Source organism: Cricetulus griseus, chromosome 5 (genome assembly GCF_003668045.3).
Source record: "Cricetulus griseus strain 17A/GY chromosome 5, alternate assembly CriGri-PICRH-1.0, whole genome shotgun sequence".
Classification (NCBI taxonomy): Eukaryota; Metazoa; Chordata; class Mammalia; order Rodentia; family Cricetidae; genus Cricetulus; species Cricetulus griseus.
Window position 1 is genome coordinate 134,142,515 of NC_048598.1, and position 142,523 is coordinate 134,285,037.

General features: G+C 43.3%; 6 protein-coding genes across 8 annotated transcripts; 4 read left to right on the forward strand and 2 right to left on the reverse strand.

Moving 5' to 3' along the window:
• The first annotated feature begins 2,625 nt into the window (after positions 1-2,625).
• Pole2 (DNA polymerase epsilon 2, accessory subunit) lies at positions 2,626-28,727 on the forward strand. Of its 2 annotated transcripts, none has more exons than XM_027418148.2 (19): positions 2,626-2,715; positions 4,331-4,431; positions 6,420-6,495; positions 7,065-7,142; positions 7,559-7,652; positions 12,514-12,588; positions 15,180-15,263; positions 15,829-15,885; positions 17,325-17,373; positions 17,974-18,046; positions 19,431-19,603; positions 20,001-20,090; positions 20,614-20,668; positions 21,433-21,492; positions 21,586-21,663; positions 22,894-23,002; positions 24,772-24,948; positions 27,558-27,625; positions 28,625-28,727. In XM_027418148.2, the coding sequence occupies exons 1-19, from the start codon at positions 2,648-2,650 to the stop codon at positions 28,641-28,643; spliced, it is 1,584 nt and encodes a 527-aa protein (XP_027273949.1). In that variant the 5' UTR covers positions 2,626-2,647; the 3' UTR covers positions 28,644-28,727. The 2 variants fall into 2 exon arrangements, with proteins under 2 accessions (XP_027273949.1, XP_027273948.1); XM_027418147.1 differs by lacking the exon at positions 2,626-2,715 and adding an exon at positions 2,722-3,013.
• A 3,268-nt stretch (positions 28,728-31,995) lies between these two features.
• Dnaaf2 (dynein axonemal assembly factor 2) lies at positions 31,996-38,459 on the forward strand. Its single transcript, XM_027418146.2, has 3 exons — positions 31,996-33,856; positions 36,468-36,614; positions 37,897-38,459. The coding sequence occupies exons 1-3, from the start codon at positions 32,033-32,035 to the stop codon at positions 38,401-38,403; spliced, it is 2,478 nt and encodes an 825-aa protein (XP_027273947.1). The 5' UTR covers positions 31,996-32,032; the 3' UTR covers positions 38,404-38,459.
• Positions 38,460-41,110: 2,651 nt separating this feature from the next.
• Mgat2 (alpha-1,6-mannosyl-glycoprotein 2-beta-N-acetylglucosaminyltransferase) lies at positions 41,111-43,358 on the reverse strand. Its single transcript, XM_027418142.2, has one exon. It carries the CDS (start codon positions 43,213-43,215, stop codon positions 41,887-41,889), a length of 1,329 nt encoding a protein of 442 aa, XP_027273943.1. The 5' UTR covers positions 43,216-43,358; the 3' UTR covers positions 41,111-41,886.
• A 118-nt stretch (positions 43,359-43,476) lies between these two features.
• On the forward strand, positions 43,477-45,395 carry Rpl36al (ribosomal protein L36a like). The gene is made up of 2 exons (XM_027418145.2): positions 43,477-43,904; positions 44,960-45,395. The coding sequence occupies exons 1-2, from the start codon at positions 43,492-43,494 to the stop codon at positions 45,309-45,311; spliced, it is 765 nt and encodes a 254-aa protein (XP_027273946.1). The 5' UTR covers positions 43,477-43,491; the 3' UTR covers positions 45,312-45,395.
• Positions 45,396-47,084: 1,689 nt separating this feature from the next.
• On the reverse strand, positions 47,085-54,971 carry Lrr1 (leucine rich repeat protein 1). Of its 2 annotated transcripts, XM_027418143.2 has the most exons (4): positions 54,705-54,970; positions 52,375-52,473; positions 50,295-51,016; positions 47,085-47,357 (listed from the first exon to the last, which is right to left on the reverse strand). In XM_027418143.2, the coding sequence occupies exons 1-4, from the start codon at positions 54,909-54,911 to the stop codon at positions 47,117-47,119; spliced, it is 1,269 nt and encodes a 422-aa protein (XP_027273944.1). In that variant the 5' UTR covers positions 54,912-54,970; the 3' UTR covers positions 47,085-47,116. The 2 variants fall into 2 exon arrangements, with proteins under 2 accessions (XP_027273944.1, XP_027273945.1); XM_027418144.2 differs by lacking the exon at positions 52,375-52,473 and having other exon boundaries at positions 54,705-54,971.
• Positions 54,972-62,025: 7,054 nt separating this feature from the next.
• On the forward strand, positions 62,026-63,529 carry LOC113830750 (40S ribosomal protein S29). Its single transcript, XM_027418141.2, has 3 exons — positions 62,026-62,187; positions 62,438-62,537; positions 63,426-63,529. The coding sequence occupies exons 1-3, from the start codon at positions 62,126-62,128 to the stop codon at positions 63,432-63,434; spliced, it is 171 nt and encodes a 56-aa protein (XP_027273942.1). The 5' UTR covers positions 62,026-62,125; the 3' UTR covers positions 63,435-63,529.
• The last annotated feature ends 78,994 nt before the right edge of the window (positions 63,530-142,523 follow it).

Consider the following 142,523-nt stretch of genomic DNA (forward strand, 5'->3'; position numbering starts at 1 on the left):
ACTGCTCTTCCAGAGGTCCTGAGTTCAATTCCCAGCAACCACTTGGTGGCTCACAACCATCGGTTATAAGATCTGGTGCCCTCTTCTGGTGTGCAAATATACATGGAAGCAGAATGTTGTATACATAATAAATAAAAAAAAAAGAGAGACTGTCCACAGAATGGGCCATCCACTGTTGAGCTTCTCTACTGAAGTCACCTTTTGATGAGCATTTACATGGGACATAAGTATCTTCACACCCTTCACTCATTTGGAGAGATCTATCCTCATGCTTCTTCTCAGATATCTTTCTTATTGATTATCCACTCATGCTGTTTCCAAGTCCCTGACCATCCAGCCAACCCACTGGCTACAACTCATGAATCAGTGAACAATCGCACATCTGGCCATTTCTCCTTCCAAACTGTAATACCACATGTACTGCTCATTGTGAAGATTTCCCTTCACATGTGTCTTTCAGGGTTGTCCCAGGAAAGGGTTGTAATACTGCAGCTGTCCACTTCTGGGTGGTGCCTGCATAATATGTAGAACCATCAGTAAACCAGGCACTAGTCTCTTTTTCCTTAGTCAGTTGATCACAGGGAACACCCCACGAGGCTATAGGTGCGCGTTTGGCAGCAGATGACATTGTAATGGGAGTAGAAACTACAGGCATTTGGACAACTTCTTCATGTAACTTGCTTGTGCCTTCAGACCTGCTCAGGTATATGACTGCCTGATCCTGCCCGGTCACATTTATACAACTTTCATTTGATAATAGACTGCTCCTGTGCACATACTACTTTATGACTTTGGTGGGTCCGATAACACATAACTCACGATGGGCTCAGTTCACATGGTAACTTGGTGGCCCATTGTCAAACTTCAGTTTCCAATAAGGCCCTGTCTGCAATGATGGTAGAGCCTTGCTCCAAAATCCCAAAGCTTCTGTGATTTATTTATAGGGGCCTGACAAAGGCTCCAAACAGCAAATGGCAAAAGCTTCCTTCTTCCCTGTCCTATATTAAGGGTGGCCTATATTAAGGGTGTGGTCAGATTAAAGATGTGTCAACCTGCCTCAAGATCCAATTTAGAAGTAGATTTACCTACTTCAAATTAAGCAAAAAACAAACAAAAAGTCCCTCCCAGGTGTCCCCTCCATTTTTGGATTTTAGTTCATTCCAAATGTTGTCAAGTTGACAACCAAGTATAGTGTAGCCATCACACTCTCTAATTCTGGTGAACAACCAAAAGTTGTGGCAGTTAGTCTGTATTGTTTGGGGCACTTTAGGGGCCTCCTTGGCAAACAACTCATGAAGTGGTAAGACAGGCCTAATATTGGTATTTTTGTTTGTTTGTTTAATAATATCCTGTGGCTTGTAGAAGTGCCCTACACTTGTAGTTGTAGCCCAGGTTGGCCTCAACTCACAGAGATCCTCCTGCCTCTGCCTCCCTGGCATTAAAGGCATGTGCCTCCACCTGGCTAAAAGCTTTAAAATGCAAAATCAAGCAAATATACATACACTTTTTTACTGTTTTGCTTTTTTAAAAAATTTTAACTATATGCCCAGAGATAATTGCTTACACCTACTTGGAAATCATTTTCATGTTTTTTGCTTATTTGCCTTCCTCCTCCCACTAAATCTCATATATCCCAGGCTTGCTTGGAACTTGCTATGACATTGAAGCCAGCCTTTAACTTCTGATTCTTGTATCTCCCCCTTCTGTGTGCTGGAATTACAGACCGTGACATCATGCCCAGCACTTCCTTGGGTTCCATAAATTTTCAGGCTCACTTATAAACACTCCATGGTTTATTCATCTCACCGGAACAAACATTTTACTATTTACTTATTTATTTTTCTATAAGGTCTCACTCTGTATCATTAACTGTTCTGGAACTCACTATGAAGAACAAATTGCCCCAGTGCCCACAGAGATCTGCTTGCCTCTGCTTTCTGAGTCCTGGGATTAAAGGCATGGGTCACTGCACTCAGCAAGAGCAAACATTTTAAAATGTGGCCTCTTGAGTCTACTTGTTGGACGGTTCACCTCAAGCCATCCATTTATGATTGGTTTGTTTCTGCATCTATTAAAAAAGGCTGTGGTGGAATAAATGGGATACTGCTAATTAAAAATAAATGAATACGTTTAAATTGCTAATGACAGCACATTGTGAAGAGGACTTCAACTAAAATGTTGCTTGGATAGGAGTGATGAAGAGGATGAATGTTTCCCACCTGCTGGGGGAAACAGTGAAAACACAAAATTTCCCAGGGCTTGTGTAGAATTGGTAAACAGGGCTACCCTGCACCTCTTATAGCCTTGGAAGGGAAGCTTCTGGGTGTGGAGAGTTTAGCTAGAGTCAGAAAAAGCAGCTGAATGTGAGAGAGCGGAGTGCTCAAAAATGCTCTTTCCAAGTGGGATAAAGGAAGCTTGTTCCCACTTAGATCATTCTTGCTTCACTTCCCAGGCATGGAGGGAGCGCCGGTAGGTTTCTACCCCAGGATTAGGACCGGAGATTAACCGGGACCCTTGCAACATGAAGGCACAAAAACCCAATTCACCGGTCCAAGGATTTGGGGGCGGGGCGCGCCGACGAGGGCAGGACAAGAGGCGTGTCTAGTCTAAGAGGGGCGGGGCCCCGCGGTGGCGCCAAATCGCGAACATGGCGCCGGAGCGGCTGCGGAGCCGTGCTGTCTCGGCTTTCAAGCTGCGCGGCTTGCTGCTCAGGGGGTGAGTCGCGGGGCAGCCTGTCCCGTAGCAGGGCCCCGGGCGTGCAGAGACCCTTAGAACATTCTGTTGTAAGAAGAGATGTCGTTCTGTCGCATTTGAGGCTGCAGAGCCTCCCCGGGTGTCGGCGACCCTCGCGCCGGGTGCAAATGTTACTTCCAGGCTGGGTGGAGCTGCGCCGCCGGGGCCCAACTGAGCCCGGAAGATGCGAGGCTAGAAGACCTCAAATCAGCAGAGGTCCGGGCCTCTGTGGAATGCAAATCGTTACAGTATTACTTCTGCAGGTTACAAGGAGACCTGGGTAAATCCGTCTGAGTGACTGGTGGCGATTTATGTTACAGACTGAACCTCCCACCCATCTCCTTTTGAGATTCGCTTTATTGCCTGGATAATTAAAAAACTGGATAGATTTTAAACGTGTGGATTTTATTTATTTATTTATTTTTGGTGTGTGTGTGTGTGTAGATTTCCAAGTTTACAACTTGCCCAAAAGGCAGTTTTCCTGGCTATAGTGTCTTTTTAGTCCCATAGAAGAACACCTCCAAAAGCTCGATTATTACATTGTGTTTGCATTTTATAATACACTATACGTTTTAAGTACCTGCTGAGCTCAGTATACCTTTATGAGTCAGTTTGAATGATCTTCTACTTGCAATTTTTTGTTTGTTTTCGTAACCGTGAGGTTTACGGAACTTTTAACTTTACGTTTTGCCTATTAGTGTCCAAGCGTTAACCCTAGGAGAAAGTGATGGATTTAGTTCGGTTAATCTCTGACATTTGAAAAGAGGAGTAATTGATCACTTAGCTCTTCTTTCACTAAAAATGAACTAATATTAAGCTGATGGACGCTCATTGATTGATTCAGTGAGACATACATTAAAATCTTTTCGTTTTAAAGCACCACGAGAAGAATGAAACACCATGGAGCTTTACTGCGGGAAGATAGTGTTATTGCCGTGTAACAGACTGCACTGTGATTTAGAGACTAAAAGTGCCCTCATGTTGTAGCCTACATTTTCTGTGAGCCAGTAATACAGAAACAACTTGAGTTGGGCTTTCATCTTTGGGTCTCATACACTCCAGTTAAGATAGGGTCATCTCAGATGTCCAGGGTTCCAGCTCATTTGAAATTTTAGCATGGTCTGCTTGCAGGGATTTCTTTGTTTTAATTGTTTGCTTATTCTTGAATTAACTGTTTCAAGCTTTGATACTTTAGGCTTTAGAGGGAGAACTGAGTTTTCAGTTGTTTTTTTTTTTTTATAAAGCTCAAGTTCTATAAGATTTAAATAAAAGTTTGCTGCCACCACCACCACCACCAAAACCGATTTTATTAGCTGGATTTGCTGGCACATGCCTGTAATCCTTGCTTGGCAGAGGTAGGTGGGTCTCTGTGAGTTCAAGGCCAACCTAGTTTACATAGGTTCCAGCATAGCCAGTGCTACACAGAGAAACCCTGTCTCAAAAACAAAACAACAGAAACAGTTTTCTTAGCCAGGGCTAGAAGGATAGTTTTGTTCAGAAACTGTAGGCAAGATGAGAACCACTTGAAGGGAGGAATGAGTGGGCACTTTCTGAATGTTGAGAAATTCTTGTCCTCTTCTTTTCTTTTTCTCACTAGTGAAGCCACGAAGTATCTCACTGAAGCTCTAACGTCTGTCACTGAATTAGAGCTTGAAGAGACCCTAGAAAAGATCATCGATGCAGTTGAAAAGCAGCCCTGTAAGTAACATTTCTGATGATGCTTAAATTGCTATTGCTTTGTGGCCTTGGATTTAGATTTAAATGGAAACAGAGGCTCCATTCATTAAGATATTCCAAAGTTCTGAGATATACACGTCATAGTATCTTTTCCTAAAAAGTTAGTTAAGTTGTGACCTCAGGATATTCTATTCCTCAAGGGCCCTTTTGTAGTTTCTAATTCCCCTGAGGAGGTGGAATTACCATACCCTCTTTTCTATATATAACTAGGATTTGATCTTGTCCTTTAAATAACTATATTATTACTATTATTTTGCATGTGTGGTTGTACACCTATGCCACCACAGTACACATGTGGAGGTCAGAGGACAACTTTGGAGTGGGTTCTCTCCTTCCACCATGTGGTTCTAAGGATCAAACTCCTGTCATCCAAGTTCTGAGGCAAGTGCTTTTATCTACTGGATCATGTGGATGACCCTGATCTAATCCTTAATGGTCACTTATTTCTCTCTGCACACCTGTGACTATTGGTTAAATACTTATCTGGTACCACAGGCACCAGCCTAAAAAGGAGAGATGCTCCAGTGTTTCTACTGCCCACAGGATAGGAATTTTAGCACCCCCCCCCCAGGTTTCTCTGTGTAGCTTTGGAGCCTATCCTGGCACTTGCTCTGGAGACCAGGCTGGCCTCGAACTCACAGATATCTGCCTGCCTCTGCCTCCCGAGTGCTGGGATTAAAGGTGTGAGCCACCAACACCCAGCCCCCTCTCATCTCTTTCTACATCACATCTTCAGTGATGTAGGGGGTGATGTGATCTATGATACAAGAGAGAATTTGTTCTTTTTCACTTCTAAAGGCAAGATTTTTTTTTTCATTAGTTCAAATTAGTAACAAGCTTGTTTCACATGTCAATCCCTTCTCCCTCCCCTCCCCCCACCCCTGACCTACCCCCTACCCCATCCACCCACCACTTCTCAGGCAGGGTAGGGCCCTCGATGGGGGCTCCTCAAAGTCTAAAGGCAAGATTTTAAACACACTCTATGTGTTAGTTAAGGTTTCTAATGCCGTGAAGAGATACCATGTCCGCGCAACTCTTAGGAGGAAAACATTTAATTGAGGTGGCTCACTTACAGTTTCAGGGGTTCAGTTCGTTAGCATCATGGTAGAACATGATGGAATGTAGGCAGACATGGTGCTGGAGGAATAGCTGAGAGTCCTACATCTTGCAGGCAACAGGAAGTTGTCTGACTCACTGGGTGGTATTCTGAGCATAGGAAACCTCAAAGCCTGCCTCCATAGTGACATACTTCCCCCAGCAAAGCCACACCTCCTAATAGTGCCACTCCTTATGAGATTATGGGGGCCAGTTATATTCAAACTACCACACTTTTCCTTTAGGACACTCTTATACAATAAAAAATTTAGAAAATCAGGATTTTGTATTTGTTTTTTGTTTTTTTCGAGACAGGGTTTCTCTGTATTGCTTTGGAGCCTGTCCTGGAACTCACTCGCTCTGTAGCCTGGCCTTGAGCTCACAGAGATCCGCCTGCCTCTGCCTCCCGAGTGCTGGGACTAAAAGCGTATGCCACCACCGCCCGGCAGAAATTGTGATTTTTGTTAATCATTATATATTAGTTTCTAATGGCATATGGTATTTTTCTTGGAAACAGTGTGATCACTTTTTGATCAGACCTGAGTTTGTGTTGCCTTCTAAACTGTTTTAGCTGTGTTCTTGGACTGATGCTCAAAGTTGCTCTACCATTAATAAGAAATGGGTATATTGAAGGATTTTTTTTTTTTTTTTTTTTTTTTTTTTGTGCATGTCAGCCTCTAAAGCATTTTGATTACTGCTGTGTACTGCTTTGTCCAGGGTCTCATGTAGCCCAGGATAGTCGTCTTAACTCCTGCTCTTGCTTCCAGTTTCCAAGTGCCAGACTTCTATGTGGGTGCTGCCACACCTGAGTCTTTATCCCTGTTTTAAATTTTGACTTCGAACTTCTTTTTCAGTGTCATCAAATATGATCGAACGATCTGTAGTGGAAGCGGCAGTCCAGGAGTGCAGTCAGTCGGTTGATGAGACTATGTATGTGGGTAAAATTTTCCTGTGGGAGGGTTACCAAGAGCTTCTTTTCATGGGAAAATAATTAGTGATCAATAGATCTACAGTAGAAGCCGTCATTATTTGTTTCATTTTAAGTGATAGCCTACATTATAAATTTGATTACTAAATGATTTGTCTTTACTGTTTTCTTCTTGTGAGTGTATAGTATTTGTTTATTACCGACATGGTGTGTTCCCAATCTATTTAATAGTCGGTGTGCTGTGAATGAATTAAATTGAACATCAGAAGTGTTGAACACCAGAAGTTTAACTCTCTGCTTGGTGGTTTGTTTGAGGCAGGTCTCACTGCTGGCCTTCCTAGTGTGAGGATTATGGGGAGGGGGCACCATCACACCTGTGACCTTTGTATCTCTTGGAAGTAGAATGTACAAATGAAAAACTTTATCCTCTTATTTGTGACACTATAAGATTGGCACATGGCTTGAAGAAAATGTGCAGAGTATTATATGCAAAAAGTTATTATGTGAATTTATTAGTGTTGATCTGTAATACTTGCATTTTAATATCTATGTTTTATGGGTTGTTTTTCAGAGAGCATATTTTCAATATCATTGGAGCTTTTGATATTCCACATTTTGTATACAACTCAGAAAGAAAAAAATTTCTTCCGTAAGTATACCACGTATAGTTTGTTGATTTAAATTTTTTTAAGATTTGCTTATTTAACACGTGTGAGTGTTTTGCCTGAATGTATGAGTGTGTACCACATGTGTGCCTGGTGTCCATGGAGTTCAGAAGAAGGCAGTGGATCTCTTGGAGCTGTAGTTAGTTTTTAGGTTCCATATGGGTACTGGGAATTGAACTTAGGACCTCTGCAAGAGCAGCAAGTGTTCTTATCTACTGGGCCCATCTTTCTATTTGTTGATTAATTTCAATTGTATATTTTTTCACAAAGTATATGGTTTTATGTTTAATTTTGGATGACTTTTATACTGATATTACATATATTGCATATATATGTGTTTGTATATATATGTGTGTGTGTGTGTACACACACACTTTAAATGACATTTCTTTTCTTCTAGTCTATCAATGACTAATCATGCTGCACCAACCTTATTTGGAACAGCAAGAGATAAAGCTGAACTGTATCGTGAACGATATACAATTTTACACCAGGTAAGTTGGGGTTGGGGAACACCAGTATATTGGGGAGAAAAAGATCTTCGGGAAATCTCAAGGATATTTAAAGGATGCAATGTTGTAGATTAAAGTTAGTCATTCAAGGCTGGGTCTGGTGTTTCATGTCCATAATTCTAGTACTTGAGATTGCAGAGGCGGGAAGATTGCAGCAAGTTTGAGGCCAGCCTGGTGTATGCGGTGATTTCCAGACCAATGGGGCTTTATAGTAGGACTCTGTCCAAAAAAACAAAAGACGAAAAAGGTCATTCTGTTGACTGTTAGTGGGCTTTGTGATTGACACCCTATTGAGAAAACAGAGAGATATGATTATATTTCCCTTTAATAATGAGGTTAAAGAGAGTGGCCAGCACTTAATACCGGATATTTAGATGTCAGGCATTGTTTAGTGTTTAGCATGCATTATTTTCCTCATTTAAAATGTCCACCAACAAAAATAGATTCGTGAATTCTAGCATTATTCCTCTTTTACAAATGAGGAAGCTGCAGGCTACAGAGGTTTCATAACTTTGCCAAAGGTCACGTGTAGATTGGGATAGGATTCAGACCCAGCCTGTCTAATTTGTCTGAAGCCCACTATATTCTCTTTCTTCAAGCAAAGTAGAACTTTATTATGTGCCATAAAAGATATGTAGTGTATTCACTAGAAGAACCAGGGAGGGCTTCATGGACACTGTGGCATTTCATATGGTCCTGTGGACACATATGTTAACACTGTGAACAAGGACACAGCAAGGGAAATGGACTTTATACAGGAAACAGCAAGCAAGCAAGGGTAGTGTGGAAGTGAGTTAGTTGCCTGCAGTCCCAGCTACATGGGAAGCTGAAGCAGGAGGATTACAAGTTCAAAGTGTTAGGAATGATGTGGCTTGGGGTGGGACCACAGGGTACCCGGTCCCTCTCTGGGACCTCAAGGATCTCGGTCCCTAGTCAGGATGATGGGCGGATGGGGAAACAGACCTGTTGACGTGACTCACATTGGAAGTTGTATTGAGGGGGAGGTAAGAAAATATGGTAAAGAGACATGGAGACACAGAGGGGACAGAAGAGAAGAGGGAGACAGGAAAAGTCCTGTCTGCTCCGGGGAAGGGGGAGTAATAAGTGGGCAGAGGTCTTTCTTTTAAAGGGTCCTTTGCACCACCTGTGTGCAGACTATGTAGCAATGGAACCCTGGGCTGACCAGGGTACTGCCCGAGTGCATTCTGCCAGGTGACAGGGGCAGGCCAGCATAATGCCTGAATCCTTACACAGAGTCTGCATAAACTGCAGAAGGACATGGCCCATCAGTGCGTGTTGTATATGTGTGTGGACATGTGTAGGGTGTGTACCCATACACTTAAGTACAGAGCCCAGAGGAGAACATTGAGTGTCGTGTCCTCCTCTGTCACTCCATCTTATTCTCTGCTCAGTGTCTCTCAATGAACCTGGAGCTTGCTGCTTTTCAGCTGGGGTGGTGTCCAGCATGTCCCAGTAGTGTCCCTTTCTCCATTTTCCTCACTTCCCCAGCATTGGGTTAGAGGTGTGCACAGCCCTCCGAGCTTTTCAGGTGGGTACTGGGGATCTGAACTCAGGTCCCCTTGCTTCTGCAGCTGCTTACTCACTGGACCATCTCCCAGCCCTCGCCAAAACCTTTTATTTTGATGCAGTCCCATTTCTTAGATCTGGTTATTATAACCTGAGCTATTGGTGTCCTATTCAGTTCAGAAAGTTGTTGCCTCTGTCTATGTTAGAAGTGTTTTTTTCCTGTTTCCCTAGTTGTTTCAAAGGCTTGGCTCTCAGATTAAGGTCTTTGATCCATGGTGAACTGACTTTTGTACAGGATGAGAGAGATGAATGGGTTTCATTCTCCATGTGGATACCCAGTTTCCAGCACCATTTGTCACAGAGGCTTCTCCAAGGTGTGTTTCTGGCACCTCTTGAAAATTAGGTGTCTGTAGGTGCATGGATTTATTTCTGGGTCCCAGATTCTGTTGCATTGATTGGCATGTCTGTTTTTGTCCCGATGCTATATAGGCTTTGGTACTGTGTGAACTCGGTTATTATGATACCTTCAGTATTGTTCTTGCTCAGGATTGCTTTTGCTATTCAGAACTAGAATTGTAGGTCTTATTTTTTTTTTTTTCTGTTTCTATGCAGAATGCCATTGGAATTTTGATGGGGATTATATTGAATCTATAGATTGTTTTTGGTTATACAGCCATTTTTGCAATATGAATTCTGCCAGCCCATGAACATGAAATATCTTGCCATTTGAAGCCTTTCTTGACCTCCAGTTGGATGCAGTTTGCTCGTTATTCAAACCCATTGAGCATTATGTCTTCTGTGTAACATGAATTGGCCTTGCCTTGCATTCACCCCCTTCCCATACCACAGATTCCTCTTTTCTGAGACAAGGTTTCTCTGTGTAGCTCTGGCTGTGCTGGAACTCACTCTGTAGACCAGGCTGGCCTTGAATTCACAGAGATCTGCCTGCCTCTGCCTCCCGAGTGCTGGGATTAAAGGCATGAGCCACCAATGCCCGCTTTTTACCGAGATGTTAACACCTATCAATCTCCGTCTTGTTTGTATGTCTGGGATATGGTTTTGCTGTGTAAGTAAGATGGTCTTAAGGTGTGTGTAGCTTTGGTTGACCTCAAACTAACCCAAGATCTTCCTGCCTCAGTCATTTGCGTATTGACATTAGAGGCATGTACAACCATTCCCAGGTCTTCCTCATATATTTCAGTGTACAGTGTTGTCACTTAGCCCTGTAGAAGAGATGAACTGAAGTCTGTTCATATTTTCATTGTATTTATTTTCCTGGAAATAAATTTGATTTTGCCCTTATTCTGCTTTCTCAGAGAGGGTCTCATGTTTCTCAGGCTCCCTCCAAACTCACTGTGTAGGGTAACCTTGAATTTTTGATCCTCTTGCTTCTGACTCAAGAGTGCTGGGTTCTGGGGGTGTGGCCAGCTTTTCTATGGTGCTAGGGATGAACCGAGAGCTGTGTGCATGCCAAGCAAGCATTGTACCAGCTGAGCCACATCCCCAACTGTTCCTTAAGCCATCTTTTAAGATTGTGAAAAGCTCAAACTGACAAAAACCAGAGAAGGACTATATTAGTTTGGCCTGTATTACAGGAAGACTAGAGGTCTGTGGTTGCATGCCTGGCTGGGTCCAGGTGCTCATCCAACATCAGGAGGTATCTGTCTTTTTTGTATCTCAGCTTTTTTAAAAAAAATTACTCTTTTATTAGACCTTGTCACCACCTGCACTAGGGACAAAAGATGAGTGCCATGTTGGCCCTGGTGTGTTGCCAGGTTTAGGTCCTAGTGCACCCTTTTTGCAAGAAAAGATTATGTTTTCAAATATTTTCTCCTATAGAATAACAAAAATGGCCACTAGTAGCCATAGCAACTTTCAGAAAGAGCCCTCTTTTCCTGCAGTCCTAGCAAAGTCTTGAATGGGTCTCTTACCAGCCCAGCTTCATGCACTTGTTCATTCTTTCAGGCCATGTCTCTGCTTCCATCTTTTAGGCCTGTGCTGTTTATCTTCAGAAGGGGCAAGGGCAGCAGCCTGCCCAAAGTGTGCATGAACTGATGGGAGCCGAGGGCCAGTTCCCTAAATAGTTGCTGTACCTCATCTAATGGTGCACGTGTGTGCACTCACACTAAGCTCTGTCTAGTTAATTCTGACAAGGTTGGGTGCTTTTGTGGTGTCGTGATTGTAAACCTGACTGGATCAAGACATCTTGAGAATACTATCAGGTGAAGTTTGGGAGGGCAGTTCCAGTATGGGCAGCTCCATAAACCGGACCAAGTACAAGGGAAAACAAGGAAGCAAGCTGAGCAGCTGAGCCTGGTATTTATTTCCCCTGCACCTCTTCATGGGTAGTGTGGACTGTGGTTTAAGTAAAATCCTTCCCCATTTAAGCTTCCTTTTGCCGGACATTGGGTTGCAGCAATGGATGACAGAATTAACTAATACAGAGCTTCCCCGTAGCCTTGGGGGCGTGGCTTCTAACACAAATTTACTGGCAAGGCGAGATGCTACTACATTCCTCCCCTGCATACTCCAGTTTCTTGGGCTGAAGTGTCTTGTCTCACGCTCCTTTTCTTCCCTCCATATTCTCTCACTTGGGTCTTGTTAAATGATCTCCTTGGCCTAGTGTACAGCCAGGCCTTACAGTACTGTGCTGTGTGGTGTGGTGTCTTAGGGTTTCTGTGGCTATGAAGAGACACCATGACCATGGCAACTCTTACAAAGGAAAACATTTAATTGTGGTGGCTCATTTACAGTTCCAGAGCTTAGTCCATTATCGCCATGGAGGGAAGCAAGGCAGCATGCAGGCAGACATGGTACTGGAGAGGTAGTTGAGAGTTCTTACATCTCAACTCACAAGCAACAGGAAGTGGTCTGAGACATTGAGCATGGCTTCAGCTTATATGAGATCTCTAAACCTGCCTCCACAGTGACACACTTTCTCCAACAAGGCCACACCCACTCCAACAGAGCCACACCTCCCAGTAGTGCCATTCTCTTTGGGGGCCATTTGCTTTCAAGCCACCACAGGTGCCTTCTCTCTCTCTTACTAGCTTCCAAGCTAAGGTTCTTAAATACTTTGTGTCTTAGATGGGGATTTGGCTCAGTGGTAGAGTAACCTACCTGGTACAAGGCCTTGGGTTTGCAGTGGGGGAATTGCTAGGTATTTGCATGCTGTTTAATTAATACAGGCATTCAAATATGTTAGAATAAGCAGCCACAGTGACAGCTTAGGGACAGTGTTTGTCTTCAGTGTATTAATGAATCTTTGTTTTAAATGTCTAGTTCAATAATTCATAAGGATCTCTCTTTTTCACAGAGGACACACAGACATGAGTTATTTACTCCCCCGGTGATAGGCTCACACCCCGAGGAAAGCGGAAGCAAATTCCAGGTTTGAGCATTGTCTTAATTATTTAGGGGTTGTATAAATCAATACAAGTGTAATATTGTTGCTGCTTTTTTATACATGTATTTCTGTGTGTGCTCCTTGCTGTGATACATGTGGAAGTCAGGACAACTTGCAGGAGTTGGTTCTTTGTTCTACCATATGTAACCTGGGCACTGAACTCAGGTCTTTAGGCTTGGTGGTGACAAGTGCTTTTCCCCAGTGGGTCATCCTGCCTAGCTAGCTACTTTTAATTCATTGAGACAAGGTTTCACTATGTTCCCCTACTGGCTTGACACTTGCTATGTAGACAGTCTGGCCCCAGACACACGTACATTTGCCTCCCAATGCTGGGGTTGAAGGCATGAACCACCATGCCTGGTTAATTCATTGAATTTTAAATGAAAATAAACTCGTGTACCTGTTATACCGGCTTGTAGGCATGGCTGCATGACTGTTGCTGCTAAGGGCTGTGCCTACTGCTGTGGACTCTGTATCTCTCCATTAGAAGTGACTTCATCTTTGGAGCAGGCTGGTTCCAGGGAAACATCCACATAGTCTCCGGCCCCCAGAGCAGCACTAGTCCTCCCGGGCCCTGCACCGGCTCTCTCTGGCTTTTCATTACCCCCAGTCAAAACTTTGATTGCTGCCCATCCTTCTCCTGATCACCACAGACTTGCTAGACTAAAATGTGCTGTAGCCATTGTAAGGAATACTTAATGTATCAAAGGAACATTGGTTTCAGTACCCCCCTCCCACCCCCTCAGTCTGCTGAAGAAACAATGAAGGATGAGCGTGAGAACACAGATGGCCCCGAAGTTGTGACTAGAATGGAGGAGAATGGCCTATGTGCACCTTCCATTTTTATGGTTTGGAAGATGATTCCCCAACCACTCTGTCATTTTTGTTTCAGCAGTATGCATGGCCTGGCCACTGTCAGTCTGTGGCTCTCTCTTCCTCTAGTGCTCAGGACCCTGCTTAGGGATGGGCCTTGCCCATCTAAATGGATTTTGAAGACGCCCAGCCCTATCAGTGTTCATTAGATTCTCTGCCTTGGTAGAGGAGTCTGCTAGAGACTCAAACAGTAATACTGGATGGTATTAAGCTAATGTTTGAGAGTGTGGTGGTACAGGCCTGTGATCTTTGTACTTGGTTGGAGGCAGGAGAGTGAGGAATTCAAGCCCATCCTCAGCTCTGTGGTGAGTTTGAACTGACCTGGGCTGCATGAGACTCTGTTTCAAAACAAAAACAAAAACAAAAACTAGCCAGGAGTTGGTGGTGCACGCCTTTAATCCCAGCACTCGGGAGGCAGAGGCAGGCGGATCTCTGTGAGTTTGAGGCCAGCCTGCTCTCCAGAGTGAGTGCCAGGATAGGCTTCAAAGCTACAAAGAGAAAACACTTATAGTATTTGACAGTTTCTGCACTTAACTGTATTACAGTGTAATTTGTGTCATCTTGGAAATTGACTCGACTCACATTTCTCGTGCCCCGTGTGTTAGGTTTCTGATGTTGGCTTGCCTGTCTGCAGCCCAGAAGCAATGCTTCCTCTCCTCATTGTCAAATGAGTTGAGACTTACATGGCTAACTAATGTAGCGCTCTTTTCAATCATCCTATTCAGTTCTGTGTCTGCAACAGTTTGTTTCCTACTTCAGAGCAAGCAGAACCCAAATAGACTATTTATAGAAGCCCGGCGGAAATTCCTTTTATAAACTACAAAAATAGTGTGTTTCATACATATTTGGAGGGCGGGGGGTGGGGGGTGGGTGGACCTGAGTGATAGAACACTTGCCTAGCATATTTAGAGCCCTGGGTTTGCTTCTAAAAACAGTATTTTGTCATGTCTTTGTACTGTCTTGCTTCACACAAATGTATGTAAGCATGAAAAAAATAATTGAAAAATGCAAATAAGGCTGTCAAGATGGCTCAGCAGGTAAAGGTCCTTGCTGTCAAGCCTGATGACCTGGGCTAGGTGCCTTGTGGTGAAGGAGAGAATGGATTCCTTCCCTTGAGTTGTTCTCTGACCTCCACATACTTGATGTGGGTGGATGCCCCCTGCCCCAGTACAAAATAATATGGTATATGCTTATGATTCCAGCACTTGGGAGGCTGGGGCAGGAGGAGTGCTTCCTGCCAGTTCAAGACCAGCTTGTTCTATACAAGGAGTATCAAGTCAGCTAGGGCTATATAACAACAAAACATTGTTAGCCAGGTGGTGATGACACATGCCTTTTATCCCAGCACTTGGAAGGCAGAGGCAGGCAGATCTCTGAGTTTGAGGCCAGCCTGGTCTACAGAGTGAGTTCCAGGACAGCCAGGGCTACACAAAGAAACACTGTCTCAAAAAAACCAAAACAACAGGAAAACACAATAAAACAAAAACAATAAATATTTACTATCCACGATAGCATGTCTTGAAGCTTTAGTCATTGGTAAACATCTAAATGAATTACATTTCTCCTTTTCTTTGTGTGTGTGTGTTTTGCTTTAAGATTGCGTGTTTGTAGACTGGGCTGGGCTGGAACTTACTGTGAGGTTCAGGCTGGCCTCAGACACAGCATTCTTTTAATCATTATGGATTGACTCTGTTTTATTTTAGCTTAAAACGATAGAAACTTTATTGGGCAGTACAGCCAAAGTTGGTGATGTGATTGTCCTTGGAATGATAACCCAGTTGAAAGAGGTAAGTTATACTGACTTGCTTCCTTTTAGTTTTGGACTTGAGTTGGTTTTGGCAGTGCATTGTCATAAGAAACACAGGAACACATTCTGCACAGAAAGTTTAGGAGCTGACCTCTTCACCTGTTCGCTCTGTGTCATCTTTAGTGGGAAAACACTGACCAGGTGTTCAATTTGCATGGCCTCAGGGTAGAATCCACCTGACCTCTCCTTGAACTGACTCTGGCTTTCTGAATGAGCAAGTTGCTGACCACATCCTGGTGCCCTGAAGGTGCTGGTCATTCTCTTAGCTGAAGGCATCTGGTGAGGCCTAATGGCAACCAACCAGGGCCTTTGTTGTCACCCTGTGGTCTGCAACAGTCGTTCTTAGTACTTGTGAGTCTTCGGTAAGTGGTTAGTCTGAGGTTGCCAAGAAACGAACATAGAAGTGAGGACTAGGTATTACTCATACCTACAGATCCACTTCTCTCTGTTGTGTCCTGTTGTCACACTAGGTAATGTTTTAATTATTTGTACTAGTATTTGATTTTTATACAAATGTGAGTGTATTTCATTTAATTCTGTTTTAGGGGAAGTTTTTCCTGGAAGATCCTACTGGAACAGTACAGCTGGATCTTAGTAAAGCTATATCCTTAAAGAAAAGAAAATCCTGACTGGATTTGATGGCACACACCTTTAATTCCAGCACTTGGGAGGCAGAGGCAGGCAGATCTCTGTGAATTTGAGGCCAGCCTGTTGTACAGAGTGAGTTCCAGGACCACCAGGACTGTTAGACAGAGAAACCCTGTCCTGAAAAACCAAAACAGAAATTCTGAGCCAGGTGTGGTGGCGCATGCCTTGAATCCCAGTTCTTTAGAGACAGAGGCAGGCCAATCTCTGTGGACAAGGTCAGCCTTGTCCACATAATGAGCTCCAGGCCAGCTAGGGCTACATAGTGAGACCCTGTTTAAAAAAAAAAAAAAAAAAAACAACTAGGGGCTAAAGAGGTGGCTCAACAGTTAAGAGCATCTACTGCTGTAAAATCTGAGTTAAATTCCATGGCAGCTCACAGCCTCTATAACTCCAGTTCCAGGGGATCTTCTGCCCTCTTCTGGTCTCTTCAGGTACAGACATGCATATGATGTATAGACATGCAGGCAGGCAAAACACCCACACACATAAAACAGAATAAATTAATAAATTTTTGAAAATTTAAAAAGCAAAATCTGCTACAGGCCTAAGGATTTATCTCCTTGGGAGAGCACCTACATAACACTATAATCATAATAAATAGATAAGTAAATAAAATTATTAAGTTACATGAACTGGGGAAATTCCTTTTACATCATTCTTAAACTTGTCTCATTGGGTTTCCAGTATAACTTCTATGTAGTGGTAACATGGGATACAGACATACTCTTAGAGACCGAATCTTTCTTATTGGGGAATCTGGAGAAATCCCTGAAGAAATTTGTAACATGCCAAGAATGACCTATACGTTATTATGAAGTTTTCAGTTTATTATTGCTTTTTTTGTTTTTTTGTTTTTTTTTGGTTTTTTTTCGAGACAGGGTTTATCTGTGTAGCTTTGGAGCCTATCCTGGCACTTGCTCTGGAGACCAGGCTGGCCTCGAACTCACAGAGATCCGCCTGCCTCTGCCTCCCAAGTGCTGGGATTAAAGGCATGTGCCACCAATGCCCGGCTATTATTGCTTTTTTTTTAATTTAAAATTATCTTTGGTGTATGTGTAATGTGTATCCATGTATAGTGTATATGGACATCACAGGACAACTTGCAGGGGTTTCTTCTCTCCTACATCGTGGGTGCTGAGTGTTGAACTTGGTCTTGCCAGTGAGTCCATCAGGTAAATGAACCTGCAGTTTATTATTTAAAACTCTTAGGGCCAGGCATGGGTGCTCACTTGTAATCTTAGGCTACATGTTTCAACCTTCCCCTGCAACAAACAAGCCCCCCCACCTTCCCCATAACACAAGCAAAGCTAACTGAGCCATGGGTCTCAGGCTGTATGCTGGTGTTACTACTGTTTCGAGCGCAGTCTTGAACTCTTCCTCAGCTGTTCTGCACCAGTTCCACAGCGGCTTATACACTGAGGCGTGCTTTGTCCTGGCTGAAGGTAAGTGCGTGTACCCTTGTCATGTCCTTGCTGGATAGTAAAACTCTTCCTGCTTGGGGAAGACACCTTATGGCATAATTCCAGAGGACATTCACGATTAGCGTGTGGCCTTATTATTATGGGCAGGTGACTTTTAAGAAGCAGGCTATTAGAAAGCTTTGAAGGCTGTGGAAAATGCCTTGAGATTAGACAGTGGAGAAAGCTGCACAGCCCGTGTATACTGAAGACCACCGATGTGCACGCTGCGGTGCGTGAGTCGCCGATTGTAAAACTGAAAACTCCTTTAGACTTCATAGAGAGTCACACACTGAATCATTTCTCATCTTTATGGCTGCTCTCTCTGTGCTCCAATGTGTGCTGTGACTCTCCCAGCACCCCACCCCATCCTACCCTAAAAGATGAATCTATTGGGATGGGGTATGCTTGCTTAATGTAGTTTTCCTTGTGAAATTTGTACTGTCCCTGACTCTGGAGTTGGATATCTCAGTAAGATTGGTAACTTCTATAGTTCAATTCATTGCTTTATATGACATGGATTTGTCTTTTAAAATAGTGTAACTGAACAGATAAAAGTGATTTGATACCAATTTTCTTTTTTAGGTTGGTTTGAAGATCAAGTGTTTCATGTCAATGCCTTTGGGTTTCCACCCACTGAGCCCTCTAGTACCACAAGGTATTAAAATGTTTGATTTCTACACCACAGGAATTTGTATACTGGCAACAGTGAATGTAACACAGTTTATGCCAGTCATTACAAGGTGTCAGACTTTGTGTTGAAATGGAAAAAGCAATGGAAATCTCTAGGAGATCCGATGCCCTCTTTTGGTCTCCACAGGTATACTCCTGTGGCATACATTTTCTCTCTCTCCCTCTCTCTCTCTTTCTCCTTCCCTTTCTTTCTTTCTCTCTCTCTCTCACACACAAATACTCATAAATAAAAATTTTAAAATGAAATAAAGAAAAAATAGAATATAAAGACATAAAAAGAAAAATGAATTTAATGAGCCTATATTTCATGTTATATATGTATAAATCATCTATATAAATAATTCTCATTCTCTAGTCCAAATCTCTGTCAATGTGCAGAGTGTGACTCAGTGGTGCACAGAGCATTTGGGAAGCCAGGTAGAAGGTAACAGCGCCCTCTTGTTTCATATGAAAGGGTAGTGCAGGGAGCTCTCACCTGGGGCCCACTAGGTGAGCAACTGAGGGAAGACTTAAATTGCTCCCTTGGCATGGAAGTGTACTGTTGCTTTAACCTTTCCTGAGGAGACCTGGAAGGGCAGCAGTGGCAGACCAAAGTAGCAGCTGTACACACATCTAGCAGGTAAAACAATGACTTTACTGAGCTTACAGGATCATGGGTGACCTATTGAAAAGTCTCATCCCAGCATGGATGACGACTTCCCCATGATCTAGATGGAGTCTGTTCTCTCCACTATCCCCAGTTAACTTTACATCTCCCATATGTGCTAGCACCTCCCAAGACTATGTAACTGCAACAGGATTATGTATAGCCGTGAGCAGAGTGTCTGGACTCTCAGTGAGGTTCTAGTTATTGGCCTCATCTCCTCCTGTGAAGACTGCCGGTAGGCCCAGCCTTGTTGAGGGTCTCTTGACAGTCTCTTGTGGGTAATCACAGCTGAGGACAGCTTTTGAAGCATATATACTGGATATCCCTTTATAGCTTGTTTTCGTGTGTGTGTGTGTGTGTGTGTGTGTGTGTGTGTGTGTGTGTGTGTGTTTTGTTTTGTTTTGTTTTGTTTTGTTTTTTGAGACAGTGTTTCTCTGTGGCTTTTTGGAGTCTGTCCTGGAACTAGCTCTTGTAGACCAGGCTGGTCTCGAACTCACAGAGATCCGCCTGCCTCTGCCTCCCGAGTGCTGGGTTTAAAGGCGTGAGCCACCAACTCCCGGCAGTATGTGTGTGTTTTAAATAATTTGCCGGCAACATACTTCACCCCTGCAATACTGTGTTGCACGATTGTTGTATCTGGCACATTTTTATTTTCTCAGTGAACTGACATGGTATAGGAGATAATTGTGTTATAATTATATAGGGCGTACTATGGAAATATTAATTTTTTTGGAGGGCCTTCTAATGCATCCGTGAAGACTTCTGCAAAATTGAGACAGCTGGAAGATGAGAACAAGGACGCCATGTTTGTGTTTGTATCTGATGTGTGGTTGGACCAAGTGCAAGTGTTGGAGAAGCTTCACATAATGTTTTCTGGTACGTATTATTTCTGTATTATTCTCTCTCAAACTGTTCTGAGGGATTGTGTCCTGAAACTAAATGTTTGCCATGCTGTTGTGGTAGAGTGCATCTGTGGGCCTGTTACATGGGCCTAAGGGGGGGGGGGGGAGTTGAGCCATAACTAGAAATCAGTCTGGGTAGGTAACATAGGCAAGCTTGTTTTCAAAAGAAAACAAACGAATAAAAAACTGTCTTTCACTGTTAAAGCCAGCCAGATGTGGTGACACACACCTTTAATCCCATCACTTAGAAGGCAGAGGCAGGTAGATCTCTTGTGAATTCCAGGGCTATATAGTGAGAATCTGCTCAGAAATAATGAAATAAATAAAACAAAATTCTCAGCCTTGAAAAGCTGTGTTCTTTTATTCTCTAGGTTATTCACCAGCACCTCCAACCTGCTTTATTCTGTGTGGTAATTTTTCATCTGCACCATATGGAAAAAATCAAGTCCAGGCTTTAAAAGGTATTAAGGATCTTGTTTAAAAGAGTGTTTCTAGCCGGGCGGTGGTGGCGCACGCCTTTAATCCCAGCACTCGGGAGGCAGAGGCAGGCGGATCTCTGTGAGTGCGAGACTAGCCTGGTCTATAAGAGCTAGTTCCAGGACAGCCTCCAAAGCCACAGAGAAACCCTGTCTCGAAAAAAAACAACAAAAAAAACCCCAAACAAACAAAAAAAAGAGTGTTTCTAAGCTGGATAGTGGTGCTCACCTTTAATCCCAGCACTTAGGAGGCAGAGGCAGGGTCATCTCTATGGGTTTGAGGCCAGCATGGTCTATAGAATGAGTTCCAGGACAGCCAAGGCTACACAGAGAAACCTGTCTTGAAAAACCAAAAAAAAATTAAGTGTTTCTTCTATATTTATATAAACTATGTTGATAAATTATGTATAATATTTTAATTTTATTAAAGATATATAGGTTTATATTTAATCAGTTGTAACATTATGGATATATACAAATTAAATTAAATATCTTTAAATTTTTTTAGACTCCCTAAAGTCTTTGGCAGACATAATATGTGAATATCCAAGTATCCACCAAAGGTAAAGTTCTCTTTGGCCACCTTTTTTTGTTTTTAATCCAAAATAGTTTTCTTTTTTATTTAATGAATCATGAGGTTTATTTATATCAATTATTCTAAAGAAATTGCCTGTAGAAAGAAAAAGTTGAGAATGGTAAAAGATCCCAGTATAAAATTCTCACATCATCTTGTGTGTTACACTACTCTCTGGATTTATAGTGAAACAAAACTTAGTGGCAAGTTTATCTGTAGCTTTTGGTGACATACTTGCCTTGAGATGGACCTTCAGTATGATTGTCCTTGGCCTCATGTGCCTCTGTAAAGGTAAATTAATGTGGGCTAGCAAGATGGCTTGGTGGGTAGAGTGGCTTGCTAAGCCTAGTAAATGAGTTTGGTTCCTGAGACCCATAAAGAAGAAAACCAACTCCCACAAGATGTCCCCTGAATTCCATGTGTATGCCATAGAAGACTCAGACCCATACATACATACATGTGCATGTGCACACAGACACGTAAGTGAGATTCAGCCCATCAGCCACACTAGCCACAGTGCAAATGTAGAACACTTGTTTACCACACTATTAATATATAGTTTTGGATTGGAGAGTTTTAGAAGTAGGTAGGCACAATGGCACCCCAGGACTGGGGAAACTGAGGCAAGAGGATTGCAGATTCAAGGCTAGCCTTGACTATTTAGTCTGTGATTCAGTTGAAGGCAATGACTTAATTTTGACTCCTGGCAGTGTCACACTGATTTCTAATGACTGATATTGGATTTTCTTGCAGTAGCCGTTTTGTATTTGTACCTGGTCCAGAGGACCCTGGGTTTGGTTCCATCTTACCAAGGTAATCTTGGTTCACATTTTTCTTTCTTTTTTTGGCAGTCAAGAGAATTGTGTAACATTTATAAGCATGCCCTATATCACGTTGTTTTTATAGGCCACCGCTTGCTGAGAGCATCACGCAGGAATTCAGACAGAGGGTACCGTTTTCAGTTTTCACGACTAATCCTTGCAGGTAAAACTAGCATTCCATGTTAAACTTCTTTCATTTCATTTAAAAATTATTTTTTTCTAATTTACTTCTGAAATTTGAGTAAATCTAAAGAGAAAATTTGATTTCAGATTCCTCAAGGTTTGAAAAGATACTTTAACTATATTCAGATACTTAACTAATAGTGAATTTATGGTCTCTGTGTTGGCAAAGTATTCCTAGCTTTCTCATGAATCCCATCCTTGTGGATCCAGATATCCACTGTCATCTCTTTCTGGGTGTCTGGTAGATAAATGACAACTATGATCTTGCCCCAAGCTTTCACCTCTCACCTGCTCTGGGGCCTTCCCTGTCTCATTTTGGGGTACTCTTGATTTTCCAATTGCTCAGCCCATAACCGTAGAGGTTTCTCTTACACAGTTTTTGAAGTAGCCCTGTCAACTTCAAGGGTCACCTCTGGCCTCTATGACCCGGCATCTTCTCTAGTCTGGATCAATAGCCTCTGAACTGGTGCCTGGCTTCTACTCCTTCCCCTGTGTAGTCTGTTCTTACAAGAGGCCCTGTCATGTTGCCCTCCTGTCTTGAAAGATAGAAACAGCCCATATCTTTGCAGGGGTAGTCATGTCCTCTCTGCGTGACGTACCCTGTTTCCACTTTGATTTCCTCTCCAGTTACTTCCTTCACACCGGTCTCTGCACCACAAGCATGCAAGGCACACTGCCTGCAGTGTCTGTCTTCCAGATGTCTCAGGTCACTCTGCCTGATGAGTCTTCCCAGCTTTAATCCTGTCCCTCTCCTCCAAGTGTCATCCCTCTTCTCCTTTCTCTCCTCTCCAGCATACATCACTGTCATGTCTATTTAGTTTCTCTGCCTTCTTCCCCCATGAGAATGTAAACTGTATAAGATTGGTATCTTTTTCTTCAGTTCTGTTCGCTTATCTTTTGTGATACTGTGTTGGGCATATATTAAGAGCTTAAAGGCTGGGAGTGTATCTCAGTGGTAGAGTACTTTCATGGGAAATGGAAAGGGCTTGGTTCAAACCATAGCTCTGTGCGTGCGAGAGTGCGTGCACATACATACACACACAGGGGGCGGGGGCACTCTAAATAATTAAATTGGAGACTTGATGAGATAGACTGGTTGAATTTCTGCTGTGGTGACCATTGAGAAGTATGGGGGGGTACTCATATTAAAAGACTTCTAAAATTATTTTTTTCTGAGGAAGTCAAATATCAAACTACTGCTTTATTTCAGAATTCAGTACTGTACACAAGAAATTATTATCTTTCGTGAAGACTTAGTGAATAAAATGTGTAGAAACTGTGTGCGTTTTCCTAGTAGCAATTTGGATATTCCTACTCATGTAAGTAGTCTTCGTTGATAAACTCTTTTGTTATTTATTTATTTATTAATTTGTGTATATGGGTGTTTTACCTACATGTATGTATGTGTGCTGTGTTTGTGCCTGATACCTATGGAGAGGGCATTGGATCCCTTGGGTGTGGAGTTACAGAGGATTGTGAGCCTCTATGTGGGTGCTGGAAATCAAACCCTGGTCCTGTGCAAGAGCCACAGTGCTCTTAGCCATTGAGTCAGTACTCCAGTCCTTGGCTGTTTTAAAAGATTTATTTTTAAATTTTGTCATTTATGTGTGTGTATCTTTGAGAGTATAATATGCACATATATGTGCCAGTGCCCGTGAGAGCCAGAAGAGGGCATTGGGTCCCTTGGAACTGCATTACAGGTATTAGCAAGCAGTCTGACATGGGTGCTGGGATGTGAACTTGGGTCTTCATGATTGCTTAACCACTGAGCCATCTCTTCAGCACTAAGAAGGCAGAGGCAGGAGGATCTGTGAGTTCAAGGCCAGCCTGGTCTACAGAGTGAGTTCCAGGACAGCCAGGACAATCAGGTCCATTACACAGAGAAACCCTGTCTCAACTACCCCCGTCCCCCCCAAAAGAAACCCTTAGGTTTACTTCATAGTATGTGTATTATTTTTATTAGATGTTCTTATTTCTTATGTTTATTACATATTTCATATGGTGTGTCCACTACCAGGAGTACATGCAGTGGTAATCTTATAAATTCAAAGTTCCCAAATATACAGCTGTCATTGAGAGATATGGAAGTAAATCACTTTTATTCTTTGTTATAAAAAGGTCTGCTTATTTGTTTATTTATTTTTGCTTTTTAAAGATAGAGTCTTACTGTGTATCGCAGGGTGACTAGCTGCTGACCCATGCCTTCCACTATGAGGATGTCATTTTGCTTTGTACTTTTGTGTGTATATGGTGTAGGGGAGAAGAGTATGCACATGCCATGCGTGGCATTCGTGTGGAGCCCAGAGAGCAGCGTTGTGACATCAGTTCTCTTTCCGCCTTTCCATGGGCAGGGGACTCAACTCAGGTCACTAGGCTTGCATTGTGGGTGGCAAGCCTTGTATCCACTAAGCAATTCTACCTGCAAAATTGTTATAGTTGTGATTTTTCTTTTTAATAAATGTTTTCTTGGCTTATACATTAGCAGGACTTTTTTTTTAAGATTTATTTATTTATTTATTTATTATAGATACAGTGGTCTGCCTGCATGTATGTCTGCCTGACCAAAGAGGGCATCAGATCTCATTATAGATGGTTGTGAGCCACCATGTGTTTGCTGTTAACCACTGAGCCATCTCTCCAGCCCCTGATTTTTCTTTTTCTTTTTTTTTTTTTTTTAAGAGATGGGTCTTATATTTTTTTTGAGACAAGGTCTCCAGTTGTAGAACAGGCTGGCCTCAAATTCATGGCAATACTCAGCCTCCTAATGAGTGGGAGTACAGATCACCACACCCCTTTTTTGTCCTTTATGAGCTGAATTAGGAAATAACTTTATTATGTGTATGGTTAATTCAAAATGACTAAAGGGAGGGTTGGTTTTATGATAAATGGTGTTCAGTGAAAACTTAAATTGTTTTCCCCTAGGTTATGTGATAATTTCATTCTAAGAGCAGTGTTCATTGGTGTTCTGTGATTCAGGGATCCCTTATTTTGTAAATATCCTAGGTCTTCGCAGAAATCAATACTTGATTTAAAACTACTATTCTTGTTTTCACTGATGAACTGTTTTGCTTTGTTTGTGTTGCTGCAGTTTGTGAAGACTGTCTTATCTCAGGGACATCTGACTCCTCTGCCTCTCTATGTGTGCCCCGTCCACTGGACGTATGATTACACTTTGAGAGTGTACCCTGTGCCTGATCTGCTGGTCATTGCAGACAAGTATGATCCTTTCACCGTGACAAACACTGAGTGCCTCTGCATAAACCCTGTAAGGATGCCGTGGATGCTCTAGAGTACAGCACATTTCTCTGTCTTTTCTCTAATTTTAAAAATTACTTCTCTCTCTCTCTCTCTGTGTGTGTGTGTGTGTGTGTGTGTGTGTGTGTGTGTGTGTGCGCACACGCGCGTGCGCGTGCGTGTCAGGGTGTATGCCATGGTGAGAGTCAGTTCTCTCCTTCCACCATGTGGATCCCAAAAATGGAACAAGGTTGTCAGACTCAGCAGCAAGTACCTTACCCACTGAGCCTCTTTGTACCCTATAGCACAATTCTATGAATTTATATAGAGAGTAAAATCATCATGACAAAATATATAGTCAAACACTGATATAATTTGGTATACATAGAAGATTCTTAAATGCTCAGTATGTGATGTAACTATAAAGTATTGTAGTTTTTTTCGTTGTTTTGTTTTTTTCATACAGGGTTTCCCTGTGTAATAGCCCTGGGTGTCTTGGAACTCACTCTGTAGACTAGGCTGGTCTTGAACTCACAGAGATCTACCTGCCTGTGCCTCCCCAGTACTAGGATTAAAGGCATGTACCACCACTGCCTGGCAACTGATTCTTATGAATTTTAAATCTTAATATTTTTTGTTTCATCTGGGTCACATCTAGAAGCATTATGACCTGGATTGGTTACTTTTGTCAAATGTACATTTGTGTGGCTTTCTCTACACAGGGCTTATCATCAACCTTGGCACTTTTGCATCTTGGACCAAGTAATTCTTGGTTGTAGGAGGCTTTCATGTACACTGTGGGAAGCTCAGCAGTATACTTGTATCTCCCGATGCTGGTTACATCTTTCACTTGTGACAATCATAAGTACCCCTAGATGTTTGCTGAATGTCTATTGAGGGACAATAATCCCTGGTTGCAAATCACTCTCTAGGGATCAGCATTCTCCAAGGTTAACTCACTGGCATCATTACATAAAATTTGTGGTCTGATTTTCACAGTCTTCTGATTTTCAAAGGTTAACTCACTGGCATCATTACATAAAATTTGTGGTCTGATTTTCACAGTCTTCTGATTTTCAGTCTTTTTCTTGTTTTAGATTTATGTGTATAAATGTTTTGCTTCTATGTATGCGTGTGTACTGTGTGTGTGCCTGGTGACTGAGAATGTCCAAAGAGGGCATTGGATTCCCTAGAACTGGAGTTATGATGATTGTGAGCTGCCTTGTGGTTGCTGGGAATTGAACCCAGTTTCTCTGCATGAGAGTCAGTGCTCCTAACAGCTGTGCCATCTCTCCAGCTCCTCTGTGTATTACATTTAAATATCCAATGAGGCTATTTCCTCATTGGATATTCTCTTTAGTTGCTACATCTTTGGACATTTTCTTAGTTGATGCTATTTTAAAAAACACCTTACCAATGGGTTTTCCCACTCTGATCTTGAACTGTATGAGCAACCTCCTCTAGCACCATTCTCTCTTTCTCTTTTTTTAAAAAATATTATTTATACCTTTTAGTTAGGATCAAAACTTGGTTTTGATATTGCTTCATTACTTTTTTCTTTCTTAAAAAAAGATAATTATGGGGCTGGAGAGATGGCTCAGAGGTTAAGAGCACTGACTGCTCTTCCAGAGGTCCTGAGTTCAGTTCCCAGCAACCACATGGTGGCTCACAACCATCCGTTATGAGACCTGGTGCCCTCTTCTGCTGTGCAGATATACATGGAAGCAGAATGTTGTATACATAATAAATAAAATCTTTTTTAAAAAGTTGTTTTTTTAAAAAAGATAATTATATGTATGTGTCTGTGTGGCTATGTGCATTTGTGTGCAGGTGCTCATAGACACCAGGGGTGTCGGATGCTCCTGAGTGGGGAAATGGTTGTGAGCCATCTGAAGTGGGTGCTGGGAATTGAACTTGGATCCTCTCAAAGGGCAGTATATGTGCTTAACTGCTGAGCCGTCTTTCCAGCCCCATTTTTTTCTTTATTTTGGTACTTATAGTACTAAGTGCTTGCTGTAGGCCAGGCATCGAATCAGGGTTTCAGACAGACTGAAAAGCTTGGGCCTTTGTGGTAACAGAACTTCAGCCGGGCGTTGGTGGCGCACGCCTTTAATCCCAACACTTGGGAGGCAGAGGCAGGTGGATCTGTGTGAGTTTGAGACCAGCCTGGTCTAGAGCTAGTTCCAGGACAGCCTCCAAAGCCACAGAGAAACCCTGTCTCAAAAAACAAAACCAAACAAACAAAATCCTAGACAGTTGTTTGTAGTTCCTGCTTAGTGGTGCTGGGGGCACACTGGAATCCTGTCAACTGTCACTGAGGGGAAAGGTAGGGAAGATTCCTTGAACACAATGTCTGTCTTCTATGAATGTTTAATATTTTACAATATTACTTGTTTCCATGCTGAATGGAGCCATGCCAAAGCATTTCCAGTGACATTTGATAGAATAAAACTGGTCAACTTAAAAGGCTATTAGATTGTGACATTTTATAGTAACCTCTAAAAAAACTGTGCTAACATCTATTCTATTTTTATAGTTCCATCTGGTCATCTCAAATCCTGACTAAGAAATGTGATTCTAAAAATAGGGATTCTTTTTTACAAGTCAAATAGTCACTTATGGACATTTTTGTCTCCAAAGGGCTCTTTTCCAAGAAGTGGATTTGCATTCAAAGTTTTTTACCCTTCCAGTAAGACAGTGGAAGATAGGTGAGCATTGCTTTCTCTTGCTTTTCTATTGCTGAAAGTCATATTTGATAGGTATGCTTTGATTTTCCTTGCATGTCTGCAGTGGCCTACTGTAATGCTTCAGACTGAACAGTAGTCATGCTAAGTTCTTGCTTGGTTTATTTCTGTTGATAAGGAATTTTTCAGTGGCTTCTTGGGCTAGTTCCCACACAGGTTCACACCTACGGATGCTTCCTATTCTTCCCATAGGTCAGCCCTGTCCTCCACATGGCTGTTTCTCAAAGCCTACACAAACCAAACTGGCAGCAAAGTAGACAGAAGCTAGATATGTGTAGTGACATTGTTGAAAGGTCTTAGGAAAGAACAACTTTCCTAAGGGCACAAAAAGGGCATCAGATCCCCTGGATCTGGAGTTACAGATAGTGAGTGCTGGGAACTGAACTCTGGTCTACTGCAAGAACATCAAGTGTTCTAAGCCATCCCTCCAACTCCCAAACCACTTTTTTTGTTTTTTAAAAAGACAGAGTCTCACCAGACAGTGGTGGTGCACGCCTTTAATCTCAGCATTGAGTACATATTTTTAAAGCATATATTCCTCCCACCCCCCAATTCATACTGTTATACGTACTAGAAGTGTTTAACCAATTAGCTATGTCTCTACCCCATGTTTTTTTTGAGGGTAGCACAGGCTGGCCGAATTTGTAGTCCTAGCTCAGCTTCTGGAATGTTGGAATTGTAAGTGTGTAACATCACACTCAGCTTTCATTCCTTGTGTCTTACCTGGCTTGGGACTTCCTGTGTAGCCCAGGCTGGCCTTGGAACTTGCAGCATGTCTTCCTTTTTTTTTTTAATTAGCCTACCTATATAAAGATGTATCCCTTTAGGAGAACAAGTTGGAGACATAATATGTGTTTCCTCTTGAATTTGTAACAATGTGCATGTATTGATGGACCTGTTTTAGACATAACTATAAGTATTAAGAAATGAATAATAATGCTTAACTTTATTTTTCTATTTCAGCAAACTTCAGGGCTTTTGAGACTCAGGAGAATAAATGAAATTTCTTATTTTTAATCTTGTGTAATATGTATATTAAATTGTAATAAAGTTATGGTAAACCTTAGAATGTTCTGCACAAGTTGTATTTTATGAAAATTTGACGTTATGTTATACTTCAGAATGTTTTATAGAAAAAATTTTTCCTCTGCAGTCTAAAAAACAAGCAGATATGTTTAAAATGTAATGCAATTACAAATTTTCACTTGTCTATTTCTCTGCTAGGCACAATTCAGTTCATTTTAAAAAATAACTTTAAAATTTGTGAATTTTTTTTACTCTAACTTGGGTTATTGACAACATAATAACTCTGATAGTATATTAACAGATTTTTCACAAAATTTCTTCTTACAAAGTTTAGAAAAAAATCTGTTTTGGGGTATTGTATATTTACTACATAATTTTCCATAACTGCCTTTTAGCAGTGGAAAATTTTAACAGTCATTCCCATAGTTTTTCTTTTTTCTTTCTTTTTTTTAGATCTTTATTTATTTGTTCTGCCTTCATGTATGCCTACAGGCCAGAAGAGGGTATTAGATGTCATCATAGAAGGTTGTGAGCCACCATGTGGTTGCGGAAAATTGAACTCAGGTCCTCTGGAAGAGTAGCCAGTTTTCTTAACTTCTGAGACATCTCTCCAGCCCGCACTTGCTGCTCTTACAGGGGATCAGTGTTCAGTTCCCAGCACCCATGTTAGAGGCTCACAATTATAATCCTAGCTTCAGGGCTCTGACATTCTTATGGCTTCTGTGGGCACCATGTACATGTATGTAGACATACACATGGATACACATACACATACCCATAAATAAAAAAGAAAATAAATCTTTATTTTTTCAAAAAGAGTTGTGAACTATTTGGGTACACCCCCCAGTTTCTTCTCTGTGTATTTTTCTCCTGCAGAAGTACTTTGGGATCGGTTTTTACATGTTAAACTTGCTCTTTTCCTCCCTCGGTATAGGCATGCATTACATGCACAGCCAGCCATTCATGCACTACATGCATAGCCAATGCATTCCAGGTACCAGGGAATCCAGTTCCTCCTCAGAAAAGCACAGTTCTAGGTTTCATGAAGCTTACCTTCAAATAAGGAAAGCTATACTCTAAAACAGTTCCATATAGGACCTATAGTGAAAAAACTTTAAAGAGGATAATTCTTGATGGGATGTTTGGAGGTGGGAGTTAAGCTGACATTTAAATTCTCAAGATTCGAGGGTGTTCTTCCATTAGGCTAAACCAGAGGGAGACAGATAGTGACTACAGAGTAGTTAAGAGGTTAAGAACAGAGGAAAGAGGGCTGGAGAGATGGCTCTGGCTAAGAGCACTGACTGTTCTTCCAGAGGTCCTGAGTTCAATTCCCAGCAACCACATGGTGGCTCACAACCACCTTGAATAACATCTGGTGCCCTCTGCTGGCAATCAGGCAGAAGACTGTATACTAAATAAAATCTAAAAAAAAAAAAAAAAAAAAAAAACAGAGTAAAGAGATTTGGGTGTTAAATCACCTGAGAGAACTGTAATGATATTAATAGGTTTGGTTTAAAGATACAAGGCAAGTGTTTAGTGGCTTAAACACTTGCTGTGGGCAGAACCTAATAACCTGAGTTTGATCCCCTGCTGGGGATTACACATTGTAGAAGGAGAAAATGGAGTTCCCCAAGGTATCCACTGGTGTTCACAATAAACAAATAAATGCAATGGTAACTTTAAAGAGATACCGAGACAACTATGTGAAGATAGACTGTAAGGAAATGGCCTGCGGGTGTGGCTCAGTGGCAGAGCTCATGCTACAGGTGTCACTTATGGACATGTTAGACAAGGTAGGATTGGTAGCTGAGTGGCAGTGAAGGACAGGTAGAGAGGAATCAAGGATTATATTTAAGTTTTAGGTCTAAAAGCTGGGGAGGTGGTAGTGTTTACTGACACTTCAGGTTTGAGATGGTGTCAGGGTTTCTGTTCTGAGCATGTTGCAGTACTTATCAAACATTCAGGTGAAGAAATCTAACATGTGGGTCTTCAAGGGCTCAGTGGTCAGGTAGGAATGAAGGTCTAATTTTGAAGTCAATGGTTTCATCCCAAAGTAAGATCCATGAAGGCATCCTTTTTTTTTTTTTTCTTTTTTAAATTGAAGTTTGGCCTTGAAATCAAGAGATCTGCCTTCCTCTGCTGGGATTAAGAGTTGTGCCTCACAATGTCCATATGAGTACATATATTTGTGAAAGAGATGACATAATGGGGACAAGGTGCTATCCCAGTCTTGGGACATTCTACTTAAAATATAACAGAAGACTTGTGCAGAAACAACTAAAAGAACAGATGGCAGACTTGGGGTACAGCTCGGTGCCACACACTGGGTTCCATCCCAGGATATTATCTGTCCCCCACACAAAAAAGGATGAGTTGAGAGAAAAACCTGGGAAAGATCTTGTGACTGCAGTAATGTGTGCAGTAAACCGTGCTAAATGCTGCACACATTAAACTGATCCAGGGCTTGCCAGATCTGGGCCTTACTCTGGGCCTGGAGGTGTGGCTCAGTGGCAGAGCTCATGCTACAGGTGTGAGGTCCTGGCTCCTGACCTTAGCCCCAAAACAAAACAAAATTCCTAGGAAGTCACATGGCATAAAATTCCATTGTATTACCACCATACCTGTTGCATTAATTCCTTGTGGGGCTTACATTCTTTCTTATAGACTCACAGAAACTATGGACTCAATCTAAGGATTTGTGGTTTTAAAAAGATGTTCAATTTTAATTCTATCCTCAACCCAAGGAAACTGATCCAGACAAAGTCTGTGATTTTGCTTAGTGATTTATGAGCCCTTATATTTACATTATGAAAAGTAACTTTTCCTGTCTAATGGGCTTTGGTATTTTTTTTTGAAGCGTTCATCTTTTGCCCCCAAAGAGTCTTTATGGGATAATTTTAAGGTGGGATACCTAAAAATTAGGCCTTAAATATCGGGTTCACCAAGTGAAAAGGGCCAGATAGAAGATTTGTGAATTGTAGTCTTGGCTAGGAAACTTCTCATTTGTCTGTGACAGTAAACAGTTAATAAGATAAAGATACAGTGCTGAAAATGAGGGCAGTTAATCACGATAGACTGCAAAGTACGTGTATCCTGGCACAGCAGACTAAAGCCGGCAGCTGTTAGAATGCTGCTTGAAGCAGCAGCCTATTTCTACGCTTCCCACGAGACCGCCGCCCCTCCTCCCAGGTGTCACTATGGCAACAAAGCACGCGCTGCCCCGGCTGTCCAGCCGTTACCTTCCTAGGCTGGTCACTTCTGAATGTACCAGACTCCCAAGTGCCTTAAACACTCTGGTTTGGGCTGGTCCTTCACCGGGCCAGAGTGAGGGGCTGAGTGGGCACCATGGCCAAGGCGGCGGCCTCCTCAGCGCTGGAGGACTTGGATCTGAGCGGAGAGGAGGTGCAGCGGCTCACCTCCGCCTTTCAGGACCCAGAGTTCCGCCGAATGTTCTCCGAGTATGCCTCGGAGATCACAGACCCTGAGAACCGGAGGCTCTATGAGGAGGAGATCACCGCCCTGGAGCGGGAGCGCGGGGTGGAGGTGCGGTTCGTGCACCCGGAGCCGGGTCACGTGCTGCGAACCAGCCTGGACGGGGAGCACCGCTGCTTCGTGAACGTGTGCAGTAACTCGCTGGTGGACGCGCCCAGTAGCCGCCCGGGCCCGGGGCCCGGCGGCACAGCAGCGGGCAACCACTGGTCCCTGCCCTACAGCCTGGCGCCGGGCCGCAAGTATGCGGGGCGCAGCGGCTCCCGCTACACCGTCTACGACGTGGTCTTCCACCCGGACGCCCTAGCGCTGGCCCGGGGCCACGAGCGATTCCGCGCAATGCTGGACGCCACGGCCCTGGAGGCGGTGGAGCAGCAGTTCGGCGTCAGGCTGGACCGCAGGAACGCCAAGACCCTGAAGATCAAGTACAAGGGGATGCCCGAGGCTGCGGTGCTCCGCACGCCCCTTCCCGGGGGCGTCCCTGCCCAGCCCGAGGGGGAGCCGCCCGAGCTTCTCCCGGACCTGCAGTACCCGTACCCGTACCGCTACCCCGAAGCGGCGGAGAGCACGGCTCGCGCGCAGGCAGCCGCGGCTCCCCGGGCACCCCAGGCGGAGCAGCCGCCGGAGCCCACGGAGCCGCGGTGCACGGTGGTGCAGCGCCACCACGTGGACCTGCAGGATTACCGCTGCTCGCGCGACGCCGCCCCGAGCCCGGTGCCGCACGAGCTGGTGGTCACCATCGAGCTGCCGCTGCTGCGCTCGGCCGAGAAGGCGGAACTGGAGGTGAAGGGGAAGCTGCTGTGCCTGGACTCCAGGAGCCCGGATTACCGGCTGCGCCTCCCGCTGCCCTACCCGGTGGACGACGGCCGCGGCAAGGCGCAGTACAACAAGGCGCGGCGACAGCTGGTGGTCACGCTGCCCGTGGCGCTGGCGACCGCCCGCCGGGACCTCGCTGCGACGCCGCCGGAAGCGTCCGCGGCCGAGACCGGAACTGACGGCGCAGCCGGCGCTTCCGAGGGCGACCTTGCTGCGGCGCGGGAAGATTCGGTGAATAGGACCCGAGCTGACCGCGGGGACGAGAGTGGTGTGGGAGCCCCAGGCTTCGGGGCGGCAGACGCTGAAGGGGAGCCGGTTCCCAAGCGGGAGCGAGACTTGGGTGGGGACTCGGTGGCGTCTCTAGGCCTCGGGGAAGGGCCCCCTCCTGGGGACCGAAGCCCCCCTTGCACCGCGTTCCCGGGCTGCGACACCGAGTCCCGCGCGGGAAGCCCCGGGCTGTGCGGAGACCTCAATGCCCAGACGTGTGAGGAGCAGGAGGGGCGCTGCCACGACGCCTCGGGCTCAGCCATGGGTGGCTCCGGAGCCGGGAGCATCGGACCATTGTGCCCTCCTTTGCAGTGCAATCAGGACGAAGACTCCTTGACTTTGCTCATCCAAGTGCCTCAGATTCAGCCGCAAAGTCTTCACGGGGACCTGAGCCCCCTCCGATACAATTTGTGCTTCTCCACACAAGACTCAGGCTATTGCTTCACTTTGCAGTTTGCTCCAGAGAATAAATTGAGTACCAGAGAACCCGTGATTAGCATTTCTTTAAACAATGCGGTGATAGTACTGGCAAAATCTCCGGAGAGCCGTGGACACTGGCGAGAATGGTATTGTGGCTTGAACACCGACTCTTTGGAGGTAACCGTTTTCACTATTTGAAAGACTCTTATTTTTTTTTTTTTGTTACAGGCACCTAAACAAATGTTTTCCACCTATTCATATTATGAAAGATAGTGCGTGGTAAGTGTGTTCTCAAAGCGAAGTTTGCACATACCCGAAGCATGCACTTCATGCCTTCAGGGTTGTCCGTAATGCAGCCGTTTTCTTGGGGTCCATCCACTGGCTAACCAGACTGGATTTTATTGATTCCTAGACCTCTGGCATTTTATGCAAAAATTGAGGGTAGTGTCTCTCCCGAGAAAAGGGTTATAACTTAAGTCGTCCTCAACAGGATTTATGTCGAAAAAGCACTCCAAAGTGGTCATATTTTAACTTGGGAAATCACTTCTAAGTTTTTTAATTTGGACAGATGATAAAATACTTCCGGAGATGAAATAATTTATGCTGGGGTTATAGATTAAGCTCAGAGGTAGAGCATTCTCCTGTACTAGCCTTAGTCTCCTCCTTCCCTATTTCCCATTTGGCCATATGAAACTGTTGGAGTGAGGTTGCCCTCTGGTGGGTGCTGTAAATTACACAGAAAATTTCTCTGTTTTATTTGTCGCTAGAACCCCTAAGTATTTAGTGCATGGCCGGCATTTGATAAAGTGTTCGTCTCACTACATAGCCCTGGCAGTCCTGGAACTATGTGGACCAAGCTGGCCTTGAACTCAGAGAGATCCACTTGCTTTTGCCTCCCAAGTGCTGGCGTTAAAGGTGTGTGTCACCATGCCCAACTATAGTGGATTTTCTTTTTAGTTTTGTTTATTGAGACAGGGATTCTCTGTGTAGCCCTGGTTGTCCTGGAACTCACTCTGTAGACCAGTCTGGCCTCGAACTTAAAAGATGCCCCTTTCTCTGCCTCCTGAGTGCTGTGATTAAAGGCATACACCACCACCACCTGGCTTAGAAATGCTTTTGATGGAGTGCTTCAGTAATAATATCCAGAATATAAGATTCTGGATCTTCAAGTAATAGAAAGGTAAGGTAATTGTTCTAAATGTAAAATTCCTCTAATTTATTGGTTCACTTGCAAATTCAAATACTGTTTAATATAAGCAAAGAGAATTTGAAATTATCTCTGATTTTGTCCCTCCTCTTTGGACCACATAATAATCTTTACTTTGTAATTATAATATTTACTTATATAAAAGCACAGAAGATAATCTTATTTGGGGTAACTAAACTGATCTTATGAATTAAATAATTTTAAATATGGTTAAATGGCTGTTCCTTACTGGATGTGAATATAAAAAAAACTATATTGTGTTTAGATTTGGGTGATAGTGATGCTTAAATTTTCTAGTTGAGAAGCCTGTTACTGTCTTAAAATCTACTTCCTTTTAAATAACTATGTACATGTGGCACACTAAAATATATCAATATTCTTTTTTTTTTTTTTTTTTATCTGTACAACATTCTGCTTCCATGCTTATCTGCACACCAGAAGAGGGCACCAGATCTCATAACAGATGGTTGTGAGCCACCATGTGGTTGCTGGGAACCGAACTCAGGACCTCTGGAAGAGCAGTCAGTGCTCTTAACCTCTGAGCCATCTCTCCAGCCCAAATATATCAATTTTTAAAAATAAAACATATGGTGACTTCTTTGAAAACCTTCGTTCATGTTTTTAAGTGTGTTTGTCCTTCTGAGTGCCTTTCTTTCTCGTTCTTTCTCTCTCTTCCTCTGAGACGTGTTTCTCTATGTAGCCTTGGCTGGCCTGGAACTCTCTTTGTAGACCAGGCTGGCCTGGAACTCACAGAATCCATTTGTTTCTGTTACCTGATCACTAGGAGTAGAGGTGTGTGATGCTGTGCCCAGCACTGAGTGCTGTAGTTTTTCTTAAAGCCAGCATTGAATGATTTCTGTTAGACCCAGACATTGCTTCAAAAATTTAAAAATAAATAGAATGTGCTTCTTTTAAATATTGTAATGGGTTCTTAAGTGGGCCAATAACTTTTTCTGTATTTTGTTTGATACCTGGGGTCTGAGGTAGCCTAAGGTGGCCTTGAACTCCTGTGTAGCTGAAGGTGACCCTGAACTTCTGATCTTCCTGCCTCTGCTTCCCAAGTGTTGGAAATACAGTTTTGAGCCACTGCATCCAGTTTACATAGTCAAGAATTTAAAAGACATAGGAGTTATTAGAAGCTGAACTATAATAAGATTGCATTTATAGCCTTGAAGGGAATATTCCTAAGAAATACCAGGGGCACCAGATAGAATGATGTGGAAGCAGCAGAAAAGAAGTTCAAGGTCACCTTCAGGTGCACAAAGGTCAGCTTGGGCTACCTCGGACAGTATATATTTGGAAAAAAATAAAGGAAATACTGTTTGTAAGTAAGATAATCTTGGTAGGGAAAGCACACACCTCCTCTTTAGTAAACTTTAAATAAAAAATCAAGACTTCCTTTTATCTTTCTCTTTTTAGGTGGATCTCCTATTATATTCTGGACAAAACTAGAGTTCGTCTTTTCAAGATAGCACTTATGGTTGCTGAGATAAACACTTTAGAGACTGTAAAAGCTATGAACTATGTAAGAACTCTTAAGGTGACCTGTAAAATAGAATATTTTTTCTCTTTCTACTTTAGGAAAGATTGTTTCTTGATGAAGAAAATGTTAATGAGTTTCTTGAAGAGGTCCTGCATTCCCCGTTGACACAGGAGAGGTCCCTAGCCCCCCCACCATTGATTGAAGTTCTTCAGGTTACAGATGAGAAGATTCAGATTCATGCAAAGGTATTATTTTAGTGGAGTTTAAAGGAGAGTGACTAATGGCAAGAATATGTAACGTGACTATTGGCCCATTGGGGTTTCTTTGTGTAGCCTTGGTTGTTCTGGAAGTCACTATGTAGACCAGGCCTGCCTCTGCCTCCTAGGTGCTGGGATTAAAGGCATGTACCACCATGCCCAGCTGATAGTAAGACTTGTCTACTTGTTTTCCATGTGATAAGAACTCCACTCTTTATTCTCATATTATTTTTAAAAAGTGCTGGGATTAAAGGCCTGAAATTTAGCCGTGGAGGTGATGGCACAGGCCTTACAGAGGCCTGATCTACTCAGTAAGTTCCAGGACCGCCAGGGATCTGTAGAGAAACCTTATGTGAGGCCATGTGGGGGTGGAGAGGACGGGGAAGGACATGCATGAGGGTTTTGTCTGCATGTATCTTGTTGTGGTACCTGCCAAGGCCAGAGGGGGGAGCACTCTACCTGCCATATGAATACTGGGAACTGAACCTGGTCTTCTCAGGTGTTCTTAACTGCTGAGCCCTCTTCCCAGCCCTAATTTAATTTAATTTAATCAGAAAATTAAAACCACAGGTCATTGTGGCTTAATCCTAGCACTCGGGAGGCAAAAGCAGGCAGATCTCTTGAATTCCAAGCCAGACCCCATTCAAAATATTAATAGAAAAAGAAAATTAAGGGCTAGAGAGATGGCTCAGAGGTTAAAAGCACCGACTGCTCTTCCAAGGGTCCTGAGTTCAATTCCCAGCAACCACATGGTGGCTCACAACTATCCGTAATGAGATCTGGTGCCCTCTGCTGGTGTGCAGATATACATGGAAGCAGAATGTTGTATACATAAAATAAATAAATAAAAATCTTTAAAAAAAGAAAAATAAAACTAAAGCTGGTTTGTAGTTAACATGGCTCAGTAGATAACAGGTGCTTCCTGTGCAAACCTGATGAACTGAATTTGAAACCATGCCGGGGAAAGGGGAAAACCTCCAGAAAATGTCCTTCACCTCTGAGCATCCCCTTTTCTTACACCCTCCCTGCTACACACACACAATAAAAGCACTCACTGCCAAGTTTGAGGACTTTGGTCCCAGCATGTATGTCATAGAATGCGAGAACCAACTCCTACAAGTGGCTCCCTGACCTCTCTGTATGTGCTGTATCCTGCATGAACACACATACATACACAAAATAAATTTTTTTAAAAATGATTTCAGAGAGTACTATGATTCAATTTCTGTTACTTCAAAGAATTACTAACTTGCTATTTCTCTTGGTACAGTTGCAAGAATGTAGTGGTCCTGATGGGCTTCAAGGAGAGGAAAAAGGAGTCAGTGAAGGATGTCCTCTAAGTGAAAAGGGAGACACAGAACATTTTACCACCTCTACCACTGATTCCGATTCATCTGTAGCAGTTGAAGCAGTAAAAACAAACACTTGTGGCTCAGCTGTGGGCCCTCAACACATTTGTCCTGATCTTCCTCACATGCTGTCTGGAAAACCTCAGCAACCGGAGGCAAAAACGGACCCTGAGTTTATAAAAGAAAACGATGCTACCTACTCAGCAGAGGAAAAGGAAAATATAAAAGAGCCAGTCATAACTAAAGAAAAAGAATTAGATGGAGATCACCTGTCTTCATTACTGGACAAAACGGCAGTTCAAGACAAAGCTGACTTTGAGAGCATCAAAGAAACCAATATGCAGGATGGTAGTGTGCAGATTATTAAAGATCACACAACTCAATGTGCATTCAGTTTCCAGAACTCTTTGCTGTATGATTTGGATTAATTGTATGTAATTTTGAAATTTAAAAGTTGAGTAATAAAAATTGGGGATCTAAAATAGCTTTTGTGTTTTTTAACTATAAAACAGGTAGAAGCCGGCAGATCTCTGTGAGTTCAAGGCCACCATGGTCTACAGTGTGACTTCAGGACATCTAGGGCTACTTAAAGAAAGATGTATAAATAAACATTGACAGTTGATGCTGGTGAGGAAGATAGCAGCCAGGAGGTACCTGTAATTCCAACTGGTAGCACTGGAGAGAGACATCATGGCCAGTTTAGGTCAGGCTCAGCTACATAATTAGGGGCCATACATGAGATCCTGTCTTCAAAACAAAACTGCAGTGGTGGTGCACACCTTTAATCCCAGCATTCAGGAGCAGAGATAGTCTGTAAATTGGGGCCAGGTTGTTCTACAAAGTGAGTTCCAGAACAGAGAAACACTGTCTCAAAAAACAGAAACAGGAGATACTTTTTGAACAGTTTCTTTACTTATAGAGATATGCTTTGTGATTTTTCTAATAGAAATGCTTTTCTCAAGGAGAGTAAAATAATTAAACAAAAAATGAGCTGAAGAGATGGCTCAGAGGTTAAGAGCACTGGCTACTCTTCCAAGGGTTTTGAGTTCAATTCCCAGCAACCACAAAGTGGCTTACAATCATCAATGAGATCTGGTGCCCCCTTCTAGCCTGCACTGTACACATAATAAACAAAAACCCACTATTTTATTTTGGCTCAGGGTGGGAGGGGGGCACACACAAGTCACATCGTGAATATGGAGGTTAGAGGTGTGCCTCAAGATAGCTAGAGCTACAGAGAGAACCTGCCTCAAAACAAAACAAAAAATGTTTTTTAAATAAAGGTGATCCTTTGGAGGCTGGAGAAATTTGCATCAGTTTGGAGCACTTGCTCTTGCAGAGGACAGATGTTTGATTCCTACCACACACATTAGAGCTCCCAACCATCCTAACTCCAGGTTTAGAAGATATGATGGCCTATTCTACCTCTGTGGGCACCAGACACACATGTGGTGAACATATACATGCAGGCAAAACATCAACACAGAGATAAACTTAGAAATTTTTAAGCAATCATTTTCAAAATCAACTAATTTCTTGGAAGCTAATGTATTAAAACCATCTTTTGGCTTTAAAGAACATATTTAAGGTTTTTGGAGAGGCTGGAGAGACAGCTCAGTGGTTAAGGGCACTGACTGCTCTTCCAGAGGACCCTGGTTCAATTTCCAACACCCACATGGCAGCTCACAACCATCTGTAACTCTAGTCCCAGAGGATCCAATGCCCTCTTCTGGTCTCCACAGGTGGTACACACTTATACATAGACAAAATACCCATACACATAAAAATGACTTTTAAAAATCCCTAGAACAGAAATTAAGAAAAATCTAGCCATTTGTTCTGACAGGAAAATTTTCTTTTACACAAAAAAACATTATTTTGGAATCAATTCATAACTTAAAATGTGATATAGGAGCCGGGAGTGGTGGTGCACACCTTTAATCCCAGTGCTCAAGAAGCAGAGGCAGGCAGATCTCTGAGTACTAGCCCAGACTGGTCTACAGATCGAGTTCCAGGACAGGCTCCAAAGCTACACAGAGAAACCTTGTCTCGAAAAACAAAACAAAAAAACAAAAATGTAGAGGAAACCCTCAGTTTCCCACCTCAAAATATTTTAGAACAATATGAAAGAAGACATATAAAGGAAAATCTCTGTTGATGTCATCACTAGCCCCAAGGGCATGAATGAACTAAGTATTTGTTTCAGACAAGGCTACTAATTATCAGTAGCCTTTGAACTCTCCTGGAAACACCTACTTCCTTTAGTCCTTTGAACTGCTCAGGAGATTACATCAGGAGATTACATTCCTCCCTATACAACAGTAACACCATGTACTGGGTTTACTGAGATTATTCCTTGAGGTATGCCTCAGCCTTGCATGCATGAGGCTCTGTAATCCCAGTTATAAACGAAGAACTGGGAGGGTTAGAAATACAAGGCCAGCTAGAGCTATACACACAAACCAATCTGTAAACACACACACACAAGATAGCTCAGTGGGTAAAAGTACATTCCAAGTGCCTGGAGTCCTGACCCTGGGACCAACACCCTCTGACCTTCAGCAGGCACCACGGAGACACATGTGTACACCCATATATGTGCACACAGTTAACAAATTGGTAAAACATTAAAAAAGTCAAGACAGTGCCAGATTGAGATGTGAAGGTAATAGAAAACCAGAAGACTAAACAGCTTAAACAGCATATACATTTCCAGTACGAAACTGATAAAAATAATTTTTGAGACTTTGGTAAATGACCAATAGTCATCTTTACACACAAATGACCTCTGTAACTTTTGGCTGAATACAATTATATTATGGAAAAGTAATACAAAGTATGAATAATCTAAAGCTTGCTTCCTACTGTCTGTTCTTTTAAAAGCATCTCAAGTCACAGCTGGCACAGACCTGCTGCACCTTGGCAAGACTGAACTTTGTATCATTTCTGGCCTTCAAAAACAATTTAGGCAGTATTTCCCTTATACAGCAGCTTTTCTTATTGTTCATTATCTATGCCTGGCTAATTTGAAAGCCAAACTATTTCTTCCTAAGAGAACGCACTGTCATGAGCCAGCTTCATTTTAAACTCATACAATGTATAGCTAGTAATTATTAAGATATAATGCTCATGCTCAAAACTTCTAGAATGCCTTTATTGGTACAAATAGAACATTTTGCAAAATGATTAGGGAACTTTTTATGAAAAAATGAGTATTTTATTTTGGCAGCACTAAAAATAAAAAAACAAACAAAAAAAACCCACTGTATTTCTACATTGAGGTGAAAACAGTGTTTAAACTTTCTTATTAACCAAATACATTCCAACATAAATCATGTAGTATGAAGGCTGAAAGCACAGGCAAATCTTAACACAATAGCACAGGAATCAGCAATACTGAAATGACTCTTCTGACAGGGCGTTTAACAAACGGAACTTCTGAGTGATTAAACCGGTCAGACAATTCCTCCAAATAAAAGTCAATAGTGACACTGGGTTTGTCCCATCAATACTCTAATAGTCTTGTAATACTTTTTACTGTTGTGACAGTTTTAAATAAGTCTTGCTGTACTTAAAATAAGTTCTGAAAGTGGAAAAGTATACAAAGTTTTAGATAGAAAGATTAACAGATGCGATTTAAATAAAATTTCCTTTTCTAATCAATAATTATCAAATCATTACCCTTAAGCAGATAGACTGAATTTTAAAACCCAAGACCCAAAATGAAAATTTCAGTTTGAAATTTTAATCAGACTAACTGAATAGGATTACTATATATTTGGACACCTGTTACAAGAAATCTGTGTATTAAAGCAGAAACCAGTTCCTATACCCTTTATTCAATTGTATATCCCATTGAAAGAAATATAAAAAACAGAAGACTGTCATCTTTGCAATTGTGATTTTTGTTTTCACTGCAGTCTTCTATAACTTTTACAGAGTTCATGGTCCCTAATATCTCCCCACCCACCATTTTTCCTAGGTGGGGAAATGGCTGCCATAGAAAATTTCTCACTGATAACTAGAGTTTCTGGAAACATGTACTGTTGGTTATTATTTAAGAATGACTCGATCTGGGCACTCTGGGTGGATGGCCTACATGTTTTCTTGTGATGCATACCACAGTCTCCAGCATGAAAAATCCTCGGAGCTTGAGGAACTAAGACTTTCCAGAATTTAGGAAGACAAGATACAGTCAAATATTGAAGAGTCCAGTCCCAGTTATAATCATCATAAGTACAGAAAGTGTCTGTGCACTCGATCAACTTCTGATAGGCATCTCGGGTCAAGGCTAACCCCATATTGTGCTCTGTGGATTTCCAAGTTTTCACATCTACCTTGTCAGCAATGCCATAGAAACTCCGACTGGCAGTGTAGGTCCCTAGGGAGAGGACATCACACCCAGGACACTCCTGCTGCTTCAACTTCCACATCTTTTTGAAGACATGGTAAAAGTCTGGGGCTAAGTAGTGGTCCTCTTCCAGGAAAAGTATAAGGCCAGTGTAATCCTGAAGAACTCTGACTCTCTCCCACACAAAGTGCAGCTTCCACCACCAATGATGTTTGGTTTGCGAGAATTTGGCCTCTCTGTAATGGCCAAAGGAGTCAGGGTATTCGGCATTGATGCACCCCAACTTCAGAGCTGCATTCTTCTTTAGGTCTCTGGGGCAGTCTCTGGGGTCACTACCCGGAAACTCACTCGGGTACAGCTGAATGCTGAATGGAAAGAACACTTGCAGAACCGGGCAGAAGTTCACGCTAGCTATCATATGGTTGATCTCTGCGGACCAGAAGTCATGGCTGAAGATGACTAGGACTTCGTTAATGCCCTGGGCTTTTCGAAGCGAGTCTAGCAGCAGCCTGAGGTATTCCGGCCGGTTATGCACCTGGACCACCAGCACCAGCTCCCCGGGGCGCCAGGTGCCGTCATCACGGACATTCCTCAGCATCTGATCAAAGTTCAGTTGGTACACCAGCGACCGGTACCGCAGCGTTAGGTTGTCCACCTCGGGCCGCGGGGCGGCGGGAACCACAGGAGGCGCCGAGTCGTTGGAAACCCTGCGGATGCCTACGGACACGGCGAGATGGCCCGGACCCCGCGGGGGCTCCGCGTCCAGCAGCGGCGGGGCGAGGCCGTCGTTCTTCCTTTGTCGCCCATTGCTGCTCCAGAGGACGAAGCCGCAGGCGGCCACCACGAGCGTCAGGATCAGCACCTTCCGTTTGTAGATGCGGAACCTCATGGTCTCCGGGGCCGGGAGCGCGGGCGCGGAAAGCAGCTGGCGGCCTCTGCACGGAAGGGGCGGGCGGGCGGCGCCGTCGCCTTGGCCTGTAGCCCTAGGAACGCCTGGCCCCCGCGGTGACCCTCGCTAACTCATCCCGGGCCCCGGCGTCCTGGGGCCCGAAGGCTCTCAACGGCCTCGCGCCGCCCGGGCTCGGCACATCCTCTCAGGCAGTTGCAGCTCCAGCAGCCGCCCCGCCGCTACGAGCCGCGGCTCAGCGTCGCCTCGGTCCTCTCCATGCAGCGCCCCGGATCCCGGAAGAAAGCCAGCCGCGGCCGCCGCAGCCCGGCTCCGTTACCTGCGTTGCGCGTCGCCCTGCGTCCTCTGCGCTCTCATCCTCGCTCGCTCGCTCGCACGGCAGGACGCCGACACCGAGCGCCGCAGCCTCGCCCCGCTCCGGCGGCGATCGTCCTGACAAGCCGCGACTGGCCTGCGAGCGCCCGGGCCCTCCGGCCCACACCCTCCACCCCGCCCCGCCGGCCGTTGGTTGGCGCTTCCCAGAAGCGTCCGGAGGCGGGTCTCCGGACGAGGCGGCTGCCTATTGGCTCGTGGCCCCGTCGCTCGGGTTCAGTTCCGACTTCCGCCCGGCTCGGCCCTTTCCTGTTCGGTTCGTGCGGTGGATGTGGTGATCCCGGACGCCGGCTCTCTCGGTAAGTCTGGGGCTAAGCGGCAGCTGCCGCCTCGGGGATCGCGGCCGCCCGGGGGCCGGGGTGGCCGTGCTCTGTGAGGAGCGGGAAGCGGGGCAGGTGCTGCACGGCACGGCCGAGGCCGACATCCTGCGCCTCCCCCCAGGAGAGGCGCTCCAGCATGGCGTCTAACTGGGCCGCGCAGCACGCGCAGGCTGGCCACGACACGTCAGCCTTCGGGGCCGCTGGCGGGTGACGGTGCTTTAGAGGGGTAGAGGGTTAAGACCGACGTGGTTCGGAAGAGCGAGCGAGCCGGCCGGAGCAGGAGCTACTGCTTCCCGTCCTGCGCCAGCCGCGCATGGCCACGAGCTAGAAAAATGGAGTCCGAAAGAAGCTGGCTTCCACTCGGACGCCGCTACCATCTGCCTCCTTGCAACGAGCCATGGTGAATGCCGCGCTAACGATGTCTGGCTTGGACAGAAATGAGTTGGCTACTCAGGTGTCGGTTTGACTTTTTTTTGATTTGGAGACAAGAGTTTCTTTATGGAGCTTAGGCCGACCTCGAACTAGCAATCTCCTGCCTCCCGGAACAGGAGAGGTGTCAGGTCTGTTTTTGTAACTGTTAAGTTTTATGTCTCAAGAGCTACAGTTTTTTCTATAGGCTTGCAGTGGTGGGGATTGAACCTAGGATGCTTAAACACACTTAAGCATCTTAAGGCAAGTGCTCAACCACTGAGCAGCATGTCCAGCCCAGTATTATGCACTCAAACTGGTGTGCACTTGCACTGCCGTTATTCGTGTGGAAAATGAGTACTTAGTGGGTTTACACTTTACTTTTTTTTCTTTTGGTCTTTCGAGACGGTTTCTCTGTAGCTTTAGACCCTGTCTGTCCTGGTACTCTCTCTGTAGACCAGGCTGGCCTTGAACTCACAGATACCCAGTGCCGGAGGCACTAAAGGCATGCACCACCACCGCCCCGCGTGTTTACACATTTTTGATTACTGCTTTTTATATATTCCTAATAATTGTGCCTTTAAAACTTTGACAATTTTAAAACAGTGTCTGAAACTTTATTACAGTTTTCATCGGGTAGACACCTCCACTGCAAAGATGGTCAACGTACCTAAAACCCGAAGGACTTTCTGTAAGAAATGTGGCAAGCATCAGCCTCACAAAGTGACCCAGTATAAGAAGGGCAAGGATTCCCTGTATGCCCAAGGAAAGCGGCGCTACGATCGGAAGCAGAGTGGTTACGGTGGGCAGACAAAGCCAATTTTCCGAAAGAAGGCCAAAACCACCAAGAAGATTGTGCTGAGGCTTGAGTGTGTGGAGCCCAACTGCAGATCGAAGAGGATGCTGGCCATTAAGAGGTGCAAGCATTTTGAACTGGGAGGAGATAAGAAGAGAAAGGGCCAAGTGATCCAGTTCTAAAACTTGTGTCTTCCAAGAGGAAAATTCGGAAGCAGTAGAAAAATGACCTTTTAGAAAATAAAGTTATTGTTCCTGATTACCTAAGCCTTGTGCCATTTGATTCTAAGTGGAATTGCATATTTAGAGTTTTTTGCTTTTCTTTTTCAAATGTGTTTAGTGGTGGTCTGTCTCTACCTCAGGGTACTAGGATTACAGAATTGCACCATACCCATGTTGGTGGTGCTCCATTGGATTGAACCCATGGCTTCCTGCATGCTAGGTTGGGTGTGCATTCCACCAACTGCCCCACAAGAAGTTACAGAGGTAATCCAATGACTGCTGAGTAACAGGCACAAAACATTGTGGATATGTAATTCATTTCCTAGAACAGGTGGGAAGATTGTGTCATTCTCAGAATGGCTTGTAGACTAATACTTATTTTAATTAAATAATGTTTTAATTATTTTTCAGATTTGTTAACCTTGGTTGACTGACAAACATGGACAGTGATGTATGTGTTAGGCAACTCATTCAAAAAATTACCTTAGTGGAAGTCACTAAGAATAAAAATCTGAACTTTACTGGGGGTGGGGGATACAACTACGGCTCAAGAGATGGCTCAGTAGCTAAGCCCTGGCTGCTTGTAAAACAGACAGATGGGCTCACAATTGTATCTACAGTTACAGTGGATCCAACACCCTCTGCTGACACCAGACATGCATGCACAGACACACGTGCAAGCAAGATACCCATTTGAATAAAATAAATGCTCTGGCTCAATGTATCAATTGGTGGTGATGCCAGGAATCAAACCTAGGGCCTTGCAAGTGCTCTACTACCGAGCCATACCCTCTGTAGCTCTGCTATCCTGGAAATGCATAAATCTGGCTGGCCTCAAACTCAAGTCATACCCACCTCTATGTCCTTTAAAGTGTGTGCCACCATGCCTGCCCCCTATATCCTCCCTGAATAAAGTTCTAATAAAGTGTTCTAATGATTATTATATTTGAATCCAGAAAAGGAAAAAGGCTTCAAATGAGAAAGTTTTAAGATGAATTATTTGGAAAAATCCAGAGCAGTGGTTCTCAACCTTCCAAAGGCTTTGACTCAGTACAGTTCCTCCTTTTAGCGACTCAACCATAAAATTTCATTGCTACTTCATAACTGCAATTTTACTATTGCTGTGAACCATAAAGTATGTGACATGCAACCCCTGTGAAAAGGTTGTTGGATCCCCAGGGGGTCATGACTCTCGTGTTGAGAGAAATTCTTCCCAAGCCATACAGCAACATGCTGAAACTATGCAGGATTGTTTCCAGTAGCCTGCCATCCTCTAAACTTCTAGAGGTCAGAAGAGGACACTGAATTCCCTGGAACTAAAGTACATACAGTTGTAAAATACATACAGTTGTATTTTACATACAGCCATGATATGAATGCTGGGAACAGAACGATAGTCCTCTGCAAGAGGGTATATGGTTTTGTTTTTTGAGACAGGGTTTCTCTGTAGCTTTGGAGGCTGTCCTGGAACTCTTAGACCTGGCTGACGAACTGACAGAAATCTCCCTGTCTACGTTCTGGAGTGCTGGGGCTGGGACTACAGGTGCATCACCACTGCCCAGCTGGGTATGTGCTCTTAACTGCTGATTATTGATCCACTCAATAAGTTCAGCTTGAATTAAATTCCAGAGTCAAATGGTTGAAAATGCTAATATACATTTTCTTCCCCGTGCAAACATACAAAAAACTTCCCTCTCCATTTTGTTATTGTTAGATCACAAATACTCAACCATCTATATCTAAGGAACTTTCTTTTATACCACTAATTATTTTAATATATCAGAGGAATTTACATAACAAGTTAGAGAACAAAAGTAAGAGATAATAGGAGCTTCCATTCTATCCACATTATCTACTAAGACCACCGTGTGGGCAATGGAGTGCAGATTAATTGTTGTAGTTCCTTGAATGAAAGACTCTAGACACAATCTTCCACAAACACAGGTTTTGGCAGTATCCAAATCTCGACAAACATGGAAAGGAATGATATGAGGGCCATATGGAATCCTAATGGGGAAAAACAGATAATGTTACTATATTCTGAATTTCACTAGAACATTGAATTATAATGAAATAATGTCAGGACTCAGTATACCCATTTTATTTTCCCATCTGTTTTTTTGTTTTTGTTTGGTTTGGTTTTTTTTTTTTTGAGACAGGGTTTCTCTGTGGCTTTGGCTGTCCTGGAACTCTTGTAGTCCAGGCTGGTCTCGAACTCACAGAGATCCGCCTGCCTCTGCCTCCTGAGTGCTGGGATTAAAGGCGTGCGCCACCACCGCCCAGCTTGTTTTTCGAGACAGGGTTTCTCTGTGTAGCTTTGGAGCCTATCCTCGAACTCATCACAGAGATCCCAGAGATCCGCCTGCCTCTGCCTCCCGAGGACTGGGATTAAAGGCGTATGCCACCAACACCAGGCCTAATTTCCCTTCTGTTAATAATAGGACAAAGAGATGGCAAAACAACAAAACATCCCTAGATTTTCCTAGGTATTATCCTGAAGGCACTCTGGAGGCTGAGGCAGACTGGAGCTCAGGTCAGACAGGCCTACACATGGAAACATCTCTAACGAAAACATGCAGAGGTCAACCTGAATGCAAGAGACCCTGTCTTAAAAAGCAAGGCTCAGTTGACAGGCTGTAATCTCAATTTCTCTGGAGGCTGGAGGAGAAAGATCCTAAACTCAAGGCCGGGCTGGGAAGAGGGTATAACTCAGTGGAAGGGTACCTGCACCCTAAGGTTCAATTTCCAGTTTAAAAAAAAAAAAAAAAAAAACCAAAAAAGATCTCTGGAGGCCAGCCTGGTCTACATAGTGAGTTCCAGGACAGCCAGGGCTAACACAGAAACCCTGTCTCAAAGAAAAGAAAAGTAGCAGTAGCTGCTGCAACCAGGTGTGGTTATGTGTAGATGAACCCCAGCACTTAAGAGGGAAAGGCAGGAGGGCTGACTAAGGCCACTCTGACCTTAGTAAAATGTCTCTAAAAACCACCAAGTTAATCTTTTTTGGGGGCTCGGGGAGGGGCTGGGGTGACAGCTCAGCAGGTAAAGTCATTGTGAAATAAGCATGAGGACCTGAGTGTGAGCCACGGAACCCACAGACATAATCTGGGTGCAGTGGACACTTGTAATCTCAAGGCTGAGGAGGTGGACACAGGCAGATTCCTGGGTTCCCTGGTCAGCTAGCCGAGTCTTCTTCTTGGTGAGATCTGGATAAAACTAAGACCATCTCTAAAAAAGTAAGATGATGGCCACTAAGGAATGATGCTTGAGGCTGATGTTTCAGGTATACTCGTATGAGCATGAGTCAAGCTGTGTCATCTTTCTATTTTAAAGACACTCAATAGTCCTGTTCTAGTTATATCCTACTGTTGTGATAAACATCCCATCAAAAAGCAATTCAGGGAAAGAAAAAGCTTATTTCCTGTTATACTTCCGGGTCACAGTCAATCAGTGGGGGAAGTCAGGCAGGAACCCAAGCAGGAGCCTGGAGCAGAATCCATGGAGAAACGCCCCGTGGATTCTCACTCACTAGCTAGCTAGTTCAAGCTCATGTTCACCCAGCTTCCTTATACAACCTAGGACCACCTGGCCAGAGACAGGGCTACCCATACTAGGCTGGGTCCTCCAGTTTCAACTACTAACCAAGACAATCCTTCATACACATGGCCACAAACCAACCTGATAGAGAAAATTATTCAACTGTTTGTTCGGTTGATTCTAAACCGTGTCAAGTTGACAGTTGATGCTAACTAGGCTCGTTCACTTACTAGCTTCCGCATGTGCATATGTGGACATGTGTATGCGTGCTCATGACCAAGTGTACATCGGATCAGATCCTCTGGAACTAAAGCTACAGGTGATTGTGAGCTTTCCTATGTGGGTGCTGGGAACTGAACCTGAGTCCTCTGCAAAAGCAGTCAGTGCTCTCTGACCACTGAGCCATCTCTGCAACCTAAAGATAAAACATTTAATATACAAGTAGGAAACAGCGAGGAAAAAAAAAGTACATATCCTTGCTAATCTTATATTCTTATGGGGAAACTGATAGCAAATAAATGTTAAAGAAAACATAAAATGGCAAGTAAAAAGTACTACTACACTATAACAACAACAACAACTAAGCCATATAAAATAGAGAATAAAACAACAGGCTGAGCAGGTGAGATCTTTTTAGAAAGACATGAATGTAGAGACCCAAGTAAGAGAATGAGCTATGAGACCCCAAGCAGAGGTAAAGAACATAAAGGCCATTGTAGCAAGGGGTCAGACTGTATACAATGTTAGGAGGTTTTTTTTTTTTTTTTTTTTTTTTTTTTCCCCTTTCAGGACAGGGTTTCTCATTATAACAGCGTGGTTGTCCTGGAACTCACTCTGTAGACCAGGCTCTAGAGATCCTCCTGCCTTTGCCTCCTGAGAGCTGAGAATAAAGGTGTGGACACCATACTGGGCTTATTTAACATTAGGAGTTAAGACTTGGGGCTGGTGAGATGGCTCAGCAGGTAAGAGAACTGGCTGCTCTTCCTTCCAGAGGTCCTGAGTTCAATTCCCAGCAACCACAGGGTAGTGGCTCACAACTGTTTATAATGGGATCTGGTGCCCTCTTCTGGCCTGCAGGCATACATGCAGATAGAACACTATATGTAATAAAAATAAATCTATTAAAAAAAAAAAAAGACTTGACTGTTGGGGCTGGTGAGATGGCTCAGTGGGTGAAGGTGCTTGTTGCCAAGCCTGATGACCCAAGTTCAATCCCTGGAACTAACATGGTGGAAGGCAAGAACCTACTCCCACAAGTAAGTTTCTCTGACTTCCAAATGCTGTGGAATGCCCTCACTATTCCCTCACTCCTCCAAAAATCTAAAAGTTAAAAAACCCAAAAAGACTATTACTGAGTTTCATCAGTATTAGGATGCCACCAAAGACCATACTTTATGACAAAAGGCTTACCTGTTGGATAGTATGGTTTGTGCACAAGACTCCAGTAAAGTTAATGGTACTTGAAGCTTTATAATCGGAAGGGCTCCTGGTTTTTCAAAAGCATTTCCAAAAAGATCCAAGTACTCTAGGGATAGCACTTTAAATTCACAAGGTAGATTTGTAATTTTATTTCGAGCTGCTGATAGAAAACGAAGGTTTGTTAGTTGTCCTATCTTGAAAGGAAGATGAATCAATTCATTATCACTAAGGTTTAAATTTCTAAGTTCCCGGAGTTGGCAAAACTGCACAGGGAGTGCCTTGATTTTGTTCTTGCTGAGATCCAAACTCTGAAGTGTCTTCTGGAGTGTGGACTGACAAAAAGACACAGCAAATGACTCCAGGTGATTGTCATTAAGGTTAAGTTCTTGAAGGTGGGTGAGGTCTCCAATTGTAGCTGGAAGCTTTTTTATACAATTGTGACTCAGGTCTAACTTTCTAAGGTTTTTTAAGCAGAGCATACGCATGTCAACTCGGGCAAGCCTACAATGAGAAGTCTGAAGATGTTCCAGAGAATATGGAAAGCTCCTGCTTAGAGGATAATCCTTTTTGGATGTGATAACCATTTTGGTTTTAAACTTTTCAAATTCTGAAGTCTTCACTGGTGTGAGTGTTGAAAGTGGTATGCTGATGTCACAGCCTCTGTGAGCCATCCTCACAGCTGAAAGGAAACTCTTTAAATTGCCAGGACTGGCCTGAAAAACATTTTAAAAGGTACGTAATTACAAACCCTATTTTATATACTTCATGCTTGTTAGTTTTTCCCTTAAAAAATCCTAGAGTTGCATACACAGACTATGTAATTTTTTTTTTGAAATCAGCTTTAAAAAATATTTTAGTACTTGATCTAAATTTTAACTTTCAATGTTTTGGGGGCAGTGAGAGGGCCATCGGGTAAAGGTGCTTGTTGTTAAGCATGACATCCCAAGTTCAATCCCTGAAACCCACATAGGAGCAGGAGAGAACTGACTCTCTCTCTTTTTTTTTTTTTTCCCTTGGTTTTTCAAAACAGGGTTTCTTTGTGGCTTTGGAGGCTGTCCTGGAACTAGCTCTTGTAGACCAGGCTGGTCTCGAACTCACAGAGACCCGCCTGCCTCTGCCTCCCGAGTGCTGGTATTAAAGGCATGCGCCACCAACGCCCAGCTGAGAACCAACTCTTGAAGGTTGTCTTTAGACCTCCACCCCTGTACAGACACAGACACAGACACACAGACACACAGGCACACAGGCACACAGGCACACAGGCACACAGACACACAGACACAGACACAGACACACACACACACACACACACACACACACACACACACACACACACACACACACACACACACAGAGTGAATAAGAGTGGGGCTGGAGAGATGGCTCAGCAGCTGAGAGCACTGGCTGCTCTTGCTGAGTACCCAGTTCAGTTCCCACATGAGGCAGCTCACAATGGTCTCGGTATCAGTCTCTCTGACTATATATCAGAGATCAGGATGTAAAGGCCTCAGATACTGTGGCAGCACATTCCAGCACACTGCCAAGCTCTCTGCCATGATGATAAAGGACTAAGCCTCTAAAACTGTAAACCAGCTCCCAACTAAATATTTCGTTTATAAGAGTTGCTGTGGTCATGGTGCCTCTTCACAGCAGTAGAACAATGCCCAAGACAATGTAATAGCAGCAATAATGACAGACACTGGAACGCTGTATGTGGTGGCTCAGGCCTGTAACCCCAGCATCAGAAGTTGAGGCAGGATTGCTATCCATTTCAGATCAGCTTGCACTACCTAAGACCCTATTGCAAACAAACTAATACACCTGCAAGAATCTGTCTGTAATTGCTATGTGGGCTATCAAGATGCTTTAACAGCCGATCTTTGTCTTTATTTTTTGCTTTTGGATATAGTCTCCCTGAGTACCCCTGAATGGCCAAGAACTTGACATGTATATCACACTAGATTTGGGCTTGTAGAAATCTTCCTGCCTTCACTTGCTGAGTGCTGGGATTACAAGCATTCAAAGCTGCACCTAGTTTGCGTATCTTTTGTTACTGTTTTCAGTATCCTACCTTACTCAGATGGATGTCCACAGGAGGCTCCTTTAACCGAACAGTGGCTTTCCCTTCATCCACAAATCTGGTGAAGAGCTGTTCAATGTTTTCTTTCAGCTAATTAAAATCAAAGGTCGTGGGGGAGGACAAAACTAGTCATTACTATTCAGTAACACTCACTGCAACTAGACTGTGCCAGGCTTCTTCCAAGTTTTAGTTTAGCTTTTAGCCCCAATGGACTAAGTGTTTTATGAAGTTTTTGTTTGGTTGGCTTTTTTTTTTCTTTAATTATGTATACAGTGTTCTGCCTCTAAGGATTCAGGCATTATATTGGTCTGCCCCTGTCACCTGGCAGAATGCACTCAGGCAGTACCCTGATCAGCCTAGGTGCAAAGGACCCCTTTAAAAGAAAGACCTCTGCCCACTCATGTTCTTTCTGCTCTCTTCTCTTTCCTATTTCTTTATCTCTCTCTTTTCTGCTGTTCCCCTGGGGCAGACAAGACGTTTCCCTCTTCTCTTCTGTCCTCTCTCTCTCTCTCTGTGTGTGTCTCCTAACCTCTTTTCTCCCCCTTTCCCTTTCTAATAAAACTTCTCACCTAAGCTCTGTCTGCCTGCAGGCCAGAAGAGGGTACCAGGTCACATTTTAGATGGTTGTAAGCCACCTGAATTAAACTCAGGACCTTTGGAAGAACAGCCAGTGCTCTTAACCTCTGAGCCATCTCTCCAGTCTGGCTTTTCTTCTTTTTTAAGCAGATGAATAGTTACTGCTCTGTTTGTCTTTCCTTTATTTTAAGAAAATGTTCCCTTTCTTCCAACCCGGTTACATGACTATAGTAAGAAGTGCCAGCAGTGGCTCACAGCCTCAGTCCCTTATTCCAGGTGACATGCCTTCAGCTAGATAACCTCTGAGCTAGAACACTGACTGATACAACTGGTGCTCAAAACTTTTATTCTCTGTGTAACAGCCCTGGCTGTCCTGGAACTCACTTTGTAGATCAGGCTAACCTTGAACTCACAGAGATCCTCCTGACTCTGCCTCTCAAGTTCAGGGATTAAATATTGAAGGAGAGAAGGACAGGGTAAAAGAAGGACAACAGTAGAAGCAGACTCCTTAACAGACCAGACAGGAGGGGAACAATTTAGACTACAATCTACCATTTAGCTGGAAGGAAATGGAGTACCTATGGTAGAATGCCTACCAGGAACCTGGGGTTCTATCCTCAACACAGCAGTACAAACCAGGTGGAACCCCAGCACTTCAGAGGCAGAGGCAGGGGATCTGAAGATCAAGGCCATTCTTAGCTACCTAGTGGCACAGCTGGCCTAGTATGCACAGGTTCTAGGTTCAATCTCCAGAACTCCAAAAGTGAATGAATGAATAGCTTGAATAAGATAATACTCTCGGGCTGGAGAGATGGCTCAGAGGTTAAGAGCACCGACTGCTCTTCCAGAGGTCCTGAGTTCGGTTCCCAGCAACCATATGGTGGCTCACAACCATCCATTATAAGATCTGGTGCCCTCTTCTGGTGTGCAGATAGATATACACAGAAGCAGAATGTTGTATACATAATAAATAAAATCTTAAAAAAAAAAAAAGATAATACTCTCCCCTCAAGTATTTGCTGTGAACGATAAGGGAAAGAATCCTAGAAAAACATATAAAATGCACTAAAAAAAAAAATCAGATACAAGGGTGGGTAATGAATCGTTCCTTCATCTCCATGGTGGACACAAAGACATCTTGTTTTTCACCGAATAGCAGTGTGTGGTAATGAAGGAAAACGGATGGTATGCATCTTGTTTCCTTCGGTTCATCCTTCGGTTCAGTATTGGACAGACTTCAGAGTTTGCCACTCTTCAGGCACGAAGAGTCTCTGGACCTCAGGCCAAGCACTTATGACATAATAAATAAAGCAGAGGATATATGTGCTAAACAACTTTAACAACAACAACAACAAGTCAGATTCAACCCAAACTCAAGTTTGGATAGTATTCATTCATTGTTAAATGCATTCTCTTCTGTGTGTGCTGGAGGCCGAACCCAGAACCCCATCATTTATTGGCAAGCTCTCCACAACTGAGCTACAGCCCCAACCTCTTTTCATCATCTCTTAAAGACATCCTATTTTCATAGGGAAAGAAATAAAAAGCTCTGAGAAACACTATGCGTAGATGATGATGCGGGGTTACTTTACTGTACCTTCAAATCAGCTGCTTTGCAGCAATGTCAGAAGCTTGTACACGGGGGGAGTGGGGGACGGTGTCGCTATCTAACAAGTCACCTCGCCCTTAGAAGCCCGCCGCGAAATTGGGAGTGGGTGCATGCTCAAGGCGCCCCGATCGCTTACTTGGTAGCGAGTTCCGTGCTTGTCCTTCATGGTGGAGACCAGCAGGCAGGCGCCGCGGCCGGGCTCGGCCCCTGCTAGGGGCTGCAGCCCACTCCTCCGCGGTGGCTGACACAGGCTCACCACCGCTCGCACACCCTTGCCTCGGCTCTTGAGCCCCAAGACTGGCAAGTGCCGGCTCAGGACTTCCACCTCACAGTGCAGCCTCATCTTTCTACCCGCTGGTCTCCGTCTGGGCCGCGCCAGGCTTTGAAACTTGGCGCCTGCCGCAGGGCGGGGCCTCCGGGGTCCTCACGGCAGGGCTGCCCATGTCCTGCCTGCGTCCGCCGGTTTTACGGCTCCCCGAAGTTCCACTCCAAATTCTTCTTGGGACGGGTGGAACGCCCAGTTTTTTGGCATTATTTAATGTTTCCCGACTGAACCCCGCGTGCTCGGTGCGTACCGGGGGACCTTCCCTCAGTCTACGGACAGGCGGTCGCCGAGGGCGTCACGTCTTCCTTGGGAGGCGGCGCGGTGGGTCCCGGTGTGCAGTCTAGCAGTTTGTGTGCCCGGTGCAATTGTCTGGTCACACCCGGGGCTCCGGTGTCACCCTGCTTATAGGGTCAGGCGTTTGGGGCCGGACGCCAGTGAGGACGTGCTCTCGCCAGCCACCGTCAGTCAAAGCAGAGCGGAGCTTTAGGTGGCAGGGCGGGGCAAAGTGATTCCCGTTGAGCAAAGTTCATTTTGCAGCGATGACCTGCTACTGAGCCTTGGCAAGACGGTGGAGACCCACCTTCGCTTCCCATCCCTTTTTTATTTACCCAGCCCGGGCTCGAGGTGGAGTGGCGCCTTAGAAACTCCCTCTTGCCTTAGTCGCGGCACTGTTAACATTTTATTTTATCTGAGTTGCACTTTTGAAACTGTGGGACGGCGTTCAGAAATACCAGTGTTCAATTTAACTGTGGTAAAGTTATGATTAAATCTTCAATGGACATCCCTGTTTACATAGAGCGTGTTGAATTTTGTGTGCGTTGAATTCGAATCCCTGAAAACCACGTATTAGGCAAAGATGATAAATTGTCACCCCACCCTGCACCCATTTAGAATTCCCTCATACATTCATGTTTTTGATTGCTTAACACTTTTTCACCCAGTGTCGTCACCATCATGACTGGTACTGGTTTTCCTTCTTGAAAACTCCAATTACACCTAAAACTTCCTTTCATTTATTTTCCTGAGTTTCTGGCATATATTAGGCATTCAATTGATAATAGAATATTTCTCTGACTCCTCCCATCTGTGTCCATAATCAACATTATTCACTGAGGTGGGTAGTTAGTTTAGATTGTGGTAAGATAGTAGGGACTAGAAACTGAAGCCAGTTAACAAAGACTGGTAGCCCTTGCCCACTTGAGCTTCATACAGTAAATGGAGCATGGGCTAGTTTGCCAAGAAAGATTGGAAACTTCTCCTGGGCTTCATGGACCTAACAGAAAAAGTGCAAAAAAAAAAAAAAAAAAAAAAAAAAAAAAAAAAAAAAAGCCCCGGTGGTACAAACTGGGGAGAGGCAGAACCATGTAAAAGTCCCATGACAACCAATGATTTTTTTTTCTCACCTTCTTGGCCCACTCCCATTCTCAGAAGTGTGTTATCTTTCTCAATAAATTGTGTTCATTTTTACTTTCAACCATGTGTACCTTTGGGGCAGTCCTTTGTCTTGGAACACAAACGCCTTGAATACTAATAAAACCTAACTATGGTTATTTATGTGTGTCTTAACGTCTAGACTATAAGCTTTCTGGGTTCTGAGTCATCAGCGTTATCTACAAGACTTAGCTAGTGTTTATACAAAGGAGGCACTCAAATCATATTTGTAGAAAGGATGAATCAATAATACATGTAGATATGCTATTTAAATTATACACTGGGCAGTGATGGCACATGCCTTTAATCCCAGCACTAGGGAGGCAGAGGCAGGCGGATCTCTGTGAGTTTAAGGACAGCCTGGTCTACAGAGTAAGTTCTAGGACAGGCTCCAAAGCTACACAAAGAAACCCAGTCTCTAAAACAAACAATCAAACAATCCCCCCCCCAAACAATTATAGAAATATGTGCTATTGTTTAACAATCAGAGAAGGCTTATCTTAAATTCATATTCCTTATAAAATAGCCATTTAGTCTCTGTTCTGATTCAGTCTTCCTCTACCGTGGGAGTGGGGCAGAAAAGTAAACTTTAAATGGACTCAAGTTTTAAAATGTAATGTGAAAAGATAGAAGTATCACAGGGAAATAATTTATTTTAAATAGCAAGGACAACCACTGAAACAAAAAACAGTGAAAGGAATTGAGCCCAGGGCTTTAGGGCAGCTCGACACTCTACCATTAAGTCACATCTCTAGTAACTCTACTGCTGATTTTCTTAAGGATTTTCTCTTTACACACATGCACACACAAGAATTGTAAAATAAAACCTAAAAGCACTAATTTAAGAAATAGAAAAAAATTAAAGTACATAAGCTTTTAATTTTCCTCCATATCTAGCAAGATATCCCTAAAGTGGTACTTATATCTTGGGGATAACCAACTGCTGTCTAATTGGACATGGGACCCATTCAACTGGAGGAAAATCTTGCCTGGTCCTGGAAACTTAGCCAACTACCTGTGGCTAGTGAGGTCATATACCTTAGAGGACAACTTACTACTGCCACTGTCCTAAACCTGTGTAATTCCTAACTTTATTCTAACACTTATCTGCATACCCAAAGACAAGCATAACTCCTACCCTTCATCAAAGATGCTCCTCTTAGAAGCAGATGGAGACCTTTGCAGCAAGCCACAGCTGGACAAAATGAAGATAACAACTGACTGGGATGGATGCCCAACCCCACCTGATGCATCCACAACACAACCACTAACACCAAAGACTCAGGGAACATCACAGAAGAGGGAGGTACAAAGACTGTGAGAGCCAGAGGACAAGCACATCTGCTTCCAGGTGGTGTTTTCTAAATAAGTCAGGAAAACTACACTCATGAAATCCAAACAATATAGCTGCCTCAACAAGACCTAAACAATGACCACAACAGTTCACATCCAATGTGAATGGAGGAAATTTCACAAGGAATCATTAGAGGAAGAGCTACAAGGTAATTAAGACTGCTGAGAGAGAATCAGTCTTCCTCTGGCATGAGTCCTCTAAATGGTTATCCAATTCCAAGTGGTTTTCTCTGAAAACATATGCATATAGGCAACACTAGATAGATTCAACAGTTGCATACACACACACACACACACACACACATATGTGATAGTAACAATTAAAATGGGCCATGAATTTGGGAAAAAGGGAGGCATTAAAGAGATTTGAGGGAAGAGAAAGAAGGGGGAATGAAATAAAGTACACATATATGAAATTAAAAATTAATTTAAAATTTGATACTGCACATTAGCATGTCCATGATTCTTCACTATAACTAAATGCAATTCTTTTTCTTTTCTTTTCTTTTTTTTATTAGTTCAAATTAGGAACAAGCTTGTTTCAGCATGTCAATCCCTTCTCTCTCTCCCTCCCCCCACCCTCACCCCTCCTACCCCACCCCGACCTAACCCCCACCCCATCGGAGCCCCCTCAATGGGGGCTCCGAAAAGTCCACCACATCATCCTGGGCTGGGCCTAGGCCCTCCCCCATGTGTCCAGGGCAAGAGTGCATCCCTTCACATGGGATGGGCTCTCAAAGTCCCTTCTTACACCAGGGAAAAATACTAATCCACTACCAGGGGCCCCATAGAGTGCAGAGGCCTCCTCATTGACATCCATGTTCAGGGGGTCTGGATCAGTCTTGTACTGGCCTCCCAGACAGCATCTGGGGTGGATGTGCTCCCCCTTGTTCAGGCCAGCTGTTTCTGTGAGTTTTACCAACCTGGTACCGACCCCTTTGATCTTCATTCCTCCCTCTCTGCAACTAAGTTCCAGAGTTCAGTTCAGTGTGTATCTGTGGATGTCTGCCTCTGCTTCCATCAGCCACTGGATGAGGGCTATGAGGCTGAGGCTAGGGCACCCACCGCCGGACAGAGCCTAAATGCAATTCTTAAACATTTTTATGTATGAAAAAATATAAGATGGTTAATTTTGGATGTCAATTGACTGGATTAAGGAATACTGCTAAGAGGTAGTGGTCCATGCCTTTAATCTCAGCATTTGGGAGTCAGAGGCAGGTGTATCCCTGTGAGTGCAAGGCTAGCCTGGTTTACTGAGCGAGTTACAGGACACCCAGGGTTATATAGAGAAACTTTGTCTTGAAAAACCAGCAAAACAAGAAAAAACAAAACAAATCACATGACTACTCTTGAGGGTATCTCTGAGGGTTTTTCCAGAGAAGACTGATGGCAGAGTGAACTAGTGGAGAAGATGTGCCTTCAGTGTAGGTAGGCACCAGGAAGCCTGGTGAGCTTTCTAGTACCTTCAACAGTAAACCCTCAGTCTTCAGCCTTCAGGTTCTGAGGCCTTTGGACATGGCCTGAGCCATGATAATGGCATCTTAGGGTTTCTAGCTTTCAGATAGTATATGTGAGCCAATTTTCATACTAGATTCCCTTACTAATATGGATGTCAATCATTTATCTAACTATCCAGCTACACACCTTTGGAGAACCTTGAGTAATACTAATTTTATGGTCAGCAGTTGTTCTAGAAAGCGTAATCATCATCATCATCATCATCATCATCATTATTATTAAAGATAGGGTCTTTCTATATAGCCCAGGTTACCCTGTACTATGCTTTATAGCTCAGCTGGCTTTGAATTCAAATTTGAATTTGATCCTCTAGCCTTGCCTAAATGCACTACTACCACACCTGATTTGAGAAAGATTTTTCTTTTTCTTTGACAGAGTCTCACTAGTCAGCCCTCCTGGCCTGGAACTTTCTCTGTAAACCAGGCTCCAATTTACATTCTGCCTCTGACTCCTCAATGCTGGTATTATAGGAGTAACAGGATTTTACGGTGAGCATCATTACCTGGTTTTGGCATTTCTGACATTTTATTTTTAAATTTAATTTAATTTTGAGACCGGGTCTCATTATGTAGCCCTGGCTGGCCTGGAACTTGGTCTGTAGACCAGGCTGGCCTCCAAGTTAGAGATCTGCCAGCTTCTGCCTCTCTTTTCTGGGATTAATTCCATGCCTAGTAGGAATTGGTTTTGGATCTGATTTTATCTAAACTGCTATGCCATCTAAGAGCACAGATAACACCGATTGACAGTGTGTGGCTAGCAAGTTTAAGACCCTAGATTCAATCATTAGCCTCTGCCCCTCAAAAAAAGGACCATAACTTTTTAATGATTTATTTTTATTTTATGTGCATTGGTGTTTTGCCTGCATGTATGAGAGTGTATGTATGTTTTGTCTGTATGAGGGTGTCAGATCCCCTCAAACTGGAGTTACAAACAGCTGTGAACCACCAAGTGGTGGCTAGGAATTGAATCGGGGTTCTCTGCAAAAGCAGCCAATGCTCTTAATCACTGAGCCATCTCTCCAACCCTAGAATGATGAAGTCTATCCAATAAAATAGTTCAAAGTTTGGCAGCTATCAGCAAATTGGCAGGTGTGTACACTCAAACCTGCTTGCATACATTTTCCAGACTGGCACAAATTTATTGCCAGAATGCCAGCCAATCTCTCAGAGTTAGCTAGGAAAACACAAATACTCTTTGGGTCCCAAGAGAGCTGATAAACAGATCTGCCAAATTCTTCAAGAAAGGTCGACTAACTAGGAAGGGTATGCTACTTGCTTTTGCAAAGCCAGTGATCCCACTAATAGCAACCAGTGCTGTAGAAATGAAACAAAAATAAGGCACCAGTAAGCCGGTATGCTTTTGCACTTTTGTCTTCTTTCTTTGTCTAGCACGGATAATATTTCAGACTTGTGTCCCATATGCTTATGTTACATGTCATCAAAGCTAAAAAGAAAATTGGAATCCGAAGGGTTAAGGGAATTCTGTGTGTGTGTGTGTTTAATGATAGGTTTGAAGAGTTTGATGATAGAAATTGTTACATCTGGTCTTTAAATCTGTGACTCTTTCTTTCATTATGAAATAATTGGGTAAGGATTGCCTACCAAAATCCCAAAGTAGCATACTTTCAAAGAGTTTTTTTCTTGAAGTTCTCATAAGAGCTATTGTTCAAAAGGCTCTTTTTTTTTGTTGCACACGGTGCCACACCCTGTAGATCTAGTTACAGCTTTTATTTCAGGGCTATGTACAATTTTAGGTTTCTGTGGAAACATGGCATTTCGATTTTTTTTTGTCAGAAATTTACTTGCATTCTGAAATTTGCTGTTTGTTGTTTTATCAAATTACCTCATCAAAGCAACCTTTATCCCACATTACTTCTTTTTTCAAATTCAGCCACCTAAAGTGCTCTTGGATTGATGCAGTAGAATAGCAAGTGTGAGTCCACTATGGGCAAATAGCCAAGTTCCAGCCAAGGCTACACGGGGAGACTGTTAGAAAAACGAAAGAAAAAACAAATGTAGCCAAGTACATTTCAGTATCAAGCACACTAAGGTTTATATACTCAGATATACTAAAGACCTTAAACATTATTCGCCGTCCCCTGGAATGATGTGGGTGTATCTCTCGGAGGAGTGTATCAAGTTAAAAATCAAAATCCGTTGTTTAAAAAGATGGAAAGGAACCCCTATCGTTGACTGGTGTTCATTGCAGTTGATTTAAATTGTTTTATAAATTCACGCCAGTAGGTGTCAGTGTTGAGTGAAGGTTAAAATCATTTTTCTAAGCGAACGTTTGAGTTAAAATTTTTTTAAAGACTGTAGTCGGGATGTAATCATACGTGAGCAATTAAAAAAAATAAAGTCTTAAAAGGAAAGAATGCAAAAAGAGACGGGGTCTCGCTATGTTGCCCAGGCTGGAGTGCAGTGGCTATTCACAGGCGCGATCCCACTACTGATCAGCACGGGAGTTTTGACCTGCTCCGTTTCCGACCTGGGCCGGTTCACCCCTCCTTAGGCAACCTGGTGGCTCCCCGCTCCCGGGAGGTCACCATATTGATGCCGAACTTAGTGCGGACACCCGATCGGCATAGCGCACTACAGCCCAGAACTCCTGGACTCAAGCGATCCTCCTGTCTCAGCCTCCCGAGTAGCTGGGACTACAGGCGTGCGCCACCGCGCCCGGCGATGGGCAGGGCGGCCGGGGAGATACTAGAGCTTTGGGCTGGCGTGACGTCAGCTACTGTGCCCGCCCACTCGGCTTTAGAAATGTCACTCAAACCAACCTCCCCCACCCATCCCCGGACTACGTTGTCGCACTGCGCACGCGTCACGCTCCTGCGCTGTATTCTGGGTAAAGCGTGGCTCCGGAAAACTTGAAGAGCGCATGCGTGCGCGGGCTCGCTCCTTTTTCCTCTCCGGCCGGCTGAAGGCAAGATGGGTCACCAGCAGCTCTACTGGAGTCACCCGCGCAAGTTCGGCCAGGGCTCTCGCTCTTGGTGAGAAGCGGGTTGTGGGGATCGCGGTTAGAAGACGGGGCCGCTGTGGGCTACTGGAAATTGAAGGCGGCCGCGGGCGGCGCGCGAGCCCGGCGTTCGGAGCCTCCGCCGCCGCCGCCGCCATTACGGGCTTGGGCCAGGTCGGGCGGGCCCGGCCCGGGACGGGAGGTGCTCCTCGGGGAGGAATGTTGTATCCTTCGTGGGTGGCTTGCATAAATAAATGCCGTCTCGTGCTTTTTCCCCCATCCAGCCGCGTCTGCTCCAACCGCCACGGTCTGATCCGAAAATACGGGCTGAACATGTGCCGTCAGTGCTTCCGTCAGTACGCGAAGGACATAGGCTTCATTAAGGTACGCGCCCTCCGTGATGCGGGCGGGAGCGTTAGAACCAGACCCATGGAGCCCGGGGTTCAGCGGGTAGAGTTCCAGAAAGGGCCGGGGGGGGGGGGACACTTGATATCCAAGCCAGATTTAGGTGTCAGTTTGGGCAGGGTATTTTAAATTTTGTAGGAGACACTGCAGTTTCTGCATAGTAATTGAATATCTTCTAACCGACTACGTTGTCTTAGATTTCCGGCCGAGAGTGTTTGATCATAGGCTGGAAGCGCCTTCCGTTTTAGGCCCGGTAGACTTGTGATTAAAGCAAGGTTTTGTCTTTGATCGGTTCTAAGGACGTGGTCACAATAATGCTACTTGAAACTTTGTTGGTTTCCCACAAAAGACATCTTTTTTTTTTGGTCCAAAACAAGTTTGTTTGCCAAAAAAATCAACAGTTTTCTGTTTGGTTTTTCAAGTTCGGATTTTTCTGTAGCTCTAGTCCAGGAATTCATTGCGTCTGTAGACCAGGCCGGCCTGGAACCTGTGATGGGATTTAAAGGTGTGTGCCGCCACGCCTGGATTTCAGAACCAGTTTTAAGAAAGCTTGTGTTTATTTTACCTGAGCTCTCCAGGATTCCAGTATTGACCAAATACCGAAAGCCTAGAGATGGAGCTTAGAGATTTGAGAGATTCAATGTGAACGTGTCATAGAGTAGAGAATGGTTACTGGCATCCTTAATGCTGGACCTAGTTTTTTCAGTCTAAGATGAACTGTAGCAATTGGCTATTTAGTAGCCCTCCAGAACACTTGGTTATGGTCATTTTGTGTGGCAGTGTATTGGGAAATGATTCTTAAGAGGGGACCAGTGAAAATGTCAGAATTAAATTTCTAAAGTAATTCTATGTGCTTTTTTTTTGCAGTTGGACTAAGCAACCTTGAATGGATTATTCAAGACTGTCTACCCAGTGTAACAGATCATGCTAGTCTTTGTACATAAAGAATAAAAAAAAATGGAGACCTTCAATTTGTGTGTTTTGTCTCTGTAGATCAAGCTGGCCTCAAACTCAGATCCATCCACTTTTCCTGCTTCCCTAGTGCTGGGATCACCAGTTGCTGATTTCTGTTGTTGGTGTCGAGGCAGGCATATGCCATTGAGGTGTGGGGGACTCAAGCCAAGGCTTCTTGCATGTTAGGCAAGCACTTTAACAATTGAATTAAATCAGTCCTGATGGGTGGTGTTTTCCTGTGACTAGAAAAGTTTGTCACAGGGGTAATCTTAAAATTGTCTTTAAAATACCTTATGGCTAGAGAGAGGGTTCTTCAGTGGATCTGGGTTTGAGTCCCAGCACCTGTGGCTCACAACAATCAACTCTGGTTCCAGGGAATCCCTCCATGGACTCTGGGCATACATGTGGTTTTCAGACATGTTTGCTAATCTGATCAGCAAGGGCTTGCCCAGTAAAAGCCGTAGTATCCTTTTAACCAGGTAAATAACAGACCAGAAGAAAGTTAATAAAATTTATCTTCTTTGGAATTGCCATGTGTCTGGGAATCTTAGATAATACAGTGTTCTTAGCCTGTTGGTGGTACTGTACACCTTTTGATCTCAACACTTGGGAGGAAGAGGCAGGCTAATCTATAGGCCAGCCAGGGCTACACGGAGAAACCCTGGCTTTTAAAAAGCAAAATAGTGCTCTTTTTGATTGGTAGGGTTTCACTGTAGTTGGTTTGTCTTGAACTTTTGGCTTCAACCTATGGTGCTTGAATTAAAATTGTATACTCCTGTAGGTAGAAATTGGGGCCATTCTGGTTTACATAGCATATCCAGGGCTATAATGAGACGTCTCAAAAGTTTAAAGGGCAGAGGAGATGAATTGAGTGGATTAAGGTGTTTGCCATCAAACCTGAATGTTTGGAACCCACATGATCGTAGAGTACCAATTCTTAGAAATGGTGTGATAGCTCTCCCCCATGTGTGGGGTGTGTGTGTGTGTGTGTGTGTGTGTGTGTGTGTGTGTGTGTGTACAAAATAAATGATGGATCCTGGAGGTGACTTCAGGTTTGAGATCGTCAGTGCTCGATGTTTAAAAAGGGATAGAGGTGCTGGTTGAGTCAGAAGGAGGCCTTATTCTTTATACCTATGTTAAAGGCATTTTAGGGGTTGGGTTTATTGCACTCTAATCCAGTGTTTAAGAGGCTTAGACAAGAGGAAATGGAACCAAGAGTCTAGGCAAGTGATCTCTTGGGCTGGTACAGGTTGTAGTGGTTTAGGTAGTCACTGACTTCCGAAGATAACAAGGTTCTGTTGAATGTGGGAGGGCTTTTGACTGGAGCAACTGGAAGAAATTGCTGAAACAGGACTGAAAACATGTTGGAAAAGAAAGTTTTTACATACTGCTTTTCAATACCCATTAGACATCCAGTGCAGCATTCTAGGAAATAAAATTATGGAGCTGAGGGAACTGGAAACAATTTTCACTGTTCTTCCAAGTATGAAGGCTTGTATTTTCAGTCTCTTTTGAGTTGAATATACATGAAAGAAAGGATTCTGGGTTGTTCTGGGTTTAGGGTTTAGCAAAGCAGGCTGAAGGTGGATCTAAACGGTGTGTGTTGTGTGTGCCAGTAATGCTATCATTCATGGAGGAGGCATGAGGATCAAGAATTGAAGGTTGTTTTGCCTTCAGAAATTCAGGCCAGCCTAGGGCAAGTGTGGGATTTATGTAGGGAGTTAATCTTCATAGTAATCCATCTTGGCCTTTAGAGCTACAATTGCAGTTGTGACGTAGGTGTGTTGGTGCATGCCTATAAATTCATTATTTGGTAGATATTGTAGAGTTCAAGGACAGCTTAGGCTAAGTAGTGAGTTGGAGGTCATTGTTACAGGAAAGCATTCCAGTATGTTACCAGTGTTTGCGTGTGACAAATGTGGGTGTAATGTCAGATTAAGACTCCATTAGGCCTGGGGTATCCAGTGACTGCCATGTACAGTATCCTTGATATCTGTGTCCTTAGGCTTTTTCTCCTTAAGCCAACTCATGATTATTATTGAAAATAGATTCTTTTCTCATACAATATATTCTGATTATACTTCCCCCTCGCTCCACTCCTCTGAGTTCCTCTCCAGCTCCCCTCCCCTTCAGATCTACTCCCTTTCTGTCTCTCAGTAGAAAAGAACAGACTTCAGCCAGGCGGTTGGGGGGCATGCCTTTAATCCCAGCACTTGGGAGGCAGAGACAGGCAGAGATCTGAGGCCAACCTGGCCTACAGAGCGAGTTCCAAGACAGGCTCCAAAGATACAGAGAAGCCCTGTCTCAAAAAAAGAACAGGCTTCTAAGAGATAACAAACATGACAAACATGGCAACCCAACAGGAGGAAAAGAGTCCCAAGAGCAGGCACAAGAGACCCACTCATTCTCACAGGCATCCCATAAAAATACTAAGCTCAGGCCTCCAGAATCTTTTCCCAGGTCTGCAGTCACCCCAATCAGCATGCAGGCTAGAGAGCAGCCCCGACCCCCAGGCACAGGCGTTTTTAAAGGCAAAAACCATAAGCTTAGGGAGGGGCCTCGACTTGAATATGTGACCAGTCATTGGTTCCTAGGAAGCCCTTTGTCTTGAGGGGAGGCCTGGGAATCAGGAGCAATTGCTGGTGGCTGGTAAATTCCAGGCACTAAGTCATAGTAGTAGCCTTGGTCAGTTTCTGGGCTATATTTCTTTGCTAATTTTTAAGTCTTTCACTAATATACACTAATATACACATTTCACTAATGTACACAGAGGACCTGGTGGAGACTCATGTAGGACCTGTGCTTGCTGCTTCGGTCTACACGAGCTCAGACGTGCTTTGCTTAGTTGATTCAGAAGGCCATGTTCTCTGACTCTTACAGTCTTTCTGCCTTCTCTTCCTCGGGATTCCCTGAGTTCTGAGGGGGAGGGATTTGATGGAGAACTCCAAACTTTAACTCTCTCCACATAATGTCTAAGTCAGCTCATTCTAACCTTAGAGTTCTCTGACGGTGACTTCTTTCTAGCGTCCTGATTTCCTTTGCTAATTTCATTTGCCACCCAAATTCTATGTGATCCTGTACAAAACAAGTCTAACCCCTGCAAGACAGGGTCAAATGGTCAAATACTTAGGCCCAAGAGCTCTAGAATTTTCTCATTTTCAGAATGTCTATTGCTGGCTTTGAAAAATTATTTAATTTAAAAAATTTTTACATTATGTTGTGTATATGTGTGTTTGTGTGACGCTATTGTGCATGGGCAGGTACCCACGGAGGCCAGGGGCTATAGACCTTGCTACAAATGAAGTTAGAGGCAAGTGTTTGTGAGATGCCCAATATGGGTGTAGGGAACTGAATTCAGGTCTTTTGTAAGAAGGATAAATGCTCTTAACCACTGAACCATCTCTTCAGTGCGAGCACACTTTTGCACACACACACACTAAATATTTATTTATAAATATGTGCATGTGTGTGTCAGGGGAAGTCATGAGCTTATGAATTTAGGTGTCCACAGAGGCAGGAAGAGTACATAGGATTCCCCAAAACTGGAGTCACAGGCAGGTATAAGCCTCCATGTGGGTGCTGGGAGCAGAACTCTAGTCCTCTGAGAGAGCAGTAAGCACTCTTAATTGCTAAACCATCACTCCAGCCCCAACTGCTGGTATTTCAGCTGTCCTCTCACTGTGGCTTGCAGGGATCTTATTTCTACTTCATCTAGAGCCTGATAATAGTGCCTGACAGATACATACCTAAAATTATTATTAGTGTTGTTGTTGAGACAAGGACTGGCCCTAGCTGACCTGGAATTCCTTACATAGACCAGGCTGGCCTTGAACTCACTGAGATCCTCTTGCCGCCTCCTGAGTACTGGGATTAAAGGTGTGTGCCACCCCACACCACTAATGAAATCTTTTCTTAAAAGTTATTTGTAGGGCTGTAGAAATGGCTCAGACCTTAAAGGTGCTTGCTGCTCTTTCACAGAACGCAAGTAGTTTTGCTAGCACCCACATCCAGCTTTTCTGGCCTCTGTAGGAACAAGTACAAATGTGTAGGACACTCACAAGGCACACACAGAGACACATAAATAATAATAATACAAATAAATCCTTTAGAGTTATTTGTGCTGGTTGCAGATGTCTCGAGTATTTTAAAACTCTAGGAAGTGGCAAGCTTACTCTGGGTGGGTTAATTATTATGTAGTCTTGAATTTAAGGTGACTTGTTGTGGAAGCACAGCTTAGAATAAGCATTGGAGAAACCAGGATTGTCAACAGAAGGAAATGAATGAAGCCTGATCACCTGGAATTCAGTCAGACAATTTGGTAATCCTTTGCTATTCTATCAGGAGCCAACCTCCACCTGAATCCCCCAATATCCTGAGCTTTGTCTTTTATTGAACAGAACACATCTCTATGAAAAAGGCCGCATGTAGTTTGCATCCTCCACCAAAAAAATCTATCCTAATGCTTATCACAGATCCTTCCTCTAGGCCCTAGCCAACGCTCTGTCTATCAGCCAATAGAATTTATTCTTGTAAAGGTCTCAGGTCACAAGTTCTTTTATGTTTAAATGTATAAGAAAAGTAAACCATGATGTCAGTCTCTGGAAGGTTATGATCTGGTGTCAGCAAAAAGGGTACCGTTTCATTCTTCATCTCTTATGGATCCTTCCTGGCAAGTGTTATAGTTTGGAGGGTAAAGGCTTCCCCAATGAAAGTGTTAACTCTGAAGGTAAGGTGTTCTGGCAGTTGGGAGCCAAGGAAAACCATAAAGTCACACCGCACAACAAACTTCACACAAGAGATTGGTAGAGACTCAAGAGGGTGGCTGCTTCTGCTCATGCAAGAAACAGCAAAGAACTGAGCAAGAGGCAGGTTTTATACATGGTTTCTTGTTGTGGGGGGCAGAGTTTTCCAGGGTGGGGATTGGTGAGATTTCAATACAAGTCCAGGGATTGGTGGGATTTGGAGCTCAGGGTTTGGTGGGTTTTGTTAGGTTTTCAAACCTGGAAATGGACTCAGACCTTTTACCCTAACCTGCCACTCCTGTGACACTTGCAGGGGGTTGGAGGGAGTTCTGACAATTTGTTTAATTAGAAAGTTTCTTAGGCTGGGTGTGGTGACTCACACATGTAATCCTAGCACTCAGGAAGCAGAGGCAGGAGATCTTAATGGTCCAAAGCTTTGACTACATGGTGAGTTCTAGGACAGCGTGGGCTAAAGAGTGTGAGAACCTCTTTGAAAAACAAGGCTTTAAAAGCTAGAACTGGTTTTCTTTGTTTATTGAGAATCCTGTTAATTCACCCTGTCTCTTCTGTATGTCAACAATTCTAGACTGCCTTCTGACCATTGTAAACCACCGCTGGACTCCCTGGCAGATGTTTTGAAGGCCTGTAGCATGATGTCTTAGATAGTTTTTCCTATTGCTATAAGAAAATATCACAATAAAAGCAGCTAAGGGAGAAAAGGGTACAGTCCACTGTGGTGGGAAAATCAAGGCAACCAGGACTTGAAACAGTCAGTCATATTACACCTGAAGTCAGGAAATTCAATTCCCTTTCTCCTTTTCATGCAGTCCAGGATTCCATCCAAGGGACTGGTGCCACCCACAATAGGTGGTGTCACTCACTTAACCTAATCAAGAGAATCCCCTCAGGCTTGCCCAGAGGCTCGTCTCCCAGGAAATTCTAGATCTGATATAGACAGGCGAGAATCATCACATACCGTATTTCTTTTTTTTTTAAATCATTTTTTTATTTGAATTAGAAACAAGATTGTTTTACATGACAATTCCAGTTCCCTCTCCCTCCTATCACCCCCCCAACTAAAACCCTACCTATCACATATCCTTTCTTCTATTCTTCCCCTGACTCAACCTTTCTGCTCCCTCATGACCTCTGCATCCTTCCTCTTCTTCCCTTCTCATAGCTCCCTCCCCCTCTTCCCATGCTCTCAATTTGCTCAGGGGATCTTGTCCCTTTCCCCTTCTCCAGGGAACCATGTATGTCTCTCTTAGGGTCCTCCTTGTTTCCTAGCTTCTCTGGCAGTGTGGATTGTAGGCTGGTAATCCTTTACTCACATACTGTATTTCTTCACCGTTCACTGTTTCTTACCTTTGTGCAGACATCCCTGCATGCCTGCATAGTCTGAGAACTACTGATCTTGAGGACTAAAAATGACTCTGGAAGTGACAATTCTGCACCACAAATGAACCCTAGTCTACGACTTCAAAGAATATTCTCTTAGGGTTTCTATTGCTGTGAAAAGTCACTGTGACCATGGTGACTCTTATAGATGAAAACACTTAATTGGGTATGGCTTATAGCTTCAGAAGTTTAGTCCACTGTTGTCATGGCAGTAAACATGGCAGCACACAAGTGGACATGGTGCTGGGAAGGTGGGAGAGTTCTATATCTTGCTCCACAGACAGCAGAATGAGACTGAGAGCCACAGTGAATGTAGCTTGAGCATATGAGACCTTAAAGTCCACCCCTACAGTGACACACTTCCTTCAACAAAGGCACACTTCTTAATAGTACCACTCCCTACCCATGGATTAAAAATTCAAACACATGAGTCTATGGGGGCCATTCCTGTTCAAACCACCACAAACACATTTCAGTAAGCTGTGTTCTTGGCCCAAATGACCAACATTTCTTTCACCTTTGGATACAGATTGTCAATAATTTGGGGTCAGAGATCTGCCACCAACAGCCCTAGGAATAGAGTCCTCTACCATTCCGTTAAAACAAGATCCTGGCTTTGCCACTGAAAAGAAATTTAGGATGTGATAATGGCACAGCCATATCTGATGATAATGGCGAAAGTCATAAGGCCAGCTCAGCTGTTTGACAAAATGCAGCAAAGCTGAGCCACATGATGGCTGCCCTGCCACTTTTGGTTTCCATCTCCACCTGTTGCATACTTGGGGGACTTTTAATATTTGTACAATTTAAGGATATTGGATTGATGGAAAATTTCTTATGAATCATTTATACCTTCTCAAGGAGTACTGATTCTAAGCTTCCCCAGGAAAGTCCTGAACACATTACCCCTCCCGCTTTTAGGGAACTAGCCTTATCTACTTGAAGATCTTCCTTATGCCTTGGAGATTGTGACACACATAAAGAAGTCAGAGGTCTCTTTATGAAGCTATGAGACACTTTTGAAACATCTGTCCCTGTACTTACTTAGGAACAAGATATTCAAAACAAAGTAAACTCAAAAAGGTCTACCAAATTCGGTGGGCTAGAGGAGTTGGCCACAGTTCAGATTGCTTTCCACTATACATTCAGGCAATTATGTGGCATATACAGCAACAAAATTAGGTTGGCTGAAGTTACCTCTGTCCTACACAGAGACTTATACTAATGGGCAAAGAATGATGTAGAAAGATGATACGAGTATTCTATAAAGATATAAAATGTAAACATTGTAACATGCCAGAATTCGAATAGTAACTGCATCAGCTTTGGCTTACAGATATTTCTTGAGCACTCTGACCATTAGGAGTTAATAATACCCTGCTTGGGACATGGCAGTAGGCCCTGCTTGGTCTAGTATCCTCATTCTTGTACCCACAAAAGTTACCAGCCTGAAAACAGGCTGTTATGTGCCTCTAGATTCTTTTTGTTTGTTTGTTTTTCGAGACAGGGTTTCTCTGTGTAGCTTTGGAGCCTATCCTGGCACTCGCTCTGGAGACCAGGCTGGCCTCACAGAAATCCACCTGCCTCTGCCTCCCGAGTGCTAGGATTAAAGGCATGTGCCACCAACGCCCATCGTGCCTCTAGATTCTTAAAAATTGGGTTATAGGGTTGATGAGGAAAAATGGTTATGAAAGATAACTGTTTATCAAGGATGTCAAAACTTGAGAAAATGATTGGAAATGTTAACTCTATTCTGTCATAGTTTATTAATGATGACTAAAAGATGGACAAGAGAAAGTGTTAAGAACATGTCCAAAACCAAAAATGATATGGTCTATGTTTTGGAACAACATGAATTGTTTCCCCACTTACTAAATTTTGTATAAATAAGAAATACTCTGGCTGCTAGTCAGTCAGGCAGCAAGATTCTCCCGACCACCATAGCCTGGTTCATTTCCTTCCCTCACCTCCTCCTTATATCCTCTGCTGAGACCTGTATCTCTACAGGGGATGCCTTTCTTCTCTGTCCTTCTCTCTTAAAATGAAACTAAGTGTCCTGTGTCTGATTCTGCTCTTGAATCCACCCATCTTCAGACCCTGCCCTCATCTGGCATGATAGTATGAACAGAATTTGAGTTTATCAAAAGGCATTTTTAACAGATTTAGGGATGGCATTGGTAAGAAGAGAGGAGTCTCAGGGAAGAGAAAGCTGCACTCAAGAGCATGACCATGAGCTTTTGAAGCTACGTGTTAAATGGTTGCTAAGGAACCTGGTCTCCTCTTGGTAATGAAATCATAGGGTGTTTCATGGTATGTACTAGGTAGGATTACAGCTGACAAGGCAGAAGGTTTAGGTTTCAGGGACTGTTTTTTACTGTAAACAAATGTTTAGTCTTATTGGTGAGATTCCCAGGAAATCTGGGAAAACAGGCCATATTTGGAGGTCATATAGGCTTACGATATAAGCATGATTCACTGTTATTTTAAAAAATTTAAATGTATCTATTAATTTTGAGATTATAATATAATAACATAATTTCTCCTTCCTTTTCCTCTCTTCAAACACTCCCATGTACCCACCTCTTACTATCATTCAAATTCATGTCTTCTTTTTCTCTGTGTGTGTGTGTGTGTGCCTAAATATATAAAAACCTGCTAACTCTATGCAGTGTTACTTATACACACATTTTGAGGGACCATTTGGTATTGGATAACCAGCTGGCATCCTCTCTCCTGAGGAAGACTATTTCTTCCACTCTCTTCATTCCTTAGTTGCCTCCAGCTCTTTGTCCAGGGCTGGCGACCTTTCTCCCTTCCACATTTATATGTCTATTGGTGTTGTCCTTGTTCAGGTCCCCTTTAGGTAGCCATGCTGCTAAGATTTCATGGGTGTAACTTCTGACATTTTTCTCACAATCAATTTTTTCTTCCTCCTGGCTCTTACTGTCTTCCTGCCCCCTCTTCTGCAATGATCTCTGAACCTTAGGTTCAGGGATTGTATTATAGATTGTACCAGTTAGGACTGGACTCCACAACTCAGAATTTTGATCATTTGTGGTTTTCTGTAATGGTTTCTGTTGCAAAGAGACATTTCCTTGATTAGGGTGATAATTACAGCATGGTGGTTTGAATAAAAATGGCCCCCAAAGGGAGTGGCACTGTTAGGAGGTGAGGTTTTATTGGAGGAGGTGTGTTACTCATGGGTGGACTTCGAGGTCTCAGACACTGAAGACTGCTGCCTGTGGATGCAAATGTGGAACTCTCAGCTACCTCTTCAACGCCATGTCTGCCTGTATGCTGCCATGTGTCCCACCGTGATGACAATGGACTAAACCTCTGAACTGTAAGCCAGCCCCATAAAATGTTTTCCTTTATAAGAGTTGCTGTGGTCATGGTGTCTCTTCACAGCAGTAAAACCTCAAGACATACTCTTGTTTGTAGGTTTAAGATAAACAATTAGATTGTAGTTAGGGATTATGCTGATTTAATAAGTGTGGTAATTCATAGATATATTATTAACATATCCCTAAAACTCTCACAGAAAATGTTCATTTTGTTGGGACATTTTGGTTCTCAGCTGAGGAAATTCAACTGGACTCTTCCCCCTTTTCTGTTCCCTCACCTCAACTCCCTTCTCCTTGAGATGGGATCTCTAGCCCAGGCTGTTCTCAAACTCAGTATGTAGCCAAGGATAGCCTTGAACTTCTTGATCCTCTTTTTTTTTTTTTTTTTTTTGGTTTTTCGAGACAGGGTTTCCCTGTGGCTTTGGAGGCTCTCCTGGAACTAGCTCTTGTAGACCAGGCTGGTCTCGAACTCACAGATTTGCCTGCCTCTGCCTCTCGAGTGCTGGGATTAAAGGCGTTGCCACCAACGCCCGGCCGGAACTTCTTGATCCTCTTGCCTCTACCACCCAGCTTATGAAGAGATGGGGATCAGGCCAAGGCTTCTGCCAACTGAGCTACATCCCCACCCCTCACCCTCCACCCCATGCCCTTTAACTTGTTTTTCCTCATACCACCTAGTTATTCTGTTCCTGGGTTCCTGTTCTTTCCTTAGACCTTCCCATTTCTGGGTGGCTGACTCCTCCTGAACTTGTTTTTGGTGTTCCTGGCCAGATCATGAGCTCAAGGCTGCAGGCACCAGAAGCTGACTGCAAGCCTGAAGGAGAGTTAGAGGGACCTAAGTAGGGAGACAAGGAGAGCAAGTGAGGTCCCCTGAGATGATGGCTTTTTGTTCATTGACACTGTGAGGTGAAAGCGCAGGAAGGCACGGGGCGGGGGGGGGGCTTCCTTCCTTCCTTCCTTCCTCCTTCCTTCCTTCCTTCCTTCCTTCCTTCCTCCCTCCCTCCCTCGTTCTTTTTGGCCCCAGGTTTCTCTGTGTAGCCCTGGCTGTCCTGGAACTTGCTCTGTAGTCCAGGCTGGCCTTGAACTCACAGAGATCTGCCTGGCTCTGCCTCCCAAGTTCTGGGATTAAAGGTGTGCACCGTCACCACTTCGGCTACCGACACTGCCACCACCACCACCACCAGGCAGAGTGGGCTTCTAAATAGGGTGCTATAAAATATTCAAGCCAGTTTTTGGCTATGGGACTCCCAGCCTTAGAGCTCCTCCCATCTTAAAGGAATAAAACTGTTACTTTTCCTTTCTTTGTGACTTTGTCTTCTGTGTACCACTGACATCCAATTCTTTGTGTCAGGGATGTCCAGAGATTCCCTAGATCATTGGTTCTCAACCTGTGGGTCATGACCCCTTTGGGGTCAAATGACCCTTTCACAGGGATGGCCTAAGACCATCAGAAAACACAGATAGTTATATTGATTCCTAACAGTAGAAATATATACAGTCAAGAAGTAGAAATGGAAAGATTTTATGGTTGGGAGTCACCATAGCATGAGGAGTGTTGCTAAAGGGTAGCACTAGAAAGGTTGAGAACCAGTGCTCTAGATGACTACCAGCACCCTTGTTATAAAGCAATTCAGATAATCTTATGACATTCACACAGCATCCTGAACAAGTAGTGAAGTAATATGTTTCCATTGGAAGACTGTAGCTATTTGCTGAGGTCTTGAATAAAGGGAGAAGAGTGAGGAGCCCTTACAGAGAGGGGGAAAAAAGTGCCATTTTTCTTCTTGCATAGTATAATGGTTCTGCCTGCCCTCGGGGATATAGGCTTGTACTGATCAATCTGAAGATGCATTTGGATATGGCTATATTCAGGAGATAACTTTGTAAGTTCCTACTGTGTATAATCTAAGTCCAGAAGTGAGCGCTGTAGGTATGGTTAAGATTTCAAGTGTTGAAGTGGCAAGAGAAAAAAAAATGGCTTAGTTTAATAAAGCCGTAAGAGTGTAAGTACCAATAGTGTGATGTACATGTTCAGCCTGATAGTAATTATGCTGATTGTGTAAACAGCTCCCCTGTGTAGACACGCTGAGACCGCACTGCTGAATATCAAGCCTTAACAGCAACTGCTAGAGAAATCAATAAGTCTTTTCCCCAGGAACCAAAGATATATGGGTTACTAAAACCCCTAACAATTGCCCATAAAGTGTAATGTCTCATTATATTAATGCTAAAGGAGGTTTGCATTTTATTTCCTAAATAATAACAAGATTGCAAATTAAAGGACTAGTTGACAGAGTGATAAACATTCATGGCAGCACAGACGAATCAATAAGAGAATAAGATAAAAAGAAATGGAACCTGCTTCGCGGCAGTGTATTCATTGACTTTCCTAGGCTGAGCCCCGCTCCCCAGTTTTCTCGCCTCACTTACCCACAAATCCTACTTTACCAAGGCACTTGTGCCTCTGGTCTTCCTTTGATGGTGATTAACTCATATTAACATTCACGAAGATTCAGTGTGGACATTCAGCACAGATGATACATCCAGGCAAAAGGAGAAGGCTTGTGGAAACTAACACAGAATTGGAACTGTAGCATCAAGACCAGCGGTTCAACCTTCCTAATGTTCCTCCTGTTGTGGTGACCCCCCCCAACCATAAAATTACTCCATTGCTACTTTGTAACTGTAATTTTGCTACTGTTATGAATCATAATGTAAATATCTGACATGCAACCCCTAAGGGGTCATGACCCACAGGTTGAGAAGCACTGTACAAGACAGAGACGGTTCATTCTACTAGCATTGACACCCTGGAGAAATCCAGGGAGGGATGGGTATGTGGTGTAGGAGCAAAACTTTAGCATTGCAGGATTTAGCTTGTTATATTATTATTGTTATTATATATACACATATATAATAGGTAACATATATTATATATACTATATAGACATTGCTCTGCAACCCAGGCCGACCTAGGCTGGTTTTGAACTCAAAGCAATTCTCCTGTCTCAGCCTCCAAATGACTGGATTACTGGCATGACAGGCTGTCAGATATTTAAACTTCTGAAATTCAAGTCTGCCTTTTGCCCGGGGTTGTTTGGTTGTGCCCAGCTGGGACTCATGCGGGGGAGGGTGTTTTATTCAGCCATCCTCCTGCTCCAGGACTCAGCTTTTCAACACTCCTTCCTTTATCTTGACCTGTTGTCAGGCTGGAGAGCATTTCACAGCCCTAGGGGAAAAGGCTACTGTTTAGCAAGGCGTGATGGTGGGCATGATGGCAAATGTCTTTAATCCCAGCACTGTGGAGGCAAAGAGGCAAGCAGGAGGCTCACTGAGTTTGATGCCGGCCTGGTCTACATAGGTCAACCAGGGCTATAAAGTGAGACTCTGTCTCAAAGCAACAAATAGCAAAAACAAAATCCAGTAAAACACAACTGTTACATCTGAGTGTTCTTTGGAATACTGTTTTTGAAAGATATCTTTAGATGTGAGATTTTGTAACAGCAAGGTTTCATATTTATTTAGTGTTGTAGAGCAGTTTCTCATGCATTGTCTCCACTGATCTTCAGACAAGCAGATAAGGGTTGTTATGTGTGTTTTATAGACCATAAAACTGAGACTTCAATGACTTGAAGATGCACAGCTAATAAGCTGTGTAGCTATAATTTGATCAACTGGCTGCAAGGCCAGGGTTTTCTGCATTGTGGGAGTTATTGGTAGTGCTACCTTATTTTTGGGGGTGGGGTGGGGTAGGTTTTTCCTTTCCGCATGAATACGTGTGGTATGTCCATGTATGCACATGTATGTTTGGGTGTGTGTAAATGTGTGTGTGGAAGCCAAGGTTGATGGCAAGTGTCTTCTATGGTTACACTCTACCTTATATATTGAGGCTGGGTCTCTCATTTGAATCTAGAGTTTGCCAATTTTGGATAGTATGACTTGCCAGTTTGCTCTGGGGTTCCCTTATCTCTACCTCTCAAGAACTGGCATTACAGGTAGGCTAGTAGGTCTACCCAGCATTTATGTGGATGCTAAAGGTCGCTTGCACCACAAATGCTCCACCTATTTAGCAATCTCCCTAGCCCTACTATATTTATTTTTCTCCTTATCTCTTTTTCTCCTTCCTTCTTTTGTCCCTCTCTCATTTTCTTTTTTCTCTTCCTTCCTTCTTTGCTCCTCCTTTTTTATTTTTATTTTTTTAAATTTTATTTGAATTAGAAACAAGATTGTTTTACATGACAATCTGAGTTCCCTTGTCCCTCCAGTCCTCCCCTACCCCCACCCCCCAGCAACTAAAACCCTACCTATCACATATCCTTTCTGCTCCCCCTGGATGGTGAGGCCTTCCATAGGGTGTCATCAGAGTCTATCGTATCCTTTGGGATAGGGCTTAGGCCCACCCCCATGTGTCTTGGCTCAGGGAGTATCCCTCTATGTGGAATGGGCTCCCAAAGTCCACACCTGTGCTAGGGATAAGTACTGAACAACTACATGAGGTCCTGTAGATTTCCGAGGTTTCCTCACTGAAACCCATGTTCCTGGGGTCTGGGTCAGTCCCATGCTGGTATCCCAGCTATCAGTCTGGGGAGCAAGAGTTTCCCGACGTTCAGGTCAGCTGTTTCTGTGGGTTTCACCAGCCTGGTCTGGACCCCTTTGCTTATTTTTTATTTTTGAGAAAGGGTTTCTCTGTGAAGCCTTGGCTGTCTTGGAACTCACTCTGTAGACCAGGCTGGCTGCGAACTCAGAGATTCATCTACCTATGATTTCTGAGTTCTGGGACTAAAATTGTGCACCACCACTGTCTGGCTTTTTTTCCCTTTCTTTTCTGATACAGGCTTCTCATGAAGCCCAGACTGGCCTTGAACTTGCTGGTGGTGGAGGCTAGTATAGTATTAAACTTCTGAGCCTCCTATCTCTACCTCCCACGTGCTGGGATTACTAGTATTTGCAAGCATGCCTGACTTGGATATATGCATTATACATACATACATACATACATACATACATACATACATACATCCCCTTTTAAGGCAAGCAAACATAGAGAATAGTTTAATAACCTGGGACTCCACTCAATTTGGGTTATACACAGCCTCTAATAACATACTTGGCACCGGCACCCTGAGACCCTTACACCCCACTTAAACAACGAATGGTCCTAGTAACCTGACTTCAAAAGTGGAATAAGTTTCTCCCTTCCTAATGACCATGACAGTTCTACTCAATCATACTCCTAGTTATGTCTGGGCACTATACAAGATGAGATGATCCAGCCTCAACTGGTTTTGGGTACATGTGCAGTAGTAATGCAAAACCATGTCTTCAAGTTAACTTCTAGGGAGAGTCCTCTATTTACTGTTGCAGAGGTTTTTTGTCCCACTAGGGCTCAATGCACTTCTCAGACCCAAATAAACACACAAATGCTACATTAATTATAAAACTGTTGGACAGTGGCTAGGACTTCTTATTGGCCAGCTCTGTCTTAATTATTAACCCATTTTTGTTAATCTATGTATTGTCATGAGGCTGTGGCTTACTTGTAGTCCAGCATGTTACTCCTTCCGCCGAATTTCATCTCCTCTTGGCTCCCTCTGCCTACCTTTCCCAGAATTCTAGTCCCGCCTATCTTTCTGCCTCATTGGCCAAACAGTGTTTTATTCATCAACCAATAAGAGAAACATATATACAGAAGGACATCCCCCATCATCTTCTCTTTTCTGTCTAAATGAAAAGGCTTTAACTTTAACAGTAAAATTATATATAACAAAAGCAGTTATAGTTAAAAATATTTAGTCCATTAACATTTGGCAAAATTTAAAGAAAATATTCTTTGTGAGTCTGAAGTCTTATATGTAACATCTTTTATCATAACTAAGGAAAACTATAACTATAACTATCTGTCTTTAGCTCCATCAAAGACCACAGAAGGATAATATATACACTATAGGATTGACAGAGAGACATTTTGCTGTCTGGACCATCAACCAATGTTCTTTTGTAATGTTGGGGCATCTATCTTTAGCCTACAGGCCTAGTGTGTTTGGCAGACTTCTTAGCGAAGCAGGAAATTTGAAACTGTCCACCTTTATTGGTAGCTTGTCAGTCATTTTTTTCCATCCTGTAGAATGTCTGGCAGACTCTTCCATGAAGCAGGAACCCTGAAGGATTTTCCCATCTTGTTTTGGCAAGTTCAGCAGTCACTTTCCTGTGGGTCCTGCATGTCTAGTTCATACAGTATACAGTCAAACAGTCTAGGCAAGAGCAGTTTCTTGCCCAAATGGCTAGTCTTGTCATGTCAAAGGCAAGCTCCATAACAAGTTTCCTTGATGCCCATCTTCCTCTCTGAAGTAATTGGTGTTGCCAGGAGCAGTTGTGTCCTTTGACATGAAAAACCCTAAACCATTTTATTTTACTTTTTATTTTTCATTTATTTATTTATTTTGGTTTTTCGAGACAGGGTTTCTCTGTATTGTTTTGGAGCATGTCCTGGACTTGCTCTATAGACCAGGCTGGCCTCAACCTCACTGAGATCTGCCTGCCTCTAGAGTGCTGGGATTAAAGGTGTGCACCACCAATGCCATGCCAACCTTTCCTCTTTATTTAGACAAAAAGGGGGAAATGTTGTGGGATATTTGTACACTGTGTAAAGGTGTATTGCTGTGATTGGTGCAATAAAAAGCTGAACAGCCAGTAGCTAGGCTGGAGGTTTAGGTGAGAATCCCAGGCAGAGAGAGGAAGGCTCCAGAGAGAGATGCAAGGGGACACGGAGGAATCAGGATGGGTGGTACATGACAGAACGTAGGTTAAAATAAATGGGCTAATTTATGTTATAAGAGCTAGTTTGGAACAAGCCTAAGCTATAGACTGAGCTTTCATAATTAATAAGAAGTCTTCATGTCATTATTTGAGAGCTGGCTGGTGGGACAGAGAAAGACCCATTACATAGTAACTTTGCTTTTTGGCTTCTGTAGTTCTGCTTCTGGATAACTGTTATTGTTACCTGAAGTATGTCAACCCAGAACATGTATTTTTGGCCTTAAAAGCTCACCTTGAGAAAGGCTTGATGCTACACTGGAATTCTGCACACCCAGTGTAATTGCTGGCAGGTTAATAAAGACTTTCTATAGGTTTAAACCTATGTCTGATCAGTCTTCTTTGGTGGATACCCCATAATACTAGGAGCCTCCATTATTTTATTTTGGAACCAGGTACCACTGTGTGTCAAGGGAGGAAAGGGAGGAAAGCATGAGGTCACCATTTGCTTCTCATTTGGATTTCCTGTTATAGGTGTTCTATGTGCAGCAACTTGTTGTTAGTGATTTTTTTTTTTTTTTTTTTTTACCTAGTTCCTGAGAACCCTACCACTGGGATAAAACCTGTTAAAAGAAAAAAATTTCATTAGAAAATATTTTTTATTTATTTCATCACACCACAAGACACATAATTTTTTTTTTGTTTTTTAAAGATTTTATTTATTTATTATGTATACAACATTCTGCTTCCATGTATATCTGCACACCAGAAGAGGGCACCAGATCTCATAACGGATGGTTGTGAGCCACCATGTGGTTGCTGGGAATTGAACTCAGGACCTCTGGAAGAGCAGTCAGTGCTCTTAACCTCTGAGCCATCTCTCCAGCCCCCATTTTTTTGTTTTTGTTTTGTTTTGTTTTTTGAGACAGGGTTTCTCCGTGTAGCTTTGGGGGCCTGTCCTGGCACTCCCTCTGTAGGCACAGCCTCTGCCTTCCAAGTACTGGGATTAAAAGCGTGCATCACCACTGCCTGGCAAGATACATAATTTTTACAAGTAGGAAAACATACCAGTTAAGCATAAAAATCTTATAAGAGTCGTGTGTCATAACTGGAAAGTATTCTGATACCCATATATGCATTATAATCCAATTATAATCCAATAATTCCTAGAGTTAGCACAGACCCCACAAGTTAAAGGGCACTGTCCACTGTGAGGCCCCCATCATTTTCTTATGTCTGCTACACTTTGGGGGTCTTTGAGCTACAGATGACCAACTAGCTACAAAGTTGAAGGTTTCCCACACATTCTACCATAGACTACAACTACAGCTGTGTTCTAAGGATACAAACCAGGACCAACTAGATGAAGAGATGCAGAAGGTGAGGTGTAAGGGGTTCCAAGAGACATCTTCCATGCTCTCTCCCCCTACTTACACTGATGTTTTCTTTGTTCTAGTGGGCCTTCAAATTTTTCAGCTTGGGATCCAGGAGTATTAGGCCTGTAAACACAGGGCCTTAGCATTTCTTAGACTGCTTCCAAGCACGGAAGTGATGGACTAAAATTCAGGACACCACACTGAGGAAAGTCAAAAGTGAACAAAGCCAGCTGTCAATAAATTGTAGTGGCAAACATTTGTTTATAGGGAGAGCTGTTGGTGCCGAAAAATTGAAAGCATTTAAATGCATGCAAATGAGAGATTATGGTTTAAAGCTTTGTAAATGCGGGTTAGTCATTGACCCGCCACCAGGCAGATACTGGGTATTGTTTAGTAAATCATAAGCTGCTCTGGTCCAAGCCAGGAAGCACCTGATCTCACAGTACAAGCTGAATTTTGTTTCATGCCATAGCTGAGCAGAACAGGCTATGATTCCCCAGAGCAATAAGGGACAACTAATTTCTCTAAAGCAAAACTAATTGTAATCCAAACATAATCCAGAATCTTTTACATTATAGACACCAGCAGGATACTTATGGCTATTTCTCTTTGGGAGAAAAGTTTATTTGGAGAGTGGGGTGGTATTATTACCTATCAACACTCCTTTTTCTTTTCTTTTCTTTCTTTCTTTCTTTCTTTTTTTTTTTTTTTTGCAGTGCTTAGGATCAAATACTGAAGCCTAGTGTGTGATAGACACACACACTACCACTGAGCTACACCTCTAACCCCTAGATAAAATCCTTTAAAAAAATGTTATTTTTATTTATATTATTACATTTATTTGTGTGTGTCTGCATGTGTGTATTCTTGTCATGTATACATATTTAGAATATGAGTATCTCCTCTCAGACTGTGGTTTTCCATTATTTTAAGTTCCATATTTTCATTTTACATCTAGTGTGTGTGTGTGTGTGTGCGCGCGCGTGTGTGTGTATTTATACTTTGTATGTATGTATATATATGTGAAGCACGTGTGTGTGTGTGTGTGTGTGTGTGTGTGTGTGTGTGTGTGTGCATGTGTACCACAGTATGCTTGTTTTATGGGAACTGGTTCTCCTCTTCTACCAGGTAGGTCCCAGGGAATTCAATTCAGTTCATCAGGTGACTTAAACTGCTGAGCCATCTCACTGGCCCTTAATACTAGTATTTATTTACTTTTATTAATGATAATTTATATCAGTTTGTAATGAGTCCAATATATTAGCTTTTTATTTTGTAGGTATTTTTTGTTTTTGTGTTTTGTTTAAGAACTCTTTGCAGTGAGGATATTTTACCTGAATTTACTCTCAGTGTTTGGTGTATGTATGTATTTCATTCAGGCTCATGCGCGCACGTATACACACACACACACACACACACACACACACACACACACACGCGTGCTTCACACATATATATACATACATACAAAGTATAAATACACACACACACACACACACACACACACACACACACGCACGCACGCACACACACACACATATATATATTTGATCCTTTTGAAAATTTCGATTTAACAAATCTGATGTGCAAAGTCCCACATAAACCAAAGTTGCAAACATGAATGAGTCTTTATCTTTCTTTTCTATTGTCAGTCAATTTACCTATTTGTTTATTTATTTATTTATTTATTTATTTATTTATTTATTTATTTTCCAAGATAAGGTTTCTCTATGTAACAGCTCTGGCTGTCCTGGAACTCATTTTGTAGACCAGACTGGCCTTAAACTCCTACAGATCCTCTGCCTCTGTCAACCAAGTGCTGGGATTAAAGGCTAATTTGCCTATTTCTAATCCCATCTCCCACCCCCCACCCCGGAATCCACTTTGGAGTTTTGAGATAGAGTCTCATGTAGGCTAGCTTGGCCTTGGAATTGCAGTATAGTTGAGTGTGGCCTTGAACTCCTGATCCTCTTGCCTCCACCTCTGGTGTGCATCACCACACCTAGCTCTATCCGGATCTTTCTACCAGGATCATGCTGCTGTTTTTACTATAGTTCTGTGACGGGCTCACAATCAGTTGGTCAATATTCCTTGCATTCTGCCCCTTCTTGTTATAGCACTTAAGAAACTTGACTATACCAAATATACTTTTTTCATGAAAAGAATTGCTACAAACATACATATATACACATTGACAATCCCACTGCCCTCTCTTGTCACCTTCCCTCCCATTTGTAGTTTAAAATTATTGATTATGCTACGGGTATGCACGGATTAGCAAGCCAAAGGGCATGTATGGGTGTCAGAGGACACCATCTCAAAGTCAGCTCTCTCCTTCCATCCATGTTTGGGTTCCAGAGATTGAATTCTGGTGGCAAGGCTTGGTCAGCAGCAAGCTCCTTTTCCTGCTGAGTCATCTCATCAGCCCAGAAATGTGTCCTGCACATCGACTGGGTAAAGTTCCATGAAAAATTCTAGGAGCATTTTGTTTGGAATTACATTGACTCTACAGATCAGTTTTGGGAAAAGATAAGCTTCTTACACACACATACACACACACACACACACACACACACACACACACACACACACAGAGACTATATGTCTTTGATTTTTCTCATGTCTCTGAAAGTTTTATTCTTTTCTTTTTTCAATATTCTTTTCTTGTTTTTACACAGCTTCTTTTTTCTTTTTCCTCTTTTCTTTTCTCTTCCCTTCCCCTTCCTTCCTTCCTACCTTCCTTCCTTCCTTCCTTCTTTCTTTTCTTTTCTTTTCTTTTCTTTTCTTTTGAGACAGGGTTTCTCTATGTAGCTCTGGCTGTCCTGGAACTCATTATGTAAGACCAGGCTGGCCTTGAACTCAGAGATCCACCTGCTTATGTCTGCCTTACCAGTTTTGGGATTAAACATTTTTTTTTTGCTGGATATGGAAAATAAATCAATTTATTTATTTCTAAGACAGGGTTTCTCTGTGTAGAAGCTCTGGCTGTCCTGGAACTCACTCAGTAGACCAGAGTGGCCTTGAACTCACAGAGATCTGTCTGCCTCTGCCTCCTAAGTGCTGGGATTAAAGGTGTGTGCCACTCACCTAGTAACCTTTTTTCTATTCAATTGAAGACATTTTCAAATTAGATGCTTCTGCTGAAAGAGCTGTACACATATTGTATGTAGTGTGTGTGTGTGTGTGTGTGTGTGTGTGTGTGTGTGTGTGTGTGTGTGTTAGAGATCCAGAAGAACATGGCGGAACACTGAAGCATCCAGAAGAAGTATGCACAAATCCTTCAATAACAAAGGAGCACTTTCACAGGAGAAGTTCTGGCCCCTGTCTTGGTGAGAGTACCTCGATGCTGTTTACTCAATAATTCAAGTTATTCTCACTCGGTTGGAAACAGGGTCCTCAGGTCGGAGGATGACATTTATTTCCTAATATTGGTCACTCTAGGATAGTGCTGTAGTATAATCTCCAACATACTTTCAAGCCAAAATTGAGAGTTCCCCTCCTTTCCTTGGGGATATGTTACCATTGTCTAGAAACAGTACAATTATTATAACAATTGTTATTCTTGGTAACTTAAGAGTATTGGGGTTTGTCAGTCAGACGCAGACTACCAGGGAAAACTTGGCCTTTTCAACCAAATGTACAGGATTCATCAGACAGCGGAAAGGTGGATGCCTGCTTGGTCTTTTGGCCTTTTACATTAACCCATGAAGTTTAAGTCCCCAATCTGCATTCTAGATTCTTGGGGGAGAAAGTGTGCTGTTCAGCTGACCTTTATTTAACAAGAAGAAACTGCAACTAGCCCTGGGGTCTCTGACAACACTATAGATTGACCTTTTAAATAAGGTCTGTTTCTTGTTTTGCAGGAGACACAATGCCTCCTGTTATTGAGATTTCTCTCTAGCATGATTGAACATTTGTTAAGTGTTCTAAAACAATGTACTTTAAACCCAAGCAGTGCTTAGTGAGTCCTAATGTGGCCCAGGAGGATCTCAGGAAAAACTATATAAGCTTAGGAAGCTAGATGGCAGAGTGATCACACAGTTAAAAGCTTTGTATGCGGCTGTAGACAGAAGCTAAGCTCTCGAGTAAGAGAGAGAGAGAGAGAGAGAGAGAGAGAGAGAGAGAGAGAGAGAGAGAGAGAGAAATTCTTCCTTATACGGATGATAGAAGCAAGGTGCTTTAATTTGATGGTTAAAAAGGCATAGTTTTAAAGGTTAAAGTCAGAAAAACATATCACAGATTTGATAATTATGACAAATTTCATGCATGAAAATTCTTGAAGAGTTAGAAAGCATCTAATGTAAAAAAAGGGGGGGGGTTGGAGAGATGGCTCAGTGGTTAAGGGCACTGGCTGCTCTTCCAGAGGACCAGGGTTCAATTCCCAGCACCCACATGACATCTTACAACTCTCTGTCTCCAGTTCCAGGGGATCTGACATCGTCATACAGAAATACATGCCAGGAAGACACCAATGCAGATAAAATAAGAATAAACAAATCATTAATATTAAAAAACCAAAAGAATGACAGAGCTAGGCAGTGGTGGCTCATGCCTTTAATCCCAGTACTTGGAAGGCAGAGGCAGACAGATCTCTCAGTTGGAGGCCAGCCTGGTCTATAGAATGAGTTCCAGGACATCCAGGGATACACAGAGAAACCTTGTCTGGTCCGTACCTCTGCCTCCCACCCCTAATGACAGAGTTTATAGGAGATATTGATTTGGCAGAGGCCAGGATAGGGAGTCTCTTCTTATTTTCTCGTTTTCTTCCTTGCTATTTAGACAGTTTTGCTATATAGCACAGGATAGCCCTAAACTTGACATTGTCCTGCTTCAGCCTCTGCAGTGCTGGATTACAGGCCCGATTCATCACTCTGGGCAAGTATAGCACAGGTTGGCCTAGAACTTTTGATCTTCCTGCCTTATCTTCAAGAGATTGACACGTCTCTTCCAAGCCCTTTTGATGAAGTTTCTGTACTTAAATTTCTATCCACTGTATTCCTTTGTTTCCTCATGGCTCTCATTGTGGAGTATGCATCAGCTCCTTTGCATTACTAGGGTGCCAACAAGGGAAAATATCTGAAGATACCTAAGACATTTAATTAAAAAGTGAGCAAACCATCAGTGAACACAGCCACATAACAGTTGCCCCATGCTTTTCGTTTAGGCTGTCAAGGTCCTGTGACCTTGGCTCTGTAGCATAATTTCTCTGAACTGTGCTTTTCTTTATTAGCAAGCATGAGCTGCTAATAATAATACTGGCTGCAGAGCTGCTTTGTCATTGTGAGAACTGACTGCTGTGGTATTGTGATACATTAAGAAATGCATTTTTGGTCTGTGCCCTCAGGTCCCAGCACATAGCTCCTAAGACCCGTGTGTGTGTGTGTGTGTGTGTGTGTGTGTGTGTGTGTGTGTGTGTGTGTGTGTGTGAATGTGTTGTACAGTTATTAATTAGGCCTCTGCATTAGCCTATTCCAGTTGCCATAGTAGAATACAACAGATAAAGTGGCTTAGAGAGAAATTAATTTTCTCATGGGTCCTGAGGGCTACAAGTTACAGATCAATGTGGCCGAAGGTTAGTTTCTGGTGAGGCCTCTCTCCATGGTGTCAGACAGCTGAGGTCTAACATTTGTATCATCACATGATCTTTTCCTTTGACTCTACTCTGCATTTGTTACCGGCCTCTCTTATTTTCAAGACCAATTTAGTGGGCTTGTGGTACACAACTGTAATCCCAGTGCTTTGAGGAGGCGGAGGCAGGAGGATTGTGAGCTGGAGGTCAGCATGAATTACATAGGAGGACACTATTTCAGAAACAAACCACCAACAAAGACAAAAACAGGTCTGGTGAGAAGGCTCAGCAGATGGAGGCATTTGCCATCAGACCTGTTTTTTTTTTTTTCTTTTCTTTTTCTAGACAGGGTTTCTCTGAGTAACAACCCTAGCTATCCTGGAACTCACTCTGTAGACCAGGCTGGCCTCAAACTCACAGAGATCCACCTGTCTCTGCCTTTTGAGTGCTGAGATCAAAGGTATGGACCACAACCACCCAGCTACACATTGACTTTTGACTGTGACTACTGAGGCACCTCCACGAACACAAGTTTTGTTGAAGGAAGTTAGCTGTCCTGGAATGTAAGTCCTTTTCAGCTTTGAAGTTCAAGGTTAGTTGACTCCCTTCTGTAAGTCTCATTAGCCACTTTTTTTTTCTTTTGGTTCATTCCTAGTTAAATATCACCAAGGCAGGGTGGCTTAGCACTAGCTGCATTTGGTGATTGTCTGATCTCTGATTGCACTCACACTTAAAGCTACAATGGCTAATTGCAAGACAAAAGTCCTTTTATGAGTCAGCAAACTCATCCTTGGGTAAAGACAATTAAAACCATTTTAGACTTCTTTTTATTTTTTTTAGAGGCAAGTTTATATTACAAAGTCTAAGCTTAAACACTTAATTGTCTTGCCTCGGTTTCTTGAGTGCTGGGATTACACATATCCCCATGCCTGGTTTCTAGGCTTTCTTTCAATACTGATCTTGCTCTTGAGACTAGCTCTGATGTAGTCTCTTTGAATAGGGTCTAAAAGAGAGGCAGAGGAGGTTTCTAGAGCCCCATGTAGTTTGTGGTTCACTGGAAACGCATCTTTGAACCTGGGAGGCTCTACCCTTGCATGAGATGGATCTTCTTTCACCAATGCCCTTACTTTGTTGGCTATTGCCAACCTTCTCTTTCACCTTTACTCAGTTTGTTTTCTGTGACAGGAGATATAACATACTGGGTAATTTTTAAGGAATAATGGCTTATTTGTTTGCCGGTTCTGGAAGCCGAGAAGTTCAGCGTTGAAGGGCTGCCTTTGGTGGAGTTCTTTCAGATGGGAACTCTGCAGTGCCACAAGATGGCGCAAGGCATCACGGGACACAAAGGCACCACTGAGAGACAGCTGGCTTTTTGTAACAGACCATCATTAGCAAGAACCCATTAATCCACGAATTAGCCTTTATGACCTAATCACCCCATAAAGAGTCCACCTCTTATTAACAAATGACTTTGCAGTCACCCATAAGTTCTGGGCAGACAAACATTCAAACTAACCTTAATCCATACTTCCCTGTTTGTTTATTTATTTATTTATTATATACAGTATTCTGCCTGCAGGTATACCTGCACACCAGAACAGGGCACCTAGTCTCATGATAGATGGTTGTGAACCACCACGTGGTTGCTGGGAATTAAACCCAGGATCTCTGGAAGGGCAGCCAGTGCTCTTAACCACTAAGCCACTTCTCCAGCCCCACACTTCCCCTGTTTTAAAGATCAAGATTCCTGGGTACATGTTGACTGGTTCCAGCCAGTTGCTATCACCTTACTTAAACCCTAATGGCTTTATCTTCTCAAGCTTGTCTTTCTTTTGTTATTTCTTTTCTTGAGCTTACTGACAAAGCTGTGTTAGCACCATTTCTAGAGAACACAAAGTGAGCATCGAGCTGTTTGGCCTTAAGAATGGTACATTTCACCACGGAGCCAGAGGCAGGTGGATTTCTGTGATTTGAAGCCAGCATGGTCTGCATAATGAGATCCTGTCTCAAATTCAACCAACCAACCAGCCAACCAACATTTCTCCCTTCCTTGTTATTCACAGCATATACTTGAGACTCAGTGTTTGCCAGATGTAGTAGCTTATGCATGTAATTCCAGTACTTGGAAGTTGAAGCCCGTGGGCTAAGGACAGTTTGAGGTCAGGCTGGGCTTCAAGTGTGAGTGAGACCTTATTTTAATGAAACCAGGAAAAGAAATAGTTCAGTATTCACATTAGTGGGCCTGAGTGTAAGTCTGTTTGGTACTAACAACAGATCACAATATCAACAATAAAAGCCACTTGCATTAAATGAGGCCTGCAGCAGAGCAGTCCTTGCCTTTCCGTGTGAGAAAGTACAGAGAAAGTACAGTTGTGGATGATTAGTGGAGATACAACCTATGAAAGGAGCAGTGAAGATGATGTCTTTGTAGACCACCATTGCAGGAATGGCTTTGCTGAGGCACCAGGCTTTAGGAAAGGTGGGAAGGAAGGGAGAAAGTGTTCCAAGGACAAGAAGGGGTTGTGAGGGCAGGAGGCTAGGCTAGATTGAGAGAGGGACCCAAGCTTTGTGGGCAGCAGCTTTATCTGCTAGTTAACAATTATAGGTTCCTCTGTGGGGCATATTTTAAAGCTCTTCGTGTACTTTGTTCTTCTTTTTAATGCTTCCTTGGTATGGTGGTCAACACTGATTGTCAATTTGACAGCATCTATCATCAAGTTGGAGATAAACCTCTGGGTGTATCTGAGGAAGTTTGTAGACTGGGTAAGCTAAGCTAGAAGACCCACCATCAATGTGGGTAGCATCATTCTGTGGGCGGGACTTAATAAGGGAGGGAAGCTTGAAAAGCACCAGCATTCGTTGCTCTCTGCTTCGTGATTGCTGGTGAAAGATTCAGGCTTCCCCTCAAGTGACAGGACCTAAGAAAAAAATTTTTTTTCTAAACTCAACCTTGTCTTCTGCTCTGTCAACATCTTGCCAGGTCTAAGAGGCGCCAGGGAGTTCCATACAGCCTGGACTGCAATGAAACAACCAGCTTCCCCAGGACGTGGCAGCACCCCAACCTTCTCGGTCCCCCAAAGATGGTCAACGCCCCCCATGTCAGCAGGAAGCAGTCTTAAGAATTCGACGCCCTTATTCCTTAACCTGCCATGTCTAAACACCCCACCTTTTTAAATAATAAGTAGAGGTGGGAATGAAAGGTTCAGGCATTATGCTGGCCTGCCCCTGTTACCTGGTGGAATCCACTCAGGCAATACCCTGGTCAGCCCAAGGTTCCATGGGAAAGAAGTCTGCACGCAGGTGCAGAGGACCCCTTTAAAAGATAGGCCCCTGCCCCTTTACGCTCTCTCTCTCTCTCTCTCTGTTTCTCTGTCTCTCTGTCTCTCTGTTTCTCTGTCCCGCTCTCTGTGCGCTCTGTCCCCCACCTATGCTCCCCCTCTGTCTCTCTATGGCGACCAGCCATGGCGGTCAGCCATTTACCCTGTTCCTCTTCTTAGTCTCCCCTTTCTGCCGGGCCTTATAATAAACTTATAGTCAATATGTCTGTCTCGGCAATTTCTCTTTTCTTCTTTTTAAACAAAACAATAACAGCTGGTGCAGTGGGATGAGCAGCCTCTAGGTACTGTTGCCATAACCTCCTTGTCATCGTGGACCATACCCGCAAACTATGAGTGAACATGACCCATCGTAAGTTGCTTCTTGTCTAGTATTTGATCATAGAGCAAGAAAAGTAACCAATACGCTTAGGACCAAGAAGCAGATGGCGTCGTTCTCATGGGGAAACCGAAGCTTAGAGAAGTCAGGTCACTTGCCCATGGTGACTCAATCAGTCTGAAACCAGTGTTCTTAATCATCAAATACTTCCCTGGGGGAGGCGGGTGTAGGGTTGTGGGAAGCAAGTCTGACCTTTGAAATTGAGAACACTGGAGAACACAGGGTGCTGGAGAATGAGGTGCTGGTTAGAATTTAAGTTTTCCTGGTCTTCAGCGCCCCTGGCTCACAGGAGCTCTGTTAATTTAGAGCTGACATTTAGGGTTGCAGCACTGAAGCGAATGAGTCCTCACTCTGCAGGTGGCTCTTTCTCTGGCAAATGAAAACAGGATGAGTCTCCTATGTTTCCTCAAGGACAAGGCTGGAGCAGTTACTAGTGGGAAATGTCTCCTGGGCAAAGGAGAGCAGAGAGGGGGCGACACCGAAGTCAGAGAGCGGTCTGGGAGAAGGCAGAAGTGAAAGAGAACAGCAGGAGAGGAAGGGAAGTAAATATGAGCGAAAGCAGAGGGCCGCGGTGACTGCCATGCTCAAAGGCGAGCAGACACTGACAAGGAAGGTTCTAAACTGACTGAAGGATTGGCCCTAGCCGAGAGAGGCAGCCTTCTCTGAAAACATGGCTGCTAAAAGGGATTCTTTTCGGTTTGCACTGCACTTTACAGTGTGCCAAGTGCTTTTCCATCTGTTATTTATCTTGACGTCAGGGCTGTGAAGGATGGCATTGCCAGCCATGTTTGTCAAATAAGGACATCCCAGAAGCAGAAGGTCTTAGTGGAGGATCTCAAGTTGGTTAGACAGTGGGGACCAGAATTCAAGTCCCAGACGTTTGTAGCTTTGCCCCATCACACTGCCGGGAAGACATGTCGGGTCCTTACAGAACCATTGCAGCTTTGGGAAGGAAGCTACGGGCTGCTTTGGAAAATTTCCAGAGAACCTATTAATGTATAATGACTTTAGAAAGTTTATTGAAATCTCTCTAGCTAAGACTGAACCTACAGCAGAGTCTTACTAATTTATACAGTCAGCTGATGAGAAAAAGCAACTCTGAGTGAGTTCAAAGAGTTCAGATTGTCTGAAACTCCTTGTTCAGGTCACAGAAGACTGAAGATTAATCCCCGATTAAAAAAAAAAAAGCATAATCATTTTCTTTTTCTGTTTCTATAAGTAAAAGACTTTGTCTCCTTTTACTAGTGACACTTTGCATCTGGCTAATATGTCAAATTCTCCTAGTTTGGATACCCCAAGAGACCTTAGAAATCCCACTTTAATACTGAGTTTGTCATTACTAATGATTGTTTTTTGCTACTTTTTTTTTTTCATATTGGCATGCTGCAAATTGAGTTCTTCCCTTTGCTTCTCCTGGTGCTCTTCATTACAAAGGGTAATCCCATCCTAGTCCATTCCATCTCATTCATAGTCTTTATATTTCCTCATTGCTTTTGAATCAAGCCACTGATATCTAAGACCTCATTGTTTTTCAACAGGACTAGTTCCTTACTGCTGTGTAACAAGTTGTCCCAAGTCTGACATCTAACAGAACATTCTGCAGGCTCATCAGCACAGAAGGGAAGAAGCCTTCAGGGAGCTTTGCAACCTCAAGAAGAGGTGACTCAGCTCTCCCTTAATGCCCTATAATGACAGTGGGGAGTCTGAGTGGCTGAGAGTTGTCTTTACACCAGGAGTTCAGAGCTTGCAGGAAAACAGAAAGTCATTTTAAAATCTAGGAATCTGAGGCTCTGGGAAAGCCAGGGGCTTGTAATTGTTCCACAGTTCTTTAACACTGACGTGTGTATGTATGCATGGGCACAGTCACACACAGGGTGCATGCATACATGAATATGCCTTTTTTCTTTTTGCAAGTTTTGCAAGTTTCTGTGGACTCAGAAACTCTCTCCTTAGCCCTGTCCAGTCAACAAATAAGCCTTTCAAAGGCATTCATAATTCATAGTTACATGTTTTAATCTTCAGTAGATCTTTGAATTTTCCTTCTCTGTTTACAACACCCATGTATTCATGAGTGCTGTCTGTTTTTATCCAGACAGCTCTTAACCTACTTGTTTTAAATTCTCAGTTTGCTGATTCCAGTGTCTCTACCACACAATTCTAATGCTCGCTGTGCCTCTGGACTATATTCTTGCATTTTTGGTATGACTTATTACTTTTTTTCTTCTTCTTGTTGTTGAAAGCTGGACATGATATATTGGCTTTATTTGTGATTTTAGAATCAGGCAACACTCCAGTTCATAAAACAAAACAGGCGTTCCAATGAGCTGAACAGAGGAGATTGGTTTTATAGGAAGAATAGGGCTGAAGAAAGTAAAAATGAACAAATGGAAGACTGGCCATTTCTAAGTTCCTTTCCTGTCAAGGAGGAGGCAGGGAGAAATAAGGATAGAAAAGGGACTGACTGGTTGACATCAGGTTATTTATTTATTTATTTATTTATTTATTTACTTTTTTCGAGACAGGGTTTCTCTGTGGCTTTGGAGGCTGTCCTGGAACTAGCTCTTGTAGACAAGGCTGGTCTCGAACTCACAGAGATATGCCTGCCTCTGCCTCTCAAGTGCTGGAACTAAAGGTGTGCGCCACCACTGCCCGATGACATCAGGTTATTTTGGCTTAGTTTTTTTTTTTTTTTTTTTTTTTTTAGAATCTAATCAGAAGGTCCTTAATTATACTAACCGGAACAGGCTCATTGGAGGGTTTGATTCTCCTTCTTCCCTCATGTATAAGAAAGCTAGGTAGCAACTTAGTTTCTGGATGGTGATGTGGAACTTCAGCCCTAGCAACTCCACTTTAAATTTCAGTCAGGTTTATTGGGGCCTAGTGCAGAAGTATAGTTAAAAATAATGCCCTCAGCTGAGCAGAGTGCTGCATGCGTATCTTCAGTCCCAATACTTGGGGCAGGGACAGAGGCAGGAGGATCTCTGAGAGTTTGAGGTCAGCTAGAATACATAGTGAATTCCTGGATAGCCAGAGTTACATAATGAGACCCTGTTTCAAACAAAACAAAACAAAAGACAAAAAACAAACAAACAAAAAACCAAACCAAATCCTCTTTTTATTTTCCCAAGAAATTATTATTTTTATTAGTTCAAATTAGAAACAAGCCTGCTTCACATGTCAATCCCGTCTCCCTCTCCCTCCCCTCCTTCCCCACCCCCCTCCAGCCTCCCACAACATTTCCCCTCTGCTCCCCAGGGAGGGTAAGGCCCTCTATGGGGGATCTGAAAAGTCTGTTTTATCATCCTGGGAAAGGTCCTCCCCCATGTGTCCAGGCTGAGAGAGCATCCCTCCTCGTGGAATGGGCTCCCAAAGTCCTTTCTTACGCCAAGGATAAATACTGATCTACTACCAGGGACCCCATAGACCAAACCCTCATAACATGGATAAAAGAATGCTAATAAGTAGACCTTTATAAGATGGCACAAAGGTGTATCTTTTGGCTTGCATCTCAAGTGTCTCACATAGGTTCATGTTTTGGATACCTGGCCCTCAGTTTGAAGGTACTATTTTAGAAGATGGAGCATTTCTGTTGACAGGCATTTTGTTTTGTTTTGTTTTGTTTTATTTTGTTTTGAGACAGAGTCTCTCTATGTCCCCCTGGTTGTCCTGGAACTTGCTATGTAGACCAGGCTGACCTCAAATTCACAGAGATCTCTTGCCTCTGCTTCCCAAGTGCCGGATTAAAAGCATGCACTACACACCAGCCCTCTGCAGGCAGGCTTTTGCCATGCATAGCACTCCTAATTCTGTTTAACCTTCTGCTTCCCATGTGCTGCCCTGAGGAGAGCTGCAGGCACAGGCTGCTGTTGCCACGCCCTCTGTACCACAAAGGATTGAAATCTCTCTGAAACATTGAGCCTAAAGAAATCTTTCTTTCTTTGAGTTGTTTTTGTCAAGTATTTTGCTCACAGTGACATAAAGGTAATACAGTATAGGAGAAGGATAGACCTCAGTTTTACGGTGAGCCTGGGTTAACCTGGTCTGTGAACATTGTGGGAACACCCTGGACAGGATGGCTAGAGTGTGCTGCCCCACATTGTGTGGCATAATATAATGGATAATTGCAATAAAGTCCATGGGAGCCCAGAATAAAGGGAAGTCAGCTATTTACTGGGGAGTCACTCATGAACAATAAATAAAATAGAGATTTACTACAGTCTTCTGCCCAGATGCACTGGAAGCTTACCCTCTGACCTCGATCACCACCCAAGAGAGAGACAGAGAGACAGACAGACAGACAGACAGACAGACAGACAGACACACACACACACACACACACACACACACACACACACACAGAGAGAGAGAGAGACAGAGAGAGAGAGAGAGAGAGAGAGAGAGAGAGAGAGAGAGAGAGAGAGAGAACTTGCTCCCAGTCCACACATAGCTTCTGAGACCCAGCCCAGGAAGGGCTGGTACCTCAAAGACTATTGGTTGAAAGATTTACCACAACAGCCAAGGTGTGATGAAGTAGCTATTTCCCTGGGTTGGTTAATCTCTGACAATGGTCAACAGGTTGGTCTCTGACTACAGTAGTCTTTCTCTCTCTTTTTTGAAACAGTGTCTCACTACATATCCCTGGCTATTCTGGAACTGGTAGACCAGGCTAGCCTTGAACTCACAGACAGCCTCTTGCCTTTGCCTCCCAAGTGGAATTAAAGGCATGTGTCTCCATGCCCAGCTACAGTGGTTTTTCTTTTCTTTTCTTTTAAAAACGATTTATTTATTTTATGTATATGGTGCTCTATCTGCTTGTATACCTGTATGCCAGAAGAGGTCATTAGACCCCATTACAGATGTCTGTAAGCCAACATGTGACTGCTGGGAACTGAACTCAGGACCTCTAGAAGAGCTGTCAGCGCTCTTAACCTCTTAGACTTTTTCTTTTCTCTTTTCTTTTCTTTTTTCTTTTTCCTTTCTTTCCCTTCCCTTCCCCTTCCTTGCCTCCCTCCCTCCCTCTCTTCTTCCCTCCCCCCTCCCTCCCTCCTTCCCTCCCTCCCTCCTTCCTTCCTTTCTTCCTTTTTTTGAGACAGGGTTTCTCTGTGTACCCTGGAACTTGATCTGTAGACCAGGCTGGCCTTGAACTCACAGAGATCTGCCTGCCTCTGCCTTTCAAGTGCTGGGGGAGAAAGGTGTGTCTTACAGGCAGGCTTTGTTAGGAAGAATGCTCTGACTTGATCCAAATGTTTTTTTTTTTTTTTTTCCTCTGATAGTTACCAGGAGAACCCTATAGGACTTTTAGAGGCAAAACTCACAAAATATTGATGCCACTTGTGATTGGCTTCCTGAAAGTTTTAGACTTTCTGGGTTGTCAATGCTGGGACTTCAGCAACACAGCGGTTTTCCTGCCTAGTGCTGGCTCCTGCAGAGGCCTCTGCTGTGTAAGTTGTGATTCTCTGTGTTTGTCTGTGTGTTTCCCCCCACTTTGGGGGCAGCAGTTTGCTTGGTGATCTTGTTTCTCTGACAGATCCAAGAGGAACTGCTGATTTTTCAATTTGTTCAGCTTTTTACTTATTAGGGTGCACTGGCAGCTTCCACAGGCCTAACCACTAGCCTGGGGTTTTATAACATCATCATGATCATTTATCCCATTCTTTCTGGCCTACTTTCTGCTCAGACTTATGGAGCAATCATAGTGCCAGACATGGTATTTATTAAGTGCCCTTCCTATATCAGGAACAACCCGAGAAAGCAGTGTAGACTCTGTGAGTTGCCTAGAAACAGAGGCTGTGACTGTGTGCTATGGACATAGAGAATATTCAAACAATCCTTTTAGGAGAATTGAATAAGGGGAAGGAAGGGTGCAGTTAAACATTGAAGAGAGTTCTTATAATTTGTGATAAAGATGCTGAAGTGTAGCTCTTCACAGTTAATGGCTTCTGGCAGGGGTGGTTGTGAGGGGAAGGACTCAGTTTTCTGTTTTCTTTTTTTTCCATTGTTTTTTTGAGACAGAGTTTCTCTGTGTAACCCTGCTTGTCTTAGAATGTGCTCTGTAGACCAGGTTGGCCTCATACTCACAGAGATCCACCTGCCTCTGCCTCCCTCTGCTGGGATTAAAGATGGGCGCCACCGCTGTTTGTCAGGACTCAGTTATCTTTAAGGGGCAGCCACTGGGAGTTTGGCCATGCTCCAATGAGTATATGGGCAGTACAAATTGGACGTGGTATATTTTTTTCTTTCTTTTTTTGGAGGGATGTATGGGGGAAGGTTGCAAGGGTGGGAGGGTGGGCCTTAGAGAAACAGGAAGCAAATAATTGATGTGCATTGTAAGAAATTCTCAAATAATTAATAAAAATATTATGTTGGAAAAAAGGAGAATGGGATGTGAGGTATGATCTCAGCCTGTCCCATGGTTTCTCTGGGGTGCAAATGATATGAGGTTTTACTGCTGAAAAAAGGAGCAAGACACAGGAGAGCCCCCTACTCTTGCCATTTTCAGATGAGGAAAGCAAGACACAGAAGTTGAATAATTTACTTGAGGTCACATGGCCAATTAGTATTTCAATTGGATTTGGACTTAAGGTATTCTGACTCTGTTTCTGTGCTTTTATAGTGCATTTTATAAGGCAACTATATATTTTTCAACTATATATCTCATTTACTCTTTCAAAAGTTCTATGAAGTAGTTAGGGCAGCGGTTCTATAAATTGAAGGTAAGACATAAATATATATATTTTTTCCCTCAGGTCCTGATCTTTTGTGTCTATGTGATGTTCTTTCTCTCAAGTCAACCAGAGGTAGTTTTACTGATATATAATAAAAAGATTAGTGACCTCCTCATTAGAAATATATTACTTGAGAACTAGACTGCCTATCTGTGTTCTGAGAAAGTCACATGACTGAAATGGGAAAGTGTATCTAGCCAATGGGAAAGTGACCCTAACTTTTCCTCAGATGTACTCTAAAACACTGACTGGCTTTCTCTCAAGTCAATGGATTTGTTGTTTTGTAGCTGCAAAGTACTCTTGTCACTGAGTTCCAATTCGGAGAAGAGTTAAGAATTCTATAAGGGGAGTTTTCAAATGGAGGGACTGAGTTCAGATTGGTTCTAAAAGAATCAGATGATTTTTTTTATTATCTTTATTAATGTTCTGGAAGAAAAGATGTGGCAAGTTACTGAAGAGGCTATAAATTTCACCCAGAAAGAGAGAAAACTGGAGAAAAGTTATTCCATATGGGGAAGAATGACTCGAAATGGAGCTTCTTAACTTCTATAGACCAGGCTGGCCTTGAACTCACAGAGATCTGCCTGCCTCTGCCTCTCAAGTGCAGACTTTTTAGAATTGTTTTTTTTTTTGAAGGTTTGGGAATATAAGAAGAATGGAAACAATTCAAGTTTGTACTATGAAATTGAATCAACTCAAGTTACTGAAATGTGTGTTCTATATTTGTTGCCTCTTGTTCTCTGCCTCCTTTTTCATATTTATTTATTTTGTGTGTGGAGGTTGGAGGGCAACTTATAGGAGTTGGTTTGCTTCCTTCTGTGTGGGGCCAGGGGACTCAAACTCAGGTTGTCAGGCTTTGTGGTAAATGTCCTTGATCTCTCTTGCCAGCCCTGCCTCTATTTCTTCTTCCCCAATTCCTATGAAACCTTAGAGGATATGATTTCTACTAGTCAATTGCCTGTTGCTCTCAGATTCATCCTCTATTCTTTTCTGATTAGGATTGGACAGTGGAGTAACTGGTAGATGAATGAGTAGGTTTCTTCAGCTGTGGCTCAGTCCACAGTGTAGACTCTATACCACGATTCCAATCTTATACAGTGCAGGTCCCACAGTGTAGACTCTACACCATGATTACAGTCTTGTAAAGTGCAGGTCCCACAGTGTAGACTCTACACCATGATTCCAATCTTATAAAGTACTGGTCTCAGCCTCTGCACTTTTGGTTCAGCATTTTTTCTTTCTACTTCTTGTAGCAATCTTTTTTAAAATTCTTTTTTAAAAGATTTTATTTATTATGTATACAACATTCTGTTTCCATGTATATCTGCACATTAGAAGAGGGCACCAGATCTCATAATGGATGGTTGTGAGCCACCATGTGGTTGCTGGGAGTTGAACTCAGGACCTCTGGAAGAGCAGCCGGTGCTCTTAATCTCTGAGCCATCTCTCCAGCCCCCAGCAACCTTTTTTTAAATTAACATTTTTTTCTATTGAATATTTGGGAATTTCATAACATGCACCTCAATCCTTCCATTTCCCAGTCCTTCTATATCCTTCCTCCACCCTTGTAATTTCCCCACAAAAGAAAATAAAAAACAAAGTATAAAAATAGTCCTCTATTAACTACAGCCTCCTGTGTATGTACCATTTCTGTCCTCCATCTTTTCCATCTCTCCATGACATATTGGTTCATCATAGAGGCATTAGAAGTTTCAGTGTGTCTTGTAATATACTCCTTTGCTCAAACAGCTTTACTTGGAAATGTTTATTGCAATAAGTCATTAGTTTAGTTTAAGGCTGCTGGTTTCTGCTACATCATTCACACTGGACTCTCACAGAGACTCTCAGGTATCCTGCTGTTGCCCTGAGTTGTGGAAATCCTGCAGCTATGGATCTACAAGACTGGCCTCTTCATGTACTCCAGAAGTTCATAGGTAGGGAAGATGTTGGGGTGTGCCAACTTCACGCCCTGGATCTGGGCCTGGGTGATAGATGAGTTGGTCAGCTTTTCAGCTCTCCTGTGCCCCAGCCACTAGGGCCAGCTCCCCCAAGCCAATCAGGCAAGGGACAGGGCCAGCTCTCCTGTGCCCACATCACTGCTGGCACCACTGTTTACTGGCTGGTTAGCTCAACTTGGTCCTCGAACATCAACTCGGCTTCAGGCTGCAATATAGACCACAAACATCTGCATAGCCTTTGGTGGTAACATGGGCCACAGACTCTGGACATCAATACAGATCCCAGCTACAGTAGGACCACAGGCCTAGATATGGCCCTAGGAGGCTGCACAGGCCTCTTACACGAGGTGGTTCCTCAACATGTCAAGTCTTCAGTTCCCCCTTTCTTCATAGCCCACAAACAGTTCACCTCTTTCCGTCCCATCTCTCCACCACACACTTGCTCACTTCCAGTGATCTTGTCTCTAGGCTTTGGGATTCCTTCTCATGATGTAACTATCTTAGCAGTGGCAAAAATCTTGGTGTTGTTCATCTTTGTGTCGCTTCATTGTCCATTTTGCTTCTCAGCTCTTCCATCATTTGTGAAACTAATGCCCAGTGTTAAATTCCTCCTTCATGTGTTACCCACATCAATTTTTAATTATTTGTATCTCTACAAATCTGCCCTCTCTTCTTGTTGCAAGTGTACATGCTGCTTTAAGTAACCGAGTTATCCCCATTCCTTCAGCCATCACCTGCTTCATAGGTCCTTGCCTTTAGGTCATTCTTCCACTTGCTTAGAGGACTCCCTACCAGCAGTCCTATAAACATTTTGGTCTAGATCAGTGGTTCTTAACCTTCTTAATGCTGTGACCCTTTAATACAGTTCCTCACATTGAGGTGAAGCCCTTGAACCATAAAATTATTTTGTCGCTACTTCATAACTGTAATTTTGCTACTGTTACGAATTGTGACATGTGATCCCTGTGAATGGATTGTTCCACCCTCAAAGAGGTCGAGACTTACAGGTTGAGAACCACTGGTCTAGATGCTATTTACTAAGGGGACTTGAAGAAAAAAGAAAGTCATGGCATAGAGATATACGAAAGTTTAAAATCAGTGCCAGGATACAGCAGTAAATATTCAGCATGCCATGAGTAAGTTCTACAAAACTTGGATAATTTTGCTGCTTTCTAATGGCATAATTCTGGTCCCAGAGCTCACACTGAAATGCCAGCAGAATTCCAGGAACATAACATAATCGAATGAAGTAAGCCGAGGAAATAGAAATAGAAATACTTTATGTGTATATTATTTTCTTTTTAAGGATTTATTTATTATGTATACAGTGTTCTGTCTGCATGTTGTAATGTAAAGATGGTTGTAATCCACCATTGGTTGCTGGGAATTGAACTCAGGACCTCTGGAAGAGCAGTCCTGAGCCATCTTTGAGCTTTCTCTCCAGCCCCCAAAGTTTATGGATGCATTAAAACATGCATAAGTACTCCTTCCTTCCTTCCTTCCTTCCTTCCTTCCTTCCTTCCTTCCTTCCTTCCTTCCTTCCTCTTCCTCATTCGTTTCTTCTTTAGTTGTTTTGAGACAGTTTCTCTGTGTAGCCCTGGCTGCCCTGGAACTAGACTTGTAGACAAGGCTGTACATGAACTCACATAGATCACCTGCCTCTGCCTCCCAAGTGCTGGGACTAAAGTCATACACCACCACACCCGGCACTTATTCTTACCTTTCATAAAGAAAATTTTCTCAGCTGGGTGTGGTGGCACACACCTTTAATACCAGCACTCAGGAGGCAGAGTCAGGAGGATCTCTGAGTTTTAGGCCAGCCTGGTTTACAAAGTGAGTTCCAGGACAGCCAGAGCTGTTACACAAAGAAATCCTGTCTGGGAAAACAAAAATAAAAAAAAAAGATTTGTTATTTTATTTAACTTATTTTGCGCGTGTGTGTTTGTGTGTGTGTGTGTGTATGTGTGTGTGTGTGTGTGTGTGTGTGTGTGTGTGTGTGTGTGTGTGTGTGTGTGTGTGTGCGCCCCTGGAGGCCAGAGGGGGGCATTGGATCCCCTGAAATTGGAGTTAGAAGTGGTTGTGGGAACCAAACTTGGTAATTTTAAGATCAGTACTTGCTCTTAGCCAGTGATCCATCTCTCCAGTGCCCCAGACCTCATTTTCTTTCTCCATTTATTTGTTGATGGACATTAAGGCAGATTCCATAAATTCGTTATTGTGAATAGTGATTTAATAAACATGGATGAACAGGTGTCTTCTGTAGCACGTTGACTTAGATTTCTTGGAGTGTATTCTCAGGAGTCATCCATACCCATTCTTTGTTTTTTGCTTTTTGAGGTGGGGTTTCTCTGTGTAGCCCTGGCTGTAGATCAGGCTAGTCTTGAACACACAGACACCCATCTGCCTCTGCTTCCTGAGTGATGGAATTAAAGCATGCACCAGCACTCCCAGCCATACCCATCCTTCATTCTTCCTGTTAAACTCTGGTCTGGCATATAATTTTTTAAACATTTATTTTATTTTTTTGAGAATTTCATGCATGAATACTGTATTTATAGCATCTCCACCTGGCAATTAGGATATAATACATTCATAGACTTGGCTTCTGGTTTCCCATTGGGTTTGGCCAATGAGAGGAGAGGTAAGAAATGCAAGGGAGGAAGGAGAGTGGGGTTTCAAAGTTGATTGATCTTGTGGCTGGTCAGCAAAAAACACCTCTTCATCCATGGCTTTGGCTTCACAGATGACCTTATGAGCAGCACGATATTTAAACCTTTCATCTAAAACTTCTATACCTCTATTAGCAGTCATGTTCTCGAAGAGCCTTAGCATAGAATCTTTTGGCTGAAACACTGGTTAGTTTCTTCTTTACACATCTGCTCCAAGATTGTCACATCTGGAGCAGAAACCTTATTTCTCACTGTCTTCCCTGCCTTTAGCTTTTCTAAAAAAGACATAAAAAATTGCTAGTAACTATTACTTGCCGTAAGTTAGCAGATCTAGATAAGTGGAGGTTTGCTCAATGTCTTTGAAATAATATGTGCACTTAAAATAATATGTGCACATAGTCTTTGCCCCTATTCTTTCATTTCTCAAGTGAGGACCCTCACAGCCTGAACAGTTCTTCAATATTCCATACTATGAAACACAAGGAATGTGCTTTGGATTGATGTAGGTTTTTTTTTTTCTGTTTCTTTTGAGACAGAGTCTCACTATGTAGCACTGGCTGTCCTAGAACTCACTCTGTAGACCAGGCTGGACTTGAATTCACAGAGATCTGCCTGCCTCTACTTGCTGAGTGATGGTGTTAAAGATGAGCACCACTGCACCCAGATGATGCAGGGTTTTTGAGTGAATAGGACAAGACCTTTTTGGCTTGGTTGTGGATTGTGCTTGATCTAAGAACCTGGGTGCTGGACATTCACAGTCAGCGACCTGGGACAGTGGCTCCTGAGTTTGTTGTCTCACACCAGTGATGATTAAGGATGAGAATTCTCATGCAAGTATGTAAAGTGGAACTGAGATTTATTCAGGAAAATTATAAAGAAGCAAAAAATTGAGGAAAAGTCAAACTCATGAAAGTGGGAAGGACTCAAGAAGGGATAACAATGAACTCTTGTATAGGGATTTTAAAAAATAGGGTCACAGGCAAAGGCTGAGGCAATTGTTATGACTATGGTTGGTCCTCTGGGCTATCTTGGACTAAGCCAGTGAAGGAACCACACACTCTATGCATGTTCCCCTTGACCCAACCATAGAGATGACCATATGCTGTTTATTCTCTGCCATTCAGTTAGGGGCAACTGAAGGCCTGTTCTTTTTGTGTCTGACTCTTCTTTGTTAGATGTTGACCCTGACCACCGACCATTAGCCATTTGGCTGGCCTTGCTGTCCTCTGGCTCTACAGGCGTCTCAATGCTAAGAACACCAAGCTCTCTTTGGTATAATAGGTGCATGATCAACTTTTAGCTTTACTCTGGCAATGAGTTAACTATGACAGCCACTAAGATGTAGCTGCAGTCTTTCTTGGTTACTTCATAGTTAGCACCTTGTCTATGGGGTGGTCTACTAAATGGAACCTTCTAAGTTAGAAGCCCTACTAACAATTTGGTTGATCATTGACTTATAATCAGCTGCCTTAGAAGTAAGGTGGTGTGAGAGGACAATACCGTCTCAAGGACTTTGGGAAGCTCGTGGAAGCTAGCTGACCAACTCACTGATGCTGGCTTTGTTTTTAGGGTCCTTCTGTCTTTTATTGGCTATCTTATTTCTTAGCCTTATGGTCTTAACCCTCATATCCATTTTCACTGTACCATATGTAAAACTTAGAGATTTTACTAAGGGCCCTTTCCCTTACTACCTACAGAGAGCTAGCTCCTGCCCCCAAATCCTGTCTGTTTTCTCTTTTAGTGGTAATCTCCAGTCTCTTAGCTCCCTTCTCCCTGCTCTCTTTTGCCAGCCCCTTCCTGTGGTTTCATGTCTTTATCATCTTAGATGAAAGCTCGTGGTACATATGTGCTTTTTTCTCTCTCTCTGTCTTTCAAGCATCCTTAATTCCTTTGTTCCCCCTGTGTGCATGCTCCACCTGTTTTGCAACCTCCATCTTGTATCTTCTTATCTCAGATACTTCCTCTCCAGACCTGAGCTGCTCAGAGATCCCAGAGGCAGCCATGCAGCACGTACATACATTGGCACTCATGTAGGTCAATGAGGTGCCCAGCTCTGCTTTGCAATTCTTTCAGTGTGTTGGCGCTTTTCTCACTCCTTAGGCTCCTATCTGCACTGCAGCTACTCCACTCTCTAAGATAACATTTTCTAATATCTTCTAGGAACAAGATAGAGCAATTGCTTCATGAACACATGGATGCTGGTGTCTGCATCAGCACCAGCCTGTATGTGTACCCCTCCTCCTGATGTTGTGATACTGCGTCTTTGTGTAAGGTTGACCTGTGAACTGAGTTAAATTCTTCCTCTTCAGTCTCCTCCCTGACCTTACTGTAAGGCCAGAGTTCTGTTCTGTTATTATTATAATTGTTATTTTGTATTTATACCCCTTTCATCTTGGGAGGATTCTTCCATATGGAATAGAGTCACCTTTAAATATTCTTTATTATAAAGCATCAGCAAAAGCTTCACTTGCTGGTGGCTCAGTGCCCACTCTGGATGTTTCCCTCCTCACTCTCATCTCTTTCCTCTCTGCATATATTAAGTGTAATGACAGGGCCAGAGACACTGCCTCACTCTGGCTTCTTTAATCCTTAGTAATCTATTTTCTGCTTCTATCTTGAAAAGATTCTTTTTTTCCTTTTTTTTTTGAGATAGGGTCTTATTGTATGTTCTTGGATGGTCAGGCATTCGATATGTAGACCAGGATGGCCTCAAATTAACAGAGATTTGCTGGTGTTAAAGGTGTGCCTAGCTCTACCTGGAAAAGTTCATCAATGAATTCCCAGTTAAATCAAATAGACATGTTTCGGTTTAGTCTACAGATATTGTTTTCTTCTAGGGTCTTCCTCGCAGCATCTTCATCATCTTATTCTATACCCTTTTCTGGGACAGTCTCATCCTTTCTCATGACTTCAGTCATGACTTATGTGTTATGTGCAAGATCTCTGTATTCAGCCCACTGTCATTTGGACTGCAGGCTGTTTTTCATATTTAACATATTCTGAGCTGTACATTCCAAAGTTATACAAATGCAACATTTTCCTTAAAGAACACTCTATACAAAATAAATAAAATGTTCAAAAATATTATTTTTAAATTATAATTTTCTTTATCCTTGATAATTTTATATATCTATACAATGAAATACGATCACACCTATTCCTCTATTTTCCTCTCTAACTCCCCCAACATGACCCCTTCCAAACCTCATTATCTTCTTCTTTTTTTAAAAAAAAGATATATTTATTTATTTATTATGTATACAACATTCTGCTTCCATGTAAATCTGCACACCAGAAGAGGGCACCAGATCTCATAATGGATGGTTGAGAGCCACCATGTGGTTGCTGGAAATTGAACTCAGGACCTCTGGAAGAGCAGTCGGTGCTCTTAACTGCTGAGCCATCTCTCCAGTCCCCCCTTTTTTTAATAACTCATTTAGTGCTGCCCATATGTTCATGGGTGTGGGGCCATCCACTGGAGTGTGGGAAATCTACCCATGGCTTCTCCCTCCAGGAAGAATGGTTTTTCCTCCCCAAGCCCTATCAACTGCCAATAGGTCCTCAATCAGGGTTGATGCCTAAGAGCCCCTTCCCCATCTGTGCCCCAATGTCTTGATCCTCTGCAGATAACCACAGCTGCCTCGTGTTCATGAGTGTAATAGCTGTTTCACACGCAGAGAGCAGCATTTCACAGCACTCCTCCACATGCTCCTGCTCTGACTTCTTTCTGCCCTCTCTTCTGCGATGTTCCCTGAGCCTTGACTCAGGATGACAGGGCTTGATAGAGATGTCCTATTTAGGGCTGAGCCCTGGTTCTCTACTCTCAGAAATTTGACCAGTTATTTGTCTTTCCATCGACTACTACCGACTGGAAAAAACAACATTAAAACAACAACAGCCCCCTCCCAATAAAAAAGCTTCCCTGACCAAGGCTGACAACAGCTCAGGTTTATGGGTATAAATATATGTATTTAGAAGTCAACTTGACAGCATGACTATTTGCGAAATACCAATAAGAGGCACTACCCCAAGGTTAATGACCTCTGTAACCATTGGTTTCTGACAAGGGTTACAATACCAGGCATGAAATTCCTTCCTGTAGATCAAGCTTCAAATCCAACTATAAAGTGGTTAGTTACTCCATAATAATTGTGCTACTATTGCACCAGGGGATGCATCTTGCTTGCAGGTTGGTGCTTCAGCATGCAGTTGGCACAGAGGAAAAGCACTGACGTCTTTTCTTCCCCTGCAGCCTGCATAGCACCTTCTGGAACTGTGGAAGCTAGTCAGCAGGAAGTAAATCCATTTCCAAACCTGACGGGAACTCATCTCTCCTTCTAGGGATCGCCATCCTCACCTTATGTCCTTGGGCTTTTCTTCATCATTCCTTCTTTCCATGAGGTCCATTATTGGTAAGAAAACCTGGGCACCGTTCCCAATTCTTCCTTTAATGTTCTGGGTACGCTCCAATTAGTTCTTCCTTTATATTCTGGTTTCTAAGGTGCTTATCACCTCCTCTCCATTTGCATCGCTTCTCTTCTGAATGTAGACTCGTCATCGTCTAGCTGCCTCTTTTCAAAAGAGGTTTCTGAAATCGCGGGACTTGCCTTCCTGCATCTGTCTCCTTGCCCACTGCTGAACCTGTTCAGAGGCTCACGGTTCCCTCCTGGGCACCACACACCAGCCAAAAGCAGTGTTTAAGGCTCCCGAGAAACCACCCGTGGAAAAGCCTTTGACTAAAGGAAAAGAAAATCTGTTACTTGACTTTTTCAGAGATCAAAGAGGCCAACAGAACTGTGGAATGCAGAAAAGTCCTGGCGCCTTTGCTGTTAAAACCCAATTCAAAGACTTAGGCTCCTTAAGACCCCTGCAGGGTGATCTTACTCTTGACCCAGAAGTAGACCCAAGAGAGTGCCACTGAACTAGTCCACACCTTCACATTCTGCTGTTTTTTTTTTTTTTTTTTTTTTTTTTTTTATCTTAGTGGGAGAAACTGCTTGAAATTTAGGTTCACAGATATAATTTCTTTATCATTTTGCTTCCTAAGTCTTAGTCTACCACCCATTGTCCTGTCCTCCTGTCATCTCTCCGTGTGGTCTCTCTTACATTTCATCAGGGGAAGTGTATACTTCCAGTGCAAACTTGAGAGCTCTGAAATCTTGTCTTTTATGCCATCAGGCAAAGCTCTGATATTTCTATCTTGGCCTCCACTGTGTCCCTTATAGCATGTCATTCCCAGTCCCCAGGCTTCAACGCTGCACCAACTTCCTTTGCTTTTCAGCAATGACTGTTCTTTGGCTGGCTGTTTTGTCATGGCAGTATAGGTTCCACAAGGGCTGGGGCAGACTTTTTATTGTTATGCTCTCAAGGTCAGTCATGTCCTATGAACTTAATTAAGCTTGTCCAGTGAACAAGTCAAACTTCCATCCCTATCCATCAGCAATGCAGAAAGCCAAATCAAGAAAATAACTGATAGCATATTTTCTCTTTAATGAATTAACATCTATCTGGTTACCTGATTAGAAATCCTCAAACTCTCCTTTTCTTTATTCCCCATATCCCAAACCAAGAGTTTGTTTTTCCTCCTCCTTCATAAATGGCCTGGAATCCATTCTCTGCTAATATCAATGCCATACTGCATTTATCCAGGCTCTGTTTTTCTTTTTTTTTCCTTCTTTTCCTCTTCTCACCACCATGGACATGAGAATTCCATCCATCAAAGAACAAAGAAGGAGAAAAAATTGGACTTAGGTTGGCAATATGGTTAGAGTAGGACTAGCTGCCAGGCTGGGTCCCTGCCTAAAGTCCCAAGGAGTAAGTTGTTATGGTAGAATTTCAGGCAGCATGGAGATGAGCAGGAACTATTCTTGCTTTTGTAAATGCTCATTATATCCTGGATGTGCTTCAAAACACTCCTGTATATTATTTCATTTGATCCTGCAATCCTGTACACTAGCATCCTCATATTTTAAAGGATGAACCTGGGGAAATGGAATGGTTAAGAAATAGCTTATCCAAGGTCATAAATACATTTTATTAGTGGTAGAGCTGGCATTGAACCTTGCTTAACCACTTTTGAGCACGAGACCCAACTTTAGTCCACAAATCCACCCCATAGGCTGTTGTCAGGTTTGCAAATCTGACCTGAGGGTGTGCTTCAGCCATTAGGGCATAGTGAATGCTCAGGCAACATTGCCATCTTAGTAATGTGATTTGTGTCCATTGCTTCAGATTCTCTATTGCTTTGGCAGTCCCACCCCAACCTCCTACCTTGTGTACAACATTTACTTTAAATATTTGGAAGGCAAAGACAGACTGGGGAATGGTCAGAGAAAAATAACAAAAATAATTTGGGAGAGAAAGGGGTTGACATATGTGGGAAGATAAAAAGAGATGGATTTACCTGACTGGGCTGGGTGATGGAAGGCGAAGAAAGGATGCGAATACCCAAGAGGGCAAACAATGGGCTAGATCTATCTGTTTTTAGGTACTTTGCAGCTACAGCATCAATAGTTCTCTCGGTGTGTTCTTACATTGAAACCCAACAAGGATTTATTGAGTGTAGGCAGCTTTGCTTTTAGATTCAATGTGTTTCCAGAGGCTTCCTCTTAAGTGGATCAGTTATAAGGTAAAAACCCGAGGGCACCTTGCTGGTGCCTTCATCTGAATGGATGTGCTTTGGCAGCAGTGTTGGAAGTCATCAGGTGAGCAGGACGAGATGGCAAGATATGACTTTCATGCCTGAGAGAAATCTTAAAATCAAATCATCTTTATTTTATAGATGTGAGACCCAAGGCTCCAAGCACACGCATGAGCCGTGCCAAGTTGAATGGTGGAGTCAGAGGCAGGGAGGCAGGTAGTCTGGCTGGAAAGAGCTTGGAAGAGCCAGGATCAAGACAAGGATGTATCGAAGGACCACTTTGATCAGCTTAACCTCTGAGATTCAGCTATAAGTCATGCAAAGGTCTTTCTCTCATGGTGCTTACATTCTCACAGGGAGGACTGTTGATGAAATCTACTGTAAATAGACTGTCTTCCTCCTGGATCTATACCCAACAAGCCTAAAGTCAATGAAAAAAATGTAACTTCCAAACAGATCTGACTCTCTGATTCATGTCCATGAATCCCAAAGGAAACACCATTGTAACCCTGACATTTCCTCCTTTTCCTCTTCTTCAATATTTCTTTTTTTTTTCTACCTGTAGTGTTTTGGAACTTCTGCAAATTCTTTGTTTGACATTTCTTATACTGAGAGACCATTTACACCCCCCTCCCTGGAGTCTGGGTAAGGTCTCGTCTGCTCAGAGTCAGAGTACTTACTCTGCCATGGGTAGAATGTAGCAGAAAGAACAGTACTTGACTTCTGAGGCCAGGTTAAAAAAGGTCACAAGGATTCTGCTGGTTTTTCTTGGGCCGTTGGGAGCCTTCAGCTTCTATGTGAATAACATATAAATATAAATATCAACAATGTATAGATGTGGATATGTGTTACACATGCATATACAAGTAAAATAAATATACACACATGTGTATGGAAATATTTGTAAATGGAGAGAAAAAGAGAGGGGCAGAGAGAGGGAGAGAATGTGAGGTGTCCTAGTGTTGCCTTTCTAGCCCAGGACAAACAGGATGATGTCAGCTCCACCGCCTATGCAATCATAGGCGGGCCTGAAGGAGAACTGGCAGACTCATGGGAAAATAAATGGTTGTTGTTTTAGTAGGCCACTGTTTGGGAGTAGTTTACTATGTGGGTAACTGGAAGACTACCCTTAAAGTGCTATTCCATACCCCTTCTTTCCTCAAATCTCTAGTCCTGTCTGCTTACTTCTGTTGGTTGATGGTCACTGCCGTAATGCATGGAGAAAACAGAAGCAACCAATCAGATCCCTTCATCTTTCCCCTCTGCACCCACCTTCCAGCTGGCTCTCCTACTACAGTCAATAAGGGAGTGAGGTGTCCCTTACCCTACAGGTCCTTCTTCTTGGGTAGGAATCTTCATCTTATTTGGTTGACTGGTCCTGCACTGAACTTTGAACCTTGATGCTGTGGCACGAAAAGACAGAAAGCTTAGGGTCATGGACCCAATGGCTGTGCAAGTGCATCCACGGTGGTAGTCGTCTGTGGCAGCATCCTCAGTGGTGGTCGTCTGTGGCAGCATCCGCATTCTGTGTCATCATGGTAGCAGTGGTGGGTTGCCTTGAACTCAAGTTTTGGCTGGTCACAGGGAACAGCCTGGGAGGATCCTTGGAGCTGGATCCTGTGGCAGCCATTTGCCTCTTCGTAAGTGTAATCTCTTCAAATAAACCTCATTTAACCTGTATTGAATCTAGTGAATCTTGATTCCCACACGATGGGTCAGCGCCCCAGATCTAGTCCTGTCCTCCATCAGGTCCTCACTTGTGACCACATCCAAATGGTCAGTGCTACAGGTATCGGCGGGGTGTATATTTCATTACAGACATTGTACACAGAGAAGTCAAGCTGGACTTGAGATGGAAACTACCAATCTATACCCCCATTCACAGTGTACGAGAACAGCTATGGGCTGTAGACAATGGCTGCTCAAAGCCTGCTTCCAATGACTCCAATGGCGCTCCATCAAGTTATACAAAATCATAGAGGAGATAACAGGATCTTGTTTAACTTTATTTCTACGAAGAAGGTATTCTGATTTCTAGTTAAGAAATGGTGGATTGAAGGCAAATGAAGTTAAACTACCCCAGGTCACAGGCATGTAAAAGGCAGAGATAGTTGCAACCCTGGGCCATCTTGTTCTTCCCGATCTGTTCAGACCCTGGGACACTATAGCGTGGCACAGTAAAAGGCTGCAAAGAAGGGAAGACTAATAAAATGGTCCTCTTTGGAGCAAGGCTCTGCTTTTACACAAAAGCTCCTTGTGATACAGGGTACGGAAACATTGCTAACAGTGTGCTGGTTTTAAGAAGAACAGCTAAATAGTTTTCCAAAGATTTGCATGAAACATCAGCTGGGTTTTGATGCTTGCCGGTTGTTTAAAATGTTTATTCATGTTGAACAATGTTTATTTATTGAAAGTACCATCTATTTAAATCAAATTATCTCCATAGCTGAATATTTATATGAGCGCTTTATTGAATATTCCTAAACATTTGCCTAAACCACAAACGATTTATTCACAGTTATAAATGTTCGCTTCTTTAGAGTAAAAAAAAAAATTGCTTAGAAGGCGCTCAGAAGCAAATTGACATTTCCGCAGTTTGTGAACATCTGCGATGCTTCCTTCGTGTCAGCCGTCAGATTCCCGCCTTGGAAAATGACTAGATATTCTAATTATTTATGTTCAATAAAATATTAAAAATTTACATAGCATCTCTTTTACTGTGTCACATAACAGCAGCAGCTCTTGGCGTTGGGACAGGCCAATAGATGGATTTTGAGATTTCTCAAGCACCTCAGCTTTACGCAGGCATTTAATTAGCTGAAGCTCCATTTATTTTACTGTACACTACAGCACCATGAACATTAGGCCTTAGATAACCTTGGGCTCAACAGATGCCAGTATAAGGCGTGAAAAAAGCAATAAGCAAAGTGATGTAGTGCTTCACAGTTTTGCTTGCTGCACTGATGGTTCCAAGGAGTCGGATTTGGAAAGTTCATTGATACCAATAAAGGTTCATTGACTCCTGATCTATGGGTACCACCTAGCGCTCATCTTACTTAGAAGAAGCTGAGAGGACTGGAAGTCTGTAGCTCTCATTGTGGACCCTTGATGCTCTCAACTGTAGGACTGGGTGCCAGGGGAGAGTGAGTGCCTGGGTCATATGCCCTGGATGATGAGCTCCAGTCCTCCTCATCCTCCCAGCTATGATTCTGTGACTCTAAAATCATCGAGTGCAAAGATCGAGAAGGATCTCCATGTCCCCATCCTTCTGCTTTTGTCAGTTATGATAATTGGCCTCATTGTTGTTTGCAGTGCTGGGGACTGAACCAATGTTATCATAGTATTCTAGGCAAGTGCTCTAACACATTTATGTTCCCAATTATTTGTTTGTGTTGTCTCAGTGAATACCATTCTTCTTCTTCTTTATCTTTGAGATAGCTTCTCAGTATTCCAGCTCTGGTCTGGACTTCTCTGTATAGAGCAAGTTGGTCTCACACTCACAGAGATCTTGCCTCTGCTTCCTGACTGCTGGGATTAAAGACATGCACCATTATGCCTTGTTTTTGAATCCAGTGGGGTGCCCCAGTTTCAAGACGGCATAGATACATTTGTTCATAATATTTTATCAGTTCTCTGAAGCCATTTGGGTAAGCCATTTGCTCTTGCCTGGACTGTTTGACTGTATGATGTATAAACTGGACCCACAGGAAAGTGACTGCTGAACTTGCCAAAACAAGATGGAGCAGTCCTTCAGGGTTCCTGCTTCATGGAAGAGTCTGCCAGATATTCTGCAGGACACAGAGAAAAATGACTGACAAACTGCCAATACAGGTTGGACAGTTTCAAATTTCTTGCTTCACTGAGAAGTCTGCCAGACAGTCTAAGCATATAGGCTGAAGATGGATGACCCAGCATTACAGAGGAACTTCACTGTCCAGGCAGTGAGATGTCTTTGTCAATTCTAGAGTTTATGTATTATCCTTCTGAGGTCTTTGATGGAGTTGAAGACAGATAGTTATGATTATGGTTTTCCTTAGTTATGGTAAAAGATTCAGAAAGATAGGATAGATGATAAAATATTTTCTTTAAATTTTGCCAAATGTTAGTGGACTAAATATTGTTAACTATAGTTCTTGCTTTATAACTGTTTTGTTATATATATTTTACTATGTTAAAGTTAAAACCTTCCTTTTTATTTAGACAGAAAAGAGGAGATGATGGGGGAATGTCCTTCTGAATGCTGTGAATATTTTTTTTTTTTTTTTGGTTTTTCGAGACAGGGTTTCTCTGTGGCTTTTAGAGGCTGTCCTAGAACTAGCTCTTGTAGACCAGGCTGGTCTCCAACTCACAGAGATCCACCTGCCTCTGCCTCCCAAGTGCTGAGACTAAAGGTGTGAGCCACCAATGCTCAGCAAATATGTTTTTCTTATTGGTTGATGAATAGAGCTGTTTGGCCAATGGACAGGCAGGATGTAGCCAGGCAGGAAGTATAGTCAGGGCTACCAGATGAAGAGAAGGTTGGGAGGAGGAAGAGAAAGAGTGGGCTGAGAGAGAGACACCATGTAATTGCCAAGGAAGCAAGAGGTCCAGACATCATCTGGTAAGCCAAGAGCTCATGGAAATACATAGTTTGATATAAATGGGTTAATAATTGAGAAAGAGCTAGCCAATAAGAAGCCTGAGCCATCAGCTAAACAGTTTATAATTAATATAAGCCCCTGTACATTTATTTGGGACTAAAGGACTTCAGGACCAGGCAGAACAGAAACTCTGTCAACAATCTGAGCACCCTTTAGTCCAATCAAGTTAACCCATAAAATTAACCAGTGCATCTGTTATGAGTTGATTCCTGTTAACATCCTTAGCTATCAGGCTACACATCTGAGATTATGGCCATTTTGGAAATGGGGTCTTACCAGAAATAATGGAGTCAAAATGAGGTCATTAGAGTCAGACTTTAAGGGAGAAAGATGAAAATAGAAACAAGTACACACAGAGGGGACAAGATGTACACAGACCCAGAGACTGCTGTGTGGAAACAGGACTCAAGGGCAGTCAGCTATGAGAAGTTAGGAGAAGGCAGTGAAAGAGTGTTCTACAAGTTCCAAAAGAATATGAACCTGCCACATCTTGACTTTGGATTTCTTGCCTCCAAACCTATGGGACAACAAAAGTCACTTGCTTTGTAAGGCATCCAATGTGTTGCTGCAGCAGTGGGAGAAATCTTGATATATCTTTTCTAATGTGTGGTTTATAACAAATATCTTCAGATCCTTCTGTGAACATTGACACACTATGGCCCAGCAATCCCTTCCCACCAAACACATTCACACTCCGTCTCCATGACTCAAAGAGAATGGCCCCTCTGTATTAATCTTTTCAAAGTATCCTATCAAGAACTTTCAGGCTTTTTAAAAACAAAAGCAACTTCAGCTTGTCAGCAAAAATGAAAAAAGATGTTTCCCCCACATACTTTTACTTGACAATATACTCACAATATTACATTGTTGCTGTTTGACAGCCACCCTGCTCCTTACCTCAAAGCAGATACCAGCAAGAAACAGTGAACTGTATGTTCTCTAAAGATAAAAACCTGATTGCAAAGCTGTATGTGACACTGACAACGTCCACCTAGGCTCCTAGGAAAGAGTGTCCCACGTGTCGAAAGCTTGCTCAAAACAATAAAACCCCTCCAAAAAATCTATGCAGGATATTTTTAATTTTTGCATGGTGGCTAAAAATTACACTGGGGGCTGGAGAGATGGCTCAGCAGTTGAGAGCACTGGCTGCTCTTCCAAAGGTTCTGAGTTCAATTCCCATCAACTATAATGGTGGCTCACAGCCATCTATAGTGAGATATGGTGCCCTTTTCTGGCCTGCAGACATACATGCAGACAGAACACTGTATATATAATAAATTGTTAAACATAAACAATTACATTAAAAGCATTAAAGGTTTTGATTGTGAGCCTAGCCTTTAATGGCTGAGCAATCTAATACTCAGAGTAAAAATTGTCTGATGCTTTGAATAAAGTTGGCCATTGCATGAGAAAAAAACATTAAAGGTTAAGTAAGTAACATAAGCATCAGATAATGATATTTTGTTGGGGTAGGGCTGGAGAAGTGGCCCAGCTGTTATGACTGTTGGGCCCAAAAGGGGTCCAACTTTGGGAGATGCATCCACAGAGTCACTCACAGGATGCAAGTTCGATGCAAAAGCAAAAGGTTTTTATTCCAATGCGTTGGTGTCTTTCTCTGAGAAGAGATTGACCCCGAGTTTCTTTTTCTTTTATTATTTTTTTTCTTTTTGGTTTTTTGAGACAGGGTTTCTCTGTAGGGAGTAACCCTAGCCCCGCCCAATAGTCCTGGGGCAGGTACCAGGTGGACCTGGGGACTCGCCCATAAGGGCGGGGTGAAGGAAAGCCGGCATGACGTAAGGGGGGCTTCTTAAAAGGCTGCACGTGGGGACCGCGCGCTCTCTTTGTTCTGGCTGCGCTGGCTGGGTTCTTAACCTAGCTCTGGCCTGTGTTTCACCCGGCTGTGCTTGGAATAAAGAGACCTTAATCCAATATTTCTCTGTGGTTTTGGAGTCTGTCCTGGAACTAGCTCTTGTAGACCAGGCTGTTCTCGAACTCACAGAGATCCACCAGCCTTTGCCTCCCGAGTGCTGGGATTAAAGGCGTGCGCCACCAACACCCGGCTTGACCCCAAGTTTCTAAAGCAAGCAGTATTTATATCTTTTTGGTCACTAGGCAGGAGTGTGACAACATATCGATTGGCTATAACATACATGAGCCATTTACTGATTGGTTGGGAACTGAACTTACAATTTTGCCCACGAGGGGTTTGGAATGTTATTTTGGTTTTTACACTTGCAAGGCCATGGGACAGCTAGTGGGTTTTCCGGGAACAGATGACTTATACTTATTTTCAAAGCTTGGGTGGGAATGATTCTCTGGAGCAGAGTAACCCATAACAATTTTTAGAAACCAGACAGTTGTTGAGGATAATAACATTCCTTAGAAACTAGTAATAATAACAATTTCTAGAGACTGGTCAGCATGACCAACCATTTCATGTGTTCTTTTTCCCAGCGCTGTGTGTGTGGCCAGAGTGATTTTCAAATACACGCTGGTGGGTATCAGGTGGGTTTGAGTTGGGGTCTTTCATGGGGTCTTTGCTGTTCTTGCAGAAGACCATGGTTTGATTCCTAGCATCAGCAAAGTGGCTCACTGCAACATGGTTCCAGGGGATTTGATGCCTTCTTCTGGCCTCTGTAGGCACTGCACTTATACGTAGGCAGAACATTCATTTGCATAAAATATATTTAGAAAATAATATTTTGGGGCTAGAGACATGCCTCAGTGGCTAAGAGCACTTGTTGCTCTTGTAGAGGATGTGAGTTTGAATCCCAACACCCACATGGTGTTTCATAACCCTCTGTAATCCCAGTTCCCGGAAATTCAATACCCTCTTCTGATCTCTGAGGGCATGCATATGGTATGCATGCACACATTCAGACAAAACAGTCATGCACAGAAAACAAAAGTAAATAAATATTAAAAAGACCTTTTTTGGGGAAGAAAATTAAGTCATTGACATAGGGTATGCTTTTGAAGTTCAGAGACAGTAATTTTTTTAGGTAACCCATTTGCTTGAGCTAATTTGTTTTTGCCTGCTTTTTATTTGTTGGTTTTTATTTTTTGTTTGAGATGCTGGGGATTGGGCCCATGGCCTGGCACATGCTGAGCCCATTTTCTACCCTGAGCACAGTCCTGTCTTTGGTCAAGTGCTGTTTGTTCAACAACTAAGAGTGACTGTGCCAGGAGTCTGTTTGGCTTCATGCAATAAAACCAGAAATCCAAGCATGGTGGTGGTGTGAGCCTTTAATCCTAGTACTGGGGATGCAGAAGCAGGTGAATCTCTGAGCTCGAGGCCAATCTGGTCTACAGACTGAGAAGCAGGACAGCCAGGGCTACACAGAGAAACCTTGTCTTTTTTTTTTTTTTTTTTTTTTTTTTTTTTTTTTTTACAAGTAAAACACATTTATTTGGAAAAGTTATTTTGTATATCATATTCTACCATCAACTCACTAGGTGAAACAGAATGATGCCTTTATCCATCCCTCATCAAACAGGTCATAGTATTTTGTATGAGGACACTCATTGTTTGCCTGCCCTCGGTGTTAAGAAAATACAAGTCTCTATGCCTTTGTTGTCGGAGAAACCTTGTCTTGAAAAACAAAATCTCCTGCCTCCCAAAAAAACCATACTATGTTGTCTGTACATGTTAGAATTTTATGTTAGAGTTTTATTTTTTTTTACTCAGAGGCTCATGCATATAGCTTTTATTTTTTTCTTTCTCTCCATTTTTTATTTAAATTAGAAACAAGACTATTTTACATGTCAATCCCAGTTCCCTCTTCCTCCCCTCCTCCCCTACCCGTCCCCATTACTAACACCTACCTATCCCATACCCTTTTGGCTCCCCAGGGAGGGTGAGGCCTTCCATAAGGGGTCTTCAGAGTCTGTCATGTCCTTTGGGATAGGGCCTAAGCCCACCCCTTTGTGTCTAGGCTGAGGGAGTATCCTTCGATGTGGAATGGGCTCCCAAAGTCTATCCCTATGCTAGGGATAAGTACTGATCTACTACCAAGGGCCCCATAGATGTCCCAGTCTCCTCACTGATACCCACATTCATGGGGTCTGGATCAGTCCCATGCTGGTTTCTCAGCTATCAGTCTAGGAACCAAGAGCTCCGCCTTGTTCAGGTCAGCTGTTTCTGTGGGTTTCACCAGCCTGGTCTTGACCCCTTTGCTCATCACTTCTCTGCAATTGGATTTCAGTTCAGGGTTTAGCTGTGGGTGTCTGCTTCTACTTCCACCAGCTGTAGAATGAAGGCTCTAGGATAGTATATAAATCAGTCATCAATCTCATTATCAAGGGAGGGCCTTTAAGGTAGCTTCTCCTCTGTTGCTTAGATTGTTAGCTGGTATCATCTTTGTAGATCTACAGACATTTCCCTAGTACCTGATTTCTCTTTAAACCTAAAATGGCTCCCTGTATTATGGTATCTCTTATCTTGCTCTCCTCTATTCTTCCCCCAACTCAAACTTCCTGCTCCCTCCTGTCCTCCTCACCCCTCTTCTTCTCCCCTTCTCATTCTCCTCGCTCCCTCTCCCCATTCACATGGAACTGGAGACCTGGAGGCAGGCAGGCTACAGCTGAGGTGCTGCTGTAGGGAATGGTCAAGGGCCCAGGTTTCTGCACTCTTGCTGCAGCATCTACAAAACATGGCTCTGTTCCCATCGTCACAAGGTAACAGTGGACCCTCCAGGCATTGGCTCTTCCTTCTAAGGAGAGAGGAATGGCAAAAAAGGATAAACATGATGGCTACTGAATTGCTCTCTTTAATCAGAAAAGGACAGTCTTCCTGGACACTCTGTCCTGGAGGAACTCTAGTCCTACACTGTTTTGTTATTGCTCCAAACAAAATACGGTAATAAGAAGTATGGAGAATTATACTGGGCTGAACAGTTAGGGGGCTTGTTAGAAAAACTGACTACAAAGAATGAATAGGAAAGACCAGACATGTTTGGTCTTAAGTTTCTAACCCTCCCTTGCTCTTGGGAGACAGAGTCATATACGCTCTCATTTAGCCTAGGGTGAAAAGTTAAAGTTGTTAAAAACTTCAAATACTATCAACAGAGAAGCATCACTTTTTTTTGTATGTGTGATCTCTGTGCACATGAGGGTGCACTTGTGTGTGCATGCGTGTGGAGGTCATAGGTGAATGTCAGATGTCTTCCTCAGTCACTTTCCACTTTATTGTTTTCAAGCAGGGTCTCTCACTGAACCTGGCGCTCACCAACTTGGCTAGCCTGGCTGATCAATACTCACCAGCAACCCGGTTTCTGCCTCCCCAGAGTTAGGATTCCCATCATGTCTGGCTTTATATATGCACTTTATACAAGCACTTTAACCTCACTGTGGGGGTCCTCTTTCCCTCTTGGCCCATAGGCCACCAGGTTGAGAAGATAAAACGCAGTAGCATCTATGGAAAGCTTTGTTTGAGGCCCATGAATACAAACAGAGACAGCTCTCTGGGAGACAGACTCCAGTGAATCACGTCAACTTTGTTCCAGAGTATAAGGAATATATAGGATTGGGGAGCCTGGGGACAAACCCTCATTTGCATTAATTGGCATGCTCCTATCATAAGGCTTCTAATATAAGTCTTAGTTATCATATGTGCAGCAAGGGAGCCTTCTAGCGGGGATCTATGCCAGGGTTCTAAGCTAAAGATAAGTCAGGCATCTGGTTTAGAGACAGTTTTCAGAAAAGGTCAGTTCTCAAGGCCCAGGGACATTCTCCAGATAAGGTCATGAAGCATGAAGTTCTGCTGGAGGGAGGGAGCCCCATGTTGTCTAGCTATTGGGATAGGCTGCCAGGCCATGGGGAGACTAAGACCTCTATAGCCAGCAATGTCTTCCAGCACCTCACTATACTTCCATCTCTCCCTTTGGAATGGAAATGTTTACTTTGTACCACTGTGCTGGAAATACGTAAACTTGTTTTGTGATGTCATAGGGACTTTGTGATGTCACAGGGACTTTGTGATTTTATAGGGACTTACAGTTAAGAGCTTACCTGTGGCTTGGAGGAGATCTGACCTTACATTTTTTTGAAGAGTATTTGAACTGTTACAGACTCCGGGGACTTTCAAAGTTGGACTGAATGTATTTTTTTTTTTTTTTTGGTTTTTTGAGACAGGGTTTCTCTGTGGCTTTGGAGGCTGTCCTGGAACTAGCTCTTGTAGACCAGGCTGGTCTCGAACTCACACAGATCTGCCTGTCTCTGCCTCCCGAGTGCTGGGATTAAAGGCATGTGCCACCAACGCCCGGCTGTATTTGGTTTATGAGATGGTCACAAGCCTATGGGAGTGAATATTATACACTAAAATCAATGTTTGGGTGACAAGATGACCAAGGGTGGACTAGTGATGATTAATATTAATTGTCTACTTGAGGGATCTGTAGCCTCAGAATAGACACGCATCTGGACATGCATGTGAGGATTATATAGAATAGATTCATTGAGGTGGGGAGACTTAGCCTAAATGTGGATGTCACCATTCCATGGACTGTAATCCTGAACCAAATAAAACAGAAGAAACCAGCTAAGCACCGGCATTTGTCACCCTTTGCTTCCCGACTGTGGAAGTGATGTGACCAGCCTCTTCCTGCTCCTGCCATCATACATTCTCTGCCAAGACCAACTGTATCCTTTGGAACTGTGAGCCAAAATCCCTTCCTTAAAAAATAAAAATTGATCCAGGCAGTGGTGGCACACGCCTTTAACCCAACACTTTGGAGGCAGAGGTAGGTGGATCTCTGAGTTCCAGGCTAGCCTGGATCAAACAGCCTTAACAAAGAATTAAAATTGTTAAAATTAAATTAATTCTCTCTGTCACTAGTGCTACTAAATTAGTTCTAGGACATCCAAGGCTACACATATGTATTTATTCATTCATTTTATGTTTGTGTGTGGGCATGCACATGCCTTGGTGTGCCCGTCGAGGTCGGAGTACAACCTGCAGGGGTTGGGTCCCTTTTTCTACTTTGCAGGTTCCAAGGATCCAGCTCAGGTTGTCAGGCTTGGTAGACACCTTTATTTGCTAAACCATCTCAATTTTCTTCTTTAAGTGAATTTTGTTAAGCATTTTGTTGCAGCAACAAGACAAGTAACTGGTACAAACACCTAACAGATCTCTTTTTGTATCTGTATCCTGTTGCTTCTGTTTTCTGGAGAGTTCTGATTACAACATACCTGTTTACCAAACACAATCTGAAGTGATTGGGAGATTCTCTTAAGCAATTTCTTACTGGAGTTTTGGAGCAGGAAAGCAATACAATGTCTGTGATGCATTTTACTGTAAGGGTTTTCCTTTTATGGTAGCATTCTATTTCTTGCTGATACACTCCCCCGACCCTCCTCTAATTCTAATCAGAGACCACACGCCTCCATCTAGTATTGCCTCACATTCTTAGTCTCTCCCAACTCCCTCCTTCCCATCATAAGGGCTAACTTGTGGCATACAGTCCCCATGGATACATCCTACAAGACACTCCTGCATCTAAGGCTCAGGGAACACTGCAGAAGAAGGGGTGAAAAGACGTTAAGAGCCAGAGGATCAGGGAGCTGACGTGAGATTGTGTGTCCTAGTGATGTCAGAAGTGACACCCATGAGAGCTGAACAAGGATGGCACTGATGAACATGGCAAACTGCATGGGGAAAAGCTCATGAGGCCTCAGCCCTACAGAAAGAAGTATAGGCAACCGAGGAGAGCTGAGAGCGGGAGATGAGCTCTCCCTAGGGAAGAGTGCACCAAATGGTTGTCCAGTGCCAAATGGTCAGCCCTGAAAGCATACATGTAATAACGTTATGTAGACTTAACTGGAGGAATATATCCGTGTATAAGTACACATATATGCATGTAGTAACAATGAGTGAAAAGGAGACTAGGAATTTGAAGGGGAGTGGGAAGGGTATTTGGGAGGGTTTGTGGGGAGGAAAGGGAAGGAAGAAATGTAATTGTATTAATCTCAAAAGTAGAAAAAAAACAACTATTTAAAAAAATACAGCTAGGTTTAAAGGTGTTCCTGCTCTTGCAATAGCCCTGACCATGCTAAGCAGTCTGAATGGAACCCATCAGGTTATATATGATTAAAAAAAAAAAAAAGACTTAAGAATAGAAAGGGGACTAGCTAGGAAAGATGACTTCTGGAACTCTTTGGCTTGTGGCCACATCCCATTCATTTCTATTTCTTTTTCTTTTCTTTTCTTTCATTATTTTTTTTTTCTGAGACAGGATTTCTCTGTGGCTTTGGAGGCTGTCCTGGAACTAGCTCTTGTAGACCAGGCTGGCCTTGAACTTACAGAGATCTGCCTGCCTCTGCCTCACGAGTGCTGGGACTAAAGGCGAGTGCCACCACCGCCAGGCCTCATTTCCATTTCTGTGATCACATTTTCCTTCAGTATTATGTCAGCTCACCTGCCTCTTACTGGTACTTGTGATTCATTTAAGGCACAGATAGATAGTACAGGATAATCTCCCACTCAAACTCCTTAACCAAGTCTGTGAAGCCTTTGTCTTATAAGATGCCATTTAGTGGTTCCACAGATTTGGACCTGATGCCTTTGAATGTCATCACTCAACCTTCCAACAGACAGAAGGTGTGACAGGCATGCAGTTCCCTGAGAGTCAGGGACCCTCTCCCACTGGGCTGCCTTGTAGCAGAGTGTGGATCCTCTTGCTGCCATTAGGGTGTTTTTTGCATTCTCCTGGCCAGTGATGTGTTAGCAGAAGGAACTCAAATTTGATCTTCATGTTGCCAGAGGCCTCAGGCTTTTAAATAAAGCTACAGTTAGCAACTATGGCAGACTAGAGGATTTGGTGAATTGCCTCAGCTCCCAGAGGTAAGCTGAAGGGCATCTATTGGGATTGGGTGTCACCATGTCTCTGCTAAGGAGAAATGTACTGTGAATATGAGACTCAGCTCCCTCCCTCTACCACATGGGTCCTGGGCATGGAATGCAGGTGGTCAGGCTCTGTGGCAAGCCTCCCACTGGTGTAGCCATCTTGCTGGTCTGAGAAAGGTACTGTATTCCCCCTTCAACTTTAGAATGTCTCTTTTCCTCTGGATTCAAGGACAGCGCAGTTCTAACTGCAGAGGGGCTCAAAACCTTCACCCCAACTCTTAAGTTCTTACTGCTCAGCTGTGGAATAAAAGACAAACACCTCAAGGTTCTGATACTCCTAGTTTTTCACTGCCTGGAGACCTCAGGAGGAAGGACCACATCACAAAGTGTGCTCAATTGAGCTGGGCCCTAGCTGAGCACAGTAACCTGAGCTCAGTGCTGTGTGGGTCACTGTGGGCAGGGGGAGACTTTGGGGTTTCAAGCTTTCCTTGAGGTCTACTATGTCTTGCTGAAAGCCTCAGGAAACCCCATGTCCTCATCTCCATCCCTGAAGTTTGTGTGTTATTTGCTATTGATAAGGTTTGTGTGTGTGTGTGTGTGTGTGTGTGTGTGTGTGTGTGGTGGTGGCGCATTTTAACAGGGGTTATTGGCTTTATTCACAAGGGGCGTCTTTAATTAGGCTGCCATCAAATAAGGCAGGGTTCTGACTTCAGAACAGGGTTAGAGCTGCAGTTAGACCCCAACTTTGAGTCACTAAGGACCCAGGAAGTAACTTTTCTGTATCCAATTAGCATTTGCATTTGAATTAATCAATTTGGCTCACAGCATGGAGAATGTCCCCTTCATTGTACCTTTTCCAAACAGGATCCACAAAGGCAGTGGGAGTTGTCAGTCTATTACCAACAAAAACAACAACCCTGCTACTCTTGCCCTGTGTTAGTTCCTGGCTGCTCTGGGTTCCCCCTCTTCCTTCCATTCCTGGGAAGTCACTTAATCCATTGCCTGTGGTTATGTTTATCATGTAGCTAATACCCCTTGATTCATTACACAGAGTACCCAAATATTGTCTTTCGAGGGTGGCTGCACCTTCCCTGGTGTATCCCTTTTGGATTAATTACGGTCAATCATTGCCTAATGGCATTCTGGACACAGTTTCCATTTGAGAAATGTAACAAGTGAGGATTCTGAGCATGGTATATGAACTGCAGTTGCTCTCACGCTGTGATCCTGGGAGACCCTGGTGCTTTACCTCTGACAGCAGATAATAACTACAATAAATAAGTGGATGGAGAGAGTTATCTCTGTTTTAAGTTCTCCTAGTCCTTAAATCATTGACATCTGCTACTGCAAGAAAACTTGCAGTAAGTGATGGACAAAGGAGCCAGTGAGTATTGGAGAGGCTGAGACTCCTAAACTGGTTTGAAATTGTGCACTGGTTCTCCTGTTGACCCTGGCATTCACGGCTGTAGTGTTGCTGAGTTACAAACCCCTGCTATTTATAATAGGTGTTTGAAGTTAATGTGACAAACTCTACTCAGCTGATGTGTATCAGGGAAGCCCTCCCAGTGTGAGGTCACTCCCCTGGTGAGGCAGAGTCAGACCTTAGAATCAGGAGGGCACAGCTGAATTGAGTAGAAAAAGGCCCGCAAGTTGTACTGTGGTTTTAACGAAGATCTGCAGTTGGGGTTCTTATTTTCATGTCTTCTGTTTTGCATTTTAGTGTTTTGCAAGATGGGGAGACACACACACACACACACACAGAGAAAGAGAGAGAGAGAGAGAGAGAGAGAGAGAGAGAGAGAGAGAGAGAGAGAGAGAGAATGATGTCAGGGCAGAGATTGAGTGTAACATGTCTGCATTTTTTTCTTAGTCCTTGGTGAGATCTGCAAAGAACATCAAGGCTGACAGTCATCTTTCACTTTCCCATCTTTAAGAATTGCGAGGACACATGGTTGGCTTTCATGAGTTCAGCTGTGGAAAGCTATCCATGACGTCTCACAGCCAGCTGTTAGCATGGGGTCATTTTGGCTGTATTAGGCATTCAGTTTATCCTAAGAACAGAGGAATTAGTTCAACCTAGCTCAGCACAAATGATGAATCTTAATGTCAGTGTTTATTGAACACCCATTTCTGTGCTAGGAAACTTACTTCTATTTTAAAGATGACCTATAGTCCAGATCGCCACCATCATGGACCAAAGTGTTGAGCAGGGCAGGTGCAGAGACAGTCCGTAACAGGTGCATCTGGAATTGATGGATGACACAAGCCACTCCATCATCTGTAATGTGAAAGGCCTCATGCGACTCCAATTTCCTGTTGGAGTCAGAAAGAGGGGCTCAGAGGCTTCGTTGAACTTGGTTCTTGCTAGGTCCTGGATATCTACCACTTGGCCCATGGGAATACCTGCAACTGTTAAGTAAAGCACCCCCCCCCTCTCTCACACACTTTATTTATTTATTTATTTATTTATTTTGGTTTTTCGAGACCGGGTTTCTCTGTGGCTTTGGAGGCTGTCCTGGAACTAGCTCTTGTAGACCAGGCTGGTCTCGTCACAGAGATCCACATGCCTCTCTGCCTCCTGAGTGCTGGGATTAAAGGTGTGTGCCACCACTACCCGGCTTACACACACACTTAAAGATGACTTATTTTTGCAATGTAAAAAGTCAATTAACACTCCCCTTTTTTAGACAGGGTCTCATCCCAGGTTGGCTTTGAACTTGATTTATAGCTGGAGCACTTTGTATTCTGAGTGCTGCGATTACAGATGTGCTCTAACACCCTGGGTTTATGTTGTGATGAGCTAAATCCATAGCCCTTGCCTGTCTACTCAGGTGTAGATGGCATAGTGGCTTTGAATGGTACTTTCCACCTCAAGATGGCACCCATGGTGTCCCTGGCCCTTGTTTCATTTTCTGTATTGCACAGGAATGTGTTTCATTATGTACATTATTTTACAATTTGTAGATTTATTGTCACATTTTGGGGGCAATTCTATTGTATGTTTTACCCTTCCAAAAGTTATATGTCTCTTTTGGGCTTGACAAAACATTACCTTGTCATTGTCCTAGGGGTAAATTGTGGTCTTGGCTCTCTCTTTTTATGACCTGTACCTCTGATATATGCATCTGCTGGAAATTATCAAAACACCTGTCTTCTAAAGAGATCCCTGGGGAGTGGACAGTGTACATTTATTCTACTTGGTTGTTGCCTAAACATAATAGGATCTCTGAGTCTGCCTTCAGAACTAGCATGAACTACATGTGTTTAAAAATCCAGTCTCATTGCTTTATGGTCATTTGGATGAAAAAGTAGTTTTAATAAGCTTCACTGTTGACATTATTTATGCCCTTTGTGAATTCTATTTCAGTGTTCCCAGTCATGAAATTCTTTAAAGGGAAAAATGGTGCTACTTAGGACAAAGGACACAGTGCAGAGCTTTGGAGGTGGCTTTATGCAAGAATCTCCACAGGTTTTTGTCTAATGGGCTACTCTGAAGAAAACACCCCTCCCCACACACATAGGTCCACCATAAATGAGGAGGTACAGGGGCACTGTATAAATCAGGGGTATTGGGTTGCAGCAGAGTCAAGGCCAGGAAGGGAAGTACAAGGAGTGGAAGTTCTGACTTTGATTATAGTGAAGCATGGCTTTTGGAGGAGGGAGACACAGAAGAGAGGATGGAGTGGAGAAACACAGTATCTGTGGTGGTCTGAATGAAAATGGTCACATGCGCTTATAGGGAGTGGCACTGGTAGGAGGTGTGTTCTTGTTGGAGGAGGTGTGGCCTTGTTGGAGAAGTGTGACACTGGGCATGGGCTTTGAGGTCTCAGATGCTCAAGCCAGACCCAGCGTCCCGTTTCTTGCTGCCTGTGGATCCAGATGTAGAACTCTCAGCTGTATAGCTCTATAGCACCACGCCTGACTATATGTAGCCATGCTTCCTGCCATGATGATAATGAACTAAACCTCTGAACTTTAATCCAACCCCAATTAAATGGTTTTTCTTGTAAGAGTTGCTGTGGTCACGATGTCTCTTCACAGCAGGAGAAACCCTAACTAAGAGAGTCCCTCTTAGGATTAAGACTCTGGGGATAGTGGAGCTCACTACCACGTCAGCAAATTTGTACATGTGTGGCGTCCCTATTTGAACATATTAAAATTGATTGCAGGGCTTAAATAAAAGTGATTATTTAGTTGTATAAGAAAACTGATTGAGAGAATAACTTCAATGAGTGATATCTATCTATCTATCTATCTATCTATCTATCTATCTATCTATCTATCTAATTTGTTCCAGATCACTCTTTTAGTTGCTGTTCTATGGCTGTGAAGAGACACCATGACCAAGGCAACTTATAAAAGAAAACATTTAATTGGGGGCTGGCTTACAGTTTCAGAGGGTGAGTCCATGGTCATCATGGATTGTGTTGGCAGCAGGCAGTCAGGCTGGGTGCTGGGGCAGTAACTGAGAGCTACATCCTGATCCTCAGGCAGGAGACAGAGAGCTTGAGACTGGGCTTGGTGTGGTGCTTTTGAAACCTCATAGCCCTCCCCAAGAGACACACATCCTCCCACAAGGCCACACTTTCTAATCATTCCTAAAAATCCACCAATTGGGATCCAGACATTCAAACATATTAGCCTATGGGGGACATTCTCATTCAAACCACCACAGTCACTAAGAGAAATGAATCTCAGGCATCAAATCTGAATTGAAAAAAAAAATAGTTCAACTTTTTTTTGCATGAGGTCACTTGGGAAACTTTTGACTTTGCAGACCCCTGGTAAATAATGTGGACCACTTGGGATGTCACCTTTGAACCCCAAAGAGAAAACTTTATATTTAGGAAATGTTGCCATTTAATGAAACAAAAGCACTTTGTTCCCTAATATTTTCAGGTATGATTATAAAATTGTATGACAAAACTGCTCTTGTGAAACTACAGCTGTTGTAAAAAATTCCTGAGCTTTGAATTGAAATAATTGCAGACTGACAGGCAGAGCTAAGGAATGCCTAACACAGAGATCCCAGCATGCACTTGTCTGGTTTGTCTCCAGGGTCATATTTATAGAACAATGGCATACTATCTCAGCAAGGATACCGACATTGCTGCGGCCCAGCTGGTCTAACTTGGATTAGCCCAGGTTTGCTTTTGCTGTGTTAATCTGTGGCTCTGTATCTAGTTCCAAGCATTTCTGCCATTCTTTTGCAATTTAAGGGTGTGTAATTAGTGGTTTTCAGCATTTCACAGTTTTGCAACATTTACTATAATCTGATTCTTGCTCTATGGGATTTTAGCATGTGTGTAGGTTTGCGTGGCCTCAATTGTAGTCATTACTAAATCCATATATCGAGCTGTTGCCCTTTTATTGACCACATTTAGTTTCCTTCTTCTCCCCATCCTGAATCCTGCCCCCCCCCATCGCAATAGCATCTTTGTTATCTTGAAAACTGAACTGTGATGTTTAAGGAAAGTCACTGAAGATATGGCTCTGTGGTTCTTAGACACACTCCTATTTGGGGCTTTAAGTACTGGGCCCGAAAAAGACATTGTAATGGGAGCCTTTGTCTCTCATTGGTTCTGGTCTTTCAGACCTCTTTGCTTCCACTCTTTTTTAACAACCTGCTGCTGAGTACCTCTGACCCTGCAAATCACCCTTGAGGCTGCAGTGATAGGCAGTGAGGGAGGAGAATGTGTGGCAACTGTTACAGACAGAACTAAAGTCCACTTCATGGTTTGCAGCTCAGGGAGTCGGGTCTGGTAGCCCATCTAGGTGTTTACATAACACCATGGACAATTACCGTGTGCAACTGGCTTAAAAATTGTAATTGACTTTTGACTAGTTTATATGCCCCATTAGACTAAGCGCCAGGAGGTCAGGTCCTGTATTTTAATGCTTAGCTTGGCTACTATAACACCATGCCAACAACAATGGCAACACTGTATAGCACTTATTGAGCATCTGTTGTATAGCAGGCAGTAGGCCGGACTTCACTCATCCTGTGATGTCGCCTCATATATTTTCTATAAGATATCACCTTTGTTGATTTTTTAAAAAAGATTTTATTTATTTATTATGTATACAACATTCTGCTTCCATGTATATCTGCACACCAGAAGAGGGCACCAGATCTCATAAGGGATGGCTGTGAGCCACCATGTGGTTGCTGGGAATTGAACTCAGGACCTCTGGAAGAACAGTCGGTGCTCTTAACTTCTGAGCCATCTCTCCAGCCCCACCTTTGTTGATTTTATAAGCAAAAAAAAAAAAAAAAAAAAAAAAAAGTGTTTGTAAATTCAGCCACTTGTCCATGGTTGCTTGGCAAAATTCTGTCTTCGTTGTAAGCATTGTTCTTACAATCCCCACTTGTGCCTGTGGTGGTGGTGGTGGTGGTGGTGGTGGTGGGGGCAGAACTATTTCTCTCAACAGCTGAGACTGACCTTCAGTGTCCCAAGTTAAAGCAGAGTGTTTTAATAGCAATCCAAAGTTTTGTCAGTATCTTGTTAGAAGCTTTTTTTTTTCTTCTTTTTTTTTAAAGACAAAGTTTCATTCTCTTGTAGCCCAGGCTGGTCTGGAATTCAATATGTAGCCCAGGGTGACCTTGAGCTCTATAAAATTCTCTCACCTCAGATTTCCAGATGCTGCGATTACAGGTATGAACCACCATGCCTCTCTTAAAATCTGTTTTTTCCTGTTAAAAGCATAATTTTAATTGGTTGACTGAATTTTGTCTGTTTTATTGGTTATTTATTTATTTGTATTTTTATTTATTCTATATCATCTATCTATATATCTGGGTGTGTGTAGGCACGCATATGTCGTGGTATATATGTGGAATTTGGGACAACTTGGAGTGAATCTGTTGTCACCTTCTACCATGTGGGACCTGGGATATAAAACTCATGTTGTCAGACATGTCAGCAAGTGTTAGCATTTCACAGAGCAAGGTAATGACCTTGCTCACAGAAGAAAAAAAAAAAAAAAATCCATGAAGTTCCAAATCCAGGCACTAGGCGGTGCTCTTGTAAGGCAAACACAGGCTTTCCTACTGAAAGTAACAGTCTGGGTGTTTGGAAAGCATAGTCTCCAAGTGGATGCTCTCATTTAGTAGTGAGATGCTCAACCCGCTAAGCACGAGAAACAGAGAAGAAATGACTCATTCAGATTCTTGAAAAGAGACATTACAAGGAGTAATCTTGGAGCGCTTAGGAATGTAGGACTTAATGGGGCACCATATTTTGTAGATTGGGCCCAGAACACAAGAAATCATCAAGCCCTTTGAGGGAAGTGGGTGGATTTCAACCCTGTTTTGTATATTTTAAGCTTGGCATGTATACATACATATGTGTTTAAAATATTTTTTCCTTCAGATTGTGGAGAAAACTGAGTTGGGGAAATGCTTGCTGTGCAAGCATGAGAACTTGAGTTCAATCCCTAGCGTCCATGTAAAATGTGTTGCAGGGTGGTGCGGACTAGTCATCCCAGCACTGGCCAGGTGGGGAAAGGAAGACCCTCGTGGACTTCCTGGCCAGCACTGTGCAATCCATGAGCCCCAGATCCCAGTGAGAGACATTGTCTCAAAACCTGAGATGGGAATGACACCTGAGGTTAGCCTCTGTTCTCCTCATACAAATGCACAGAGATGGAGAGCATGAACAGGCACACAGAAGAATTTGCACATACAACACACACACATACACAGAGTCAGTCACAAGACAGACACACAGAGTCAGTCACACAGACAGACAGAGTCAGTTACAAAGACAGACAGACACACAGAATCAGTTATACAGACAGACAGACAGACAGACACATAGAGTCAGTCACACAGACAGACAGACACACACAGTCAGTCACACAGACAGACACACACACAGTCAGTCACACAGAGTGAGTCACACAGACAGACAGACACACACACAGAGTCAGTTACACAGACAGACAGACACACAGTCAGTCACACAGACAGACACACACACACAGTCAGTCACACAGAGTGAGTCACACAGACAGACAGACACACACACAAAGAGTCAGTTACACAGACAGACAGACACACAGTCAGTCACACAGACACACAGAGTCAGTCACACAGACAGACACACACACACAGTCAGTCACACAGACACACACAGACACACACACAGTCAGTCACACATACAGACAGACAGACACACAGAGTTAGTCACACAGATAGATAGACACACCTTTTTCTCACTTCCATTTGCACTTTTACATTTTTCTGGCCCTGTTTGGATAGATTGGGTGGAAAATGCAGTCTGGGGAGCTTCCTTTCCCCTCAGTTGCAATGTATGCCACATCCCTATTTTGGGAATAGTTGAGTTCTGTGTATGGCAGAGTGCTGCATGGGATCATGGGAACTGCTGATTGAGAGAGAAGTGCTCATTTCCACTTCCCTTTTCCCTCCCACTGGATGTCACTGGCCTCTCTTTCCTCTCAGGCTGCTCCCTCTCACACCTGTCTCAGGGGTTCCTTTTCAGTCAAAGGGATGGACAATGATTTTCATTCATGGCCATGAAAGAACTGTTACATATTTTAAACACATGAAAGTAGAAGAGAGAAACTGCACTAAAGAATCAAACTAGTCCCATTGAGTGTGTGTGCATGTGTGTTTGTAGTGTGTGTGTGTGTGTGTATTTATAGTGTTGTGTGTATGAGTTTGTAGTGTGTGTGTGTGTTTGTAGTGTTTTGTGGATGTGTTTGTAGTGTGTGTGTATGTGTTTGTAGTGTGTGTGTATGTGTTTGTAGTGTGTGTGTGTGTTTGTAGTGTTGTATATATGTGTTTGTAGTGTGTGTGTGTATGTGTTTGTAGTGTGTGTATGTGTTTGTAGTGTGTGTGTGTGTGTGTTTGTAGTGTTGTGTGTATGTGTGTGTGTGTGTGTTTATAGTGTTGTGTGGATGTGTTTGTAGTGTGTGTGTGTGTGTTTGTTTGTAGTGTGTTTGCAGTATGTGTTTGTATCATGTGTGTATGTAGTTGTTGTTGTGTGGGTGTGTTTATACATGTTATTCAAGCACTCTCCCACCAAATGGCATCCTCAGCCTTCGGGTCTCACTCTCTTTAATAATGTTGCTCTGGTAGGATTTAATTTAGTATAATTTAGCATCTCAAGTTTTTAAAAACAGTTATAGGGAGTTTTGATATTCAGAAAGAATTTGTCTTGATGGTAGGGGACATACTCTATTTTGTCTCCTTCTCTTCTCTTCACATTCTATGTGGTTTTCTCTGGATGCTGGGTCTGCTTTCTATTTATCATCCATCCATCCATCCATCCATCCATCCATCCATCCATGCACTCATCCATCCACCCATCCATCCACCCATCCATCCACCCATCCATCCACCCACCCATCCATCCATCCACCCACCCTTTCATCTCCCTCGCTCTGCCTCCCATTTCTCTGCTGCACATATGCCTCATTGTACCTTGTACAAACCAGTACTCCAGGTGAGATCTTATTGAGTCAAAGGTGCTTCTCCAATTATTATCATCCTCATCATTATCCTCATTGTTATTACTTTAAATGTATGCCCTGGAATCTGTGTCATCGTTACAGAAAAGCATCCATTTCTTTCCAAGCTAACCACTAAGAAACACAGAACATTCGACCTCCCAGAACAAAAAAGTCCAAGGGAGTGGGGGAGACTATAGATGTGTGTCTTGAAGGGTAATCTCAGATTATGTAAAGCCTACTGGCTGAATTCTTGCTCTTTTCTAGTTAGGAGGAATTGAAGCAGCCCATATACCTGCCTTCTGCCCTAATCCTGGGCGAGATTCGAGCTCTGCAGCAGGGAATTCCATTCTTTCCTAGAAGACTAGCTGGGTGGCACTTGGATGCTGTAGCTTCATCACTTCCCTTGTTGCATTTCAACTGTCCTCACATCACGAGCTCATGAAGCTTGAATTTTAAGATTCTAGGAGGTTTCTTTTCTTTTGGCTTCTGTGAGGTGATGGGGTTCAGTAATATTCAGGAGACCTAAAGGTATGACCCGAGTTTGTGACTAATCTATGGTCCTGGTCAATGTTGGCAATGGCATCCGTTTTCTCTCCTGTTAGTCTGGGTAGAGACTTCCAGTGCTGAAGGGATTGATCAGGAAGACACTGTCAATATGCAAACCTCAGACTTGAGGAAATCATCCCCATTATCACCCATTAACAAAGGTTCCTTGATCAGAGAATCCAGTTGTTAGGAGAACCAGATTCTGGGAAAAAAAGCACCAAAAAAACAAACTCCAGAGCAGTAAGAGCAGACAGAGGAAGGGACATCTTCTAGGCACAGAGTCTAAGGAAGGTTCGAGAAAGTTCTGGGAGCCTAGGGGAACAGAAAGTAAAGTCAATCCGACAGGGAGATTGATGGGAGTCAAGGACAGATTGCGTCCATCCACCGTCTGCCCGACTGGGATCTGGGCCAGAGCTGCGCAAGTGTTTGGGCTTCCCACAGCCTAGCCTTTTGGCTCTCCCCCATGCCCTCCTCTGGGTACTTGCTTTAGTCCCACCTTTGGATGCCAGCAATTTTCATTAGCTCTTCACAGTGCTTTCATGTGTTCCACCTCATGGTTTAGGCGTTATGACAAAGCCGAGGCAGGGGCATTCCAGCTGTGGGCAATCGCCTCTGAATTTCCAGGGACGTCTCAGACGCTTGGTGTGCCCCACATCTCAGGCCTCCCCTGACCGGAGCGCTTCACTCATGATTTCCTCCAGCAAGCCGAAGCTCCCATTGGTGAAGTTATTTTTCTTTTGCATTTTCTCTCATACAGCTGAGACTCGTCCCGAGGCTCTTGGCTGGTTAAGGCTTCTCTTGGGAGGCGAGGGAGAGTTTAATTGGAAAAAGATCTCTTGCCTCTGGTGGCGATTATCATTCCTTCATCCAGGGGCGCGGTGCTGACCTCAGGCTGCTCCTCGTTTTTAGTGCTTTGTAGGAGAAACCCATCATCAGACCCCTACTGCAGTTCAGGCTTCCTTACTGCTGCTGCAAGGTTTGAAAGTGAAAAGCACTCCCCTCCCCACCGCCACCCCTTCAGCCAAACTAAATGGTTCTGAGAAAGGCTTTAAAACCACTCTCCAGTGCTCCAGGTGAGGTCAGGGAGAGGGTTTTTAGCGAGGATTTTATTAGCCCGAACTTGGAGGCTTTCATCGTATTTACCAGGACCCAGGGTCTTCAAAAGCACATCGTCTCTGTGTGCCTGGGAGGTCGCAGCTGTTGAAGTGCACAGCCAGGGCTCACATTTCCCTTCTTCTGATTAAATGTGGGTAGCTGAAGGCTAAGCATTTCTAAAGATGCAGCTCATGTACTTATAGAGAACGCCTGGGCGGAACAGGAGGAACAGAAGTCTGTGGGTCTGGGAACAGGGAGTCATAGGTCCTGCCTCCATCTTGCGTCTGAGGTTTAAAGGCCATGCACTTTGTCTTTTATTATTTTTTTTTAAAAGCTCATGCAAAATTGTTGCAAAGGAGATTGCTCAGCCGCATGTTGGCCCAAGCTTGAGCTCCTCAAAGGCAGCTCAACTTCTGAGCTGCCTTTCTTTCTGAATCCTTGTTAGAGTCTACCAGACCTCGGCTCTCTGGGAGCTCCCCAATGGGCCATCGGCTACTGAGCCAAGATCCTCCCTTTTCTCTTTGTATCTTTCTAAGCTGGACAACCCCCCTGTAGCAGATTTCCATGTTCACAATATAATAAACCCACCAGGCCTGTGATCCCTGACATGGTCTTTTCAAAACAGTGAGGCTTAACTGAGATGTAGGTCAGGGTGCAATATGTTCAAAAGTCCCCAGTGTTCTGCATGTCACGACAAGACTTGAAACTGAAAACAATTCAGGTTGTCTGCCCGCCGCCCCCATGTTTCCAGTTTGCTTTTTCTAGGAAAGCATCAATGGCTGCCTATGTATTGTATTTTGAGAAAAGGGGTGTGTGAGCTCTTTTGGGGAGACTGTCTACTCAGCACAGATAGGGCACTGATGACAGACCAAAGTAATGATTGCATCTGGGTTTCCCTTGGTGAGCCAATGAGTTTATTTGGGTTACATAGAGGTGCTTGGATAAGGGGTAGGGGTAGTTACCTACAGGAGTGTGGGTGCATTGTACCCAAACTCTGAACCCCCAAATCACCAAGATTTGATACAAAAGCAAGGAGTCTTTAATTTTACGAGTTAAATTGCCCCCCCCCCATCTGACACAGCAGGTGAAGCAGGAGGACCTTGAGCAGCAATGGGGCAGGGAATATATTGGGGTAGAGGAGGGGAGTGTCTGGGGTCCGCTAGTTGCATAGCAACAGTCTCAGGATTGGTGAACCTCTAGGTTGGGGAACCTGTCCTGAGTTGATTGGTCAGCTGCAGCTGCAGAAAGGTTGCTGTACCTAGAGGCCCTCCTCGGGCAGTTGCTATGCCCTGCTTTTCACTATTATCAGTAAAGCACATCCAGAGTCTTCTGGCTAACTTATGATTGGTTCCTTGCCACATGGGCGGTATCTGGCTTCCTAGTAATTAGGGCAAGGTCAGGCAAGGTGGCGGGTGGGGCTAGCACATGTTGCTAAGTCAGAGGTCTATGTCTTGCTGGGTCTTTTCTACAGCCTGTCATGGCTGCCAAAGCAGGGGGCTGGGTGAGGGTCTGGGCCTTTCAGGTGACCTCAGTGCTCATATATCACCAAAAAGACTCACCTAGCACAGCTGCAGAGGTGGGGTCCCTTGTTTGGTTAACCTTCCACCTTGTATACAATCTTCTAGTTTCTCATGAGACTACAAAGCCACACACAGCTAGAACAGAATTACATACAGCTGAGAGGGAGGCGTGGGAGCAGGAGGCGGCTAGATTCCCAGCCAAGGTTTTAATGACACCTCCCACCCCCCTTCTGTGAGGGAAAGCTAACAGGGTCACTTGTATGTCATCACAGTTGCTCTGATTAAGATGAAAATGGCCGTTATGGTCAGGGGACATCATTCTACAACAGGAACGCTCCTTGACTGAAAACCTAAAGAGATCCATTTATTCTCCTCCCTTTTGTAGGATCTTTTACTGGATAAAGGAATTGCTTTTTCGAGAGAGAAATTAAAGAGTCTGGAACCCCTGAGGGGTAAAATACAAACAGTTATCTACTGGTATTCAAGAACACGTTAGCCTGAATTAGTTTGCCTTGTAAGTTTGTGTGGTAGCTAGCTGAGGGCTAACAGGGAGACAGGAACATTTAGATTAGTGTGTGTGTGGACATATGTGTTTTGGGGAAGTAGCAGTAGCAAGAGAGAACTGGTACTTGTGTTGGGCCGGGTGGATGGTCCCAAGGAAACATCTTCCTCTGAAGCAGTTTTGTCTAGTCCCTCAAAGGCCCACAAGCCATCATTATCTCTCTACTCAACTCTATTGAGTCATGTGGCCAAGTAATTAGAGAGAGGCCCTGCGGGATACATTCCATTCTGCCTCCCTCTCTCCATACTTGAGAATGACCTTTAAAGTTGCTAATTGTGTTGTCTTCTTGTGGCTTTTAATCTTTCTGTTTTATTTATTTATTTATTTGGTTGCAAATGAATCAGTTATTTTCTTGTTTAGAGTCTTTTGGGGATGAGGGTAGGGAAAAAAAAAATCTCTTATTTAAGAAAGATTAAAGAATTAGGCTCTCCAAGGGATATGTTCCCTAATTGGTTATTCAGTAATGAATGGTCAACCCTGAAATCACATACACACACAGTCAACACTAAACAGACTCAGCAAGATATATATATATATATATATATATATATATATATAATATCAATAGTAACCAGAGAAAATGAATCCATCAATTTGAGAGAGAGTTGGGGGCATTGGAGGGGCTGGGCAGAAGGAAGGAGAGGGAGAATGTGATGTAATTATATTTCAATTAAAATAAAAAAGGTTAAAAATAATTTTTTTCTTAATCTATTTCTTGGTGTGGAACCATAATTTGGGAATCCAGCCTGTATTGGGCTGTTGTTAGCTGGCACTAACCATCATGATTTTAAATGGTTAAGTTATCAAAATGTTACTAACCAAAAGCCATAGTTTACATCTATGGGTGTTTTGCATGCATGTATGTCCATTCATCACATGGGCACAGTGTCTATGGAGGCCAGAAAAGGGCATCAGATCCTCTGGGACTTGAGTTACAACAGTTGTCAGTGGCCATATGGCTGCTGGGTTTCGAACCTATGTCCTCTGGGAGAGAAACTCCTGCTCTCCTGCCTGACTTGTAGCGCAGGCTGGAGTTTACCACTACCTGAAGCTTCCAACTAGGCCACTGATTTTTTTCCTTCAAAAGTCACCATGACCCCACAATTTAATGTGAGAAGCCATTAAAGCACCCAGGGACCCTTCTGCCTGTTGTAGGTATGTAGCCAGTAGAAGCCTTGGGGGTGATGTTTTGTGAATCCATGTTTCTTTGCTAACCATTGCTATATAAATGTGTCACCCATAGCAACCCTGGGGTCTACAAGCAATCTGTCCTCTCCCTGTTTTTATAGAAGTTTTGTTTGAATGCAATTGCATTCTCGAAGTGTTACGGATGTATTACTATTACAAAAGCCCAGATGAGGTTTACTTCTAAATTATTTACCATCTGGCTGGTTTGCAGTAAGAGTTCACTGGTGTGTTTATCTATCCCCCAGCCCACTGTCAGGGCTAAGGTAGTCACATGCAGACCATTCTGTAAACACAGAACCTGTCACCTGGTCAATGGTGCTTTTGTCTTCCTGACTCTGGCTTCTCCCTTGGTTCCTCTTAGCCATGCTTCTTGCAGCACCCTACTGCTGTCAATAAATGAAAAGGCAATAGGGAGCTGGTAACTATTCTTAAAAAATAAGCAACTATATTAAAAAAAACCCCTGCTTTGAGTATTTTTGACATTAAAAAAGTACAACAAACAGAAACAAAAGCAAAACACAGGAAAACCAAACCAAACCAAACCATATTAGTGGCTCCTTATTTTCATGGAGCTGTCTGAGGTTCAGAGAGCCCATCTGGGATCCATTTGAGTTAAAGTCCCATTTGTCACTGCTGTCAGGATGTGAAAATATATGTGAAACCTTTTTGCTTTAAGGAAAATATAAAGCTTTGCTGCACTTGACATTGAGCTGAGACTTCACCACTCTCGGAGAGATGTCAGGTCTGAGAAAGACATGTCCAAAATGAGAGTCAGACAAAATAATTATCCTCAAAGAAGGGGGTTTGCATTGTGCTCAAACAAGATCTGCTTTCCAGAAAACCCATAGGTCCCTAAAACAAGAAGCTGTGAATAGGATAGTGTTGGGGTTGTCTTTAGAAACAGTCTGGACTTCACTCACCCACTTAATGGAGAGATCTGTAGCAGGGAGCTGACAACAGAGAGCTTGGCTGAGCTTCCGGTCAGCTCAGAGATGTGTTTTGTGTTCACTTTTAGACTATTGCCTTTATCAATTTATTAGCTAAAATTGACAACTGTTCTCTGTTGAAAAGAAGACGACACACCTGAAAACACAGCAAGGCATGATGAAGCAATGACATCTGGCACTCCTTGGCCACCACCTTCCATTTAGAATAGCAAGTGACACAGATGAGAAGACACCTCATTGGTAAAGGTGTACCCTTCTGCGCTTTCCTTTCCTGGATGGGAGAAATGATTGCTTTGGTTACAGGATTATCTTTCAGCCTTTCTGCTTCACCATTTAAAGAGGAGGCTGTTTAGGTCCATTCAGGGGTGGGGTACCCAGATCAGAAGATGTTAGTAAACATCCATGACTTAGTATAGGAGTCCTGGTCTCAGGACTGATACCTCTACTATGGAAGAGGAGAGCAGCACACATCCCATTGCCCACCTGGTCTAATGTGAGCTCTCAGCTTAGACTTTCCAGGTACACTGTAAGTTAAATAAGGCACAGAGGAAACTGGCTTGCAATTTATAGATGATCCAAATGTGCCTAAAAAAAAGAAAACCAGTGTCTTCTCAGGCAAGTATTATACTTTTGTTGCTTCTTTCACGGTCCCTGCCATTGTCCTAGCACCTGAAAGATGGAAGCAGTAAGATCAGGAGTTTTGGGCTAGTTTGGACTACATAAGATCCTGTCTCAACAACAACAATAAAAGGATTAATAACAATACTATATTGTACAGGACATCATGAAGACTTGAAACAACACACCTGAAATACTTTAAAGCATCGCAGATCCGACACAAAATGCACACTCCCCTTCCCTCAGCACATGGCAGAGCACAGACAGGCTTAGATCTCATGCATATTGCGGATCAAGTAAAACTTTTCACTGGACACATACTGAAAGACCTCAGAAGAGGTACTTTCGTAGAAGGAGACCCGCACCCAGGAATCAGCGAAACCACGAACTCTGGATGCAAGAGCAAGAGGGTTTATTAGTAGCGCTGGTACCCCGGGGCTTAGCTTTTGGTAGGCTAAGCCCCGAGCCAAGGGAGAGGGGTCCTTATATAGCTAAAAAGCACAGTGCAGAAGCGAAAAGCATAGTTACAGGGATTCTATTGGACAATTTAATGAGGTACAGAGTTATTTTAGGTCAGTATATTCTCAAGGTCTGCACCTGGTACAACAGACCCAATTCCCCCCTCCGCGTCCAGATGGCTGACCTTGGGACGGAGGTTCCCCATCGGGCGGGGGGGCGGGGGGGGGGCGTCCTCTCCCCGCTCGGCCCCAGCCCCGGGGCGCGGCGCCAGGCGGGCGGGCCTGGGTCGAGGGCCCCCCGCCTGGGTGAACCGGCTTGGGAGGGAGCCAGCCGCCAGGCGTGTGGGAGTGTGCGCGCGTACGGGAGTGTCACCGAGAGAGAACCAGCCAGGGGGCGGGGTCTTTCATTCCCCCATTTCTCTTGTAACTGAATGGAATCTTTCATTCAGAGGTCTCTGGTTAAGTCTTTCTATAAGCTTGGCCATGCTGTCTCTAACTATTCCTGTATGGTCTGTATAAAAGCAGCATTCTTCCTTGAGGGCAGCACATAGCCCTCCTTCCTGTAAAAATAATAAATCTAACCCTCGTCTGTTCTGCAGGACCACCTCAGAGAGTGATGTTAAGGATTTCTCGAGTGCACTGACTGACTCTTCTAGGACCTGGATATCTGTGTGCATGGCTTGTTGTAGAAGCTTAAAATGATTAATTCCCTGTAGGGCAACGGTTCCGGTCCCTATGCCGGCTGCTATGCCCCCCACTGTTATCCCTCCTAATAATAGGGCCACGGTAAAGGATATTGGCTCCCTCTTATATCGGGTTGATTTCCCTAGTACGCTGTAAACATATTCAGGTTGGTGGTATGTGACTTTGGGCCAAAGTTCTATCAATATACAAAAGTCAATGGTGGTGTTGAGAACAGTGGTAGAGACACAGGGAGTCAACCCAGTACTGCAAGCCCAATAAGTTCCATAAGGGGCAACAAGGTATCGGCTGTCCTGAGATAATGGCTCTGTTTGGTTACATAACTCTTGATATGAGGGAGGAACCCTGCCTATGCATAGCCCCTTTCCTGAGACCTCAGACAATGTGAGCTTGTGCTGCATGGCAGTTTCACAACTGGTAGGCTCTGAGGTCTGGTGACGCCGGACCCAGACAGTGTCCCCGATCTGGTAGGAATGGGGAATGGTAGGATGGTCCCTCTGGTCTTTATAAGTTTTTTAAAAAGGTGTGAGCCCATATGGCCTAGGGGTATGCTAGGGGGAATAGGAGGGCCCAGTCTCTAGTGTCCCCATCAGGGAGTGATAGGTACTGGCATCCCCATGCAAGGGAGTTCCCTTTGACTTAGCATTTCAACCAGGGAGAATGGACGGCGAAATTCTTTTCCAAACTGCTTCCTGCTGACTTTGGGACGAAGTTAGGGACCCCAGAAGGTCCCTTTTGAAATAGCATTTTGAAATGCTAGTCAAAAACAAAAAGGAATTTAGGCAATGGGGAATCCATCAGGGGCTTCTGGTTAGCAGACACTGTTGCAGAGATAGGGGGTGTCCATATCAGCAGACTGGTTCACATCCATAGCAAGTCTAGGGTTCGCAGTCTACTTAGAACAGTCTGAAGTCAGCAACTGGTACTCAGATGTCTGTCAGAAGCAGAAACCTGTTTAAGACATATTTAAACTAGGAACAGAGGTTAAAACTTATTTATAGAAGCCCACAGTGCAGAAAAAGCAGATATCTGGATATCTGTTCAAACAGCAAGAACATATTTATAACTTTGAGTCCTAGCAAAAACTACAGATTTGGGCTATAAGCATGTACATTTTTCTTCTGTCCAGAGAGCTAGGTATGGATTGGACAGAGGTGCCTTTGGCCTGATGAAAAGCCCTTTAAGTTTGTACTTAGATGACAACCAAAATAAACTTAAAAACCTTGAGCTTGTGCCTGAACAGTAGATAGTCATTATTTTATCAGCTAACATACTGACTAGTCTATAGTGGATCTGACTGTCTGATGCTGTCAAGCTGACAACCAGTAATATTTCAGAGATCTGAGAAGGGTATATTTTATCCGAATCTACTAAAAAGTGACAGAAGCCAGTTAGAAGCAAGTCCATATACAGTTAGCCAAACCCAAGTTTCTCCATCACCGTTGGAGGCAGCTGTCTCAAAGAACAGCAATCTTCGCCAGGCCTATATTGTGAGAGGTTTTTTTTTTTTCTCTGTGGAAGAGGGACATGGAAAAGACTGACCTTGTTTTGTCTAGGCAAAGGGGTACAATCAATTTTCCAGTGTCCAGCAGCTTTGTCCACAGTCTCGGCCAGGTTCTGGCAGGCGGCAGGTTTCATATCTGAGCATCTGCTCATTGGTCCAGGTGCAGGAACTGAGGTGCCTGTAATCTTCGGGTCATTGTCAGGATCTGGCAGTCTGTCTGACATTATAAACTTTAAAGATAACAATTTAAATGCCATATTCTGAAGATCTCTGAAGCATTAGAGGTCTGTTTGTCTGTTTTAATTACTTGCCTTAAGCACACATTAAGTATACAGGTGGCTAGGTAAGGTCTTATTTCTGTAAATAATTTTTAGTCTGACTGTAACTGGTTTTAACTTAGTAAGATGTTTGAAACAGCACAGCTGAACTTAAAACTGCATAGAGCTACCTTATATTCCTTAAACAGTAGCTTAACTTCTTTCTTAGGCAGGGTTTTTCTGTGACTTTGGAGCCTGTCCTGGAATTCGATCTGCCGGACCAGACAGGCCTTGAACTCATAAAGATCTATCTGCCTCTTATTCCCGAGTGGTGGGATAAAAGGCGTGTATCCCCAATGTTCTAAACTTAAGGCGTGTGCTACCAACATCCTGAGCTTAAAGGTGTGTGTTATCAACATCCTAAACTTATTTCTAAAATATAAACTGTAATATCTTATAATAGATCAGCATCTTTCATAAAACAAAAACTTTACATTGTCAGGCTTTGCTCAAAAATAATTTTAAATTGAAGCTCTTTAAGTACAAACATTAATAAAAACAAACATAAAAAAAACTGGTTTTAAAAAGAAATTTAAATTCCCTTAAGGTCTTTCTGTAATATATAGAAGCATTAACATTGTAAATCTCAATTGAAAAACTTGTTTCTAAGATGGTACCTCTAATTTCCATGCGGTCATCTTTAGTCAAGATGGCGGTTTAAGTATTCTTTTTTTTTTTTTTTTAATTTTAGCAAAATGGCGACCAGTCAAGTCATATGAACATTTTAAAACAAGTATATATAAAACAGAATTAGCTTAATATGGTTAAAATTTTAGACATGAGAAACCATAGCACAGTTTATATTTTTCTCTGACTTATAATAACCTTTTTTCTGACTTTTAACAACTTTCCTCTGACCTTTTACAACTTGCTTTGACCCTCCATAACTTTCTGTAACAATCTTCTCTGCTATGACTTGCTTGCTTTAATTTTCTATAACCTTTTAGTTCATTTCTCTGACTCTCTTAGACATTCCTAGACAAATTTCCTTTTTATTATTTAAGTTTCCTACATTTTTTTTTTCATTTTTCAGTCAACATAAAAATTTTGTCAAAGTCCCTTTTTCATGAAGTATAGCAAAAAGCACATTGATCCCTGTCCAGGTCGCTGGTGGCCTGCCCTGGATCTTCCGGATCATAGGGAGTATACATCCTATATATTTCTTTTAGTCTCTCTAGAAAAGCGGCAGGTGATTCCTCCGCCCTCTGTATCATCTGCTTCACCTGGGCCAAATTGGTGGGTCGGCGTCCTGCCCCCCGGAGACCCGCTGCGAACACCCGGCGATAGAGACGTCCTACCTGCTTCAGTGGTAAAATCCCATTCAGGTCTTTTAAGAGGGCAAGCTGCATCAATTTCATTGGGCAGCTGGACGCGCTGTTTCTCCTCCGAGGTTAAGGGGACCTGCCGGGGCCGCCTCCGCCTAGGCGGCGGCGGCCGCTTCTGCCTCTGGCGGGGGCGGCGGCGGTGCCGGATATGGCAGGGGCTCCTCAGTCAATTCTCCCGGGGGGGAGTAAGGGAGTGCGCGGCGGGCGGTTAGAGGGGGAAAGGAAGGGGGGGCCCTTGGGGTGTCTTTTACCTGAAATATAGTTTGGGGGTTAAAGGTATCATCCCGCGGCCAGCCCACGTCAAAGGCTGGCCATTCTGAGGAACAAAGAGTAATCCATTTGCGTTTATGCACATCAACTACAAAACAAAGACCGAACAACA

What these genes read in the sequence shown, in the direction of transcription:
- Pole2 (XM_027418147.1), top strand. Translation starts at nt 2,862, where the DNA reads ATGTTACTTCCAGGCTGGGTGGAGCTGCGCCGCCGGGGCCCAACTGAG. An exon ending in TTCACGACTAATCCTTGCAG is followed by an intron (nt 21,664 to 22,893) that starts GTAAAACTAGCA and finishes GCTTTATTTCAG; the next exon opens with AATTCAGTACTGTACACAAG. An exon ending in ATTTGGATATTCCTACTCAT is followed by an intron (nt 23,003 to 24,771) that starts GTAAGTAGTCTT and finishes GTGTTGCTGCAG; the next exon opens with TTTGTGAAGACTGTCTTATC.
- Dnaaf2 (XM_027418146.2), top strand. Translation starts at nt 32,033, where the DNA reads ATGGCCAAGGCGGCGGCCTCCTCAGCGCTGGAGGACTTGGATCTGAGC. An exon ending in TGAACACCGACTCTTTGGAG is followed by an intron (nt 33,857 to 36,467) that starts GTAACCGTTTTC and finishes TTTCTACTTTAG; the next exon opens with GAAAGATTGTTTCTTGATGA. An exon ending in AGATTCAGATTCATGCAAAG is followed by an intron (nt 36,615 to 37,896) that starts GTATTATTTTAG and finishes CTCTTGGTACAG; the next exon opens with TTGCAAGAATGTAGTGGTCC.
- Mgat2 (XM_027418142.2), bottom strand. Translation starts at nt 43,215, where the DNA reads ATGAGGTTCCGCATCTACAAACGGAAGGTGCTGATCCTGACGCTCGTG.
- Rpl36al (XM_027418145.2), top strand. Translation starts at nt 43,492, where the DNA reads ATGCAGCGCCCCGGATCCCGGAAGAAAGCCAGCCGCGGCCGCCGCAGC. An exon ending in CCCGGACGCCGGCTCTCTCG is followed by an intron (nt 43,905 to 44,959) that starts GTAAGTCTGGGG and finishes ACTTTATTACAG; the next exon opens with TTTTCATCGGGTAGACACCT.
- Lrr1 (XM_027418143.2), bottom strand. Translation starts at nt 54,911, where the DNA reads ATGAGGCTGCACTGTGAGGTGGAAGTCCTGAGCCGGCACTTGCCAGTC. An exon ending in TGGACATCCATCTGAGTAAG is followed by an intron (nt 51,017 to 52,374) that starts GTAGGATACTGA and finishes AATGTTTTTCAG; the next exon opens with GCCAGTCCTGGCAATTTAAA. An exon ending in CAAACCATACTATCCAACAG is followed by an intron (nt 47,358 to 50,294) that starts GTAAGCCTTTTG and finishes TTTCCCCATTAG; the next exon opens with GATTCCATATGGCCCTCATA.
- LOC113830750 (XM_027418141.2), top strand. Translation starts at nt 62,126, where the DNA reads ATGGGTCACCAGCAGCTCTACTGGAGTCACCCGCGCAAGTTCGGCCAG. An exon ending in GGCCAGGGCTCTCGCTCTTG is followed by an intron (nt 62,188 to 62,437) that starts GTGAGAAGCGGG and finishes TCCCCCATCCAG; the next exon opens with CCGCGTCTGCTCCAACCGCC.